The 128382-nt window shown below is 37.3% G+C and overlaps 7 protein-coding genes and 1 long non-coding RNA gene across 13 annotated transcripts in view; 4 read left to right on the top strand and 4 right to left on the bottom strand.

Moving 5' to 3' along the window:
• Window positions 1–7847: 7847 nt before the first annotated feature.
• Window positions 7848–10220, top strand: LOC129755558 (glucose dehydrogenase [FAD, quinone]-like). The gene is made up of 3 exons (XM_055752108.1): window positions 7848–8139; window positions 8203–8424; window positions 8490–10220. Exons 1-3 carry the CDS (start codon window positions 7992–7994, stop codon window positions 9995–9997), a joined length of 1878 nt encoding a protein of 625 aa, XP_055608083.1. The 5' UTR covers window positions 7848–7991; the 3' UTR covers window positions 9998–10220.
• A 9263-nt stretch (window positions 10221–19483) lies between these two features.
• Window positions 19484–25838, bottom strand: LOC129753028 (putative uncharacterized protein DDB_G0292636; the record flags this gene model as incomplete). The annotated part of the gene is made up of 3 exons (XM_055748820.1): window positions 19484–22910; window positions 25060–25104; window positions 25797–25838. Coding segments are annotated over 3 exons (546 nt in total), but the record flags the coding sequence as incomplete, so codon positions are not given.
• A 482-nt stretch (window positions 25839–26320) lies between these two features.
• On the bottom strand, window positions 26321–89129 carry LOC129755930 (uncharacterized). The gene is made up of 3 exons (XR_008739353.1): window positions 88617–89129; window positions 87775–87987; window positions 26321–26831 (listed from the first exon to the last, which is right to left on the bottom strand). It is a non-coding gene; the product is annotated as an uncharacterized LOC129755930 (long non-coding RNA).
• LOC129755928 (glucose dehydrogenase [FAD, quinone]-like) lies at window positions 40345–53052 on the top strand. Its single transcript, XM_055752635.1, has 3 exons — window positions 40345–40765; window positions 40948–41181; window positions 51389–53052. The coding sequence occupies exons 1-3, from the start codon at window positions 40612–40614 to the stop codon at window positions 52882–52884; spliced, it is 1884 nt and encodes a 627-aa protein (XP_055608610.1). The 5' UTR covers window positions 40345–40611; the 3' UTR covers window positions 52885–53052.
• Window positions 89130–90815: 1686 nt separating the features above from the next.
• Window positions 90816–99790, top strand: LOC129750863 (serine/threonine-protein phosphatase 4 catalytic subunit). 2 transcript variants are annotated; one of them, XM_055745976.1, is made up of 5 exons: window positions 90816–91094; window positions 91237–91751; window positions 97747–98390; window positions 98451–98601; window positions 99318–99790. In XM_055745976.1, the coding sequence occupies exons 2-4, from the start codon at window positions 91602–91604 to the stop codon at window positions 98578–98580; spliced, it is 924 nt and encodes a 307-aa protein (XP_055601951.1). In that variant the 5' UTR covers window positions 90816–91094; window positions 91237–91601; the 3' UTR covers window positions 98581–98601; window positions 99318–99790. The 2 variants fall into 2 exon arrangements, with proteins under 2 accessions (XP_055601951.1, XP_055601950.1); XM_055745975.1 differs by having other exon boundaries at window positions 90818–91094; window positions 98451–99790.
• Window positions 99791–100174: 384 nt separating this feature from the next.
• Window positions 100175–110327, top strand: LOC129750861 (ubiquitin thioesterase trabid-like). 4 transcript variants are annotated; one of them, XM_055745969.1, is made up of 6 exons: window positions 100175–100294; window positions 106794–107251; window positions 107319–108713; window positions 108789–109245; window positions 109301–109449; window positions 109516–110327. In XM_055745969.1, the coding sequence occupies exons 2-6, from the start codon at window positions 106923–106925 to the stop codon at window positions 109532–109534; spliced, it is 2349 nt and encodes a 782-aa protein (XP_055601944.1). In that variant the 5' UTR covers window positions 100175–100294; window positions 106794–106922; the 3' UTR covers window positions 109535–110327. The 4 variants fall into 4 exon arrangements, with proteins under 4 accessions (XP_055601944.1, XP_055601946.1, XP_055601945.1 ...); XM_055745971.1 differs by lacking the exon at window positions 100175–100294 and adding an exon at window positions 106159–106426; XM_055745970.1 differs by lacking the exon at window positions 100175–100294 and adding an exon at window positions 106159–106535.
• On the bottom strand, window positions 100512–102359 carry LOC129750862 (NAD-dependent protein deacylase Sirt4). The gene is made up of 2 exons (XM_055745973.1): window positions 102052–102359; window positions 100512–101995 (listed from the first exon to the last, which is right to left on the bottom strand). Exons 1-2 carry the CDS (start codon window positions 102236–102238, stop codon window positions 101244–101246), a joined length of 939 nt encoding a protein of 312 aa, XP_055601948.1. The 5' UTR covers window positions 102239–102359; the 3' UTR covers window positions 100512–101243.
• Window positions 110328–122739: 12412 nt separating the features above from the next.
• LOC129756352 (neuropeptide-like protein 31) overlaps window positions 122740–128382 on the bottom strand; it is a 12339-nt gene continuing 6696 nt past the window's right edge. Inside the window, exons 2-5 of one of the 2 annotated variants that reach the window (XR_008739448.1) lie at window positions 124345–124513; window positions 124109–124222; window positions 123625–123723; window positions 122740–122874 (exon numbers count right to left, since the gene is read on the bottom strand). Coding sequence is in view for 1 of the 2 variants with exons in the window: in XM_055753209.1 (XP_055609184.1) it covers window positions 122819–122874; window positions 123700–123723; window positions 124109–124222; window positions 124345–124513 (363 nt within the window). In the remaining variant the exon portion in view is untranslated. The remainder of the gene's footprint in view (window positions 122875–123624; window positions 123724–124108; window positions 124223–124344; window positions 124514–128382) is intronic. The other variant, XM_055753209.1, reaches the window with a different exon arrangement.

Here is a 128382-nt window from a genome sequence, read left to right as displayed (position 1 = left end):
AAAATTGTTAAAATTCAATTGGACGAAACTTCCTGTTAATGCATTTTCGATGGAACGTGAAGTTACGTCTATTCAAAATGGGGTTTATTTTTCTATTCGTGTAGGGCCAATAGGCGTAACTGAGTTGAGCATGTGTGACAGAACGGCCTAATTAATTTTTGCGTGTAGGACCAAAGGGCGAATCTTCATAACCAAAACAAAAACGGCTGATTAATTGGGTGAAACTTGCATGCGTAACTGAAATCAAAAATAAAAAAGGCGAAACTCGAAAATCTCTGAGATTTAGTGAAAACAGTTAAACTTCTTGATAACCAAAGCACAAAAGTGAATATAAAGAAAATTTGTTGGTTTTGTTGAATAAAAAGTGGTCGATTCTTTAAATAGGATTTGACTAGATGTTCCGAAATTTCAAATGCGTTTTTCTTATTTCGAGCTAGCTGCTAGTTTTACCCTTATAAAATGTTACGCTAGAATTAGTGTTCTCGCGTACAACCAAAAGGCGTAACCTGGGCGTAACTGTTAACCAAAACAAAAAAGATATTTCGAAATTTCAAACACGTTTTCCTGCTTTCAATCCTACTGCAAGCTTCGTCCGTTTGAAATATAACGCGAGAATTTCCGTTCATTTCAATTCCCCCTCCATATTTTTTATACAAAATTCACGCACCACAACTGCAGTTGTGCTATGGCGGATAAACCCCGACCACCTCTTAACGCGCTACGTAACATTTCAATGGTCCTTACTATATTTTAAAAGAAGCCTATTTAATTTTATAAAAATATAAACATTCGTTTTCAGTAAAGAGCCTGTATTAAAAACAAAAGAGACGCAATCTGATCCTTTTGAAAATAAATCATATAGCAACCCCGATGTCATTTGAGCGCAACACTGCTTTGCTTCAAACTTCACATGACTTCAATTTTGATTACGTTTATCTTTTCGGAAGTGGTTTTGGTCTATTCTGAAAAATTGATAATACATTTACACTCTTCAGATTAAAAACATTCGAACCAAAGAAATGTCATAGCAATAGATTTGATAGCAGATCAATGGCTATTTAGCACTAAGCAGCAGAATATGATTAAATTATTTTAAAATATTGTTGAATATTTGTAATGTTCGAGTTACTCTGATTGTTTTCTTTGGGTTTAATAATAAATGTTTTTGTTACTGTTGATGTAAATGTATTTTAATAACAACATCCTCACTTAAACTTTTCAACTGATGATCTCGATGAGCTTGTATGATTTACAGAACAAAATTTTCAATTTAAAACTTATGTTTTTCATCATATTCCAAAACCGCTTTAGTGTTCGATTTTCTTCATTTGAATCGATTCAGGTATATCTGTAGAATTGGTAAGAGTACCATCAGTTGTATTTACTTGCACTCCGAAATAGCATTTTCCATGCGGGAATCATCCTTCAAGGGATCTGTTCAAAAAATCAAATTTTTATTTAAAACTAGCTTGCCCAGAATGAAAAAAAACTTACCGTTTCGCTCGTATTTTAAATGTGAACGGAAAAGCGTTGGCTTATACTCGAGATAACTTGCTCGACCAGAAGACGTTTTACAAATTTTCATCGATCGAACTGTTCTTAACCGAACCGATGGGATCCGTCAAATCGTCTAGCATTTTCTCGGCATCTTTCTTGCGGGCTGAAACTCAATTCCGTCCTTTCTGGCTGGTGTTTCAGGATGTTCCGAAGCAAAGAATTGGTTGATGGGATACTTTCATCGTTGACCGTTCCGTATCCCCCCGTGGTACTTATCATTTGATTGCTCGAATTGATATTGAGACCAGCGGATAGACGACTGCTCTGGCGGCGAAGATTCACCAACCGATTCATCAACCTCGGATCAACCACTTTTTCGTCTTAGATTTGGCCAACAAATTAGACAGATATATCTACCTACAACCAAAAAACAAACGTCAATTCGAAAAATTACGTGTATTTGTATTCTCACTTACCAATCAGCAATTTCAAACATCTGTATTCCTACCACATTAAGCACTCCGGGGGATTCTAGTCTGGACTCCGGGAATTTCGTAGGTAAACCTCCCCTTTTCGACTCCGCTGATCCGGCAACATCTTTTACTGGCAATAAAAAAGCATAAAATGAAAAAAATATCTATCATAAATAAATCATAACTTACCAACTAAGCACCAAGAAATAAGTCCTAGAAAATCTTGCCATCAAAATCGAACATTCAAAATCTGTGTTATGGTTATTTACCTTTTGTTTACAGATTTGAATGATAATACTGATCGCTTTAGCCGCTTTCGCAATTCCAAATTTTACAGTTTGACAAGTCTTTTGCTCGATTGGAATGACACTGACAGAAAATCGAAAATTCCAATCGTGACATTTCGTCTCTTTTGTTTATTATATAGGCTCGTTAGTTTTCAGGATAACGACTTCGAAATTTGAACCTATTAGATAAGAAAAAAAAACTTTATAATATTATTTATAACTTTCGAAATTTCAATGTTGATATTTGGAAGAAAAAAAAAAACGATTTCATTATATGTCCTTTTTGTCATGTTATTCCAAAAATATTGTTTACATTCGCGATCAATTAAAAAAGTTGAGAATTATTTCGGTTCTTGAGTTGAAAATCAAGTTTACTTCCAAAGCATGTAAGTTTTCTTCATAATTATACCATTAAAAACATTAACCAAGCCTATTTCAGACGATTGTTATCAAGAAACAACATAATACGCATGTTGAACGAGCAACGAGATTGTTTGGGATATGAGCGGAAACTACTGTAAGTTCCTCTTTACCACCTTCGTGTTGGTGGTGAATTCGGTCGACCGGTCGGATCGATACTTGCAAAATGGTACTCGGTCGTCTTCAAGTGGCCATCGCATTCTATTCTTCATCGTGATACCGTGGACGACGGCTACTCTACCCTTGGTCATCTAGTTTCTACTGCATGAACCCAATTCGATTGGGACTCGACTACTGCTGCGTGCTGCTACTGGTTTTCAAATTCCGCAATGAAGGGGAAAGCTTACTCACGATATTCAATCGTTTGGAAAAAGCACCGACCGAAAAACTTCGGGCAACTAGCGCCGCTGATCCGCATTTACATCAATTTTCTCCGATTCCAGTTGAGCTTTCATTAGATGATGTCCTGCGTTCCCTGTTTTATCCGAAAGCTTGTATAGGATTTCTTCAAGTATACTTTCTTCCAAACGTGTGTTCCTGGGAGACCGCTGATGATCGATTCCCCTTTGATCCAGTTGGTGTTTCGATGGATGGTTCGAAGAAAAAGTGGTACAAGTTTTGTGGTAGAGTCGGCAACGGAGGAAAACACGGATTGGAAAGGTACACCGGGGTAAGTGAAGATGATAAATTTTGAAACCAAATGTGAACTTTTTTTTCTCTAAAATTACATACATCAAAGTTAAACTACTTAAAATCTTCAACAAAAAAAGTTTCATGGCACCTAAATTCTACCTATTTTGTCGAGTTGACGTACCTTCCAACATTTTATTCAATTGAAATGTTTCATAAATGCTTAGACTGACAAATTCTTAAGGAACTTTATTTAATTAAAAGTTTAATAAATTGGCCCAGACCTTACCTCGGTTAAGTGCTGTACTAGATTCCAATACCAATGTATTCAAAAAGGCGTTCACAATATGCGGTCACATAAATAATTTCGCACTGTATTGTTGTCAGCACTAACGGTTACATAAATGAAGGCGATGATATCAATACATAAAAGAATACCTATGTTGATACACAAATGTACTGTCAAAATCGATTTTGAATGAAGCAAGGATTATTAAGCGTTAAAAATCGATATCAATAATTCCAAATTCCGGTTCTTCATCTTATAAATGCTTTGTCTTTTTATCGCATAGTGTTGTTATAAAATAACTCTTACTTTATATCAAATAATCTCGAAAAAGTGGGTGTTTTTGAGTTATACAATTCACAAAATATTCTAAAATTAATTTATTTATGCTCGGATTTTTTTAATTTTTCTTATGAATTCTGAATAAGGAATAGGAAAAAGCGAAAATAAGCAAATGAATTTAAAAAAAAGTTTTTGATCAGTTGTTATTGCTACAGATTTGAAATTTTTAACAAAATAACTTTAATAATATTTAAATTTTCACACTCAATCGAAATGCTTGATGTGGTTTTGGTTGTACGTCCATACTTGATTATTTTTCAATTAACATTTCTTAAAAACGCTTTAGCAGTGAATTTATTAAGTTTGGTTATAACCTATCATGAATAGCTCCACCACTTTTAGATGCTGATGTGATGATAATAAAATCGCCTTTAATTATGCAACCATAAGTGCAGCGATATTCATAACACACTGCGATGTTTTTTCTCTTTTCTCTCAGGGATACATTGCTATGTTTATTTCTGGAGATGCATTTGAAATTACGATATTCATATACCGCTCATTGCAACGCCTGAGTGTATACTATACGACATTCTTGAGTTTTGTTAAAGTTAACTTTTCGATGATAAACAATTAGTTCTTTTGCTATCATGCCTTTTTCGTGAAATTCGGTATAATTGCTTCCGAAAAAAAGGTAAAACAATGCTCAAATTTGGCGGTCATTTCCTATTTACGGATAGCACATTTTCGCCAAACTTTGGTTTAACTGAAATTATTTTAATACCTCGTTTAGCCATCCTTTTTTAAAGCAATTTTGACAGCACAATGATGCCAAATTTTGGCAGTGAATGATACCTTAATGTGATATCATTATGCCCTCAGAACTCGTTTTGAAATGTAGGCTAAACAAGGCATCATTAAGGTTTCAGTGAAACCTAGAGTTGGTATAATTGTGGTGTCGATATATGAAAAGTGAGACCCAAATTTTGGCATTGTACCACCTTTATTCGGGCAAAATGATACCTCATTTTACGTTCAAGGCATGATAGCAAAATTTGGTATAATTTTGCCATAAAAGTCTGCTCGGGATATTTTCAAGCACATGAAACTGTCAAAGTTCGCGAAGAAATATCTGGTTTGGTAAGCCTGTATCGGTGGCTTGAAAAGCAGCATTTTCATAGCTTCCGGGACTGTCAACCAAGAAATTTAGGTGAAAGAGTGTTTGAATAAACGTCTGCTGGATATCCTGAAGAAACACAGTTGTTCCGTACTGTTTTGGCCGGATTTGGCATCTTACCATTACGGTAAAAAGGCCATGAAGTGGTACGCAGCCAACAACGTGCAGGTGGTTCTCAAGGACAAGAACCCTCCCAACACGCCAGAGCTCCGCCCAATTGAGAAATACTGGGCTATTGTCAAGCAGAACCTAAAGAAGACCAAAAAAAAGTGCTAAGGACGAGCAGCAGTTCAAGGCAAACTGGCTTTCTGCGGCGAAGAAGGTGGACAAGGTGGCTGTACAAAATCTGATGGCAGGGGTTAAGCGTAAGGCCCGGCAATTCGGATTTGGAAAAGCGGAAGCCTAACTGAATATTTTTCCTGAATTTTATACTAATTAAACTTGAAAAAGAAATTTAATTTGAATTTTTAAATAAACGATTTCACCGATTTACACTCGTTTTCCCTTGACCAAATTTTAACGGTATCACCCTTAATGTTAATAATTTGACCGTTTATGGACAGTTCGACGGCAATTCTGTGGAATCCGTCGATAGCAATATTGTTGATGGTTCTGAATCTGAGGTTATTTTTAACAAACATTGCAACACCACCATTCGGTTGACTACGACACGAGAAGATTGATGAGGAACCAGGAATCTCATACAAAGAACAATTTTCATCATCAAAAGTAACTTAAGACTGTTCAATTTCTAGTAAAACGTTGAATTTTTCAAGATCGACAATTGAATCGTGTTAATCTTCATTAAGAAAATTTAAAGTCTGATAGTTTGAAACGAATCGGTCAACTAAGTAATTTTTATTGCGTTTTTTTTCTGTGACGCCATTTGATGTGGGACACCCTTAACAGTGAATCGAGACTTCTAACTCTGATAAATTGCTGAATTTCAACTTCCCCTAAAAAAATGATAGAAATTTGCCTGTGAGAAAATTGTTACAGAGGATTGAGACTCCATTGAGATTTCTGCTAGCTTAAAATGATAATTGCAAATTGACAAACCTGTTTATACAAAATTGTTATCGAGTACACAGAGGACTCCTAACGAGAAAACAGTTACAGTTCTGTTTTAATTGTCAACAAATGAAGAGCCTAAAAAGCGATGGAAGCGCTGCCAAGTTTGGGTGATGGTTTTGCATTAGTGCAAGTGGAATGCAGCTAAAATTTCACCCAACTTTTGACAGATCTTACGGGTTTTTCTTAAGGAGACAAAGAATAACTTTTCGATTCCATACACTAAACTAAGAATTTTTTCAGCACTTATCCGGACCGGACAAATCCGGATAAAACTGGGTAAATTTGGTCAAAACGTAGGAATTACTTATCAAAAATTTCAATAATTTATAAAAATATTTCTTTAAAATTTTTTATCAGATTTTTAATTTAATTTTTGGCTTTTAAAAAACCTTTCATGGTTATTTTTATGAAACTTGCTCAGAAAATTTTGTTTTGGATGCCTAAATATTTTTTTTCTTTTTTTTTTGTTGTTGTTCGGGGATGTTTAGATGAAAATATTTATTTTATTTTGAACGTTTCGGTCTACTGTTTGTTTCAACCATCTTCATAAAAAGAAAGCTATTTTGCACCTTCTAAGGTCGTCACTGAAATTGGAAAGCGAATCTTTTCATCTAAACATCACCGAATAACATCAACGAGAAGCTCCTAAGATAAAAATCAGCGGTGATTTAAGCGGTCGTAAATAAAAAATTCTAACAACACAATTTGTTTTTAAAGCTTGATTTGAGAATAAGAACAAACCCGGGAAAAATCCGGGCAATCGGGCCGAACCGGACTTTTCCCAAATTTAATATTAAATATCCGGACAAACCCGGATAAAACCAGGCATCTTTAAACTAAACGTAATGATTAGGAATTTGTTAAAAATAAGGAAAAAAAAGTTTTTGATTTTTGTTCAGCTTCTATCCAATAAAACCGGATGATATTTTGACCAGAGCCACACGTCAATCTAAACTAATAACATTAACATTCCAAGCCAACGACGGCGATGGTTACCGGCTGCCTCGTTTTTCCGTCAACAACCGGCAACGACGCACAGTTTTCTTGTGAGTGGAAACTTCTCTCTTTTTGAAGAACCTGAACCTACCCCACACGGTCGGCTTAAATGAATAATTTCTTGAAACGAACTCGCAAACTTAGAGGAACAAAGATATCCTGCCCGTGTTGAACAAAATTAGTCTCTACTATTTTAAAAGTGCAGTGAGTTCAATATCGAACAAGACTTCCGATTTATTTTTAGACATATTGCTCAAAGAAGGTTATCAGATAAATGAACACTGGTTCTGTCAGGCAGCAAGGCAGGTTCTTTCCTCAAAAGTGGACTCGGCCAACTGCGTTTTTCAAAAGATGTCAATTTACAACTCCTTTGGTAAAATTTTTGAATTCAAACCAAGACAGGGAAAACTCAAAATAAATTCAGAACATCAATTACAATTAGATACTTTTCCAATATCGTGTACGGAAATTTTCAAAAGCGGTTTATCAGTGAATGAATTTCGTGAGCCACTCTCAATTTTTATCCCCTGCCGAGACTCCAGTCCGGTTTGTGGTTTCTTGTTTTGATCCCAGTTTTTTGTTGGTCTGCTTTAATCCGTTTCTTGACTCAAGTTCTATTTCCAAACGGGCAGAGAAGCTTGGCTATCTTAGTCGGGAAGGTGAGAATGTCGCAAATTTATTAATGAGCGAGTTCCCGAACCGCACCGATTTCAAAAACAGTCACCCTCGAACTCAAAGACAAACAACTCGAACTGGAGAACTAGACGCAAAATGGGACTTAGCTACTGTTTCGCTCAAACCGCGGTTAGGATTCTGGTTATAAAGTTAAGAATCAGAATAGAACGCCCGCCAGTCGAAGGTCGGGGACGATGACGAGCAGAAGAGCCAGAAAGTCGCCTGGGAATCTGTTCCTGGCGAGTCAAGTTGTTCTTTCCCTTGTGTTAGTTTTAGTGTTCAGTGCAAAATGCATCAACTCGTGGAAGTTTGATGGGATCGGTGAAGAGTTCAACAAACCCAGTAATGCATTAACTAGGTAGCGTAAAATTTTGCAGTGCATATAAATCAATGCAAATATTACAGAACGACTGTTGAAGGCGTACGATTTTATAATAGTCGGTGGAGGAAATGCTGGAGCCGTTCTCGCGAATCGTTTGTCGGAGATTCCGCAGTGGAAGATCTTGTTGATCGAGGCTGGAGGACGTGATAACTTTTTTTCAGACGTCCCGCTTTTTGCTGCCTATCTCCAATCAACGGCATTAAACTGGAATTTTAAAGCGGAAAAGCAAAATGGAACCTGTTGGGGTTTGTGCAAGAAGAGATTATGCGACAAGTGGGTGCAAGTAATTAAAAGATCATTTTCATTGCAGGCATTGAAGAAGAAAGATGTCCGATGCCAAAGGGTAAAGGTTTAGGCGGAAGTACAATTTTGAACTACATGATCTATAATCGTGGCAATAAGGCGGATTTCGACGATTGGGCTGCAGCAGGAAACGAAGGTTGGTCTTATCAGGATGTTTTGCCATATTTTAAAAAGTCGGAAGGTGCTACTTTTGCCGATACGAACAACCCACCGAAACATGGCAAGGGAGGTCCTGTCAATGTGGAATATGTCCCTCATCGATCACCACTAGTGCATGTATTCCTGGAAGCCAATCGACAGCTAGGAAGACCAACGATCGATTACAACGGAGAAACGCAACTTGGAGCTGGATATTTGCAGGCCACTACCAAGCGCGGCAAACGAGTAACGTCCGCGTCTGCTTATTTGAATTCTTTATGGAACCGTTCTAATTTGCATATTCTAACCAATGCAAGAGCCACCAAAATATTTATAGATCCCGCCGAAAAAAAAGCAACAGGTGTGGAATTCGTTTGGCAAAAAAGAAAACGAAGTGCGGTTGCCACCAAGGAAGTGATACTTTCGGCAGGATCTTTCCAGTCCCCTCAACTACTGATGCTGTCAGGAATAGGTCCCGAGGATCACCTCAACGAATTAGGCATTCCAGTGATCAAAAACCTACCCGTTGGAGAAACGCTATACGATCACCTATGTTTGATAGCTGTGTCTTTCGTCACAAACACTTCCATGGAATCGTTCGATACCGATAGGCTAGGGTTACCAGAACTAATTCAATACAAATTAGGTAGCGGAACGCTAACCGTACCCGGAGCTTTAGAAGCTCTAGCCTTTGTCAAAACCAATATCTCCAATGAAGTTCGAGACATTCCGGACATCGAAATGCTTTTCCTGGGGGCTACACCGGCATCCGATCATGGTACCGGTTCTGTCAAAGGTTTCTCCTGGCGTCAAGAAATCTACGACCAAGTCTACAAACCGTACGAAGGAAAGGACAGTTTCACGGTAGGTGTCATGTTGTTCCACCCAAAATCCAAAGGCTACCTCAAATTAAAAGACAACAATCCCTTTCACTGGCCTTTGATCTTCACAAACTTCCTAAAAGAACCAGAAGATCTGCACACAATGATCGAGGGCATCAAGGAAGCCGTCAGGATCCTGGAAACTCCCGCCATGAGAGCAATTGACGCCAAACTATTTGACGTCCCCATTCCAAACTGTGCCCAACATTCGGTAGGAACGGATGCCTATTGGGAGTGTCTCATTAGATCCTTGGCCACCACTTTACACCATCAGGTCAGCACCTGTCGGATGGGACCGGAAAGTGACCCTAAAGCCGTTGTTTCCGACAAGCTACGGGTTCATGGAATCGATCGTTTAAGAGTTGTCGATGCCAGTGTTTTCCCTTATATTACGACCGGACATACACAGGCTGTGGTTTACATGATTGCCGAAAAAGCGGCCGATATTATTAAAGCCGAATGGGACTGGGGACAAGAGATTGATGAGAATAGTTAAAGGAGCCTAAGAAGGATGAGTTGAAATAAGCAGGGGCATTAAAAAAACGGTTTTCCAGAGTGATGCATTTGTGTTCTATTCTAAGTTTGTAAGACTATGCATTTTCAACAACAATTGTGATGAACTAAAAACGTAAAATACTGTCTATCTAAATCTATCGAGATAAGTTGAGAATTTAGCATTTAAGAAAACAACATTTTTCAAGATTAAATAAAACAAACTGCAAAATTCAGTAATTTTGATAGTTGTCATTTTGTATCTTGAGCTCGTTGTACACTTAAATAAGTTATGAAGGATTTTGTACAGTCAAACCTGAATAAGTACAACCACAGACAAACTTCAACTCTTATCCGTCCCAGATGTTTCGTTGATTTCTACATTGTTCAAAATTGAACAAAAAAAACGAGAAACCATACTTAGAAAAAAGGACTGTACAACAGCTGTTAATTGCTTCAAAAATAAATTACATTTATTATGAACGTTGATACTCAGGGCCGGATTAAGCTATCGGGGAGCCCGGGGAAATTTTCCTCATCCAGAACCACAGTTTAGTGTCTCCAATTCAAATTATAATTTCAAATCAATCTCAAACACGGATGCCACAAGGATGGTAGAATGTCGTAAATAAAAATAAATGAATCAAGATTTTAGAAACAAATTACAAATGAAAATCAAACACAAATTTGAGAATCAAAGATACAATCATAGCCAAAACAAGAATTGGAAAATGTATGATTCTTTATCAAAATGTCTACCGTAAACTGGGGGAACTTTGATCACCGGGGTAACTTTTATCAACATGAATTTTTTGCAGATAATCATCATCAACTAAGTTGTTGAATTTTATTGACGTTTTTCGGCGAGTTTTACAAATTAGTTGAATTAGGATTTTATTAGAAGATTTTTGATATTACTGGTAGTGTATTTTATTAATCTTGAAATATCTGGTATTTCGAAGGTTAACAAACAAACATTTCTCCTGATCAAATTTTAGCATTTAGGAGCAAATGGGTTGTTTTATGTGAAAGTTCAACTTTTTTGTTTGTTAAGATTTAGTTTGAGTGTTATTTTTATGGTCATTTGGTGATAATTTTCGGATATTGAAAAAATACGGTGATTTTCCATGAGAAGCCCGTATAGGCTAAAAAACCTATCAAACGGTTTAATTTGAAGAAAAAAAGAACATGGTAGCAGTGCCAGGACCTAGGGAATGGTATGAAGGCAAAATTTAATTTGTTTTTGAGGCCAAAAAAATTGAGAAATCTAGCGTAACATTTCAAAAGGGCGATTCTGCCAAATGTAAAAAATGTAAACAAATCGAGTTAACGGTCATTCCGGATGCACGCGGTTGCACTTTACGTAATAAACGCGGTTTCATCTTAAAATCTCTTAAAAGCTTCAAAACATTGATAAAATTCAATTGGGGGAAACTTCCTGTTGATGCATTTTCGAACGTGAAGTTACGCCTATTCAAAATGGGGTAATTTTTCTTTCCGTGTAGGCCAATAGGCGTAACTGAGTTGACCGTGTCTGACAAAACGGCCTTATTAGTTTTTGCGTGTAGGACCAATGGGCGAAACTTCAAAACCAAAACAAAAACGGCCGATCAATTGGGCGAAACTTGCAAGCGTAACTGGAATCGAAAACAAAAAAGGGCGCAACTCGAAAATCTCTAAAATATAGTGAAAAAATTTAAAGTTCTCTTGACAACCATCGAACAATAAGTGAAACTAAGCACAATTTTCGATTTTGTTGAACAAAAAGTGAACGATTTTTTATATAGGATTTGAATAGGTGTTCCGAAATTTCAAACGCGTTTTTCTCGTTTCGAGCTAAGGTTGTCCATCTTTGGATTATAAATATTTTTGAAAAAAAAAAACCTTGAAAAAATCAGTTAAGTCCTAACAAAAATTACTGTTATTAATGTTTCTTCTGTGCTAAATGGCACCATAACAATAATTTTGAAGCCGTTGAGGTACTTAAAAACCATGGTGATCAAAGTTAACCCGAAGCTTCAAATCTGGTTTTGAAACAAACATTTAATTCTAAACACCAATGTCGTATGAATTTACTGTAATCATGTTTTATACTCCTCACCGCAGTAAGTGTTTTAAAACTTTTAGGTATTACAAAAAAGCAAGCCCTTCCAAAATATTTAAAACTGTATGAAAAAAGTGATCAAAGTCCCCCCAGTTTACGGTATTTGAATTTCATATGTTCAAAACACAAAAAAATGTTTTCATGTTATGTGCCAATTTTTTTTAATAGAATGGCGATTATAATTTTCAATTAAGAATAAGATTCACATAAGATCAAATATTAAAAACAGAAACATTTCTGAATAAGTTCTTCTAAATGTGACAAAAGTTGAAAACGTATATCCTAACTGGTGAATAGATGTTTAAGCACGGAATCAGTAATAACTTAATCATCAAAAATCAGATAAGGAATCGAAATAAATTTGGTGCCTTCAAAAATTATCTCGAGTTCTCAATACTTAGAAAAATCTTGAAACTGAAAGACCAACACAAAACTTTAAAATCTCAATGAATTTAATCTCTGTTTTAAAATCTAGAAGAAATCAAGATTACAAAAATTGAAATATTTATAATCGAAATTCACAATTCAACTACGAGAATGATTTCATGATGAACATAACTTGAGAATGTACGGTCAATTGGAAAATGATCTGCTGAATTCAGGATATTTACTTCAGCAGAGGATAATTTTAAAATAGAAGCACCTCGGATATCTATTGATGAGACTTTAGTTTCTATCTGGAATAGAAATTTAATAGAGAAATTCGGTGTTACTTATTGGTCAAATTACAGCAACTACAGCAGTATTTTTTCCATTCTTTTTGTTTATAAAGCAAGCATTCTATATAGCTCATTTTTACTTATTTCATTTCCAATAATGCTTTAGAAAACTCATAATTCCGAACGATTTTCAATGTTTTTTTTCACTTTCTTTGGTTATTTTTGTATCTGATTTTGCCCGGATATTGTCCGGTTTGAATTTTGAAGTGTTTATTAAAAAAGTCTTTTATTTAATTTAAGTAAACAAAAAACTGCATCTAGTAAAGTTTCCACAAATAATGTAAGTTTTAAGTTATCTTGTACTTAATTTTACATGACGTTTGTACTTAATGAAAATGAGCATTTTTTTAATTCTACGTTGTTCCAAAATCTTTTTTTTTAATGTCTTTATTATAGAGATTTTCAGCTTTCAGCTGGTTCATCTGTTCCAAAATCTAATAATTACTGTTATTTATTTAAATTTTGACAAAGCTAAGAAAAATCATTCCAACAACCGCAGGATGCGTAACATTTTTTTTTTGTAATTGTGATGAAAATATTTCAAAACCAAAACCTAATGGTTGATTAGCTGGAACCTCTTAAAATAGATTCCTTATTCAAAATTCCCCTGATTTTTGAACATGCCCAAGTTTTCAAAGTAGAGCGGACAAGTAAAGCAATCAACGGTTGCTAGAATATTGTGAAAAAAAAAATCCGTATTTTGCTGGGTTTATTCACATTGAAACGAAACTTGAAACTCAAATTGTGCTAAGTTTCTTTTTCCAATTTACAGGTGACCCAAGCTTTATCTAAATTATTGTTCTCGAGAAAGCTACTGACGTGTTCGATGAAAAATGAAAACTCAAGGTGTTTTTTCTTACATTCTCCTTGAATTTTCTTCGAATAATCACTGGGTTCTGATTGAATTTGGTGTTGAAAATTCGAAATCAAATGTCCTGATTTTGTTTTTAAAAAAGGTCCTGATTTGATTAGCCCGCTTTAATGCAAGAAAAATTCTGCAACGTTTATTCTAGGGGGCCCCTTAGCTTATATTGCAGTGAAACTATTCGAGTTATTGTTTCAGGGGGGCCCTTTACTGTTCTAATTCCAACTTTCTAGTTTTTTGAAAAATGTAAAAAAGTTTTTAACTTACCGTGTAAGCAGACCAGAACTGACTTTTGACTAGTTTTGTAATAAGTATCCCAGCAAAATATATATGAATATATGAATCATTGACCACGGGTGTGTCGTTATGCATTTTTTTTTTTTCGAATTTGTAAACCTATATAGTCTAAAAAGTTTCCTTTTTGGTTCAAACGAACGATAGATTTTTTGCAGATTATCAAAATGAGTTTTAGGTACCCGGTTTTTATTTGAAATTTCGTATGCAAAAACTCGAAAATATGAGCTCTACAGGAAATTTCTCTGGCTACAACTTTGCCGAAGACGGCAAAGGGGTAGAAGAAGCGATAAAATATATAATTACAACCCCCCAAACAGGTCATTCGTTTTTTCATGAAAAGAAACTGGTAAAACTGACAGATGTGCCGTCCTATTTTCAGAAATATTCTATAAACAATAAAGTTATTGATTTAGATTCTCTATCATTTGCGATAAAAAAAAAGTTAGGATTACCAGAAATTAAGAGTTACCAGATGCCATGACGTAGCCAGAGGATTTTCCAGTAAGCTACATATGTATATTGGAATTTCATTTGCATTGCGTGAGAAAAGTTAAATTCTCAGAACAAATATTCGCGTTTTTCCATAAAAAAAAATTAAATCAAAACCCGGGTGCCCAGATCTCATTTGAAAAAATCTGCAAAAACACTGTCGTTCGTTTTGACCAAAAAAGAAACTTTTAAGGCTATAGTGGTTTTGAAATTAAAAAAAAATATAAATGTTTACAAACGTATAAAAACAGTTTTGTCTTATCAAAAAAATATTCTAATTTATGTTTCATTTTTTCTGTGCTGAATGGCACCAAAACCACAATTTTGAAAATGTTGGGAAACGTTCAAACTATGCTGATTGCATGAAATCGCAATAGAAATGATTATCCAAATCGATTATTAAGACATTTTCAATAACTATCGTAAACAACTGGTATTGAGTGATTTGTGAGGACTGGAGTTCAAATCTCGGTCGAGGAATTTTTTTTTTTCGTTTTACTCAAATTACCTTAAATCGATTATGTTACATTTTGTGGGGAAATCGAATCGTTAGAATCTCGGAATTCTGTTGTTCCAGCGATATACATTCTAAAATGTTTACTGGGGATACCTCGATACATGAAATCTGGCTTTAACATTCAATTATGGTTTCTAATGTCGTTTGAATATTTTGCAATTAATGATCGTATTTTATAATCATTCCCAAAAAAAATGTTTTAAAAATTCTAGTTATTACGAAAAAGAAACCTTTTCCAAAATATTCAAAAATGAATGAAAAAATTGATCAAAGCTTCCCTAGTTTACGGTAAGTTTCGAAATTTGGTGTTGTCTTTCAATATTCTTTGATTGAATTTCAATGAAAGTTGGTGGAAGATTGAGTAAAATGGTTAATCGATTCTCAAATTTTAAAGCTTATTAAAAAAATATCCAAAAGAAATAAAGACACGTAAATTAAGTTTTAAATGAAGTATTCGGCACCATATGAAAAATTCACATAACAAAAACTAGTAAACAACAGTCATTATAACTAGAATATTGGTAAAATAAAAAAAATCAAGTTCACAATAAAAATACACCAATCAACTGTTAACAATTTATTAAATTCACATATCAAATCAAAAATATTTACGAGATTCTGTTTAGAGAATCCAATTTAAAGTAATGTATTGAATTTCTAAAGTTCAATCACTCAACAAGCGAAATTGTGATTTTAAGTTAAAAATTTACAGTTTAAAAATAGAGTTCGAAATTTGAAGTTTAGAATTGTAGAACAAAGGCCTTGCAAAACTCAAACAGCCAAATTAAGAATTTTAAAATCGAAGATTCAGATTCGCTGATCCTCCAAAAGCTCATCTCTTCCGAAACTATTCAGGAAAAATATTCCTCACTTCCAATTTCAAAGTCTTGGAATCTGCTCAGATGAATAGCATTCATTTTCGGATCCATGACGCGAACGAACCAACGCGCACTTTTTAAACAGATCGTTTCTTGTTGACTTCGAAGAAATGTTGCTCTCAGCAGCTATAGGAAAACGCCTAACAGTAGGCAATCAAAGTAAGCGGTGGAAATTTGAAACTAACAGTGTGCTTCTCAATCGTAGAGTCATGAAGGCTAAATGATGCTGAATTATTTCATTTGGGAAACTTTTTGAGAATTTTATTCAAATTATGTAGGTACTGAATAAAATTCAAAATATTTTCAGTTGATGATCTTATTAAGGTTTAAAAATGAAAAAAGTTCGATTTCGGCAATTCCGAACCTAAATGTTATCTATGCTTCTAATGCTAAACAACATTCATTTATCAAATGAAAATCCAAATGTGTTATACGACAGTAAATAGGAAATGAACTCTAAAATACACTTAAACAAGTTATGCTTTGGAAAAAGACTTCAAAACACACTGATCTGCTAAAACTGTCAGCGTCCATCTTGCCTCGTGTGGCCGTCATGCTCTTATTTCCCTACTGAGAAAGAAATGCACACACTGGAGTTAGTCAGCGAATTGCATCGCAGTATATGAAGACCTGTATTGAAAATACAGAGAACATTGAAATCTTATTCTGGATTTCAAATATTAATCTTGTATGTATGTATGTATGGTTCCCCCATCGGTAGCAAGGTCCTGCCTATGTCTGTGTGGCTTGGCCTTCGAATTTCTTCTAGGGCTTCCACGGTCCGATGGTTCGTCGAAGGAAGGCATCCAACCCTCAGAAACCTACAATGGCCGGCTACCCGTGCCGCTTGCAAAAATCTCTTTGGGTTATCCCCAGATGCATTCCTTCTAGATTTTTTTTTGTATCTGGAAATGCAAGGAATAATGTTGTATAGTAAATATTTAGTAACATAACAAATTTAAATAATATAATATGATATAAATATAATACGCTTATAAGGACGGATCAAATGAAAAACCATCAAAAATATAATAATTATTTTTTTAAAAGGATACAGAACATACTTTATCATCTCTTCAGCCTCTAGTAAGTCAGCGAAGAAACATGATAACAATGATATAATGAATAACACCTGCTTATTCATTATGTATGTATGTATAAATGTAAGGGTAAATGTCTGTGTGGCTTCCACAGCCGATGGTTCGTCGAGGGAAGGTATCCCACTCTCAAAAACCCACAACGTTTGGCTACCACTCCGCTTGAAAAGGTCTCGTCAAGTCATCCCCAGGTGCAATCCTTCTGAAACTTTAAATAAAAAAGAAACAAAAAACAAAATATCCCTAACCTTTAAAATATTGCCGTAAGGAAAATTACTTAATATGAGATAGTTGAATACAATAATATTCAAAACAATAATATAGTTAGGTTCATGTATATAGTCTAAAAAATGATCAATTAATTTATTATTATTTTTTAGTAAAAGTATACGGATCTGCAAGGATAAGAGTTTCAGAGCGTATAAATGAATTAAATTGTTCAGTAATGAAAAGATCAATCGATCGTAACAATCGTGTCATGTGAAATAAAAATATTTTTGTGAATACACGTTTGCTTATATGGTGCTGAATTAACTTTAGGGCGAAATTTTATCCAGTTTTAAACTTTGTTAGTCTCATGTGTGGGTAAACTTTAATAAAAATATCAAAGCTGAAGATTTTTAATTTTCTAAAACTTAGTATTCATTATTAATTTATATCTTTATCCCTTAATCCTACGGGAACATGCATGCTAAATAATTTTTTCGTTCAATAAATAAAATTCAATAATAGTAGTACTAGTTTTACCTTTTTACATATATTATAAGAAGATATATTAAATTGTTTTCTATCATGCTTGAACAGAAAAACGAGTTAAGACTGGATTTTTTTGTTAACCTCTAGAAACGCAAAAGCCTGATCGCGAATTGCATAAAGCCTAAATCACACACATAAACTAAAAGAAAAATAATCAACTAATAAAATCAATTTCTCTAATAATGGCCAACAAACCAGATGATGATCATGAAGAGAAAAAAAATCAAATAAATTATGCATTTGATGTAATTTAAAATAAATTTAATCAAATAATATACATGGAACGATCTCACCAAATTCCTGCTATTTCAACGTTGCGCTGCTTCACCGTGCATGGTGCACGTTCATAGCCTGGATGTTTCACGCAATTCACCCACTACTTTCGAAGACTGCTGTGTGTGTTTCTTTTCATCTTGCCAACTCTCAACACACGCACACATATTTCACTCTCTGCTCTCTGAGTGCTTGACAAATTGAACCCGAACCGAGATTTCACAAATGCACTATTTGATATTCAATTTCTACTTTGACTGTTATCAACATCTCATCATTAACAACACTCTTCCTTATAATTCCCGAGGATCCCATGAAACATAATTTATTGTCATAACTATTCCACCATTAATAAAATCCGCCTCACAAATCCCGCGGAACAATCTCGGTATTCCACTTTTTGCCTAATGTAGGACGCCATCTTGTTGATTCAATTTGTTCACTTTATAGAAATGGAAAAGCACAACCATACCGCCCAGAAACTCCTTCACTTTTCTACATTTCGAACAAATTCCAAAGCAACTCGTACCACTATTCCCGTTCTGTCATGCTAATAGGCATGAGAAATAATCTGCTGTTCGAACCGAACCTGCAAAGTAGACGAAACTTTGGCAAGGTTAAAGTAAACCGAAAGCACACACGCCGCGACCGAATTTTCGACCGTTCTCGTCAAAGGCAAGCGCGAGACTGAGATGATATTTTCCGAAGATTATACCGAGAAAATAAACACTGTTTTCGCCATCAAGTGCCGCACGAAAATCGTTCAATTGACATACGCGACGACTTTTGTGTGGTGGATTTCAAATATTAATCTTTATTATTAACTGGCTGATTTTACCCGGCCTTGCTCGGGTTCAAATAAAATACAAATCAGCGTTCGACTTCTCAACATTTTCAAAGTCCTTGTTATTTTTTATTGAGATTATTAATTTAGTTTTTCGTTTTTATATGATTGAAAAATAAAAAGACTTAAGTTTTGTATGAACAAAAAATCAAAATATTTTTCCTCGCATGCACGGACTGGGTAATCCAGATAAATGTTCATGGTTTGTGAAATAGCTATTCTTGAATTTGAACAATAGCATTGCACACTGGTACAGAACATCAATCTAGCGAAACTAAATTAATAGCGCCCAGGGATGAAAAGATAGACTTTTGATGTCTTCGACAACATTGCATAATTTTACAAGGCGCATACTTTGAAATAAAATGTGAAGTCGAGGGGTCCACCAATAGCAAGATAAAAAAGCTAACTTTTTGTTAAGCATTTTAGAGCTTTGGTTTCTTCTACAAAGTTGTTCATCTTAACAAAATACATAACTTTGCTGAACAAGTCAAAGTTCTACAATTTCATTCTAAGGAGTTACAATGAAATTAAAATAAAAACCTTGAAAAAACAGTTTTTTAAATCTGAAACGTTGTAGGTAAGACAAAACAATTTTCAGTCTTCGAAACAAAGTTGAAAAAAGTTAAGATCTACAATTGTTTAGCACATTATGATGTGTTTTGAAATGGCTGAAGCGTTGTAGAAAGCATTTAGTGTAATATATTAACGATTTTCAAAGAAAAGTTTATCGAATTGCGCAAATTTTCGCACCATCAGCCAATGTGGATTTTATTTTTGGTGTTAAGAGGAATCATTACCATATAAAACTAGCGTGGAACTCGGTGGAACTCGAAGCAATTTTAAGATTGAAAATCTAGTATTTTGTAGTACATAACTTTTTTTAGACACTTTATTAGTTTCTTACTTTCTTTGATGCAATTAACTTGCAGAATTTGAGAATTAGAAATAGTTAGATGATTTACCCGATTTTCCGTTTCAAATTTATCAAAATGGTCAAAGATCCTTTACTCAAATTGAGTTTGTAATCCAACGAAAAATTATTATTTCAAAAGTGTTTTTTTCGTTAAATAGAGCAAAAATTGGCCTGCCACTGAAAGCTGAAAGCTACTTTACTTTTGAAGTTAAATCACTTTCACGTGTTGGTACAGATATCATTTATATAGTGATGTACAGATTCTATTGATAAATTTGAAACGGAAAACCGGGTAAATCATCTAATTATTTCTAATTCTCAAATTCTGCAAGTTAATTGCATCAAAGAAACTAAGAAACTAATAAAGTGTCTAAAAAAAGTGATATTTGTGAACAAAACACTAGACTTTCAATCTTAAAATTGCTTCGAGTTCCACCGAGTTCCACGCTAGTTTTATATGGTAATGATTCCTCTTAACACCAAAAATAAAATCCACATTGGCTGATGGTGCGAAAATTTGCGCAATTCGATAAACTTTTCTTTGAAAATCGTTAATATATTACACTAAATGCTTTCTACAACGCTTCAGCCATTTCAAAACACATCATAATGTGCTAAACAATTGTAGATCTTAGCTTTTTTCAACTTTGTTTCGAAGACTAAAAATTGTGTTGTCTTACCTACAACGTTTCAGATTTAAAAAACTGATTTTCAAAGTTATTTTTTTAATTTCATTGTAACTCCTTAGAATGAAATTGTAGAACTTTGGCTTGTTCAACAAAGTTATGTATTTTCTTAAGATAAACAACTTTGTTGAAAAAACCAAAGCTCTAAAATGCTTAACAAAAAAGTTAGCTTTTTTATCTTGTTATTGGTGGACCCCTCGACTCTATATTTTATTTCGAAGAATGCGCCTTGTAAAATTATGCAATGTTGTCGAAGACATCAAAAGTCTATCTTTTCATCCCTGGGCGCTATTAATTTAGTTCCGCTAGATTGATGTTCTGTACCAGTGTGCATTGTTTTGGCGATAAATTGTTAAATTGATTCTGTAGTTTACATAAACCTTTAAAGGGTTGTCATATTCTGCAATCTTAGAAATGTTCAAGATGCTGTTTATTTTTGAAAGACGGCAAGAGATGCAGGACGCGATTTCAAACGCTGCACCACAAGTAGAGTTGTTATATTTCTCATTCAAGTAGTCCGTTTGCACCACCAAATCAGGCCCATTATGAGGGCAAAAGGGAAACTATAAACATGAGCATATTGTTCCTTTAATGGATTCTAGGAAGAATTACTGTCGAAAAGAACAGTGAGCAACGACCTACACGGTTCCGAACTTTTTTCGAACCATATGAGTCAAACACAAATCTAAGCAGAGGGAAAAGGAACTATAAAACTCGACGGAGCCTCTCTAGTATAACGAAAATTTACTGGTCTCTTCTAATGAACGAAAGCACAGCCGAAAAACTTGAAGAACAACAAAGAAACTTCCGGGGAATATAAGTAACTTAGATTCAACACGCGAAAAGGGGGTGTGGGAGGAAACTGTTTTGGGAAAAATAACTTACTCTACCGCGGGCTTCTGGAATCGCTGCCACAGTACTATTTTGTTTCCTCCCCCGAACAACAAAGACAACGTTTGTGCATTATGGGATCAGTAAATGGAACGCGCGGTTGCCTGATTGTTGCTAATTTTTATATCCCTAACCGGGTGATTATGTCAAAGTTAGACAGAAAAAAAACTCTGTTCCAGACTCGGTCAACTGAAACCAGATTACCGAAACGTGTTTGAAAAAGTCACGAAAACGAACGAAGGAGATGACCGACTGCTGCCAAAAATATTCCCATTTTTAATCAACCAACCCCTCCTCGGCACTACGCTCTGCTGATTTGTCGAGATTTAATAAAAGCTATGAGTTGCGATTCAGTTAACATCCGATCATGATATGTGGATTTAATCGTTCCTGTTTACAGGGTTGTTGCGTCATCCATACTTAATTCCCCAGAAATTACCCTATCCACAAGAGTGTATACATGATTTTTTGACATCTCATACATGCTCATCGAAATTTATTGGAGGTAGGTATGTTACAAGTTTAAACGATGAAAATAAGAGGCAATATTTCTTTTTCATGGTTTGACAACCCACGTGGATTCTTGGATAATATAAAATTCTTTTGTGTCTTTTTTGTGTCTTTATTGTGTCTTTTTGTGTCTTCTTTGTGTCTTTTTTGTGTCTTTTTTGTGTCATTTTTGTGTCTTTTTTGGGTCTTTTTTGTGTCTATTTTAAGTTTTTTTTGTGTGTCTGTTTGTGTCATTTTTGTGTCTTTTTTGTGTCTTTTTGGTGTCTTTTTTGTGTCTTTTTTGTGTCTTTTTTGTATCTTTTTTGTGTCTTTTTTGTGTCTTTTTTGTGTCTTTTCTGTGTCTTTTCTGTGTCTTTTCTGTGTCTTTTTTGTGTCATTTTTGAATCTTTTTTGTATCGTTTTTGTGTCTTTTTTGTGTCTTTTTTGTATATTTTTTGTATCGTATTTGTGTCTATTTTGTGTCTATTTTTTGTCTTTTTTGTGTAGTTTTTGGGTCTTTTTTGTGTCTTTTGTGTCTATTTTGTGTCTTTTTTTAGTTTTTTTGTGTCTATTTTGTGACTATTTTATGCTTTTTGTGTGACTATTTTATGTTTTTTGTGTGACTTTTTATGTCTTTTTAGTATCTATTTGGTGTCTTTTTGATGTCTTTTTGGTGTCTTTTCTTGTCTTTTTTATCTTTTTGGTGTCTTTTTGGTGTCTTTTTTGACTTTTTAGTGTCCTTTTTTTGTTTTTTGGTGTCTTTTTGTTGTCTTTTTGGTGTTTTTTTTGGTGTCTTTGTTATGTCTTTTTGGTATCTTTTTGGAGTCTTTTTGTTCTCGTTTTGGTATCTTTTTGGTGTCTTTTTGATGTCTGTTTGGTGTCTTTTAGGTATCTTTTTGGTGTCTTTTTGTTGTCTTTTTGGTGTCTTTTTGGAGTCTTTGTGGTGTCTTTGTGGTGTCTTTTTGGTGTCTTTTTGGTGTCTTTTTGGTGTCTTTTTGGTATCTTTTTGGTATCTTTTTGGTATCTTTTTTGTTGTCTTTTTTGGTGTCTTTTTGGTGTCTTTTTGATGTCTTTTTGGTGTCTTTTTTGTGTCTTTTTAGTGTCTTTTTGTGTCTTTTTGGTGTCTTTCTTGTCTTTTTTGTCTATTTTGTGTCTTTTTTTAGTTTTTTTGTGTCTATTTTGTGTCTATTTTGTGACTATTTTAAGTTTTTTGTGTGACTATTTTATGTTTTTTGTGTGACTTTTAAGTGTCTATTTGGTGTCTTTTTTGTGTCTTTATAGTGTCTTTTTTTGTCTTTTTGTCTTTTTACTGTCTTTTTTTTGTTTTTTTGGTGTCTTATTTTTGTGTCTATTTTGTGTCTTTTTTTAATTTTTTTGTGTCTATTTTGTGACTGTTTTATTTTTTTTTGTGTGACTATTTTATGTTTTTTGTGTGACTTTTTATGTCTTTTTAGTGTCTATTTGGTGTCTTTTTTGGTGTCTTTTTTATGTCTTTTTGGTGTCTTTTTTTGTCTTTTTTGTTCTTTTGGTGTCTTTTTTTGTCTTTTAACTATCTTTTTTTGTTTTTTTTGGTGTTTTTATGGTCTCTTTTTAATAACTTTTTGGTGTCTTTTTGATGTCTTTTTGGTGTCTTTTTGGTGTCTTTTTGATGTCTTTTTGGTGTCTTTTTGGTGTCATTGTGGTGCCTTTTTGATGTCTTTTTGGTGTCATTTTGATGTCTTTTTGGTGTCTTTTTGGTGTCTATTTGTTGTCTTTTTGGTGTCTTTTTGGTGTCTTTTTGGTGTCTTTTTCGTGTCTTTTTCGTGTCTTTTTCGTGTCTTTTTGGTGTCTTTTTGGTGTCTTTTTGGTGTCTTTTTGGTGTCTTTTTGGTGTCTTTTTGGTGTCTTTTTTGGTGTCTTTTTGATGTCTTTTTGGTGTCATTTTGATGTCTTTTTGGTGTCTTTTTGGTGTTTTTTGGTGTCTTTTTGGTGTCTTTTTGGTGTTTCCTTTGTGTCTTTTTTATGTCTTTTTGTTTCTATTTTGTATCTATTTTGTGTCTATTTTGTGACTATTTTATGTTTTTTTTGTGACTTTTTTATGTTTTTTTTTTGTGTGACTTTTTATGTCTTTTTAGTGTCTATTTGGTGTCTTTATGGTGTCTTTTTTGTGTCTTTTTAGTGTATTTTTTTGTCTTTTTTTGTTTTTTGTCTTTTTGGTGTCTTTTCTTGTCTTTTTGTCTTTTTAGTGTCTTTTTTTGTTTTTTTGGTGTCTTTTTGGTCTCTTTTTGGTATCTTTTTGGTGTCTTTTTGATGTCTTTTTGGTGTCTTTTTGGTGTCTTTTTGGTGTCTTTTTGATGTCTTTTTGGTGTCTTTTTGGGGTCATTGTGGTGTCTTTTTGATGTCTTTTTGGTGTCATTTTGATGTCTTTTTGATGTCTTTTTGGTGTCTTTTTGGTGTCTATTTGGTGTCTTTTTTTGTCTTTTTGGTGTCTTTTTGGTGTCTTTATGGTGTCTTTTTGGTGTCTTTATGGTGTCTTTTTTGGTGTCTTTTTGATGTCTTTTTTGTGTCATTTTGATGTCTTTTTGGTGTCTTTTTGGTGTCTTTTTGGTGTCTTTTTGGTGTCTTATTGGTGTCTTTTTGGTGTTTCCTTTGTGTCTTTTTTGTGTCTTTTTGTTTCTATTTTGTATCTATTTTGTGTCTATTTTGTGACTATTTTATGTTTTTTGTGTGACTATTTTATGTTTTTTTTCGTGTGACTTTTTATGTCTTTTTAGTGTCTATTTGGTGTCTTTATGGTGTCTTTTTTGTGTCTTTTTAGTGTATTTTTTTGTCTTTTTTTGTTTTTTGTCTTTTTGGTGTCTTTTCTTGTCTTTTTGTCTTTTTAGTGTCTTTTTTTGTTTTTTTGGTGTCTTTTTGGTCTCTTTTTGGTATCTTTTTGGTGTCTTTTTGATGTCTTTTTGGTGTCTTTTTGATGTCTTTTTGGTGTCTTTTTGGTGTCTTTTTGATATCTTTTTGGTGTCTTTTTGGTGTCTTTATGGTTTCCTTTTTGGTGTCTTTTTGGTGTCTTTTATGTGTCTTTTTGGTGTCTTTTTTGTCTTTCTGTCTTTTTTGTCTTTTTTGTCTTTTTTGTCTTTTTTGTCTTTTTTGTCTTTTTTGTCTTTTTTTCTTTGTTGTCTTTTTTGTCTTTTTTGTCTTTTTTGTCTTTTTTGTCTTTTTTGTCTTTTTTGTCTTTTTTGTCTTTTTTGTCTTTTTTGTCTTTTTTGTCTTTTTTTCTTTGTTGTCTTTTTTGTCTTTTTTGTCTTTTTTGTCTTTTTTGTCTTTTTTGTCTTTTTTGTCTTTTTTGTCTTTTTTGTCTTTTTTGTCTTTTTTTCTTTGTTGTCTTTTTTGTCTTTTTTGTCTTTTTTGTCTTTTTTGTCTTTTTTGTCTTTTTTGTCTTTTTTGTCTTTTTTGTCTTTTTTGTCTTTTTTGTCTTTTTTGTCTTTTTTGTCTTTTTTGTCTTTTTTGTCTTTTTTGTCTTTTTTGTCTTTTTTGTCTTTTTTGTCTTTTTTGTCTTTTTTGTCTTTTTTGTCTTTTTTGTCTTTTTTGTCTTTTTTGTCTTTTTTGTCTTTTTTGTCTTTTTTGTCTTTTTTGTCTTTTTTGTCTTTTTTGTCTTTTTTGTCTTTTTTGTCTTTTTTGTCTTTTTTGTCTTTTTTGTCTTTTTTGTCTTTTTTGTCTTTTTTGTCTTTTTTGTCTTTTTTGTCTTTTTTGTCTTTTTTGTCTTTTTTGTCTTTTTTGTCTTTTTTGTCTTTTTTGTCTTTTTTGTCTTTTTTGTCTTTTTTGTCTTTTTTGTCTTTTTTGTCTTTTTTGTCTTTTTTGTCTTTTTTGTCTTTTTTGTCTTTTTTGTCTTTTTTGTCTTTTTTGTCTTTTTTGTCTTTTTTGTCTTTTTTGTCTTTTTTGTCTTTTTTGTCTTTTTTGTCTTTTTTGTCTTTTTTGTCTTTTTTGTCTTTTTTGTCTTTTTTGTCTTTTTTGTCTTTTTTGTCTTTTTTGTCTTTTTTGTCTTTTTTGTCTTTTTTGTCTTTTTTGTCTTTTTTGTCTTTTTTGTCTTTTTTGTCTTTTTTGTCTTTTTTGTCTTTTTTGTCTTTTTTGTCTTTTTTGTCTTTTTTGTCTTTTTTGTCTTTTTTGTCTTTTTTGTCTTTTTTGTCTTTTTTGTCTTTTTTGTCTTTTTTGTCTTTTTTGTCTTTTTTGTCTTTTTTGTCTTTTTTGTCTTTTTTGTCTTTTTTGTCTTTTTTGTCTTTTTTGTCTTTTTTGTCTTTTTTGTCTTTTTTGTCTTTTTTGTCTTTTTTGTCTTTTTTGTCTTTTTTGTCTTTTTTGTCTTTTTTGTCTTTTTTGTTTTTTTTGTCTTTTTTGTCTTTTTTGTCTTTTTTGTCTTTTTTGTCTTTTTTGTCTTTTTTGTCTTTTTTGTCTTTTTTGTCTTTTTTGTCTTTTTTGTCTTTTTTGTCTTTTTTGTCTTTTTTGTCTTTTTTGTCTTTTTTGTCTTTTTTGTCTTTTTTGTCTTTTTTGTCTTTTTTGTCTTTTTTGTCTTTTTTGTCTTTTTTGTGTTTATTTGTCTTTTTGCATTTTATGCCAGTCTTAACATTTTTGGCATTTTTGTTCATGTTGTTTTAATTATTTTTTATGTCATTTTTTCATTTATTTTCATTATTTATTTTTTGACATTTTTTAGCAAAACTTTCCATTTGATAGTGTGAGTTTGCGTGTAACGAAAATTAATAAAGATGAGATTCCTACAGAAATTTATTTCGTCCTTCCAGGAAACAATAATTTCATTTGAACTGTTTTGAAAACTACCCTAGTAAAAATTGAACTATGAGCGTTTTGATGTACCACATAATCATGGGAATTGAACATTTGTTTTAGTTTTTCGAACTCCAAGATCTAATTTTTCCACACATCCTATCCACACTAACATTCAGGGGGATGAATTGTACAGCAAATCTGTCTTCACCGTGAAAATATTATTATACGTACCCAAAACAACCGATTGTTAACCAATAGATTACCTGTAAAAAAAACAAAACATTATTCGCTTATACTATACACGTATGTATTCAGATAACTAACCTAAATAACTTAAATAACTCATAATCGGTTCGCAAAAAACAATAATGAGCTATATAACACCTGTACGGATTTTTTGAATGGAAATTTGAATTCAAAATATTAGTCGGATGTTTTTTGATGTCGTGTGTGGGTTCGTCCCACAAAAACAACCTTGGGCTTCATGGCTGTTTTAGTGAGAGCTAGGCATGGATTCAAAATGTAAAACAGGAACCTAGTTAATCCTTGATGATTAGAGTTATACCTTTCACTTATGTTTAATGTTCAATGCATTATTCGTAGGCCTGCTGGTAACAAACTTTAGTTCAAGTTCAAATAAATGTCACTGTTTCAAAGCCGCAAATCAAAAGCGAGACAGAATATATCCTTCAAATTTTTAATGCTCAATATAATTATTTTCTACGATACTTCCTACATGGGAGATTTTTTTAACCCACATTTAAACCCTTCAGGGAAACGTTAAAAATTACAAACTCGAGATGAGTTACCATACCAAGAGATTAATATTTTCTCATCGTGCCCCGACACTTCAAACTGTCAACTGTAAAAACAATTAATGTCATAAATGTCAACAACCCATCCCCACGGGGCGTTGTTATAATTCGTCACTTGCTGGCTCGATCGAGCCCTGAACATCACATCCCATCGGTTAATTGCTCCTCTTCATTGAATCTGCCTCTGTTGTCACCGCCAAAGCTCAAGAAGAAACGCGTACCTGGACGCATACTCTTAATTTACGACGTTACTTTTCGCTTCCGAGTTGAGTCTGTGTCTTCACAAGACCTCACACACAGCCGCAGCCGGTCAAGGTTAGCAGTAATTTTCGCCGGTAATTTGGATGACCATTATCGGACGATCCGTCCGCGTTGATCGATTAGTTTATTTGACAGCCAACCTGACAGACGTGGGGATTATTGCTTAATGTCAATTCCTGGAAGCTGGATGGCATCTGCTGAGGTATTTCTTTCCAGTGTTTCCAGCTAAGAATGCTATCAGATGTCTAAAATCTTTAAATTCATGGTTAGCACTGGTTTTTTTTTGGGTCATACTTTACAGTATTAGTGTGTAATGGAATAACGAGAACGTTCGAATTTCTACATCTCGCTAAATCAATCTTCAATCGATTGGAGTTAATTATTCATTCAAGCCACGCCCAGCTCGAATATAGCTTTTAACAACCTAAGGCTTTTAAAATGTAAAAATTATGAACAATATGATAAAACGTTATTTGTTTACGAACTCAACATAAGATGTCATTTGAAAAACATGAATTACCTATTGTATTTAAATTTAGGACCTTTTTCAAAAGTATGCCTACAAATGCATCAGAAATGCGTGCTAAAGTGGTATGCAATGGAGAAAGCTTAGAGAGTGCTTGTAGACAGCATAGTGCATATCCATAAAAAAGCAGGAATGTAACTTAGCAGGACTTTAACATTCAACCATAATCATTCCACATGTTGTCTTGGGCTGTTCCTGTTAGTTGTACAAATCATTTAATTCAAAACTGTGCTCTTTTAAGGAAATCAAGACAGATGAATCAAAACATAGAAGGTTAAAGATTATAGAACTGATTTAAAAAACGGTTCAAACATAAACAATCGAGTGCACTCAACTGCACTTGAAAGGTACCCAAATAATAAATATTTGTCACAGATTTTCAATTTTATTTGCTCCAGACAGCTTTTGTTTGTGGTAGCCAAATTGAATTCTTTATGGAATTATCCGCACGCGCGCCATTCCGAACCAGATCCAGCGAACTTGATCTTCTCCAAAAGAATTCCCCAGCACCTGATGCTTGGTCATATTTTCAAAATAGGAAGAAAACAACCGATATTTGTTTTGTATACTCTTTTCTCTCTCGACTATTTAACACGCCATTCAATCAACACCTTCACCGAGTATTGTTGTTCCGAATCGTTTCCTTTGTTTGATCCTCCAGCATTCGTGGTAGCTTTCTTCCGTTACACGAACCAGCAAGCGCTTTCCAGCTATCCATCAATGTCGTTGATGAGCGCCACTAAAATACCGCGCCGCACCTTCTTACGTCCTACTCACAAGCAGCTACTCTCTCGACGATTGGTTCGTGATAATAGCAAAGCGAATGTGTCGCGCGCCTCATCATTCAGTGAAATCAATCTGAGCTACCAGGTCGACAGGTAGCTACGCTTGCGGCAACGATCGACAAGGGAGACATTCTGTAAAGGTTACTACAGTAACGGACAATAAAACATAGATTCTATTTTGAATGATACTCTTTGAAACAATATGCACATATCATGGTCATCATTGTCACATAGTTACAGGGTCCAATTGAACTGTTACATTACCTCAATAATTTCGTTGCATACGAAACAGTATTGAACGACCCCTTGTCGCTTTGTTAAAAAGAGCGAAGGCGCTGCTGAAGAGGGCCCCGGGAGGAAGTTTGAATATCGTGTTTGCCGACGAGAAACTCTTCACCATACAGCAGTTCGTGAACAAGCAGAACGACAGAGTTTGGTTGCCAGACAGATCACGAAGTCATGCCGACTTGCTGACGGTTACCCGGCGACAGAAACTAGCATCGATGATGGTTTGGGCCGTGTTCAAGCCAATAGGCTTGAATCATCTCTGGTTATTTCCAGCGTAAAAGAACTTATTCGAAAGATCTAGAAAATTCTCAAATGATCCAGAAAAATACGTTATCATTTCATTTTATAAGATTTCATTTGGAAGGTTCTAGAAATTTCAGCCGTTTATTCCATGCGCGTGCACAAAAGATTCCAGAACAATCCTGGCGGGCCACCATTGCCTGTGTGGAGTCTTTCCAGAATATTAAAACTGATTTGAAAAGAAGCATTTTCATATGTGATGAAAGAAATTAGAGAAACATGAACTATCAAAGAACGAAAGAACATAAGCCGTAAATATCATGAAAATTTCGAAAAAGATACAACGGCTCACCGACAGGACTTGAACCTGCAATCTCCGCTTCGGTACAACGGCGCGTTAGCCAATTCCACCACGGTGAACGTGATGGAACCGGCGAACACGAGCAATCGAGCTCTGCCGATCAACTGCTGGACCTTCTATCGAAACACCATGTATATTCCGCATGTGATCTTTCCCTCTATTGATCTCTCTTGTTTCTCTAACCCCACCCATCGACTCGGGATTTTAGCCGAGCGAGCACATGGTCGATTGCTTCGGGTTTGCCGCAACTTACGGTCAGATGAAGAAGCAATCAGTGCCGCTCAAGGTTCCGAGCAGACCAGTTACACAGGGAGGTGTTGCTCTGTTGAAATCAATACTGATGTTATGAAATCGCTTGTACCGAAGCGGAGATTGCAGGTTCAAGTCCTGTCGGTGAGCCGTTGTATCTTTTTCGAAATTTTCATGATATTTACGGCTTATGTTCTTTCGTTCTTTGATAGTTCATGTTTCTCTAATTTCTTTCATCACATATGAAAATGTGATCATTTTCAGGTACAAAGATGTACCAAGCGATTTCATAACATCAGTATTGATTTGAAAAGAAGCGCGCGCCGTGATGTGAATTTAGGTTTGAACCGAATCCGCGTGTTTAAGGATCATTATCCGTTCGCGAAATTACCTATCAAGTGAATTTTTGAATGTATTGTAACCTTAAGAGAAAAATAAAGAGAAATAATTATCAAGTGTTATTCTTGCGTTTTACCCTTAAGTGTAACCCGGATTTCTGAAAATCCAAATACAGTCCACAGCTCTGAGAGGCCGGAATCACCCGTGATGGCCGGACTCCGCTGGTTTTTGTCCCTGAAGGAGTGAAGATCAGCCAAAATACATATATAACCGTAGGCACGTCGACATTTTGGTTCCAGGGATTCAATTGCCGGACCCTGTATACACCTGAAAAAAACGAGTTTGGAGAGATCACGTACAGGTCCTTCAAGAAATTTATGGACCTTTTATGGACTCTTTGGTCAATAGAAGGGAGTATTGAGTCTTTGGTTTGTAAAATTACGAATTAAGAACGAACCTCCAGGCCACTTCACCATATGGAAGTTTCCACTGGGTTACACTAGGTAAATTTATGGATGAAATCTTGATGATGTGCTTACAGCACAAGCAGCAAATGCTAATCTGAAAAATATGGCAGGTTTTTTGAAACACACAAAATAATGTCTGAATCTTGATAAAATTAATTGTATGATTACTGGAAATTGCAAAGTAAGAGTAAGTCCTAAGTTATTATTCGGTGGTTGTGAGATCGAAAGGGTTCGTCAAATCAGATACATAGGACTAGAAGTCGATGAAAAATTTAATTTTATAGCTCAGATAGACTACACAATCAAAAAGATCGCCGTGAAATGCTGCTGCCTGTAGTTCCCTGGAGAGTCGACAGAGCGACAATGCGAGATCAATGTAAACAAGATTCACAAGCGAGAGCTGATTGGTATCAAAGTCGATCACTCAAGCTCACTACCTATAGTATTTCAGAAGTGAGTGAGATACTAACTGACACATGATCCAATTCGAAAAGTCACTCACTCACTCACTCATTCAAATTCAATCAATGCGGCCTTGCATCGGTTGATACTGTAACAAAGCAATATAAATCAGGAGAAAGCATTCGATCAGCAATCCGTTATCGAGTGAAAGAGTGAAAAGAGGAAAAGTGACTGAGTGAAACAAGAAACTGAAAATCAGGTAGCTCCTCCCTCACTCAGTTGAGAATCCGAACTGGAGGAGGAACGTCTCTCTTTCAAATCTTGTTTCTTTGATTTTCGGAGCAGCGCTGTCAAACACAATCTTTGCCTCGTTGTTGGGAGAGAAACCAAATGATCTACGTTAAATCTGTTATTATACCACATTCAGGTGCGGTCCTAGAGCTGGCTCTTGGGGGGTGATTTTCAAAATTTTAAAAAATCAGTAAATATAAAGGAACTAAAATATTTGGTAATAACTTTTATTTGAGATATAGTTGTGAGAGGGGGAGGGGGGGGGGGGGGGTTTCGGTTTCAAATAAATCGTCTACAATAGTTGCTGCATATTGGGATTTGAACGACATCAGATTTCACGCCGATCCTCCGGTGCATATGGCCGTAGTAAAAGACCTCCACTGATGACGATCCAAAAAAAGTCGTCGTTCCAGGTTCCCAAAGTTCCAGGTCGGTTATTTCTTCCGGATTCCGTAACAATTTTATGAATCGGGAGCAGTAGGTTGTTAGCCTAAAGTAATCAGATGTATTTTGAAAATTACAAAAGTGTAGTAAAAACTTTTCACAAATTTTCTCAATTTGCTGGATTTGATATTCTTTCATACAACTTCAATGTAAGAATCTATAATATTCCATGCGAAAAAATGTTGATAAAAAGTTCATTTTTCATAACTTGTGTAGCTGAGAGATTTAAAAAATCAGATTATAAGCTCTCCAGAGAATGTCTCGGTGAGAGAAAAAAAAAATAGAAAATAATCATCAAGTAATCAACATATTTTTTTCAGGGCTTCTGCATATCAGCGTAAGGCTCACAACAAAATTGTAATGATATTTATTCATCTATACGTTTGAAAGAGCAAACATTAGAAATAAGCGTTAAATAACACTAGGGAACAGCATTTTTCGTGAATTTATTCAAGTAACTGATTAGAGAAGGTTTTGGTGTACTAAACTTGAATCATTTGTCAGGTTTTGTCTATCCCTTTAGTTTTGATTATATGAAAATTTTAAAATTGATCAATTTTGAATAAAATTAATCATTCATAACTGATGAACTAACAAACCTAAATTTAAAAAAAACGGATTCTGAATCTTTTTGTTATCCTCCATTGAATAAAGGATTCATATTTTGCTTAGATACATTTCAATTTCAGAGATACAACAAATAAAATGTACAATTTGGAATTTTTAATAGATAGTTACAAATATTTTTGGCATCACTAAAAAGTATTTTTACATTTAATATTATAGATTTTAACTCTTTTAACAAAATTGTTGAAGACTACAAACCGATTTGACTTATGCTTTGAAAATATCCAAGATTCAATTTGTTTTGAAACTTCTATGAAATTTCGTCATTCGAGAATCTATTTTTGCAGAATTGGGAAAAATAAGAAAAAATGAAACAGCTTTAACTTTTTTTTCCGAAACCTTAATTATGCGTGGTCCTCGGAGAAGTTGGTCATAAAATTAATTTTTTCTTAAATATTTGCAATGTTCTATGTTTTGCCAAAAAAGTGCACAAATTATTTGAATGAATTTCCACCTATCTTCGAAAGAAAGCTCAAAAAATAATAATTGCAGTTTTGAAATTCGTAAATTATGAATTTTGTTGTCTTGTGTAATAATTGCTATGAATTCAGAACTGATTGTCAAACTCTCAATTTCGATTTAAAAAAAAATGAATTCTGATGTACAATTCTTATTGTGAATTCTGGATTCGATTCTTAAATTTCTAAATATGAATTGGATTATTAAATTAGATTATCAAAATCATAATCCGAGATGTGAAGCTTTTCAAACTATATTTTCATTGTATTGCTCTTGAATTACAAGAGTTGCATCAAATGATTTATGAAAAAACAAATTAAAAATCTTAGGTAGGTAGGTACAGATTGTTTCCAAATGTTTAAAATAGATTCTATAAAAAAAACATGAAATGAGGATTTCAAGTATTCTTAATGAAGATTCCTAATAACTTAATTGTTATTACCAAACTTTCAGATTTAAAGTGTCAAATCTGAAACTGGATTATGTGGATGAGTTGGATGCAGTTTCGGTGATTTTATTGGTGTGAAACATGAAATGCAGCCATGTTGATCAAAAATATCAAAAAGAAATTCCAAATGTACAACTTGAGCGAATGCCGAGAATATATTCGACCGATAACGGGATCGTATTAATTCACAAGGCACATTTTTGGTGTTTATGTTTCGAAAACTTATTTTGGAAGATTTTTGCCTCGATTTTTTTGTTATACTTTGTTTATCACCTCTAGTTTTGGCAATATGGCTTTAAGGCATTTTAAATTACTCAGTTTTGAGTGAAATCAATCATTTATATCTGATGAACTAACCAACCTACATGAAAAATAAAAAAAGGTTTTAAACTAATAATCATTCTCTGAAAAATAATACAGATTTTGCTGAGATTTTCTTCAGAAACAACGCTTTAAAAAATAAGTTCTACTCTACTTTTTTTTGTAGAGAATTGAATATAACTGTGTAAGTTGAAATTTCAGGGACTAGATAAGATGAAAATTGAAGTTGGCCTTTCTCAAGAGATATCTAAAAATTATTTTATTTTTAGAAAATTGTTTTGAATATGAAATTGCGAATGTTACAAAATTTTGTCTAATGTTGTACTTACATTGCATTATACTGTATGTGTTCCTGAGTGAATCGATTGTGAGAGGAAGTTTTGCTGGTATCTAACTTATTGTTATGATAATTGTTTTTCGTTGTATTTTCTATTTGAATATTGGATTTGTGTGTACTTTACCTTTTTCTTGTATGCTGTTATCACTATGGTCATAATTATAAAAAAAATTTTACTGTTTTCTGCGGACACAATTTGTTTAAACCTTTTAAATTTGGTGTGGTTTGGTTTACACTTGATGTTGGATTGTGTCTTTGTATGTGTGAAGTAATAATATTTTTATATTTAATACATAAGTGTATAAAAGCTTTTTTTCCCAAAAATGATCTTATTTATCTAGTGTGCGTATACTTATAACTCTACTGTGTCAGTCGGGTGGTTTCTCCATTTGGATTGATCCAGATAGGGCCATTGGTTGAGAAGAGTTGAGTGTGTCGGATCGGCCACTATTTTTAAACTGCGACCCATAGATGAGTCTTGACTCAAACATTCAGCTAGCGAAACTTTTTATTCTGTAGAGAATTGAATCCAACTGTGTAAGTTAAAATTTCAGGGAATAGATAAGATGCAAATTGAAAAGTTTTGCTGACTGAATGTATGAGTCTCATCTATGGGTCACAGTTCAAAAATATATTCTACATTTTTTAGAAAATAGTACAGACCAGGATTTGGATTCTGCGCCCTCTAATTAGTCGAATTCCTTATACTTTGGAAAAAATGTGAATTAAGTTGTCTTTTTTATTTATGAATATGTATTTTGAGTTCCGGAGATAATTAGAGTGTATATTGTCGGCGTTTATTTCTTCATATTAAAACAGCATTTATAAATACTTATTATCCCTTCTTGACTCTAAAAACTCTAAATGGACGCAGTTATAATTCACAGAATCCCTACTTTTGATTTATTGTTTCATGTGTCTTTTTTGAGTTTACGATCTAGCTTGAATTTAGAAATCTGGAGAAGTTGAAACACTTACTTCGTAATATTTTACATTTGATTACTGTTTTGCCTTACCAGTATTTTTTCGTCTTCCAAAATATGAATATTTGATTAACAGATTTTAATCGGAAAAAAATGTTATCGTTTCCAAAATTTAAATTATGATTTGAGAGAATTTTTACTTTGATTCAATCCCTTATTTCTTATTTTGCAATCTAATATGAAATCTGATTCTCAGTTTGAAATTGAAATTTTTATATTAATTAAACATATGAATGTACTTTTCATTATGAAATAATAGTTTTGTTAAAATATTTTGATTTTGATTTTGAATGCATAATTCCCTCCGATTTTGACAATATCTTATAATCAAAAAAAACTTTTTTTCGTTACCAACTTTTCTTTAATAACCTTAATTTTTTTTAATATTCGAAAGTTGTGATAACTATGAATTTGAGCGAATTTAAATAAAAATAATAAATATCCAAAAGTTATCATAAGATATAAGCAAATTGAAACCTTTAATTTCAAAGTTCTAGTTTTTGAATTTCAATCATTTTCAATAGGAAATGATACATCTCAACGGGAAAATTATTAAGAAAGAATTATTGTTGGTTTTTATATGTGAACAAATTGTTTGTTTATAAAACAAAATGAAAAATCGAATTTTATAAACATTAATTAACGGTAACGATGACGAAAAGAAACATAAACAAGTAAGACTGCCAGTGGAAGTCATAGGCTTCTGAAGTGTCTACTGAAAACTGATAACTGCTATGGGAAATTGAGCTACGATTTAAATGTCTTACCATAAAGTTAATAAAATTCCAGGTTAGTCCATAAAACATGATAGAAAGTTCTAAAAATTTAAGGAAATTGCAAATCACATGATTTCTTACATATGAAGTTTCATAAAAAGGGTAGGCTTAATAGCGGCACGTTCTCCAAACATATGGGAAAATTGTGACTTTCAGTCTAATAGTAAATTATATTCACATATTTGATGTTTTCAAATTTATCATTCCAATAAAATTAAAAGAAAATGGAGCATTTTTAAGCTCAAAAGCTGAAGGTATAATTTTAGGTATATGAGGTGAGGACAAATGAAAATGTAGGGCTAGGTGGGGTAATTATGAACAAAATTTCTTCATTTGGCACACTAACAGCCACCATACGTTTATTTCTTATCATAAATACTGAAAACTTGCCAATATTGAATGTTTCCGTGCTCTTCATCATTCTGTAGAGCAACTTTTTTTTCTTGGTCGCAACCCACGTCCTTGAGATGTCTGTTCATAATTACCCCGTCTGTTCATATTTACCCCCCTGTCTAGGGGGTAATTATGAACACGGATTACGGACTTGGTATAAAATTTTTGAAAAGTAACAGTATTTATACGTTACATTTACCCATAGTAAGCAGTGTATGGTGATTTTTTACTTAAAAAATTATGTTCATAATTACCCCAAACCCTGTTCATATTTACCCCGAGACTTGTCCTATATGATTTATATGGTGTCAGAAAATCTCAATTCAACACCAAATAATGAAAATAATTTTCAGTCATAAGAAAATGGGTTGTTTTATAAAAACTCAATTCAATTCAGGTATAAAACTTATAAAATAAACAAATGTAATAAAAATTTAAAGGTAAAACAACGCAAAAAATAGCTATTTAGTGTTAATTTGTATTGATTTTTCTATTATTTGTTTCGGTAGTTAAATTTTTTGTTGCATCTTTTACGTTTTGGTTGGTTTCTTTTTCTTTCGTATCTTTATGTCGTTGTAGATCATTTTTATTTGATAAGACCTCTCCATACGTGTAAAATTTTAGGCGAGTTAGGCTACTCGATAGTTTTTACATCCGTTTTAAATGTCCTGCGCAGCAAACATCAAGCTTTCACCTAAATGTCGTAGGTTAGGCTTTTCACGTACGTGCGAGATATCATGATATTGAAGCCTATAAGTATACAGAAAATTCTTAATTTTTTTTAAAGATGGTTGTTTCACAAAAACACCCATTAAAATCTCCTTGGATCAGTGAACAGCCATATTTTGCAAAGCTTGTCAATTCTGTATGATCGACTGTTTTGAAAAATATTTACACTAATTAATTTTTTATATCCTGTACGAAATTTCACATTAGTAGCTTTATTTTCTCAAAAAAAAAATTATTACTGCAGAAGTTTTCATCACTAAACTGAAAGAGAAAATCTTCAATCAAATGGTTTTCATTTTACACTAAATTTTAAAAAATGTATTTGAACGAATAAAGATTGAAAAAAGTAACTAAGTATAAAAATAAGACTGCAAGAAAATAGATTTTGGATCTTTGTTATCCGAATGTAACTCATAAACAATTATTCTTTGCTGTAATTCTAATGCTCTCAATAGCAGCACGTTGTCCAAACATACAAGAAAATTTATCTTTTTGATCTTTGTTTTGTGGACTTACTCATCTATTAAATTTATCATGGTTTTTCATATATTTTACTGTTGACCATAGAAATTTAAGGTTTATAATAATGTTAAATTTCACGCGGTAGTGAATAAAAACTCGAGCAGTAAACGTTTTGTTAAAAAATGGCGAATTATATTATTAGTAAAATAAAAAATTTCTTCAAGTCTTGTTTATATCCTTGTTATTGATCAATACAAAAAAAACTGGTTTTGGAAGGACGTAAAATCTTTATGCGGTGTTAGAAAACTATTCCTGGGATACAGCTTTTCGGTTTCGGTATTACCGGTAAAACTATCCGTACGCACCATTCACTAAACCTGAGAAAACATTAGACTGCATTTTTTTCTATCAACAAAAAGCAAGTTCTTATCACAATTTTTTTTATACAAAATTAAGACTCGTTTGAATGCTGATTTAGCTTTTTTCAAAATTTCTGTTTTATAAACTTTTTTCACTCTTGAAGTTTTATTAAGTTCAGATAAAATCGTGTTCAAAATTTTTTTTCAAAGACTGAAAAGAAGCTTTTTTTTCCAAATCCGAATCTTATTTTTGGAAGAAAAACAATCAATTTCTCAAAAATTCAAAATTTAACACATTGCGGGCTTAATTTAATTATGAAATTTATAAAAATTGGTCCAGTAAGTTCCTTGAATATAGAATGCCGAGTGTTGATGTTTCCTGGCTAAGATTTCTTCACGGTCCTGTGTTAAGATCATACAGAAGGGGGTGGAGGGGGGTAGTTTTGTGAGAAATTTCTTACAAGGGGAGAAGGGGGAAGGGGGTCTGGAAATGCTTGGGTAATAAATTGATGGCCCCCTAAGTAGATGAATAAAACATTTGACCATCAAAAAGCAGAAGAAATGTCAGGAAATGTGTGTTCATAATTACCCCATAGGACGAAAACTATGGGGTAAATATGAACACTCATCTGTGAATCAGTGCGAATAATTTTTTTCAAAATTTCTTCAAAATCTAGACAGAGCATCATAAACTGGATGTAAAACATGTGATAACAACATTCCAGCTGGATTTCCTATGATCAGATATTCAAAACAATTAACATTGTCCGAAACGATTTCCGTTTCACGAGGTAATAGTTTTTTTAAACATCTGAAATGATATCATTAGGATTCCAAAACAGATCGGTAACAGCTTAAAGCTATCAATCGGATGTTAAACTACCACTTTTGGAACTTTTTATGATCATTCATCCCCCACACGTATGGCGCGTATGGCCCTTGTTCGGAATTACCCCGTGTTCATAATTACCCCACTTGACCCTACGTCTCGGTAGTCGAGTGGTTAGCGTGGTAAGACGGTAATCGCTGGTCCACTGATGGCATGGGTTCGATTCCCATCTCGGTACTGGGTGTTAAATGTTAATCTTAAGTTGTCCGCGTCATTTATTCAGTCTGTAAAGCCTAAATCGGCTAAGACGGTGTATTTCTTTTTAAAAAGTTGCCTTTTTTTTCATTACTTTGCTCAAATTTTTGAAATGTATTGTAGATAAATGGTCAGCAAATTCAAACACGAAACTCTAAGTAGCTCAACAAAGATTATTTGGTGAAATAAGGTCCAGCCAATGGTAAGTTTTTTTTCTAAGTTTTTAAAGTTCTAAGTTTTTAAAGAAATTTGAGTAGTTTTGGGCATTTTGTAACGATTTTTTACCGCACACAGTTTGATTTTTAGATATAAAATGAAGTACAGAATGTAATGCAAGTTAGCGTATGAGTTGGCGAAACTGCGGTGAATCCGTGCACCGATTGTGGATCACCTACATACATAAAATGAAGTACAGAATGTAACCGGCTTACTTAATGGACGGTCGGTAACGATGTACATAGCTACTATACGAGAAGAGCCCATGATTTCAGATTACCGAATACGGGAAAGGAAATTACAAAACGATCAGTTTTCTACGACGATCTAAAAATGTTTGTTAAACATGCCGCAGAATATCAAAGACAATTCAAACATAAACACTTTCAAGAAACTGGCAATACAATACGTTTAACATACAATGAAATAATGACAAATCCTAAAAAGGATCATATACTGGTGATGAAGATCTGACGAAACATTAAATATAAAATTGTACGGTGATGGACATATGCAGTAGTTAGACAAACAAGTCGTACAGAATTTGATAAAATAATGCAAACAAAATTGTCCATAGGATAAACTGTCCCTCTCACTTCAAAAGAAGGGGGTGAAGGAAGGATCCAAATGGGTCTGTGGGACCATCACACAAAAAAAAAATGAGTGTGATAATGTTATTGATGTTCGAAGATACTACATAGGCAGAATATGGAAATGTTTTAATATAGTGATTGTTTTTTCATCAAGCCGTAACAGCAATATTGAACAAACAAACTAGTACGAATCCAGAATTTATCAATTCAACAAACGGATCACATTATATGGAGGATTCAAACTATACAAACAGTCCGAAATATTTTGATTATGATTGATATCTAAAATGTAGGTAAAATGACCGTAACTGTAAGTCGATGGGCTCGGTCGGCTAAGAAGACACAACACCGGCCACATACGATCACGGTCAGCATAGCGAATTTTCAAGTTCATGGATAGGATGGAAGCGCGCGAAGAATCGGGGACCTGTAAGACCTATAACATACCGGGGGAGCTTCTCTTTTCTTTGCAGAAGCTTAACTTAAGAGTGCGCGCGGCGCGATACTCTGCTTGGGTTCGTCGCGTAATTTAGTCTTTATCGAGACGCCAACCGGGAAGGAAGAAAAATATTTGACGATTAGTTTTGGGTGAGAAAAATTCCGAAAAGCCGTGACAAATTGACCGGGCGCCGGACAATGTTCGTCTGTTTTCTCCGAGTGTCACCAAAATGAGATGCAGATAAGCTGTGGAAGATTAATCATCGCCAGAGGAGTGAAATAGCTTGCAAACGAAAGTGTCAATAACACCCCAAAACGATTCATTCGAATATTGTTGTCATAAGAGAAATATGTTCACTTTAAGAAAATTTGCGATTTCTGTGCTAGTGTGTGCCATATTGTTCTGCAGTTCTGGTGATGCATTTTTCTTCTTGCTGAAGTCATTGGCCGAAACAGGAAGATACGACGATGACCGATTTAATTCCGTGCAACCTACTTATACGAGTAAGGCGACAGTTTTGTTTTGCGTACCACTTAGCGCTTGTAAAAGTGAAATTTCTAGCGTACACACGATTTGAATGCGTGCTAATACAGTTGTGCCTAATTTATTTTGTGTGTTCTTGATTTCTTTTCGTTGTTTTTCGGCGTCTTCAAATGAAAAAAATGAAATTCGAACCTCGATGCAGCAACTCACACCAAGGACATTCCGGAGTATGATTTCATAATTGTTGGCGCAAGTCCTGCAGGATGTGTGCTGGCGAATCGGTTGTCGGAAAATCCTGACTGGAAAGTGCTGCTGCTGGAAGCGGGACCCGGGGAGAACGAGTTCAACAACATCCCCCTGTTGACGACATTTTTGCAGCAAAATTCCAACTACAACTGGGGTGATGTTGCGGAAATGCAGAATAACTCTTGCTGGGGTAAGTGTGATTGATGTGAATAGTTAGAAACGCAAGTGAAATTGGAATCAGCATTGAAAAAATAAAGATAAAATTTATTATTACACAGCAAAAATTATTTTCTGTGAAATTACGCAAATGTCCTGTAACAAAAATGAGCAGGACATTTACACAACTTTTTTACTGGACATTTGCTGTAATAATGAATGAATCTTCGTTAACTTTCAAGGAAAACAATTTAAAATTACAGGTTTTGTTAATTACAGGTGAATTATTTTAAAGGTTGTAGTTTTCAGTGACACGTAAAATTCAAAAATTTTTGACTATTACGTGTCACTGAAACTGCAACCTCCAAAATAAATCAACCAGTAATTAACAAAACCTGTAATTTTAAATTGTTTTCCTTAAAAGTTAACGAAGATTCATTTATTATTACAGCAAACGTCCTGTAAAAAAGTTGTACACTAACAATTAAATGTCACATAATTTGTTTTTCGACCTGTAAAATTACGGTAAATGTCCTGCTCCTTTTTGTTACAGGACATTGGCGTAATTTTACAGGAAATAATTTTTGCTGTGTAAAATAAGTTGTAAACGAAAAAGGATATTTTATTAAGGATTACAAAAATTATTTCTATGATTTGTTCAGGTTCGTTTAGATCGAGAAAGTTCGAAATCTAATCGTGAGCTGACAGAGCTGAGTTGAACAGAAATATTTTGAAAACTGACCGGTGTAAAACCTTCCTCGTATTTATAGCAATTTATACGACAAATCTTTGAGAAAATGGATTATTGTGTATTTTTTCAAGTTTATTTTTCATAAATTTGGTTAATTTTTTTTTTGTTTTACCGGTTTCGTATAAATAAAAAGTTTGTGGCAGTGTGGAGTACTATTTTAACGATGCTGATTTCCTTGAATAAAATATTATAACTTATTTCAAATGAAGACCTTATTCGATTTTGGCAACATTCGTAGAAAACCGTTCGTTTTTGGCAACATTCTGAAAAATCGTTTTTTATTTTATTTTTTTTTTAGATAAAATTACCATTGAAGTTATTAGATTGGCTCAATAATATTAGTTTTAAGCAGAACAAAAAAGTTAAAATTGTTTTTTGACGATTATATAGTGGAACAAATAAAAAAATATGACTAATATTATGTTTTACTACAACTTTGAAAATAAAATAATAATAAAATATTCAAACAATATCATAACAATCTATTCGATTTTGGCAACACAAAATTTACGAGCGTGTTGCCAAAACCGAACGAGATCTGTAATTGTCGTTCAGTTTCGTATTTTACCCGGATTTATTTAAAAATTTATAACATTTAATCGTATTTTGCTAGGTTGTTTGGGAAATATAAGTAAGTAAGTAAGTAAGTAAACGTATTTTGCTAGGTTTTTTGGGAAAAATGCTTTAAATTGCCTTGCCCGAAAATCTGTAGGGAGATTCAAGATAAAAGTTAAAAGTATCTCAAACGTATTTGATGAGACACGAAAATTGAGATGAATCATTGAAAATATATGTTTTTATGCTGCTTTCATTGTTGCCAATCTATTTTCTACTTTTATGGTTGAATGACTTCAAGTTAAAAATATATTATCTTTTGCTAATTAAGAAGTATGATTAAGTCGTTTTAAATTAAGTAAGCAAAATGACAGAAAGAAAACGTCCAGCTTTTCTATTTTTTACTGTTTCAATTGTAAAAAAATAAACCTCAAATAACACTAGTTTACAAAATTTTAAAAAAATCGTGAACTTGATTAGCTGACCAACATTTTTAATGTAAAATCGGGCGCTGAATCCGAAAATGAAATTCAAAAAAATCTCAGTAGAACCGTTTTTGAGTTATGCTCCAAATATGAAATTTCGAAAAAATTAAAAAAGTTCATGTACTTAGATTAACATATCTCGGTCGGCTTAACAGTAATTTGATATCCCTCTTTTGCATATTCAAGGTGAATAAGTTTTCTATCGATCATCTGAACATTGTTTTTGCGTTCGACCAACAGTATTGCTAATATTAGTGACTTTATGAGAAAAAAAATTATAAAAAACGCATTTTTTTAGAGAAAATTTTGTTTCAACGAAAGTTTTAGACTCGATGGTAAGATTTAAAAAATCTGATTTTCTTTTGCGCTTAAATGTCAATTTAAACCAAAGATTTCAAGTGGTTATTTATCAAAATCGGTTGAAAATTGAAGAAGTTATGGCTACTTTACCATAACTGAAATTTTTGGAGTTTTTAATAATTTAACGAACCGCAGTACACTTATCATAGTATAGGAAGAATGAAACATGATAAATCTCACTCGCTCCGAGACAAAATTATTTATTAGCTTACCAGAAGGTCACATGCCAAGTTTCAGGAAGATCTGACCATAGGGAGGGGTTGCTTAAGTCTCAAACGTGAATAAAATTTTGAGGTATTTTGCCCGGAAGGAACGAAAAATACTGGTTTTTCATCAATAACTTTTTTCATCACTAGCTGATTGTTTTTTATGGTTGATTTTCTTAAAGCCTAAGTTGCGACAAATATTTCACCCGAAGACTGTAACTCGATTGGATTTGAAACAGAAAAGTTATTGCGGTTCAAAGGCCGCAAATTTTGTCTAACACGCAATGAGTACTTTTTACCCATTGCGTTTTATACGACAATTTTCGACCAAAATACAATCTTTGAACCGCAATAACTTTTCTCTTTCAAATCCAATCGAGTTACAGTCTTCGGGTGAAATATTTGTCGCAACTTAGGCTTTAAGAAAATCAACCATAAAAAACAATCAGCTAGTGATGAAAAAAGTTATTGATGAAAAACCAGTATTTTTCGTTCCTTCCGGGCAAAATACCTCAAAATTTTATTCACGTTTGAGACTTAAGCAACCCCTCCCTATGGTCAGATCTTCCTGAAACTTGGCATGTGACCTTCTGGTAAGCTAATAAATAATTTTGTCTTGGAGCGAGTGAGGTTTATCATGTTCCATTCTTCCTATACTATGATAAGTGTACTGCGGTTCGTTAAATTATTAAAAACTCCAAAAATTTCAGTTATGGTAAAGTAGCCATAACTTCTTCAATTTTCAACCGATTTTGATAAATAACCACTTGAAATCTTTGGTTTAAATTGACATTTAAGCGCAAAAGAAAATCAGATTTTTTAAATCTTACCATCGAGTCTAAAACTTTCGTTGAAACAAAATTTTCTCTAAAAAAAATGCGTTTTTTATAATTTTTTTTCTCATAAAGTCACTAATATTAGCAATACTGTTGGTCGAACGCAAAAACAATGTTCAGATGATCGATAGAAAACTTATTCACCTTGAATATGCAAAAGAGGGATTTCAAATTACTGTTATGCCGTCCGAGATATTTTAATCTAAGTACAAGACCTTTTTTAATTTTTTCGAAATTTCATATTTGGAGCATAACTCAAAAACGGTTCTACTGAGATTTTTTTGAATTTCATTTTTGGATTCAGCGCCCGATTTCACATTGGAAATGACCTTCAGTTTACTGAGTTCAAAAATGCTGTAAACTAGTGTAATCATTGAAGGAACAATTAGGGAAATGCATTATTTGAAAACATGAAAAGAAAGAAATAGAAAGTGAAAATGCAATAGATGAACAGAAAGCAAAAAAAAATTTTTAAAGAAGACAAAAGAAATGAACTGATGAAAATGTTAAAAAGAGCATATGTATGTATATCTCTACACTTAAAAGCCCTTGGTCGAATAAAGTCGGTTCTCCAAACTTAAACAGCTGAAAATTTAAACTTCTTGGGCTGAATTTCACCAAATAATATTTGTTTAGTTACTTTTTGACTGAATTTGTCAACAATTTATCCATCCTACTTTTAAGAATTTTAAGCTAAGTAATGAAATGTAAAGGCAACTTATTTTGGAACAATTTTCCTTCCTTTATCGAAGAATAGCGTTTAAGTCTTCGCGGAGGGCTTAGATAGAAGAAAACAAAAATATAACCGTAAATTTTATATAATCGAAAGTATGTGATTTGCAATTTTCTTCAATTTCAATAAATCTCTTTAATTTTTTAAATCATCAGATTTTGGACCTTACAAAAAGTAAAAAGATTGGAACTAAATAAAAAGAAGTTGTTGGCATGGTGGAGTACGATTTTAACAACGCTGATTTTCATGGTTATTTTTTAACATAAAGTGGTAAAATGTACTAGCAAAAGCAATTATACCTCCTTAAAAAATAGTTAAAGATTGATGGTTATACTAATGGTTTAAAAAATGAAAAACAACTTTAAAAAAAAGCAGAAAATAAGTATTTTACGTCTTAAACTTTTATTTAAAAAAAACTGCTTTTTCTATGAAGCTAAGCAATTTAATTGTTTAAATCTTTATAAATTTTTATTGTTTTAAATTTTTTTCGTTACTTTGTAATATTTAAAAAGTGATTTTTTTTTCTAATATCTTTGTTTTCGTTTGATTTTATTTTTAAATTTTTTTTCTGGTTATGCTGGAAATTAGCAATTTGAAGTATTTTATGTAAATTTCGAGAAAAAAAATCAAATATCCGAAAGATTACAAGACCAAACAATAAATTTTGGAAGATGGGAATTATTTCAGCTTTTGTATTCTTGATTATATTGAATTTTTATAAATTTTTATTGTATTAAATTTTTTCATTCTTTTGTAATATTCAGGGCTAGAAGCGACCATGAGGCAAAAAAGTAGGGCAAAATAGTTACTTTGAAATGAAATTAGGTCAAAATTAGTGACCATATCAAGTCAAAAATTACATCAATAGGGTCTTTCTGCATATTTCAACCCTTTACTGCATACGAGCTCATATATGTCCCCTATTTTTTTTCTTTTTTGTGCATAATGCAGTACTTTTAAAGAACTACAACGATTCTAATGCATCAACATTTTAAAACATTAAAAAAAAATTAAAAATTATCTTATTTTCCACACTATTTAAACAAGAGAAATATTGAAAAAACAATTTTGTTTTTTTTCTGAATTGCATGTTAAGAGGCCAATAAAGTTATTTCCGTTGAAGAAATTATTTTTTTCAGAACGAATTCGTAGTCCATGCAGTAGAGGGTTAAGACGCTTTTTATAAGAATTCATGAGCTCATGGTAAAGAAGAAAATACAGTTTATCACATGGCATCAGACTGATTTAATTTTGATCATTTTTTTTATTTTAAATGTTCTGATTTCTGTAAAGTTTCGTTTTTTGGTTTAAAACTCTTCCATTTTTTTTTGCAGAATTATAAAGTTATCTTTTTTATGAGTAAATCTAAAGTTTTAGGTATAAATGGGACAATTTAAAATTTTGTTCTGAAAACGAACATTGTCTGTCTTTTTTACTGTGGAACCGAGCTGTCTTAACGCTTTTGTGCAAATTTATACATTCTTCAAATGACATTTTCTGCTGAATGTCTAAGGGAACAGACAGACAGACGGACAGACAGAAAAAAACCTTGTCGAAATTTTCGAAACATTCAAATTTCAGTAGATTTAAAATTGAATTGAGGATAAGAAAATTTAAAATTGAGAATTAAATATCAGATATATAATGAAGACATAAAGATGTTGATACACATTTTTTAAATATAATTTAGTTTAAGAAGCAAAAATAGACACAAAACTTAAAAAACCTATTGAAAAAATTAACTATTGATAAAAGTTATAAAATTTTGAATCCCAAAAGAATAATATGTGCCTATTTATATTCTCAAATATTATATTTTACATTTTAAAGCTCATAATAGTTCATTTGAAAACCGATTTACAAAAAAAAAATACCTAAACTAAAAAAGGCTAAACTTCACTTTAAAATTAAAAAAAAAAATAAAGAAAATATAAAGAAATTTTATAGAATTTTATAGAATAAAACGAATCACAAACGTTGACAAGACCACGTTTTTATGCAAGGATAAATTTGTCTTAAAAACAAATAATCAAGTTACGGATATTCGCGTCAACTGATAATCGAGTTCGACCTGTAAAATAAAATTTGGTAGTGAATTTAGAAAAGGACAAATGCGTTAACAAATGAAGTTATAAGCTGGGTCGAAAAGTGCGTTTTGAGATCTACATTTTGATAGCACAAAATTATCTGAATGAAATTTGGTTTTCAAGAAATTAACAAAACAAAATTATATTTTTGCTGGGAACTGTCGAACTTTGAATACGTTTTTCTCTAAACAGTGATGTTGGCGCATTCGCGTATTCAAAGTTCGGGCAAAGTTGCAAAACGGTTTTCAAACGTTATATGTAGTCATTTGTATTTAAATTGTAGAAAAAAGTGACTTTAGTGACCAAATTTTGAAAAAAGTAACTTTTGAGTGACCAGCTCAAAAAAAGTGACAAAGTTACTAAAAAGCCCTGAATATTAAAAAAAATATTTATAATTTTTTTTCTTATATCTTTGTTTTCGTTTTGTTATTATTTTTTATGGTTATGCTGGAACAAATATCAATTTCTTCTTTTGTCACCCCCCCAACTCCCCCCACCCCTTACCACCCATCGAAATAAGCAAAAATAATAAAGAGGGTAAAAATTAAAATTTTATGTAAATTTCGTAACCAGCATCAAATATGCGAAACATAACAAGACCAAAAAAATGGGAATTATTTCAGCTTTAGTAGTCTTGATTTAATTGATTTTTTTCGATAAAAAATTACTTGATTTATAGATTTTATGCAATGATATGGTTGAAATTTTGTTATCTGTGTTCTATTTTTTTTTACTTTGATTTGTTTTGGATTTTCTCAATTTTTTTAAAGTTTTCTTGCAAAGAATTTTTTTTTTGTTTTTGATTTCTTTTTCAATTTTTTCTGATGTTTTGTTATTTTATTTAAATTTTAAGGCTTTTTAAATTCAATACCCGGTGAAAAAGATTCAAGATAACATTCGAGATTCAGAATCAAAATCAAACTTCAAGGTTTCCTCTCCTTCGGCAGAATTCAGCATCGTGATCAATCATCAGAATTAACCTGAATAAAAAAAAAGCAAAAACCAAACGGAATTAAATTAAGGAGCAAACAAATTTATTTGACATCTATGTAACGTTTGTTCTAAATGATAGAACCATCACTGAAATAAAACCTAATTTAAAGCCATTTATTTGGTGCTATAAACATCAACGGTCAGTTTTTGGCGGCTGTTACCCAAAATCTTCGGTATCGTTTATGAAAAGTTCTGAAAAAAAAAATAATAAACAGATTATTTTTAATTAAAAAGTTCGTTCAACGTTTTTCGATTCGAGTTTTGTGGCCTATTTTGTATGGAAGAGTTGAGACAATTGTGAAGCTTAATTAAAGGTTTTAAGTCTAGGATTGATCGATCTTGGATTGATATTTGTAAGGTCGATCTTTTGGACTCAAATTTCAATTTTTCGGATCGATTATTATTAAGCCTTGGAACATTCGATAAAATCAGTTTATTTTCGATCCGACATTTCGATCTTTTGAAGTTCTTTTTCTATTTATTCTCGGATATGATTTTGCAAAATATGCCGAAAGTGTCAAAATTTCTATCACTTTTTTCCAACACCAGTGAACTTGCTCTCAGTGCTACCATGCCACTAATAGAATTGTGACCGACTTAATAGATAGCGTATATTCCTTCTATACTTTTGAGAAAAACCTGAACTTTTTTCGAATGCCCAAGTAATCTAAAATTTCATAGAACGGTCGCTTGAAAGCATATTTATCCTTAAATTGAGCATCTACAGCATTTTACTTAGCTCCCAGATTTGATTTCTTGCAGAGATCGATAATTTTGCTTCGTTTTTTTCTTTTCGGTGGAGCAATCCTGAAACCATTCAGCTAAATCGATCTGCTGATGCAATAATTGAGTCTTGTGACCTGGACCACGGATTTACATAGGTCCAGAAGTGAATTATTAAATTTCATCCGCTGTAGGAACAAGCGTAAAGGACCAAATGGCAAAATAGGATTTTTGAAGCCTAATTTTACTTTTTTTTTCCTTTTTTATAGGAATCAAACCATTAACGTCATCAGTCCTCGACCTAATTTTGATTTTTTTTTCACCGTTTTTAAAGCATCAGCTTAGAGATCAAGATTCAATTTATCACTAACCGTGAATGCAAAGAATAATTGTTGTTTTAAAGCAACAAAAAATTTAATCAAAATATTTATTTCAAAAACCTGTGTTTATTTTTGAATCCATCGAATAAAAAAAATTATGCTGTAGCTGTAAGTTTAACATTTACAAAAAAGTAGTTCTTAGGTAGCCTCTGCTTATACCTCATAAAATTTTATATTTTAAGCACTCGCAATTCCTTTTTTGCTCTCTATGAAAACTGATCAAATGAAATTTCCAAAATCGTATTAGAATTAATTAACCATTTCGAAAAACCACCGTATCTAATTAATTCGAACTGAAAACAATAATTTTAATGTTTCTAAGTATTAACAACTCATTAGCATTAAAGATTGCCCGGATTTTACCGGGCTTTCCCAGATTTTTCAAAGAAAAAAAAATGGGAATGCCAGGTCCGATCCGGTTGTCCGGATGTAGAGGAAAATGGCCCTGTTTTTGTTCCAAGATTATTCACAATTTTTACAGAATTCAAAAATTTTTACTTGTTTCAGAGCATCGTTTTGAAATTGTGAAATAAGATTTTCAGTTGTTCATTTTTCAACTTTTTTCTTGCCTTTTTATGGAAAATACGTAGATTTTGCTTGGATTTGTTCGGATATTATCCGGTTTTGAGTTTTTAAATTCAGAAACCCAATGCCAAAATCCGGAATGCCTTCTTAATAAATCAAGGGTTAAAAAGTAAATAGATACACGAAATTCAAATTCAATATTCCAAAACTAAGAATTGAGAATTTCAAATTAAAGTTTGACAGCTTTTAAAACTCGTATCAGCATTGAGAATGAATGAAAATTTCAATTCTGAAAATCTATTTGAAAACTTCATCGCATGCTCAATAAGGTCAATTTTCTTGATGACAACAACATCAACAAAATTGACCTTTACACCTCGAAGCATTTTTTTGTAAATAAATAATATGGTTTAAAAAAACGAACCTTTGAGTCTATGAACACATTTGAAATTTCAAGTGTGATGCCTGCAGCCAATATTCACCAAAAGCACACAAATTTTCAACGAAGTTTCCGTAACGGACACATTTTTTTAAAATTTTCAATTAAGAGTTAATCACCGTTGATTTGTTTTTTTTTAATACTTGTTGTGAAACTTTGAAAGAATCCTCGAACAGTTAAAATCACATTATTACAGATTTGTACTGGTCGAACCACAATTTTTTTCTATAATCTAAGCTTTAGCAAGCATTGATGAATAATATACAATGTATTGAATTTAATTTTTCATTCAATTGGACGCACAATACTGAAAATCAAGTGTGACATAAAATGAGATTTTGGATCTTTCAGATGCATAAAATTCTGAAGACACGTTCTCTTGATTTCCTGAATTTTGAAAATTCTGCCAGTTGTCAGGAGCATAATTTTTGAGGGTTTCGGTTACATAAATTTCAATTGAATTTTATCTTCATCTCATACTCCTGGATTTTGTAGAGGATTAGCTTATTTGAGGAATGTCAAAAAAAGTTTGAAAATTTCTAGAAAATTTATTTCTCTTTACTTTTTTATTTTTAACCTTTTCTTTGCCGAAGAAATTATAAATGTTCTGCTTATGTAATTATGTTCAAATTTTTCACTTAGGTCATGCAAAGTATTCATATAAGCTTAATATTGATTTGAAATTTCGTTGACTCAATATTTGCCAACGTATTAAAATTAATATAACATCAAACCATGTTGGATGAGTTGATTCAGAAGAGAACCCACGTACTCAATGATAGTCAGAAACAGAAAAATACAAGAGTTAGGAAAAAAAACTCTAAGGGATTTAAAGTTATTTTCGTAAAACTAATGTTCTTAGATCATTCATATATTTTGATTTTGTTTAAATTAAAAACAAAAACCATAAATGTGGCTCTTTCAAACTCTGAAGTATTGAAAATTCGAAATTTTTGTCTCTTCCGACTCAAAAGGTTGCCGACCACTAATCTAGGAAATCGATCTTTTGCAGAAGATCGAACAGTCCTAGAAGTCACTTTTGAGTAATTTTCTTTCAAAATAGCATGTTTTCAGTCTTCGATATCTCTGAAGGTTGCACTTATTTACTATCTTACAGATGTTTAAAACACTTGGAAAAACATTGTGATGAAATATTTTCCATTCACAGGAATGATCGACCAACGGTGCAGCATTCCCCACGGCAAGGGACTCGGTGGATCGTCTCTCATCAACTACATGATGTACACCCGAGGAAATCCGGCCGATTTCGACCGCTGGGCTGCCCTTGGCAATCCAGGATGGTCTTACAACGACGTTTTGCCTTATTTCCTTAGGAGTGAATCGGCCAGTCTGCGAGGGCTGGAAAACTCTAGCTATCACGGCTACGGGGGCGAGCTAAGGGTGGAATTTCCCCGTTTTAGGACCAACCTGGCGCGAACTTTCGTTAGAGGTGCGAAAGAAATCGGCCATAAAAAGATAGACTACAACGGGAAATCTCAGCTGGGTGTGTCGTACATTCAGACGAATGCGATGAACGGAATGCGACAAACGGCTTATCGCGCTTTCGTGGAACCCATTCTGGCCAGTCGTCCGAATTTACACGTCAAACCGAACAGCCGGGTTAATAAGATTTTAATCAATCACAACACGAAGGTCGCTTATGGAGTGACATACGTGAAGAACTTCAGGCATTTCGATGTTCACGCGAGGAAAGAGGTTATCATAACTGCGGGAGGTATCAACAGCGCCCAGTTGCTGATGTTATCCGGAGTGGGCCCCAAGGAACATTTGCAGAACATCAAGGTACCGGTGGTGGAAAATCGTCCCGTTGGCCAGAACATGATGGATGGTGTGCTATTTAATGGACTAACGTTCGTGTTGAATGAGACTGGACAGGCGCTGTTGACCGACAGCAGGTTCCAATTGCATTCCATTGCTGATTACTTTAATGGGCAGGGACCGTTAACCGTTCCAGGTGGGGTGGAGGCATTAGATTTCCTGCAAACAAGCCGAGCCCAGCAATCTGGCGTGCCTGACATTGCGCTCATTTTCTCGACCGGATCACTAGTTTCCGATGGTGGACTCGGATTGCGTAACGGGAAACGAATCAAGACCAGCATCTATAACAGGGTCTATCGGCCACTGGAAACAATTCCAAACGATCAGTGGACGGCAACGGTAATGCTGCTTCATCCCCAGTCCAGGGGACATTTGAAGTTGAGAAACGCAAACCCTTACAATGCACCCAAAATTTACACCAATCAGTTATCGGAAGAAAACGATGTTGAAACCCTGCTAGAAGGTATCAAAGAAGCGGTCCGGATTTCCAAATCTGCTTCCATGAGACGGTACGATGCCCGGGTATTGGGAATCCCGTTGCCAAATTGTGATCAATATCCACTGACGGATGATGAGTACTGGCGTTGTGCCATCCGGACTCTGTCCAGTACGGCCTATCAACAGCTGGGGGCTTGCCGGATGGGCCCTGAGGAAGATCCGACGACAGTTGTGTCACCGGAACTGAAAGTTCATGGCGTTCATAATCTCCGGGTGGCCGATGTAAGTGTGGTGCCAACAACGATTTCCGGACAGGTTGGTGCTGTCGCTTATATGATCGGAGAAAAGGCAGCCGACCTCGTTCAGAGCCAGTGGAATTCAGTGTGATAGAAAAGTGGGAATGGCAATTTTCATCAATGCATCAACAGTATTTAGACTAAGCTAGTAATTTATTATTCCGTCATGGTTATTTTAATAAAATAAACTCATCACAAGCTACCTGTATACTGTAGGTGATAATAATGTGTTTCTGTTATAATCATCAATTCCAGGAGAATCTTGAAAAGTAACAAAAGAGTACGATTTTCTCAGTAATAAATCCTTTTCCTGTTTCAATTTTCAATTTTTTCGAATTTTTATCGAACATCTGAGGGATATTGGAGAAGTCTAAAGAGGTTAAATCGTGATACTGATTGATGGTCTTCAAAATGTAGGTTGTTGGATGATCAAAAGTAGTCATGCAATGCTTCGCTAGACACCCAGCAGTTAATGTGAATTGAATTTATTGTTTATCAATTCCAAAAGACATACCCCTTTTGAACAGTTTATAACTTGTTTGCCTAAAAAGATACAAACCCAAGTAACATTTAGAGTTTTATAGCACGCTATTAGATCAAGCTTTGGTTTTATACGGGTCTTGAGGAATCTTACAAAACTTCGGTTCCAAAGAAGAAATAAAAATGATGTTGATTTTGCTGTACAAAATATTCAATTTTCTCATACAAACCTAGAAGTTCAAATTTTCTCATGTAAATGTTACTTAAAAATTCTTCAAAAAATCATGGATGAGTTTTGAACCAAAACGAAGCTTTTCAGACCCCAGAGTTTGAGAAATTCAAAAATAACCCCAAATCGGCTTAGTCTAGTGCCCTAAACGATTAGGCACCCTCCACATGAATCTAAATTCCGTCTTCTTTTTAATGAAACGTTCAATCGATATAGTTTCTATTCCCTATTTCAAAACGCTTTTTTGTTGTTTTAAATTATGAAACCTGTACGAATCGTATCTGTACAAATCCTCAAAATCTGTCTTCTCTGCGGACAGAATCTGTACCTCAAAATAATGAATAAATGTACTTTTTTAGGTATCTAAATCTATACATGTGGCTAACATTTTTCTCGCGAAGAAAAACAGAAGAGATCAAATTTTTTGCTGGCTTGGGAAAACCAAATATCATCTAAACCGAAGATAACCATCGGTTTAAGAGGTTAAACTTTTTTATTACAGATTCGTTTGATGTTTTTGTCATTTAACTACCAATTCGCTTAGAATTTAGATTTTTTTTGAAAGTCAGGACAATTCAGGACATTCTAAAGATCAACTTTGAAAAATCGGGACACTTCGAGTTTTTGAAAAATTAGCACGACCTCTCGAAAATCAGCACAAATCCTGAAAAATCAAGGCACTTCTGGTTCGGAGAGCATCATCTTTTCTCTGATAATAGTCTAGTCGCCTTATGAAGGTCGCTTGTTTAACCATAGAAAACCGCTTCAATATGTGAGTTACATCATTGTTTCGGATTCAGACACTAAAAAAGTTTATTTCATACTGGCTGAAACTTGAAAACAAAATAAAACATATAAAAATGCTTTTCCAATTTTTTTGACGAAAGCTGAAAATCAGTCACTGTAGGGGCAAAATGAGAACCATCCCTGGGGTAGTAAAAATACCATTAGTCAGGGCACTTTAAGAGTTTTTGGCCGTAGAATCTAGCAGCGAATTCAACTTGATGAAGTGAACTGAATTATAGATCTACAGCATGACTTTTTTCATCTAATGATTTGGCTTATTGGTAAGGTGTCGGAGAGGTAATCAGAGGACTCGAGTTTGATTCCTGATCGTGGCCAGTGACAGAAAGTGCCCCGATCAATCGTGCTCTGTGCGCCCCAAGTCAACAAGTAAAAGTGAAAACGCGTTTTCAAATTAATTATAATGAAAAATCCCTAATTTAATGATGGTGAAAATTGAGGAACAACGTGGACATCATGTTGCAGTGCGTACACTATAGATCAGGACCAGGGCCGTAGGAAGAACTGCTTCATGGGGAGTAGGGAGACAAAAATGTTCGTAAATATAACATATTTGCTTAAAGAATGCATGCATGAAGAATAGTACAAAAAAAAGTAATACTACTGAGAGATCTTATTATTTGGGTTAAAGTTCTTTTATCATTTGAAATCATTACTTTCGAAAAAAAGGCCTCATAGTGTTCAGTTTTTTTAATCTTTAAAAAATAAATGAGGAATGTTGAAGGCTTCAATTAAAAGAAAAAAATGTTTGGGGTTCAAATCATATTTATTTTCAACCCTTGTAGACTCGATTCATTCAGATTTTAGTTTAAATCTTCGTTTTGGATGTATATACAATATAAATAATGGTAAATAACAAACCAATAGAATATATATCCTGCTGAATTTTTCTTAACCTGTAGATTAAATAAAAGTTATTTTTTCAACAATAAATTATCATTAATATAATTAGAGATGTACCGAATATTCGGTCGGCCGAATGTTCGGCGCCGAATTCCGCCGAAAAACCGTTAAGCTGAATATTCGGCTCACCGAATAGTTGAGCTAAGTATTCGGCCGAATAGGCCGAATAGACCGAATATCTTCTACAGACTTGTAAAATTTTTCAAATAATTTTGGATAATTTATAAAATATCCAAAAGTTATGTTGAAAGAGTTACACAATCATCAAAAACTTATGGTTCAGCAGAGCATCTTAGGGATCTGTATACCTGTTACTGTAGATCGTACAGGATAATGCAGACGAATATTGCTTTAAACTTTGATTATCGCTAATTCTAGATTTTCTGGATATACTCATGCTTGCCCATAAATCCAGTAAAGATTTCAGATAAGTTGAATTTAGCCGGGATGTCCAGATATTGTTTAAAACTTTCCGAATTTTGCTCGGGTTTATTCAGATCAAATAAAAAACTTAAACTTATCTTTAGTTTTTTTTTTAAAGATTTTATGTTCAATAACAATTTTTCAAAAATTTCAAAATGAACATAAATTTTGCCCTTTTTTAATTTTTTTTTTTTTTCAAAAATCGTCCAGAATGTCTGACCGTGTGGATACGTGTGGTTGAAACTATGGTATTCTGCTAAAGGTTAAAGATCATCTTTATTTTCAACAACTATTTTGAGATATTTTGTTCAAATTCAACCTTCATCTGATTCAATATCAAACAAGCAATTACAAAAAGCCTGGCACCTGTTTCGACATGTTTTGTCCCTGATATCACAGGAACGAAATTTCTTTGGTGATTAACGCCCTAGAAGCGACTAGTCATCTGATGTCTTTTCAGTTATAGATGACATTTTAAAAATCAGAAAGACCCCTACTTGAAAAAATATCTTGTAATACATCATCCGACAATATCATCTGGTTGAAAATAATCGACTAAAAACACTATCGACTAATCGACTAAATAGGGAAGAAATAGAAAGCATTGAAATAATCGCTTAAGTTTTTTTTTATTAAAAACTCAATAGTATATTCGACCGAATATTCGGCCGAATATTCGTTTGGCCGAATAGTTGAAAAGGTCAATATTCGGTATTCGGCCGTTCGCCGAATACCAATATTCGGTACATCTCTAGTAAAGATGATAAGGAGATTTCTTTTGAAGAGGTGTGGCCGATCAGAACCAGCAAAGGGAACATCAGATTTTCGTCCCCAAACAAACAATATCGTTAAAGTAATTCGAATTTTTAACAACTTTTTTTTTAATATTTCTGTAAATATGATAAGGAGATTTCTTTTCAGTTGAAAAAATGAATTCTATAGGAACTACAAAACTGTTCCTCGTGAACATTTTGTAGCATTATAATTAAGTTTGTCTAGTTATTTTGTTCTGAGCGTGTAGTGATTGAGTAAAAAGATACCAAAGAATGAGTGTTTATTACTAAGAGTGTAGCTGTCAAACGCGCACGTGGAAAAAACAACACAAACAAAGAGCAACAAACAACAACAATCATCAACGTACTCAAAACAATCAACGTTAGAAAACGATTAGGCGGTAAAATTCGCCATCGCGCGTTAAACCAAAAGTGTCCGCTATCGTTTGGTGTCGCAGAGCTGATGGCATCGGAAAAGGAGAACATTCCGGAGCTGTTTGATGAAAAGGTGAGCCATTAAAACCACTTGCAGTGGATCGGATAAAGGCAGTAATTTTTTCGACTCATAGGTAGCGGAAAAATAAGTGCTCCCCAAGTGTGTCCAGCAGCAAAGGAAACCGAGCGAAGGTAGCAGCAACTCGATTCCTGTTAAAGCGACTCATGTAATACAACACAGCGACTCAGGTAACATCACAAAACACAAACACTCAAAACCCAAAACTTGTAGCATTATCACAATTTACTTACATAAAATTTCACTAATAGGACATATTCAAAACCTATGCTAGCGGGCCCGTATTTCCTACATTAGTGTACAAACTGACAAACGAGACGAACAACATCCATATCACAGTTGGTTCGGCACAGGAATATCACAGCTTTTGCGTCGGATCGACTATCACAGTATCTGGCAACCCTGCCTGGCTGCACTGCTCAACGGGCGCATGGCAAAGGCCCGGAGCATCTCCGCTGTCTGCTTGGTGCTGGCTCTGTTCCGGCTTGGCCAAAAGAATGAGCTGGGCCCAATAGTGCGTTGAGCTCCCGAACTCGGCTCTCCAACAACGGCCCTGTAGAAAACCAAATGTTGTTTCCTTTTCTCAAAAGTTTCATAAGCGCTAATCGTCACTCACCCAGTTGGGGCCATTGGAATTAAGACTACCAGCACAGTCTACCATCTTCGACGCTGGATGTTGTGGCGAGATGCCTGGGAGTTGAAAAGAATGGATGTTTATCCAATCCGTTTGTTCCGAATTGTTTTCGCTCACCTCTCGCCGATAGGAAACGACCGGTTCCTTAATAATTTACGGCTTCGGGATGCAACGGACTGCGCGATACCAACAGAAACGGTGAATTGTTTTGCTGTTCTATGTTGTTTTCTTCTCTTTTTGTTTATGTTTACACATGTGTTTTCGTTTGACAGGTTACACTCTTAATTATAAACATTGAATGTTGGCTTGAATCAACACAATCACTACACGCTAAGAACTAAATAGCCATCAAAAATAAATTACAATGCTACAATTTATTTGATAAACATGTATTTCCCTATAAAACAGGGGTGCCCAGTTAGCCATTATCTCCCCTATGTTGAAATGTGCATAAAAATCAGTTTTTATTTTTCATATATAAATGTTCAGCGTAGTTTTATTGCCGTTTAGTATTTTTTTCAAATATTTTATTTTACCTTCCTAAAATAAATTTCACGAATCTTTGAACACGCTGAATTACGTAACATTTTCAAAACATTCCAGATTACTGTTTCAAAAATTCAGAACACTACTTTATTTCTGATCTTAAATTTTTTACGAGCTGCATTGCATTTATTTCTTTACGTATTTGATCCTGAATTTTTGGTGAACAACCACGGGTTTCCCCGATTATGTGGCTATTTTAATTTAAATGTTTACTTCCATTGCTACGAATAAATGATTAAATTAACGCTTTTTGCCAGTAGATAGCGCCAGCAGATAATTTTTAGTAACATTACTAAGATATGTTTAGTAAATTAAAAGCTTAATGCTAAAATCTGTCATGTACTGAGTTAGAGTTTTTACCCTAAAAAAATGGTCGCATTATTTTTCTACTTTTTGCTTATTTTCATCACTTTCACTCCACACAAGTTTAGTGTGAAAAAATAAAGTCATAATAAAATTTACAAAACAATGCATTACCTCGAATATCTTTAGGAAGTACTTCTATGATCGGATAATACGGCTCCTCATAAAACGCTTCCTCGGTAGAATAATTGGATGAGCTATTTTGTTGAGCATCATAAAACGCTTACGTTATTTTCTTTGTACACTTATTGAAGAAACCCATCAAAGGTCCGGTCTCGAATTTCAACGCACCGAAAACATTTCTCCAGAAAACACAAAGTGAAAAAACTCTCCCCTCTTTTCAATAGTGCGTTTAACTAGACGACTCAGCCCGAGGCCAAAATCGAGGACACCCCATCGTATCTAGATATAGCATGTCTAGAAAGTAAACAACGGCCACTCCCTTCTTCTGCATGCCTAGTTGAGGAGGCGACGATTAGACAGTGTGAAATTGATTCGACGCATATGCATCCAATAGCGATGGCCTATAGTCCTTTCCGGCTGTCTTGTCATGGTTGCGCTTGTCCTAGTTAAGACCTAGCTATCTGCTGCAATGTTATGCGCTTTTTCTTTCTCGGGAAGCAAATGCAGTTACTGTCAGCCTGTTTAAACGAAACTAAAATGGAGGGGAATCTTCATTCAATCAAGGTCTAATAGGTTTATCAAAAGTTGTTGTCACTACCATAAAAATTGAAGCAAACAATATTGAACATTTGCATAGTTCTTATTGATAGATAGTGTTTTCATCTTTCGCTCCCTTAGGATATGAAAGGAAAAGCAAAGTGAAAATATTTTTTTAAAGGACTTTGAGTGGTTTCGAAAACATAAGTCTGAAGTTTAGATACAATTTAAATAATATAAACCATCGGCATGAGTGGTGAGTCATAAGAAGCGGGAATAAATTGTGCAGACGAACATTTTTGTGCATTTTTGTTCTCCTTTTTGTACATTTCTTTCTATAATGATTCTTATGGTCACTGAGTCATAAGTAACGGAAATAAATGAATGTCTCATTTTCCCCGATAGTTGCTTTACAAACAAAATCAATTTTGTATGCTTCCGTTCTCCTTTTTTGTGGACTTTGTTCGTGTTAAGCTTGTTTACAATAAAAGTCTTGAAATAGACATTTTTCGAAAGTGCCGCTTTCGAATATTTGGAGATCATCCAGAATCGGGGATAACGAGCCATTTTTGACGGAAGATCAAAAGAAATCCATGATCGTTATACCATGATAAAAAAAGGAGCGACACACGTATAAAAAATCTACATGTTGATATATAATTACGGATGGTTGGCTCTTTCATATGACTGATAATCTATTTCTAACTATAAGAATTTGGTTCAGCCAACATTTCTATCAAAAACGAATGAACAGTTTCTTTATTTGGTTTAGGAAATTGAAAAGGAGAAGATCTTTGAAAACTGATAAACTTATGAAAATCCTTGCAAATTCAAAGCCAAGTTCAAATCAATTTTTTCTCTTTCATTCAACCAAGGATTCAGATTGTGGCTAGATTCTTGTTTCAGAGATACAAAGCTTAAAAAAAATTAATTCTACAATTGTAAGGCATTCCAGTAGATGATATTACAGCTTTTTCTGAAAACATTCCACAATATTATTGAGTATTTGATATTTAAGAATTTAACTCATTCAATAAGTTTGTTGAAGACTTCAAAACAATTTGACTTACGATTTTCAAAATAACAAAGGTTCAATTTAGTTTAAATTTTGTATGAAATTTGATTAAAAATTCCCGTGTTTGCAGATTTATTTTCAACAAATAATTCATATTTGAACAAAAAAATACTCTAAAAACTTAAGTTTAAATAACTCGCGGTCTTCGGGACAGGTAATAAATTTAAAATATTGATAATGCTCTATAGCTTTGTAAAAAAAAAGGTGCAAAAATTTATTTAGTGAATTTCTACCTGTTTTCAAAACTTATCTCCAAAAATAGAACTGATAGAAAAAAAATGAATATTTGGAATCAGCACCCCAAAATTGTATCAAGATTTTAAATGATGTTCTTGTCTTGCTCGATAAAAAAAATTAAAATATTCTATTATGACAAAACTAAGTAATTTTCATTCCTTATATGCTTCTGACTTGGCTAGTAACAGTGAAACGTATGGACTGGACATATTGATAGTTAATTTGTCTCACTTTTACTAATCAAGCTTGAAGAACATAAGGAATGATGATTACTAAGTGTTGCCGATTTACTTAGTTCTGTCAGAAAACAATAATGCGGCTCTTTCAAATTCCGAAGTTTTGGAATATTTAATGTTTTGGCACTTCTGACTCAAAAAGGTTGCCGACCACTGGTCTAGCTGATTTATAAATAGGCCTGGCTTCATTTCTACAAGGTTGAAAAGCTGCCCAAGTGCCCACCAGTAAAATAAACAAAATATGGTGGTCAAATCGTGCGCAAAATATTTAGACTTATTGTGGGGAGATATTTTTAAAAAAATTCGTAATGGACAGCAACGCAAACTCTTTAGCGGTTACCTGGCAGGATTCCAACCAGAAACTTTTTTTAACAAGTCTCGCCTGTATTTCCCAGAGATAAACAATGAAAAAACAAATGGAAAATTTAATGTCTAGTACTTGAGGAGGCTAACGATCTGTGGAAACCGCAAATTACTCAGTCTTTTATAACGATTGACACGATAAAAGGCTAAAAATACAAAGAACACTTCCTCCAAACGCGACCGTTTTCTCTGAAAAGCACTTGAATAGGTCCCACAAAGTTTATATACTCTCTTAAATTGGTTCTGGAATCGTGCCAAAAACGGTGGTGGAGTGATGAAAAGACAAATATGTTGTTTTTGTGCCGGAGGAGGACAATTGGCTAAATTTGTTATAACTTCGACCAAATTCAAAATTTAGAGTTATTTTGAAGGTCAATCTTCGGGGAATAGAAAACGTAATTGAAAATAGCCTTGATTTGAAAAAATGGTGGTTCCAAGTATGCATTATAGATGGCGCACATGTTGCCAAAAAATTAAAATCAAAAAATTTCTTTATTGGACGCTATCTCAAAAACCACTTGACAGAACATCACAAAAATTTGCACATGTAAACATTACCTTACCAGGTAACTTCGATGAAAATTTCAACAATTTACATTCATGCATTCAAAAGTTCTTCTTTTTTTCTAATACACTCCTTAAGTTTTGTTTAGCAAGACGAAACGATACATGTTTTTAAGTAAGATTGTACTACGATATAAAACTATTAAAGGCTTTAGAAAGTTATGTAAATTGATTCTCATAAAATACCATTTTTAGTTGAACCACATACGAAATACCTTCGTAACACAGCCTTAATCGTAGAGTAACGAGAACAAACTCGACACATGTAAACCCCAAAAAAAAGTGAATAAATTCACAGGAAACGAAACTGTTTGTCTTTCCATATTGTGTGTTGTGTGTTGTCCATAATGTATTCCCTCTATTTAAGACTCAGATATGATTAAAAAAGAAAGCGTCGAACGAATCTCGAACAGCTTTTATTCGTTTAAATGTCGAATCGAAAGCGTGCTTCATTTAGAATTGAAACAAAAACAATGGCCTGTATTTCAGTTATTTAAGGCTATGATCATTTAGAATCCGGGCAATGTTCCAATTCTAAATGAAACAAGCTTTATTAATTTGAAATGTCTAAAATAAACATAATATATTGTATTAATCAAGAATATTAAGTTTAAATTATTCATAAAAAAAAATGGTTGAAACCAGATAAAAAATTATGAACTCCGAACGAAAACTGATGTTGTCTGGGCATATTATGTGCGCTACTAAGCTCCCGCTGTTTGTCGATAGATGGCTCATATCCAAAACGTAATAACTGAAGCAGGGACATATGATAAACATATCGCTTTGACGCATCAGTGATTTCTTTTAGGCGGCATATAACAGTGAATGATGTCAGATTTTTCTACTGCCTTTTTTTTAATTTATTTATCATAAAAACCAAACCAAAATCTCTAAAATTTGTCCACATGAAAATAAGAAAAAGTTTTCTCATCCAATTTGTACTATTTATTAAAATAATTCGGGAAATCCAGATACCTTTCAAATTATCAAAGTGCATGTTTTTTGTTTGAATTGGTATTTTAGAGCTTGTTGCAGCGAAAACTTGGCAGGGTGCAGAGCCTGGTGAGATTACGAATTACGAGTTGGATTCTGTTAGAGGGACATGCTCAATGTGAATAAAAACGCTAGTAGTTAGGGCCTCGTTCACCGGCAACAATACTGTGAGGAAACTTAAGGATGAGACCCACCTACGACGGATAAGACTCGACCTTATCCGCTGTAGTGATCATACGAGAAGTAAGATTTCAGACAGGGAATATCCGTGGAGGAACTCAAGTGGCTCTCGATGCCGAGTGAGTCATTTGCCGGAAATCATTCGAGTCGTTGTATAAAGTCTCGAAAGTGTGCTTTGACAGGTTTGATTCCAGGATAAGCGATACCTAATTAGCACACTCAAGAGTTTAGCGGACCTCGAGTTATTACAAAGATAGGTCGAACCTAAAGTCGTTAGAGGAGAGGTTAGGCTTTGAGACGGCAAGAGGTATATTCTCAACAGTCGTCTTTACCGGGGATTTCCCGATGAATTATGTGAACTTCGACTACGAAACTAATTTGAGCCCAGAAATATTTTTTTAGAGTGTTAACATTTGTTTTTGAGTGCAAAAGAAATTGTAGTCTTGAATAACCGAAAGCGTATTTCCTAAAAAAAAATTCGCAGATATTTTTGAACAGAATAGTTTAAAAGTACTAGTTTGAAAAAGGTTAAAATAGCTGGAGGCAAACTGTGAACCGAGAACTATCCGTGGTATCTCTGTTATTGAAGTTTCAAACAAAAAATTCAATTGTTTATAATAGCATCCAGTGCTAAAGGTTGAAGTAAACCAAGTTTGTTCAGTGAAACATCTACATTTCCACGCATCGGTCTCAACAGTTCATTGCCTACAACAGAGGAACCACTCCAGTTAAATTTGTCCCCCTCGGAAGTTGTTGTTCGTCATAATTTATTCAAACCTAAATGTTCTCACCCACCGGAGCATTCGCAGCAAAAGATTTTCTTTATCTCCTTGCCCAGAGTTCAGTTGATCCGGCAAGTGGAAAACGAGGCTGAGGACACACCGTGAGATCAATACCACACAGTTACACCGAATGTGTTAGGGTGATTCATCACTTTTTGGATCGTGTTTGTGGGATTATTGGAAAATCAATCATATTTGATTGACTGAATTAACTGTCAAATCAGATTTATGCAAATTTTTGTGGATTTATCAACATTTGTATTTTCAAAAACCAAAACTACCAGCTCATAAGACATGACCCATCCTAAGGTTTTGTACGTTCAAGCCTGTTGGATGTTAAGCGAGCTGTATTATACATAAATATGTTCATCAGGGGGTAGTCTACAATTTAAATGTTGCACCATTTTCCATACATTCAGGCTGCCGGGCCTGAATCTCAACCCAACTTTTGCCACGTATTAAGTAATATAGCACAGGGGAGGGTTTTTCGCTCTTTCTACCCTTCTTTTGCTGCTGCAGGTCGAATTAATTTTAGCCCAGATTCATCCCCGTACTTTAAGGGCGAAAAAAAAAACGAACGAGCCGGCAGAGTGCACAGCTTTCTCAGGGTCGGCCCTTCAGTTTTTTTGTTCCTGTGTCGAGTGCTTGAGTAACTAGCCGGGGAAAAAGGATGAAAAATTTGTGAAAACACCACCACAAGGATTGGTGCAGCTCAATTTTTCAAACAGGGTGAACTCCACACGGATGAAAACTGGAACATCAATGATTTGTGTACTGGCAGGTTGTCTTGTTTTGTTTGAACTGATACCTAGGGGGAGGGAAGAATTCTCACTCTATCCGCTGCCTGTTGGCATGATTTGTGATGTTTTGAATAAAAAGTGTGACCTTTATGATATGATATGGATGGTTTAATTAAAAAGAATTTAGCCAAGCTGCTTACTGCATTTTACCATCCCAATTTATACTGTTTTTTTAGAAAAAAAAAATCTAATATCCTAATACTTTTTGATAAATGCATCGAGTTTCTTCCAAAGGTCAGTTTGTTATGAAATTACAAAATGTTTTCATACATAGAAAATCGAGACTAAACTCTTTTCTTTCTTTCATTTGAAAAACCTCTTTCCTAAAACTCGTAAAACCTTACTACATCATGTCCTTCAGTGGATGTCGTCGACGTAATCTCTCATCGAAACGATTAGTGACTGGATGGAAACGCATTCATCGCACCCTTTTCTCAGAAGTTTTTTTTACCAGAACAGACGGTAAAATTAGAAGGGGGAGGATTCACGACACGCTTGCCGGTGGACTTGATGCTAGTTAGGGAAATCCATTTAATTTAACACGAGCAATAGATAGGCAACATTGAGGATTATAAAAAAAAACGGAAAACTGCTTTTTCTCGAGAAATGCCTTAAAAACTGGAATGCCGGTTGTTGTTAAAACATCGTTCAAGAACATTGTTTTGGATACTTCTTGCATATTTTCGAAATTAGCTTTTTGGTTAACCTAGATTATTGCAAATGAAGTTGAATATAAAGACAGTATCGGCATGATTAAAAATTATAGCTAGAGCCGATAGATGTGTTTACTTTTAGGGATTTTTAAATGACCAGCTATCCAATAGCTTCAAGAAAAAAATGTCCATAAGATTTGCGTTAGTACAATTTCACGTTGAGATTCGATTGGTTCAATTTTAAACCCTGTCCCTCTAATAATCCCGCGTCGTCTCCTTAGGCTCATGGTGGTACCGTATCGTTTATGTTCACTTGAGTCACGTTCCGGCTCCTGATATACAAGTTAGCATAGAGTAACTGGCATCCCCCTGAGCCAACCTCAGCATGAGCCCTAGCTCTGTAGGGTAGTCTAGTAATCGATTACCTCAAACCGAGCAAACCGATATCAGCTTTCACCGCCGCCGTGGCTTTTTGGCTCCAGGCCTAAGGACTTTTTTCCGCTATAGCTATAACAGACGTGTGCACAATATCAAACAATTTTTGGCTCCTGGCGTCGTTCGTCGTCATCGTACTAGGACCACCAGGCTAAAAATAAACTGGCGCAGTTTTGTTCTCTCTTTTTCGTGAAAATGGCACACAGTCGGGATTGGCTAGCCAATGTGGAGGATTATTTTGGCTGCTAGAGCGTGCCCGCTACACAGTAGTAGATAAACTAGAAAGCTTCGATATTTTGTACATTATGCCTACGGGGAGCGGAATGTAAACATTGACTATTTGTAGAAATTCGATCCAAAACAAAAGTGCCGTATACTTAAATTGTCAGTCGATTAATTGATCACATTGCCATCAGAAGGTAAGTCACTACTTAACACGATTAGAATATTGAGAAATATGACCCTTACCACACATTTGCAACTGGTAATCGAATTAAAAACACACCCACAAATCGAATATAACGCCAGGGATAACATCCTTGTTTGGTGTTATAATTGGAACAAGGAGATGCCCGCAAATTTAATCAACAGCCAAGACTGAAAGGGAATTTTTGTATTATAATGATATTTGACTATTTACTCGTCTATACTTTAGCCCAACCGTTTGCAAATGCGAGTGTAATAATAATAATTTCCTTGACCAAATTTTGACCGTATCACCTTTTACTCTGGGTTCATGGGTGCAATTGAACGACTCATGATACTAAGTACCCCTACGCCATAAAGTCCACCTGGGGCCGCAGACCTGGTTCCCACCTCGAACTGTTTAGTACAGTATGCTTCAATAGTGGGTGATCTATTCGCGCTAATGCGCTCCAAGGCAATACTCATTAACGAGATCACTTTCAGCTAAACCTCTCATCCTTACGACTCGACGCCTGAACTCTCCTCTAACGACTTGAGAACCGACATCTCCTCGCAATGACTCGAGATTCCCACACAAATCTCTCCGCTTCGCGGCTTGAGGTCTGACCTCTCCTCTAACGACTCGAGATCCGACCCCTCCTCGCATCGACTCGAGGTTTAACTCTCCTCTGCACGATTCAAGGCCCGATCTCTCCTCTAACGACTTGAAATCTGACCTCTCCTCGTAATGACTCGAGGTGATCACTTGTACCCCTCCTCTTGTTGATAAGGGGCCAGATCCCTCCTCGTACGACTCTAGACCCGACCCTTTATCATAAAGACTCGGGGTTGACCACACAAACCTCTCTGCCTGAAGGTTTGAGGCCTGACCTCTTCTCTAACGACTCGAGGCCCGACCTCTTATTTTCAGGGTTCGAGGTTTGCCACCTTGCCCGTCGTGTGCCTGATCGAGAGCAGCTTATCCTAGACTCGCGCCTGTCGCGGCACACGCGCGGGACTTAACGCAACGACTCGGATGATTCCCGACGAAGACGTCATACTACTCCGACTCGAATGGCTCACCCGGCGTCGAGAGCCACTCTACCCGTGGGTATTCCCCGAACGTGGAATAACCCTTTCCCAACGATTTCCACTGCGAAGAAGGTTGCAGCTTCTGTCGTTGAGAACCGCCCTACTCGGAAACTCCCCGAAGGTGGAGCACCCTACGAACAAACGCGGCGCACCCACGGCATCCACTACGCAGAAGGTGTTGCCTTACCTTTGTAGCTTCAAACCGTGGGGTGCACTCTACTCGACTCTACTCTACCCGTCGATGGGGTCAGTCTACTCCGACCGTTGTCCGGTCTTATTGATCCCCCTTGGCTGGCAACCCTAGGATTTTTGGCCCACGGATTTTTCTGTCCGTTGTGTGCCAGATCGAGAGCAGCTTGTCGTGGACTCGCGCCTGTCACGGCACACGTTCGGGACTTTGAACGCTACGACTCGGATGTTTCCTCGGATGAGCCTCTCTACCCGTGGGTATCCCCCGACGGTGGTTAACCCTCTTCCCTCGAGGTCCGCTACGAGGAAAGTAAAGTCTTATCCCCGCAGTTTCCCCCTTAGGAAGCAGTAAGGAGAATTGGCAGGGAGGTTGCCAAGGAAGAGCGCCGACTTCAAGGAGCTTGTCGAAAGCACCCTGGGCGAAGAAGCGACTGTTCGCGCGCTATCGCAGGTCGCATCTATTGGATGCAAGGACTTGGATGAGTTTACCACTGCAGATGAGCTCGAGAAAGCACTCTCTAGCATACCTGGTATGAGCAACGAATCAGTAGCTACAAAACTGAGAAAGGCGTATGGTGGAATGCAGATTGCGACGATTCGTCTCTCGCCAACAGCGGCCAACATTCTACTGACGACAGGGAGTGGAAGAGTTGGGTGGTCAGTGAGGCACTTTAGAACCTAGGATACCGAAACAAATGCAGCACTACTTTAATTGCTGGGACTTTGGTCACCAATCCCAAAGCTGCAACGGACCCGACCGGTCACGATGTTGCCGAAGATGTGGTGAAGAAGCATACTTCGATATAGAGTTTGCAAAAAATCAACCGAAACGCATGCAGTGCAAGCAGGCGGATGACAAGGCTCATGAAACTAATGGCTTGGACTGCCAGGCATACAAAGAGGCAAAGACAAGCCAGTAAAATTGGATGTAATCCAGCTAAACCTCAACCATAGCGAGGTCGCACAGCTTCTGCTGGAGCAAACGGTAGACAAAAGGAAGTGTGAACAGAACAGAATTCCGTCTGGAAACGGTAATTGGACAGCGGTCAGGTCTGACTTAGCTGCTATCTACGCCACGGGATTTTTCCTATCCAGGAGATAGGGGTAGATTCTCGGGACAGATTCGTGATTGCTAAAATTTACGGCATCTTTTTCTGCAGCTGCTACGCGCGTTCAACACAATGTTGGATGAACTCAATCACGAATTGACATGAAGGGCCCCTGTAGCGATAGGAGGAGACTCCAACGTTTGGGTGCAACAACCCTAGGGGCCACCGTCTACTAGAGTCCTTCGAGAGACTGGAGGTTGCGCTGTGCAACATAAGATCTATCAGCGCCCATCGCAAGCATGGAATACTAGACAGAACGTCAGGGTTAGATATCACCTTTGCGAGCACATCATTAAAAACCGACATGAATTGGAGAGTGTGTGACGATTATACGCACAGCACAGCACAGCGGTGGCAATAAGGCCCAGTCCATGAGCAGAGATGGAAGACCGAAGTTTTCGATAAGGAAGTGCACAAGCTGTAAACATGCACGAAGCATCGTAGGTCCATAATGCTGAGCAGCTGACGAATATGATGGTAGCGGTGTGTGACATGACCATGCCCAGAAGGAATACACCGAATTAGTGGCGACGACCAGCTCACTGGTGGACCTCAGAAATAGCTAAGCTTCGTACTAGCTGCCTGAAAGCCAGGGTGGCACTTAAGCGAGCTATTGAAACAAGCAAAGAAAACTGTTACAGAGCGTTATGCTAGAGCGTAGATGATAACCCATCAGGCCAAGTCTATAGAGATGCACTGGCGAAATTCGGTGTGTTCGGAAAGTGTCAGGAAAAACTGAGAGAGATCGTTGCACATCTTTTCCAATTAGTGGAAAACGGCGAAGTTGATGCTACTACCGAAACCTGGGAAACCCCCAGGGCATCCACCACCATAAAGACCCATTTGTCTGCTGGACACCCTTGGTAAGCTACTGGAGAAGGCGAAAGTGTACTGTCGGACAGACAGTTCGGTTTTCGGAATCTGTTGGCATCTGGATGGAGTTAAGCTTCAGATAGCTCACCATAAAACCGAATTTCTGTTTTGGTGCGCATGTGAAATACTGTTGTGAAAGCTCATCGAAAGTCATAGATTCATTGGCCTGGATTATGCCAAACTGCTATGGTCCAAAGAGCAGCAAGAGACGATAGAAGCTCCGCGATAGAGGTAGAGCGCAACAGATCCAAATTACGGAGCACACATCGGCTGATAGCCATGCTAGTTTCCTGTGCATACAGAACCATAACAGCAGATGCAGATTTTGTCATCGCGGGCATGATTCCCATCGACATAAGTTTGGCGGAGGATATGAAGTGTTACGAAGCAAGAGCTGTTAGTGGTACGCGTAAAATTAAACGAGCAGCGTCAATGCTGCACCGTTTTTTCGCGGACATCTGGGATACTGAAACATTCCCTGCCGACTATATTCAGGATATCCTCGTAAAAATCCGAAGAAAGGAGACCTGACAGAGTGCGGTAACTGGCGAGGCATAAGGTTGATCTGTACAACTCTCAAAGTACTCAACAGTAATCTTGAACAGGATCCAGGAGATAATTGACACTACCTTCCGACGGCAACAAGCTGAATTCCGATCCGAACGATCATGTGTGGACCACATCACTACGCTACGGATAATACTGGAACAAATTAACGAATTTCATGGCTCTCTTCTGCTGGTGTTGGTTGATTTCCAAAAACATTTGACCGGCTGAACCACGAAAACATCTAGGCTGCTCTCAGACGACGAGGAGTCCCAGAGAAACTAGTCCATCTCATCGAAGCATAGTACGAGGCATTTTCGTGTAAGGTATTACACGACGGTGTCTTGTCAGATCCAATTCCGGTAACTGCTGGAGTGAGACAAGGACATATCTTATCACCGATGTTTTTTTCACATCGTAATGGATCGGATCGATTGACTGTAGATCAACCCGAGGATTTTCGTGGAATCCTTCGATAATGGAGCAGCTAAACGACCTTGACCTGGCAGACGATATTGTCTTGCTCACCCAAAGACATCAAGACATGCAGAGCAAATTCGACGACCTCACCGACAGCTCCAAGGCAGTAGGTCTCAAAATCAATGTCGGGAAGACCAAATCGATGGAAATCAACACAGTGAATCCTTCCAATTTCGTGGTAGCTGGGCAACAAGTTAAGAAAGTGGAGTGCTTCCAGTATCTTGGAGGTGGTGGTGGTGATACCAAGAAAGACATCGAAACCCGGATCAGAAAAGCCCGATGGCAATCACGCCAGATCGCTCTACGAACGAAAATCCGAATCTTCAACTCAGGCGTCAAATTCGTATTCTTTTTTTTTTTTTATTTATTTTTGTCCTCGGTCAGGGAAAGCCCATTGGAGTTAAGGTTCTTCCAAGCGTCGTCTCCAACAGGCACAAAACTCAATCCAAACAGATTAACAATTCATTTAATTTTTTTTTTCACAAAATGTAAAACCATTTCAGTGGGCGAATTATCGCTCTTTAAAGGAATGATTGGGGCTATTCATAGGCTATTTCTCAATTTTTAATATGGAGTTGAAGTATGTTCATTAGTTTGCAGCATGGTGGTGGTGGCGGGTGGCGGTGGATGATGAAGGGGTGTTTTGATGATTGACGGTGGCGTTATGGAGTGGCTGGATGGAGTGGCTTGTAGGCGGCGGTGGTCTGGGTGGAGGAGCGAGAATAAAAAGAATAACAATTTTTTAGCTATGTGGCACGGAGATACTAGCGGAAGAAGCGATGTATGTTTTGCTGACGTTGGGCACTGTTTTAAGGTGTCTGGTAGTTTGTTGTAAAATTTACTTGCAAAGTAACTGGATTTCTTCTTTCTAAATTCTGTTCTAACCCTGAGCAGACGAAGGTGATTCGCGTTTCTGGACGAGCGGTGAGACGTAATTCTTTCGAAGCGCATGTTGTGATGGGAATCCCTGCTTGTTAGGAGTTTGTGGGTATATATCGAAGTTTAAAGTTCCTGGGTACCTCGTATGGGAAGTAGTGAATCGTCCATACTATATAACAGTTCGGAAGGGTACAAATACGGCAATCTGAAGACAGCCTTTAGCGCTCTATTCTGCATGGCCTGTAACTCCCGTAAGCGACTTTTAAAGGCTTTACCCCGTAGTGACACCATATATTGCAGCCTCGAGTGAAACAGCGCAAAATATACAGTTTTCAGTCAGTGAGTTGGAATGAACGCAGAAATTTTCCATATGGCACCAACGACCGGAACGAGTGTTCGTTTAAGTTACTCTCCTATGGGATTTCCAGATCGTTTTCAATCCATTCCACTATCTGGAGAGGATTGGTATTGCTGTACGATATCAAGGTGTCATCGGCAAAGAGCCGAACTTTGTCGTGCAGATTCAACAGGGGGAGATCGTTGATGAATACCAAGAACATCTATTCGAGTGACAAGTAGTTTTTCAGGACAGAGAGCGTTGAGATTGGACGGTAGTTTGATACATTTGATCTATCTCCTGACTTGAAGATAGGAGTTACGCGGGCTAGTTTCAATGCATCAGGATAGACACCAGTTTCGATAGTTTCGTTGAAGATATCTGTCAGGATGTTGGAATAAGCCAAGTGATGGGCTTTCACTGTAGCTACGGAAATATTGTCAGGACCAGATGATTTGTTGGTGTCAAGGTTACTGATCTCTAATAGAACCTCTGCAACAGATGCCGGTCTCAAGAACAGGGAGGGCGGATGCGAACGAATAGTATTGAACCGTTGAATATCTCTGGTGCTGACGATATTTGAAGCCAATTGAGGCCCCGCGTTGCAAAAGTACTAGTTGATACTGTTCGATACTTGGGCTGGATCGGTTTGTACTTCATCGCCGAATTTGAGCGTGACGAGGTTGTGGTCTTTGGACTTACGACCCAGGCTTCATTTATGAATTTCCAGGATTGCTTCGGGGTTGCCGTTTTCAGAAGTCAACAGTAATAGCAACGATATCTTATTATTAATAGGTCCGTGTGCAGTGACTTTTTAGTTTTGACAGCCTTTTAGAGACAAGTTTCCAGGTGTCGAAGGTGATCCACGGGCAGTTCTTCTTAACTTTTGCTTTCGCTACTACTGTTTATGTGGCGCGATTTCGAATGTCATTTTATTTTTTCAACTAAAAAGTTTTTTTTTTCATTTGCCGATAGATTTGGTGGGATGTTCATCAAGGCTTCTGCGAATTCCGTGTTCAGCTGCTGGTGGTTGACGATGCTTTTGCTCAGGGATTGGCTTTTCTATCGGAACTGGTTGACAGTGTAGTAACGATCATACTATGGTCGCCTGTATCCATGCAAATGGTATGGTTTCGTTCATTGTCGAGGCGATGATACTCTGAGAGCAGGCAACGTGGTCGAGTATATTCCCACTGGCCGGTCGTGTTGACAACAAACATCTTCTTCTTATTTCTACTTGAACTGCATCGCAGTTCGGGTTGAAAGGGCCAGTGGCTAAGACTATATGCGCTACAACAAACATGTTGTGTGAGTCCAGGATCCTCGTGTACTCTCTGATGATGTTATTTGACTTGTTGACTGGCACATTGGTATCTCCCAGGAGAATCGAGTCAAGGCATTCGTTATAACTGGCCAACTTACTTTCCAGCTTCTTTGGAATTTTTCAGATATATTCAGGCGGGACTTATAAATTAAAAAAAGATGAACGTAGATCTGCTAGGTGCCCGCTTCGTAGTACATTTTGCTATCTATTTTCTCACTCATCATCGTATTCTTTTTATTGATTAAGCTAAGTTGCTTTCTTACCTTGTAGATATGAAAAACGGCCAGTTTCTCCATCTGCTGAAACCAGGTATAAATTACCTTCTCGGCCACTTCCTGAGTCGATGTTTTAGATAGGGCTTGAATAACCTACTCGCCTTCCTTGTCTGTGTATATAATAGCGACAGCACTAAATTTTACTTCGGAAGTCCGGACTTCCGACTTCCGAAAGACTTCCGACAAAGAAAAGTGAAGTACTAGATTGTGGGAAGTCTGTGTTTTGTTGCCAGTTCACCAGCGACGTTTCTAAAAATTTTATTGAAATTCACAATATAGTATCGATCTACGACGCTTTCAACCCACTTTCAGCAGAATCCAGGACTGTAGGACTTGAACTTGGATTTTCCACAATCTTGCGAAAATTTGGTTAACAATGTTCTTCTTGTTTGTGAGATGTATACATATATGTATGTTCACAATGGGTGCAAGGATTCACCGCAGTTTCTGCCTTAGCGTGTGCTCATATGCATTCTTTGGATTATCGAGTTTCAACAAATCTCCAATGCAACGCGTACACCGTACTCGGACCACATGACTTCGTATGAACTGTTATGGATGAATGTATTGTGTTGATGTAGGTATATTTTCTAAGAACGAGTCAATGGGGTGGGCTAGTTATTCCGGCATCCGTGTATATACCTGGCCAGCTGGCAACTGATTGATTATTCTTGTTATATAGTCAGTTATATGAGGAAACACATCTTACACGTCGGCAACTTATGGGATTCGAACCCAAAAGTTTTCTTGCAAATATCGGGAATCGAGCCCAGTATGCCTGGCATACCAAAACCAGACTCGCGCCAGCCTATCTGCTAGACCACATAGGCGCTTATTTTCTTCTTGTTTGTGAGTTATCTAAAAAAAACCGGTTAGCAGTATGTCACCTATTTTTGCACAGGTTGACATGATTAACTAATTTGACTGAAAATTTCGTTAGTTTGCAATCACGCAATCAAAAGTTATTCACAAAAGAAAGTAGTGCACTATTTTCCGAGTGCAGGCCTTTCGTAGTCTGTTTCCGAAATAGATCAAAGATGATTGTCGTAACTTTCTGAACATTGATGTTCAATATAAAGTTAACATCTGATGAATACATGTCACTTGATGTATAGAACTGATAGCTACTGCTACATGCATAACGTGAGTCTTCGACATGTATATCGATGGGAGACATGATGATAATACTTGCACGTTCTGCTGAGGCAATGAATTTAAGGCGATCCAATCAGGAAGTACGACATGGTAGCAAGACGACCGAAGTAAATTGTAAATGGAAACTTATCAAGGTAGTTCATACTATCAGTCGAGTATAGTTTATAAGTTTATTAGTTTCTGTTTAGAATCCGAGGCAACGTGCAGTTAATAGGAACAACATCATGGAAGTTGACTAATAAATGTTTAAAATATTATTGCCTATTATTCTTTCGGTCAAAGTTCATCTTTTCGTACGATCTCTCGCGTTTCGAAAGTTTAATTACAAGCTTTGAACAGTGTGCGGAAAATTGCATGCTCCACTTTCATCAGTATCCTATATCTGTGCAGACATATCAAAATAGTCATAAAAAGCAGCAACAACAACGAAATGAGTAAAAGCATGTCACTGTTCGTATCCCTTCTGGCGCGAAAAACTTTTACTGCCACACACTGCTGGCTGATGGAGTAGTAGCTCCCAGTAGATGGCGTCACCATGTCCCGGCAGCAGTAACGTCATCCTTTCCGGCGGTATTTATGTATATATCTTCCGTTTGGCTGTGCCCTAGCTATGTAGCCGAATCCATCCTAACGGTCTCGTTGTTGTTGTGTTGATTGCAGGGCACCGACATAAGTTTTCCCTCCCTTTTGTGGCTCCCAGTCTTTCTTGGCCGCACCATGGAAACTCCATCAGACGGTTTCACCAGGCTGGCGTTTCCTACCCCACGGATTGAGGGAGCCCCTAAAAGGGGTGCTAAAGCCTCCCCATCAAAGAAATATGAGACAGTGTTGCTAGATTTTTTTTGAGAAATTTTCTTCGGGTCGACAGTCTGCATTGAAGGACTACCGTGCAACATTAAACCTAAAATTCGACGACCATTCACCCCGGTAAAGTTTTTGTGTGCAGTCTTGAGCCAAGTTATTTCCAAAAATTTCAAACTGGCAGCCCCGGTTAAAGCACTTCCGTTTGAGTCATTCGTCCTGGAAAATAAAGCGCCTAATGGTCAAAACTCACGCAAAGATGCTTCCGTTGGACCGTTCGTTGTCTGCTCCTGCCTACACGCCGCGCATCAAGCGAAAAAGACACAATTCAAGTTTAATGTATATACAGGAGAGTGAACAATCACACTCGACACTCCAAGGATATCGAATCACTTCAACAGAAAGGGTCGCCCTTGCCTAGCAGCTACGATTTTCGGATGGCCAAGCGAAGGGACATGTGCTGCGTTTAAAAACTTTCAGGGGACAGTGAAAATGGAACCATTAGAGCCGAAAAGGCTTAATCGAGTGCTTATCGGTGCTACGATTATCGTGTGTGAGGTCTATTTTTAAGCAATCTGAACCCGGAACATTTGCATGTTGAAGGTACATCATACATACCTAAACTTGAACACCTTTTTTGAATTAATAATTAATATAAAGGATGTTCGGAGCAAAAAGTGGTCACAAATAGTTTTTGGGACTTCCAAAAGTTCTGCTTAACTATCTCCCAATATTTTTCGATTTGGCGAAGTTCTGAAGTGTTTGTAAGGTTCTTATCCTTAGACACAACCTTAATTTTGTTAGCGGCATACCACTCCATGGCTATTATGTGTTGTGAGCAATCTGAACTTTTCTTCTACCGTGGTTGAATTCAAGGGAATCTTTCGATTGCTTTGATTTACTCCATGGCCTTTTTTTTTTTTAAATGTCAGGATGCCAAAATCTATCCAAAACAGCACGGACAAGTCATGTTTCTTCAGGGGTTTTGGGATGAATCATCCAATAAGATGAAAATCCCTGAAAAAAATGTTTCTTCAGGAAAGGCAGCGAACGTTTTTGAAGACACTCTTCTACGTAAATTTCCTGGTTGACGGTCCTGGTTGCAACGAAAATGTCGCTTTTCAAGCCACAGGTACAGATAGCTTGCCAAACGAGATATTTCTTGGCAAGCTTTGAAAGTTCAATATACTTGAAAATTGGTATCACCTTGCCTCTTCCGGTTGCTGTAAAAACTCTTGTCCCGGAAGCTGTCTGAAGTCTGCCTTAGCGAAGCTTTCGTCGTCCATTATCACGCTATCAAACTTTATCAACAATGTCGTATAGAGCTTGTTTCTGTCGTAAGGTTTTGCTTTTCATTACGACTAGCGGTCACTACTAACTTCTTATAAGTCGATAGTTCGGATCGATTTTTGGCTTCATCGCACGGTTGTAGACGATGTACCCAACACATCTCGAACGAAGAGTTCGCGCTTGAAAGCGCTAGTCACTCTTCTGTTCGTCACTGCGGCTTCCGGCTTTCGATTTCCGCCAGATCCAGGCTTCCTAGTTGTCAACAAACGTTCCCCAATCACTGTTATTACTTTGGTAACGGTTGATTTGGCCACATTCAACAATTTTGCTATTTCTACGAGTGTGTAGTTTGGATTTTTTGGACGCATGTGAAAATTTTTTATTCGTAGCTTGGACGCCATTTAGATAACTAAAGATCTTATGTCAAAATTCAAATAGAAGTAAGGTGTGTATAAACAGGAGATGTTAGCGTATGTTAAATTCCCGATTATGGAGTTTGTTTACCAACAAACCACTGAACAGCTGCGCAAATATTCTTATGTTTGTAAACAAACTCTGTTTACACTGTGTTTTTAAAAATCAGAGCATCCCAGCAAACATTTTTGTAGCTACATTCTTATGCTGTTTTAATATACGTTCCATATGCATTACAGTAGTATGATAGTATGAAAGTTGAAAAAATAGCATTTACCTACTAAAGTAGAGGCAATATACATACATAAATTTCATTTCTTTTTACAGCGATGAAAACTTAATCAATCGGGCACTATCCGACACCTAATTCGTATCGGAAGATTGCTAGAGAGCGCAAGATTTTGCTCTCATAGCTTTCAAATCGTTGCCAGCGACAATATTTTCCAGTTCTCTCATTGGTCAATATTACTCAATTCCCATCTGATTTTAGCTATCTGGATGCACTGCTGGTTGAAGAGAGAACATGACGATGATTTTCTTACTTGCAGCCTGCGCGGGAGCAAAATCATTTCAAAATTTACAAACATGGCGGAGTTTCTATCATATCCGATTTAAACTGACTTCAGACGACATCTTATACGATTTTTTCACTATGCAGTTGGAATTGCGATATACAACACCATTTTAAACGACTTAAATTATCATTTCTGTTACGATTTCATGTTTGCTGGGATCGGACCTACCAAATGAGGGGTGTTCAGGAAAAATACGGAAAATTTCAGTAGACCAATTTTTGATCCGAACACCCTTTAGAAAGGTGAAGGCTGGCGATCGACATTAAATGACGACTTTGATATCCTAAACATTGGATTAGGGGTGAATCATCCCAACGGATGAAAATCCCATACAAAAATTAACTAAACATTGAACTATCGGAGGACCGAAGTGTATAATGTTGAACAGATAACAAAACCTCTTATGGAATAGAGAAAAATAAATATAAAAAATTAGAATCTTCAATAAAAAGAATTTCAAAATATTCTCTTTAAATCCACGTTCAAAGCATTTCAGTGCCTCAGGATATTTATTGTCTTTTAGAAACGGAATCTCATTTATCAAAATGACGAAACCACGTATCAGTTTTCATGGTTTAGTGGACAGAACACAAGCCTTCTATGGGAATGACCACAAGATCGAATCTATTTCTGAGGGTTGGTAGTTTTAACCTATGAAAGATTCTCGTCATATTCTCGAAAAAAATCGAAAAAAAAAGAAATATTTTTGGATATGGAAACGAATTTGGCATGGAAGACAATTTTGATTCAAGCTTTTTTTATAATGATTCAAACCCCCTCCAGTCTGGGAAGGTGAAGGATTTCTCTCATAATTTTTTTTGCGTAGCTCGAGAACTGATCGAGCAAAGAAAACAAATTTGGCATGGGAGGATATTTGAGTAGTGAAAAGGATTTTATGATTATTTGAGAACCCTCCCACTTTCCACTTGGGAGTGGGGAATACGAAGGGGGAAGTAATTGAGCTAAAGGAACCAAATTATTATTATGTGATGCCAGGAACGAGGAGGGATGCTTCAAAAATATTGAGTTGAGGAATAAATTCGTAGCGTTTTTCTGATTTCATTGTGTCCACAACGATTAGTTCTATTTTCAGCAAATGAAAACATTCTTTCGATGGCATTTAATCTGCTCTTCAAAACTTTTGGATTTTTAAAGTTTATGGGATTTTTAAAGTAAGCATTAAATTTCTACTCTATACCGGCCGCAAATGCACGTCTCGGGCTGCTTTTTGACCTCGATGAAATGCAAGAATTAGCAGCTGTCGAAAACGGCGATTTTCACCTCCTGAATTTTCAATATCTGAGCCTAATATCTGAGCCTAATAAAAGATTGGATATTTTAAAAATCCAATCCACCTAGTTCTGTAAAAAAAAAGACATACTCCGTCTTAGCCGATTTAGGCTTTACAGACTGAATGAATGACGTGGAGGATTAACATTTAACACCCAGTACCGAGATGGGAATCGAACCCATGGTGGACCAGCGATTACCGTCTTACCGTGCTCGACCATCGAGAAGTACAGATCAGACGTTTGTAGACCAGATTAAGAGCTATCGAATAAATGTTTTCGCTTTGCTAAAAAGTGAATAAATCGTTGTGAACACAACAAAACGTAAAAACGCTACAAACTTTTTCGCCAACCCAATATTTGTGGCATAACATGAGAACTTGCCAAGCGAACGTGGAGCCAAATGTAGCATGTGACGTTATTTAGAGTAAGATCCCTTCCCACATCGGAAGGGGAGAAGAGAGATTTTATATAAATAAAACATAAATTTTGGCATAGCCTCTAGCCAAAGAATTTATAAAGCAAATAAAACAGAGGCTACATTCCAGAATGATTAAAACTCAAATTTAAAATAACATTTTTAAAATAGAAAAAAAGCATATCTGAATAGATGAATTAATCGTTTCTGTATTGTAATTCAAAATTCAATTCACAGCTCTTGTTGAACAGCTTTATCGGTGAGAGTTAAAGATTTGAAATGATAGACGAATCGACAGATCGATCGTAGAAGAAAGATGCTAAGGTGTTGCATCATTTTTGAATAGAAGGTTAGAAGCTTGACCACTTGCTGAAATTATTGTCCCTCAGCAATCAACTGTATTGAAGAAGAAATATAGAAATAGTCGGCTCTATTCTTCGATACTACAGTTGATTGGTGAGGGACAAAAATTTCAGTATGTGGTCAAGCTTCTATTCCAAAATGCTTCTAGCTCTTTTCAACACCTTAACAACTTTCTTCTATCATTTAACATCTATAACACGTCTATCATCTAAAATCTATAACGATCACCGATAAAGCCGCTCAAAAATTTCCAATAAATCCAAAATTAAATGTTTTTCGCAAAATTCATTAACTTTAATAGCACACCCGGTCAGCTTATAATTAATTAATGCAAGTAACTGTGCTAGAAATTTGCTAGAGAGGATTAGTCTAAAATAGGTGTTTTGGGAAGTTTAAGCAAAAAAATGAGAACACAGCTGTAAATTTGAAAATGTCTACTTCGAAACTGGCAAACTTCAATTTACACATCAAGTTATTGTCGATAGATTAAATAAGGTAGTAATTATTCTTCCCTAAAAGCTTGGAAATAGCTAGCAGGGTTACTAGCGTTTTGAAATCCCAAAGTTTTTCCTATTTTTTCGGTTGAAATGATGATTTTTCTGATGAATCATGATGAATAAAAAATACACTGTAAAGCCCAAAAATGTCTAACAGCTGTTTCTTAAACTTGTTAAGCGGTATGAAATGATAACAAATATCTACTTCGACGTTTTACACACGAAGATTTTTCGCAAAAAAATTGACAGGTCTTCTTAATATGTTGGGATTGTTTTGCTCCACAATTTAATCAATTTTGTCAAAAGAAGTTCGACTCACTTGATCTTGAAATTCAAATAGTTTTTGGCTTTTTCCACCATAAAAATTCCAGTTTTCAACTATTTTTACAGACTTGAAGAAAAAATGTATAATTTGTATAAATGTATGAATATTTATGAAATATTAAACTCAAGTTGTAGAAAAAAAGTTTTATTTAACTAACTAATAACTAAATCAAACACTGAATCATTCGTTTTTTCGGAAACTAGATCACATAAAAGGATGAAAAAGGCGATTAAAGCTCTCTTTTTTTTGATTAATGCACGAAAATAACTGATCATTAGGTAAATCTATATCAAGACTGTCGAATACTACTCTCACTTTAATAAATTAATTTTTATTAAAAATAATAGCAAACATGACAGTTTTCCCGGTGATTTGCTCAAAATCTCGATTTTTCTCGGTGACGCAATGAAATTTCAAAATTTTCCCGGTATTCCTGGTTAGCTAGCAACCCTGTTTTGAATATCAACGACCCTGAATTTGAGTATAGATCATCATCTTAAGTGAACCAATAAGATTTTTTTCTGCTATCCTACCCAGCAAACATAAAATCGCATAATAAATGATAACTCAAGTAGAATATAACGTTAGTAAGATAAGTAAAATGTCGTAAAAATGGTTACCGTAAACTGGGGGAACTTTGATCAACATGAATTTTTTGCATATAATCATCATTAACTAAGTAAAAAAGTTCAAATATCTGAAAACTTTTTAATACGTTTGAAAGCCTATAAATTGAGTTATAAATAAGCTAAATTTGGTTTTAATTAGAAGATTTTTGATATTACAATGTTATTTTAAAATCTTAAAATATCTGGTTTTTCGAAGGCTTACAAACAAACATCTCTCCTAATCAAATTTAGGCATTTAAGAACAAATGGGTTGTTTTATGTGAAAGCTCAACTTTTTTCTTTGTTTAGGTTTAGTTTATGTAATTATGGTCATTTGATGATAATTCTTGGATATTGATAAAAACGGAGATTTTCCTTGAGAAAGCCCGTATAGTAAATGGCTAAAACCCTATCAAATGGTTCAATTTGAAGAAAAAAGAACTTGGGAATAGTGCGAGGACCTAGGGAATCGCATCGAGGCAAAATTTCATTTGGTTTTGAGGCCAAAAAAATTTGAGTAATGTTTATAATTTTTACCCCTAGATGTATAAAACATTGTCCATCTTTTGATTATAAAAGTTTTTGAAAAAAAAAAGTTTGAAAAAATCAGTTAAGTCCTAAAAAAAAATTACTGTTATTTATGTTTATGCCTTTTGTGCTAAATGGCACCATAAAAGTGTTTTTGAAGATGTTGAGGTACCTTAAAACCATAATGATCAAAGTTACCCCGAAACTCGAAATCTGGTTTTGTAACAAACATTCAATTATAACCACCAATGTCGTTTAAATTTACTGCAATCAGGGATCATGTTTTATACTTCTCACCTCAGTAAGTGTTTTAAAACTTTAAGGTATTACGAAAAAGCAATCCCTTTCAAAATATTCAAAAAATAATGAAAAAAGTGATCAAAGTTCCCCCAGTTTACGGTACTTGAAGTCGGTTTGAATCAAGGGATTGAATTCTTTGCATTTGGAGTGGTGATGATCAAAATTCTACAACTGTTTCACAAATTGCAACAATTAGCACATTTTCACTCTCTCGGAGCACTGGTTTCTCTCATTTTAAGTCAAACCTTCTAAATCTCTCTAACAAATTGCCACAAATTACCACAAATTCAATCATTGGCTGCACAATTTGTGTGATCATTGGCGAATTTTCTCCCTTCATTTCAGTTCCCCGGTTTGTTTGAATGGTTTAAATCGATTATGACAAAAAGTCCGCCATTTTTACAGATTTTGAAGACGATTTCGCTATTGTTCTCCTGCTCGGGCTTCAAGTGAGAGAACAGCCTTGTTGTTAGGGGTTTGCAATAGAGAGAGAATTCTTTGCGCTAAGAATGGTAGGGGAGATAAGGGTATAAAGAGCACCCGAGGCATAGTAAGCACATCCCTTTTCTACAAAAGTACGCATTTTCTTAAATAGATACTTCCTATAGAATAAATTTTTCACCGAAAAAGAAATCTTATTATCATCTTACAGAAATTTTTTTTTATTGTTGAATTTTCTACAAATAGAAAACTGTATATGTTTTATTCCATAATATTTCCGAAACTAGAATATCTAGGCAAACTCCAAATTATGCTTTGAGTTTAGGATAAAAAGTTTCTCATCAAGGTTTGTTCGTTTATTCATAAATGGTACATTTTGGATTTTTTTATCGATATATCACCAAAACTATTAATTTTATTTTGTTTCTGTAAAAAACATCGATATAACGCAAATGTAGCTTTGCAAATGTATGATGTCCTCTCATTTTCTTCTCTCTACTTGAACCGCTACTTTTCAGTTTGGATTCCTTGTTTTTTATTTCTAAGAATCCAGATTTACCGCTCAGATTTTGGTATACATCTAAGAATCGTTGAAACATGATGATATTGACAATGGTCAACTAGAGTTTTCTCCTTAGATATGCTCGTAGAAGCAAGTCATATTGAGTCTCGGATGTGGCTTGAACTGCTTCATCGACTCTTTCGTTCCCCGGTATTCCTACATGGCTGGAGATCCACTGAATGTATGTATATTGACCCGGTCGGCATCTCAAACAGTTTTTCGCCGTTTTGATGGCTCGTAGTTCAGCATCCATGATTAAAACCCAGGGTTTAATTTTGCCTTGTGGTATGATTTGTCTGTGCTGTCAAAGATTCCGATACCTACTCCATTTTTGTTAACCGATTCATCTGTGAATACTTTATGGTATCCCAAGTATTTGGTTTGCAGAAGTTCGTTTTATTTCTGGATCCATTCTTGCTTCGATATTGTTTCCTTCTTGCGGTCTTGGGTTGTTATTGTGGCCTTGACCATTATCGAAGTCGGTGTTTCAAAGAATCTCTTTCTCGTTAAGAGCGGTCTTCAGGGGTCACTTGGGTGAACCTGTGTAATAAGCTCCGAGTATTTCAGTGTCAGTTTTGTTAAGTAGGGTCCATTATCTGATCCAGTTTCGATGGTCTTATGGATGAATTTATAATATGTAGCTGATTATTCTAGTAGACGTTTTTGAGAATTTCCGCTTCGCTAGCAACTCAATTCTGAAACTCATCGGCAGCTGGCGTGAGTCTGAGAGAATAACGTTGATTGGCGTATATCTTTTAGATATCCCATGGCAGTTCTTAGGTAGTTGTTCTGCATCGTCTGAAGTCTGAAGTATTTTTTTGTAGCTCCGCTAACTGAGGCACCGTATTCTAGTCGGCTTTTATCTTTTTGCCGCTTGAATTGTTACGTGTTCAATGTGCTTTCAGTGGGTTATGCTACTATCGATTACGTATCCCATGTATCGATGGGTATTATTTTTCTCGATTCTTACTCCATTAATATGGATGTTGACATGGTTAGTGTGTCTTGGGCCAAAAATGAGGGCTGCACTTTTTCTGGGATTTAGATGTAGGTTTAGGTTTTTTAGAGCTGTGTTCAGTTCATCTAGCGTCGTGTTCAATTTTCTTGTTATATCTTCTAGGTCTTTGCCCTTCACTAGCACCGTCAAGTCATCGCGGCGAATTGGATGATCTCTGCGTCTCTGATCTTGTCGTGAAGTTTGGAGGTGTACACATTAAATAGTGTGGGGGAAAGAGGGCTTCCTTGGGGTAAACCATTACTAACATTCATTTGTATTTTTTCCTCATTCCATTCTAGTGACATAGTTCGCTGGTGTAAATAATGGAAAATCCAAGATATTTATTTGTTTGGGATATTGTACCTAACCAGGGAGTTCATCAGTGTGTAGAGGTGGACCGAATCGAATGCTTTCGATATGTCTATGAAGACCGCTATGGAATGTTGACCCCAAGATTGGGCTTTTTATTATGGAATTTATCAGATAATTGACGCACTTAACGGCTGAGCAATGGGTTCGGAATCCAAACGAGGGATTTGGTAGGATTTCTTGATTTCATCTAGTCATAATATTCTTGATGGCACCATCAATCTGAGCAAGGTATCCATCAAGAAAAGCGGGTTCGTGTTCGGTTCGAGAATTGGTTTGACAATTACCGTTCTCCAGTTTTCTGGGATTTCTTCGTATGCAAAGATGGCATTTAACAATTCGAATGTATGTTACCTTATCTTCTCCCAGGCTAGAGTGGTTTTTTTTTCGTAGAGTTCGCATTCAGAGATAGCCATCTCATATCCTTCGAGGTGTGTAAGAGTGTTGTTGGCTAGTTCTTTAGACATTCTTCTTTTCTGCGAATTCGAGCTTGTTAACTCTGTGTCTACCCTACGAACAATATTCCACAATTGCCACGCTGGGGTAGACTCATTGATGGTTTCGGGTCGGTGACTTCTGCCTTTTCGCTTTTCTATAAATTCTTTTGAATATTGCACGAGATCTCTGAAGTTCTAGGGAGTTTTCTTGGGTCCGGTTTTATGTTGTAGATTGAAGTCTATTCGTTTTTGGTCGTATACCTTCTGAAAGTCTTAGTTGGTTTTCAACCAAATTGGTCACCTTAAGCTGAAAACCACGTTAGCCCCCTTCAATCGTTTGTGCGTTATGTATGTAATAAGTGTTGCCAGTTTGATCTTTTACTGTAAAAATGTTGCAGTTTTTCGCGGGAAGAACTGTAATTATGAGTTGAATAGAAATAAATGACCTCTTCCGTCCTAGTCGATTACAAGACAAGTTGATTTTTCTTTCCGTCCGTAACGGTCTGCCCAAACAGTCTTCATTCCAGCTCCTTTTGAACCAGTTCGGTTTTTTGTTTTTGACAATCAAAGTTGCCTGTTGGATGCTTTCGAGAAGTATTGAAATCTTTTCAGTTGGATCGTAGATGTATTGGGGTTTGGTTTGGTTAACAATACTGATGGCTTTTACTACGTCGATTATTGCTGCCGTTTGCAAAACTTTCGTGTGCTGGGTGTTAAATTTGATCAGGGTATTAGATGGTCCTCTTTCTTTTCTCCTAGAGATTGTTGGTGATGCTTGCGTTAAGTCTAGAACCGCACTTCGTTCCGGTGGTGATGGTGCAGTAGTTTGGCATCCCTCATTTAGCAGTACCAGGGATAAACTTGTTTGTTTCGTCAGCGATTTCGATAAGAAGAATGTCTGCCTGAACTGGGTTGCTGGTTCCTTTGATTCCGTGCACGAACTTGTTGTGGATGGATTGTAGCGGAGAGATCCAGTTGTAGCATCTCAATTCCTCCATTAGAAATCTTCTCAGTTTGTCCATAAGCCTTTAGAACTCTGTCGGACTGTATGGATTTGCCTGGAACGAGTTCTCTGATTGAGCGAAGGGCACCGGAGTTTCTTGGTTCATACGGATGCTTGCCCTAGCCGATGTTCTGCGGAGGTTTCGATTTGTTTGGTGTGATTGGAGATCACACTCTGATTATTCTTTTCCTCGTCAAGGTCATCTAGAATGGCAAAACGGTTAGTGGTGGTGAGAATTTCTTGTCTCGCGTCTTGGTAGGGGATCTGTTTGTTTTTCATAAGTTTTAGAATTTCCATCCTTTTTGTCATTTCCGAGCAATTTTATGATTAGCTGGCAGATTGCGGGATCATTTGCACATTTGGTCGGTTTTGTACAGGAATCCGATTCGAGGCTTCTTTCCGCGAAATTCATGAATCTTGCAGTCGATGTACATTTCTCTTTTTTGTGTCCGAAAGGCCAGCATTATTTGCACTGGCGTACCGGAAATATATATATATATATATATATATATATATATATATATATATATATATATATATATATATATATATATATATATATATATATATATATATATATATATATATATATATATATATATATATATATATATATATATCTATATATATATATATATATATATATATATATATATATACACCCTTCAACGGTGATTTTAAGGTTTATGGTATCGACTAGTTCTTCTCCCGCTTGACGTTTAATCCTTTCTATCTTGATGATCTTGGACTCAGCTTCGGTGTACTTCAGCAGTTCTGAAGCTGATGGGGAAGCCTTTAGGGAAGAATGCCACCTAGTGGTAAATTCCTGGCAAAAGAAAAAAATGGGGAAGCCTTTTACTAAACAGATTCTGCTTCTTGCGGTAAGGCAAATTGGGAAGAATGACCGTTGTGTTAAATTCCCGAAAAAAAAAAAAAAAAATCTTGCGGTAAGGGGAGTGAAGATACGGAGATTGTGTTCTGCAAGCTTATTTTTTCGATTTCGGGAGATGTTGGGTTTCTTTCAATTTAAAATCGTTATTTTCCCGGTTTGTTGATGCTGATGTTGTTGTTTATGCCGAACGAAAACTGATTTTTTCTCACTACTACTTCATGAGACGGAAAAGGTTTGTTTGTGTCGGCAGCTTCCAGGAAAAAATCTTGGCTGTTGATCCTATCCCTTGTTCGGTAAGTCCTAGTGTTGAATTGGTAGTTGATGTGGTGATTTTCTTTGCCGTGGCTCCCGTAGTTCTGTTCTCTGATCCTTGGGACCTATTCGCCGGACCTTTTGGTACCCTAGCGACAGTTTTTGGTGGCAATTTGGTCGCCATATTGCCGAAACACCAGTACTGTTCCTCCTCGTGGTAGCCCAAAAACTTTCGAATCAAGTTTTCCGAACTGTGGAACACTGCAAATTTTAAATTTTTATTTCAATGGGCACTTTGTAATATTAGCACTATAATATTGTATCGCGATTGATTTAAAGAAGCACTTTAACTTGGAAAATCAACTTTTTCGCTATTCATAAAAAATGGGGTTATGCTTGTTGTACACTCTAAAAAAAAATTTCAAAATGTTTTTTTTTTTGCCAAATGTAACCAAAAATACTTGGACATTCGGGACTGAGGAGGAACAGACAATAACTGTTTTTTTTATTCCACGTGCTTGTGCTTAAGGTGCAAGTTTTGGCTGTGAACCACTGCAAAAATATTCTAATTCAAATGCATGGAGCGTACATAACTTCGCACATGCATACTTTTGTACGATTCCCGTTCAATATGTGGTGCCTAACATACGCTTCACGGGCACCAAATTAACGCGCAACGTTCAATGTAATTTGTTTGTAGTCTATCGGAAGGCGCGACCAGAACAGTCACAAATACCAGAAATCTTTCATCACACTGCCAAATTTCTGCGATGAGCCACACATGATCGACTCCGTATGAAAGAAAAAAAAATGCGTGTTTATTTTTTCAGTTCAATCTAACACAACCCAAAAACCTGTTTTGAAGTTATCCCGATTCTAATTATAAACGCGCGTACAAAGAATTTATGGTTGATTTTTTTTTTTTTTTTCATTTCATTTCATTTGGCCCAACTTGACTCCTACTATGTCATAAGTTAACTCGTGTCATAAAAAGTTGACTGTATGTATGGCTGAGTCAATGATGGATTTTTGTGATGGTATTGCCCTTGTGAGCTAAAAACACAGGGCAAACCCGCATTTATTTCACGTTGAATGTAGAATAAAATACAGAAAAATTCTTGGACACAGAAGAATTAAAAAAAAAGAAAATATGCATAGGAAACTAAATGAAATCATTTTCATGAATCTAATCTTAAACACTTGTTATTCTGATCAAGATTCCTGTTACATGTTTGTTTACACAATTCAGCGAGTCTTATCACTGACTGAGAGCAAACGTATGGACACGGAGGGAGATACAACATACCTGATACGATGAGAGCCTCGTTCGGGCCTACGGTGTGTATGTTCCCCATTTCGCTGGTTGTCTTCCGGAGTCGAGAGGTTTGCAGTCAAAAATGTAAGCTGGAAATAATCCACTCCTGTAACGTCTCAATTTGGATGTACAAAAAAACAAGACACTCTGGATTGCACTTTTTCTTTAATCAAAAAACACACGCTTCGGGGAATCGATGATTTTCTTATGAGAAGAGAACGATTTGAAATGATAATAATAAACTGATTGATACGAACACAGATGCACACTTTTTATCAGAAATAATCACAGAAGGCTGGGTCAGAGAGCTGATTCCAAATTAATCGGAAACAAGACGCCGAAACGCGACCACAAATCGTGATAGCACTCACGGCGTCAGTCGATGGATGAAAGCGTTGAAAACTGATCTCGAGGAAGAAAAATCGGAAATTGACGTTTTCGCTTTTTTTTTACTATTTGAAATACGCAGCACGCACTTGAGAATTTGAAGCTTCAATTCAATAGCTTAGGATTTTTACTTTGCTTTTGAAAAAAAAAACTAAATTCTGTCTAATGCACGGGAACAATTTTGTAGGGCAACAATCGTGAAATATCGATGCTCTGCAACATTTCCGCAATTTCGTGACTGGCGTGAATTATTGCCACTTTCTGGTGGCGGCTTTCACATATAGCGCTCGTCCCAGTGATTGACACTTCTAGGATTTCACCCGCGCACAGTATTTTCGACCAAAATTGGAACTTTTCAACTTTTTATGTGGCCACAGCCGTGAATATTTCCCCCCTTTTACCTACTGCTTGGTCGGCCCAAACACTAGGCTAGGTTCGATTATTACCAGAAATTCAAAGTGAAAACTTCCTTCCGGCTCGTCCTAGCCGCACCAATGTCGGAAATGGTCCCGGAAAAATCCCCCACTTGATTCGAATCGCTTAAAACAGAATTCTCCCTACCACACGGGAATCGAACACCCAAAACTTATCTACGCCAAGCTCACAATAATCGGAAATTTATCTCTCAATCACTTGCTATAGGCGCGCGTTATCATCCGAAAAACTTTCCGAAAAGTACACAATCAATCAAAGCAAGTCTCCGACAATCAGGCCTGGCAGCGCCGATCAAAGTATCCTTTGCGAAATTCGCCCGCAATTGACCTTCCGGTGGTCAGAAACTATTCGAACAATGATTCACGACTTACTTGGATCCGCAATCGAACGCGAAACTTCACAGATTGAGCGTAGAAAACCACCCAAAAGTACCTCTAACCGGAAAGCAAGCTTTTCTCTGGTACCGACAATGTCCTGGCTCGAGTCCTGCCTGTGATGTGCAAGGAAAAATGCTACACCGCAACACGAAACAGGAAGGCTGCACTAGAGAGTGGACATCACAAACACCTTCCTGATTTTCAAATACATAAAAATCTGTTATTAAATAAAATAAAACTTATTCAATTAAATACAAAAAATTTAACTGATTCTCGACAGTTGACCAAAAAACTTTTCTTCAATGCCCACTCTCTATACCGAAAGCCTCTAGAAGAAATAAAAAAATAAAAAATCGATAATCTTTACGTGTGTGTTGGTGCACAAGCATGTCACTCGACGAAAGCAATCGCCCAACGACCCAACCCCACCTCCCAATGTGGATTGTGTGTATTACGAATACGCGATAATATGCGTGTTTAGTCATCAGAACGGGTTTTCTTCCGCATGCAGGCAAGTTTGCCGACAAGAACCCCCGTTGCATGGGTGTGTGTCAACTGTTGGTGTGTTTTTGTCTGTTTTTATTTATGTTTTTTCCATCTTTCGCGTTTTCCCCGTTTTTCGGTTTTATTCTTTCAGGTTGGCGATTTGATTGACAAAACGAAGGGTTCCAAACGGAAACTAGGATGTTTCAATTACATAAAATCCAAATATGCAACTATGTAGTTTTTCTATATAGATTATAATTTTGGGGATTCAATAGTGAATTTCAGAATGAAGCAAATCATTTAAAATTTTGAACATTTTTGTGAGCAAAACTGTAGAATATTATCAAGGTGGTTTAAAATTAATGTGTGAATCATCGACTTTCTTAAAGTCCGCAAGTTATTTTGATTTCTGAGATTTTTTTTTAAATTTAATGTTTGCTCAACACAGTTTTAAGTTTTCAACAAAGAAGTTCAAGAAATACAACACAACAAAAATTCCATGAATTTCGAAAGAAACAACAGGAATAATTTGATTTAAAAAAAAAGCTCTTCCGACCGAACAAAATGTTCGTGAATTGATTTTTTGGGTGATGCATTGATTGTGTTGGTAGATGTCAAATCACCTTCCAACGCTTTTGAATACAGTTTGTTTAATTTACGAACGCCAGCATCGATAGAAATAATCAATTTACAAGTTATTCAAGTATATTTTTCTCGAAACTGCCTATTTATGAGAGACACGAATTTATTTTAAATAGGTATTTCTTTTTAGGAGCTTCAATATTTAATTTACAACAAAAACATGTTATTTAAAACAGCTAAATCTTCAACAAAACAAACCACAGTTTTCAATTAAAAAAATGTAAATGATCATTGGCTAATCATAATTATATTATCTAGATTTTTATACTTTCAATGCTAGCACAAAAAAAGTGTTTTAACTAACTTTAAATTGAATTTATTTTAATTCATTACGTAAAGTATGGACGCCATCAAAGTAGGATCGCCGCTGTTTTCGTGCATGCATTTTGTTTCGTAAATGTTGGCTGTGCGTTCGAAATGTCACTTCAAGGCCACACTGAGATTAACAACTACCATTAGTAGGGAAACCTATTTTCATATTGAACCAAATTTTGAGTACTTTCAAAGTCTGTTTTTGTAATTGTTTCGTATTAAATTCCAATTTTTTCCAATTGATTTTTAATTTTTTGTTTTAATTTTCAAATTGAAAAAAATCTGGAAGGATTTTTGTTATTTTAATAGCAGAATATCCATTAGGTTTTCATTTTTATGAGTAAACCGCATAAGGAAACTTCAACAAAACTCATCAAACTCACTAATAAACAAGCGTGTACCGAGTCGGAGGAGAAACGCGACATCCAAGCGAAGACGTCTCTTCAGTTGATTGAAGATTTCGCGGCAGCCAGGCAAAAAAGAGTCCATTGAAGCGTATAAAAGTGATTGTGGTATACAGTAAATATTACAATTCGGTCTGTTCTTGGCGCTCCGTAAATCAAACGCGAAAAGTGCACCCAGATTTCCGGTTCTCGTTTTCCGCTTGTGTGTAAAAATTACTGTATTGGTTTTTCCTCGGAAGTAACAGGAAATCGGCTTTACTCTGCTCGGGTAAGTTAGGTGGTTTTGATCGTTCGTCTGGCAGTCGAGGTAAAATGCCTCCACAATAGCGGTTCCTTCAGAAAGGACCTGTTTACTAGCTATTCTCATTTCTACTTCCTGTTTGGTCCTGATTCTGGTCTTTTCATTCCAGCCGTTCAGCGAACAAGAAATCGGGAGAAAGAAGAAACCATCATCTTCCACACGCACACAAAGCCACCGACAATTTCCAGCCAGCAAGATTTTAACACTTCTTGGTAGCAAAGAAAGAAAAACCTGTACAGAAACGAAGCATCAAGAGGGAAACTGAAATCAGCACACAGTCGGTGGCCTCTCGTAAAACAAGGATCAATCAACTCACACCAATTTCGCTCGCTGTTAAGGACATTTTACGCTTAACGAACGCTTCCCAGCCAGCCAAGAAATCTAAAGAAGAAAGCCGGTAGCTTGCGATTCATCGGATTCAAGAAAAATCGATCGAATCCATAAAACAACAACCCCTTTCCACATCACACAGCGATGCCCGATTATAGCGATCTAGATCGCCAAATCGAACAGCTGAAGCGATGTGAGATCATCAAGGAGAACGAGGTGAAGGCACTCTGCGCCAAGGCACGGGAAATTCTGGTCGAGGAGGGCAATGTGCAGCGGGTTGATTCGCCGGTGACGGTAAGTGTATTAAATACCATTATAATTCTTTACCATTACCATTATAATTCTTCAATCGAAACTTCACAAGCAATTAGAACAATATAAGGGTAAAATTATTTTGAAAAAGTAAACAGACCAATCTCTGTAAAATCAACTCCTTGGGTCACGAAAGGATTGCGGTAGTATTCATAAGAAAATAAGGATTCCAATATAGGTAAACATTCTAAATAATACTCGAGATTCAAGATATAAAAAAAGCTTCGGCATAGGATCTTCAAGTAGAACCAGATTCATTTTCAGAATGGAATTCGGATCGAAATAATTGGGAAGAATGACCTTGTTGTTAAATTCTTTGACTTTGAGACCTGCTGCCTTGGAGCTTTCGGTGAGGTCGTCGAGTTTGCTCTGCATACCCCGTTGTGTTTGGGCAAGCAAAAAAAAATGTTTGCCAGGTTAAGGTTGTTTAGTTGCCCCATTATTGAAGGATTCCACGGCAATCCTTCGTTCGGTGCACAGTCGATCGATCCATTCAGATTCTCATCCATTACGATTATAAAAGGTAGCGGTGATAAGATACATCCCTGTCTCACTCCAGCAGTTACCGGGATTGGATCGGACAAGACACGAAAATGCCTCGTACAGTGCTATAATGAGATGGACCAGTTTCTCTGGGACTCCTCGTCGCCTTAGAGCAGCCCAGATGTTTTCATGGTAAAGTCAGTCGAATGCTTTTTCGAAATCAACGAAAACCAGCAGAAGAGAGTCCTGGAATTCGTTGATTTGTTCCAGTATGATTCGTAGCGTTGTGATGTGGTCCACACATCTTCCGGATCGGAATCCAGCTTGTTGCCTTCGGAGTGTAGCGTCAATTTTCTCCTGGATCCTGTTCAGGATCACTTTGCAGAGTATTTTGAGGGTTGTACAGATCAACGTTATGTCTCGCTTCATAAAGTAATCGGAAATCTTCATTGGCGGCGGCTCTTTCTCCCTCTTCGGCTAGGGAGTTTGTCCAGGCTCTCTTGTCTCGTCTACAAGCTCGTTCAACTGCCTTTTCCAGCTCCGCATATCGTAAGCGGGCGGCTGCTTTTGCTGACCCGGTACATGCCTGCTCAATTCCGACTTTCGCCTTTCTCCGATCATCGACCATCCTCCAAGTTTCATCCGACATCCATTCACTCCTTCTTCCACACACTTTACCGAGAGTACCATGGCTCGTCGTAAGGCATTCTTGATTCCACACCACTGTTCTTCGACTGTTCCGTCTGTCGGCAATTCCGAGGCTCGAGATTCTAGCTGTTCAACGTATGCCCTTTTCACCTCTGGATTCTCCAACCGGCGGACGTCGTATCGACACCCGACTTTCTCCTCGCGCCGTTGGACACGCGCAACTTTTAGTCGTATCTCGCCAAGGACGAGGTGATGGTCAGATGCAATGTCTGCGCTTCGTTTGTTGCGGACATCAAGAAGGCTCCTTCTCTATTTTCGGCTGATGCAGATGTGGTCAATTTGATTTTCTGTTCGGCCCTCTCGGGATACCCAAGTGACCTTATGTGCTGCTCGATGGGGGAAGAGCGATCCACCGATCACCATGTTGTTGTTGCCACAAAATTATACAAACAGCTCTCCGTTTTCGCTCATCTGTCCTAGACCATGGCGCCCCATGATGCGCTCAAGGTCCTGATTGTCGGAGCCAATCTTTGCGTTGAAGTCGCCCAAATGGATTTGAATGTCACCCTTCAGAATTTTCTCTACCACGCTGTTCAGTTGACTGTAAAACTGTTCTTTCTCCTGCAAGTCGGCAACGTCAGTTGGCGCATAACACTGGGTCATTGTAAGGTTTCTAACCTGTGTTCTGAATCTGGCTATTTTCGTTTATCGGTTCCCATCTTATGAGTGCCGCATTAGCCTGCGGGCTTAACAGGAAACCAACTCCTCGTTCCCGAGTAGCGTGTTCTCCTAGTATGCCAGAGTAAAGCAGTACTTGCCCGAAACTTGTGTTCTTCAGCGTTAGGCCAACGGACTTCGTTCAGTCCCAGAATTTCAAGCTTTAGACGACTAGCTTCTCTAGCAAGTTGAGCCAGCTAACCTTGTTGGGCAAGGGTTAAAACATGTTTTCATGCTAAAAGTCGTCGCCAAAGTTCTAGATCGGTCATTTCTTTCGTTCCTGTATGTGTTCTTAAATCAGCAAATAAACCAAGTATAATTTTATTGTTACAAATCTTTCGAGCGAAATTCGCCCCACTTTTAAGACATTCTTGTTAAAGATCTTACGGTTTCGCCTAATCTGTAATCGACAACCAAATAAAGTTTGCATTTTCTTAATCTAGACTACCTTTGAATGCTTTTCTCTATCACGGACATCTTTTTGAACGCACTTGGCTATGTGCGCTTCTTCTTCTGGATTCAGCAGATGGGCTGCTGATGTTTAATGGACCGGTATCTATGACCATATGTCCATGTGCTTCGTTTCAAGTCAATAGACAGTGCGCAGTTCAAAAGTTTTCTGCTACTATAAAAATACACATTTTGGCAAACTTTATTTATTTTATTTACATAGTATTCCGTCTTACGACATAACTTGACGAACATAATTCCTAAAATTCACTCGGTCCATGGCAACCGTTCTCCAATTTCTCGGGCACCCCACGTTCGCCAGATCACGCTCCACTTGATCTAACCACCCCGCTCGTTGCGCTCCTGCTCGTCTCGTTCCTATCGGATTGGCAGCGAACACCTGCAGGACAGTCATCCAGCATTCTTGCAACATGTCCTGCCCAGCGTATCCGGCCAGCCTTCACCACCTTCTGGATACTGGGTTCCCGTAGAGTCGTGGGAGTTCGTGGTTCATCCTTCGCCTTCACACTCCGTTCTCCTGTACGCCGCCAAAGATGGTTCTTAACACTCGTCGCTCGAATATTCCGAGTGTACGCAGGTCCTCCTCGAGCAATATCCATGTCTCGTGCCCGTAGAGAACAACCGGTCTAATAAGCGTCGTATACAGGTTACACTTCGTGCGAGGGCTAAGTCTTCTCGACCGCAGTTGCTTGTGGAGTCCATAGTAGGCACGACTTCCGCTGATAATTCGCCGCCGGATCTCACGGCTGGTGTCATTGTCTGCGGTCACCAGTGAGCCGAGATAGACAAAGTCTTCGACTATCTCCAGCTCGTCGCCGTCGATCGTAACCTTGTTATTACTGGACAAGCGGGTTCGGTCGGTCTCGGATCCGCAGGCCAGCATGTACTTTGTCTTGGACGTATTAATCATCAATCCAATCCTTCCTGCTTCGCGTTTCAGTTTGCGGTAGATCTCCTCCACCGCCGCAGATGATCTGCCGACTATATCAATGTCATCGGCAAAGCAGATAAGTTGACTGGAACTGTTGAAAATCGTGCCCCGCATTTCGCCCACCGCTCGTCGAATAACACCTTCTAGCGCCACGTTGAACATCATGCAGGATAGACCATCACCTTGTCGAAGCCCCCTGCGCGATTCGAATGAACTCGACAATTCACCCGAAATCCGCACACAGCACTGCGTTCCATCCATCGTCGCCTTGATCAGTCTGATCAGCTTCCTGGAAAAGCCGTTCTCGTCCATGATTTTCCATAGCTCGTTACGGTCGATCGTGTCGTATGCGGCTTTGAAGTCGATGAATAGATGGTGCGTAAGGACTTGGTGCTCCCGGCATTTTTGGAGGATTTGCCGTAATGTGAATATCTGGTCCGTGGTAAACCGTCCCTCTAAAAAGCCGGCCTGATGACTTCCCACGAATCTGTTTGCTTGTGGCGTTAGGCGGCGGAGTAGGATTCGGGACAACACTTTGTAGGCGGCATTGAGGACAGTGATCGCTCGGTAGTTCTCACAGTCCAATTTGTCGCCCTTCTTGTAGATGGGGCATATTACCCCTTCCTTCCACTCCTCCGGTAGCTGTTCTATGTCCCAGATCCGAACTATCAACCGGTGTAGGCAATCGGCCAACCTGTCCGGGTCCATTTTGATGAGTTCAGCTGCGATGCCACCCTTCCCAGCCGACTTGTTTCTATTCAGCTGGCGAATGGCTTCCTTAACTTCACTCATCGTTGGGAGTGGCTCCTCTACGTCGTTGGCTACGCCGGCGATGTACCTTCCCCCACCGTCTTGATCTCCTGCATGTGCGCCGTTCAGGTGTTCATCGAAGTGCTGCTTCCACCTTTTCATCACCTCACGATTGTCCGTCAGGATACCCCCGTCCTTATCCCGGCACATTTCGGCTTGCGGCACGAAGCCTTTGCGGGATGCGTTGCGTTTCTGATAGAACTTTCGTGTTTCTTGGGAACGATGCAGCTGCTCCAGCTCCTCGAGCTCCTCCTCCTCCAGGCGGCGCTTTTTCTCCTGGAAAAGTCGGACTCGCTGCCTCTTCCGCTGTCGGTGATTTTCCACATTTCGAGGGGTGCCTCTCTGCACTACTGCGGCCCGCGCGGCATTCTCTTCGTCCATCACCCTCCTACACTCCTCGTCGAACCAGTCGTTCCGTCGAGATCGCTCCACATAACCGATGACGTTCTCCGCAGCACTGTTGATTGCTGTTTTGATGGTATCCCAACAGTCCTCGAGAGGGGCTTCGTCAAGCTCGCCCTCTGCCGGCAGCGCTGCTTCGACCGATTGCGCGTAGTCTGCCGCGACCTCAGGTTGCTTCAGTCGCGCGATATTTAACCGAGGCGGGCGCCGGTTTCGCGTGTTGTTCACTACGGAGAGTTTTGGGCGCATCTTCACCATCACCAGATAATGGTCCGACTCGATGTTGGCGCCCCGACAGGATCTGACGTCGATGATGTCCGAGAAGTGCCGGCTGTCGATCAAAACGTGGTCGATCTGTGATTGAGTTTGGGACGGTGATCTCCAGGTGTACTTATGTGGGAGGCGGTGCTGAAAAAAGGTACTACGTACGGCCATTCGTTTGGAGGCGGCGAAATCTATCAGTCTGAGGCCGTTTTCGTTGGTCAGCTGGTGCGCACTGAACCTTCCAATTGTCGGTTTAAATTCCTCCTCCTGGCCGACCTGAGCATTGAAATCCCCGATGACGATCTTGATATCATGTTTTGGGCAACGGTCGTATTCACGCTCCAGCTGCGCGTAGAATTCGTCTTTGTCGTCACCGGTACTTCCGAGGTGAGGGCTGTGCACGTTGATGATGCTGATGTTGAAGAACGGGCCCTTGATTCTCAACCGGCACATTCGTGAGTTGATCGGCCACCACCCGATCACGCGCTTTTGCATCTTTCCCATCACTATAAAAGCTGTTCCAAGCTCGTGTGTGTTGCCGCAGCTCTGGTAGATGGCACGACCATCTGGGTACGTTCGTACCGTGGAGCCCTTCCAGCATACCTCCTGCAGCGCTACGATGTCGAATTTGCGGTTCTTCAATTCGTTGGAGAGCACGTGGGTACTGCCCACAAAATTTAGAGATCGGCAGTTCCATGTTCCAAGTTTCCAATCGCTAGTCCCTTTTCGTCGCGTGGGTCTTTGCCGATTTCCATCCGAAATTTGTTGTTCGTTGTTCGTTGCTTATGTTTTTTGTAGTCACAGGCTCTCAAGGCCCGCAGCTAACCCCACTATCTCGCAGGAGGACCGTCGTGATGTTGCTGTTTTGGGTCCCGAACACCACCAGGACGCTGTTGCGCTCCGCACGCCGCCCCTGACATGGAGAACAGACGCGTACGAAGCCCCCTAACTCAGTCTGCATGCGACCAGAGCATCCACCGGGGTTGGGTACCCGATCTCCGCTAAGGTTGCTCGCACCCCAGCTAGCACCACGGGGAGGTAGAGAATCGCAGTTGCAGACAAGATAGGTGATATGGTAGAAGAGGTGATATGACCACTACCCGAAGGTTGGGTGTATGGGGTCTCGAGTTGCACATTGTCTACTTCACTAGCTACTTGGCAAACTTGGCATTGTAAATAGATAAAAAGTGAAACATATTTTTTTTCTTGAATAATGATGTCCAACAATCATCTGTTTAAACACAATTGCAGGTTTGCGGCGATATCCACGGTCAATTTTACGATCTTAAAGAACTGTTCAAGGTCGGCGGAGATGTACCGGAAACGAACTATCTGTTCATGGGTGACTTCGTAGACCGGGGATACTACAGTGTCGAAACCTTCCTGCTTCTGCTGGCTCTCAAGGTGCGCTACCCGGACCGCATTACGCTGATCCGGGGCAACCACGAATCACGCCAAATCACCCAGGTCTACGGGTTCTACGACGAATGCCTGCGTAAGTATGGCTCGGTAACGGTCTGGCGCTACTGCACCGAAATCTTCGACTACCTCTCGCTTTCGGCGATCATCGATGGCAAAATTTTCTGCGTACACGGTGGTCTGTCCCCTTCCATTCAGTATTTGGACCAGATCCGGTCGATCGATCGTAAACAGGAAGTGCCCCACGATGGGCCTATGTGCGATCTGCTGTGGAGTGATCCCGAAGATACACACGGCTGGGGTGTTTCGCCGCGAGGGGCTGGTTATCTGTTTGGCTCAGATGTGGTTTCGCAGTTCAATGCGGCCAATGACATCGATATGATCTGTCGAGCACATCAACTGGTTATGGAAGGATACAAGTGGCACTTTAATGAAACTGTTCTGACCGTTTGGTCTGCACCCAACTATTGCTACCGGTAAGATTGTTGATTGTAGCGTACTGATTCTTTACTAATGGTTTTTTTGTTTTTTTTTAGATGTGGAAATGTGGCCGCAATCTTAGAACTGAATGAAAACTTACAACGTGACTTCACCATCTTCGAGGCTGCGCCACAGGAAAGTCGCGGTATCCCGTCGAAAAAACCTCAGGCCGATTACTTTTTATAAAACCCGATCGAAACCTGTGTGGTATGCTTCATTTGTATCTTAAAAGGCATCTCTGACGAGTGCGGCTCAATTTCCTTCTATCTCCGAATGACCGACCGATCGACCGTGCACAACTTACTTAACGACGCAAATGTGAACCTCACTGAGCTAAACAGTAATCTAGCATCCCCTTTGCCAATGTTACCCTATTCCTTCTGTTCCTGTATGTGTTCTTAACTCCGCCTCTTTTAGATGTCCATGCCTATCTGTTTTACTTCCCGATTATCAACTGAGCCACTCACTTTTCGAATGTTTAAAGTTATGTATGTATTTTCTTAAATATGATTACCTGACTTTCTAGAAGCCTCAACTAAACTTTTTCATTTGAGATCAAACCGACAGTTTATACTCAATAAGACAAAATAAATAGTGAATCACAACTCCACATCATCAAATGGAGAGGTTATAGGCTCAACCCTTACAACAACAAAACTAAATCTACTGGAAAATCAGAATGGAAGTTTTTTTTTATTGTAAAAATAGTAGACTGCCCATAATTTATAAAACAAATGCAGTTGAGCATTACGTGAAGTAAAAAAAACATTTTGCTAGCGAAGACATTGAAAAACAAGTGGTAGTATTTACAATATCAACATAAGGTTAAGATAAAATATATATCAAGTAAAGAAAGAAAACAAGCGCTACTAAGAATAATAGCAACCGAACCGAACAAAATCACAATAACGATTGTTTTGCAGCGATGTCAACACGTTTTCCGATTATGCAGCATCCATTCTACTGAATAGCCCCACCACCCCACTAAAAAAAATATGAAAAACGGGGGAGTTGCAAAAAACGACCGAAGCAAACTTATTCATCCGATGTGCCTGTGTAATATCGTCTTCAACGCTTTGTTTCGGAGGGCAAATCTAATTTATGGAATCTAGAATAGTGGAAGCTGACACAGGCATCAATTAAATCGCCGTCACCTAGCTGGAAGAGTTTGCAACAACAACAAAAAAAGTACCAGAGACCGTTTCAGGATCTGTCGGTGAACTATGAAAATCATTATTTAGTGTAAATCGTAATCACCACTTGCAACCGTTTAGAGAAGGACAGAGATATTAATGGGTAATGTTTGAAAAAAAAAACACAAACCTACAAACACATCTTCTATAGATTATAACGTAAAGTGATAAAAATAATAATTCTTATATATAAGAGACATAAATGGCATCAAGTTTTGTTTGAAGTAGTGGTTCCTATATCACGTCCCTCAATTGCTGAATGCTGATGGTGCGTTGCTTGACGACATCAGAAAAACAATCGGAAGCCCAAAGCGAAAATTAAAACAAACGAAAGTCGTTTTCCCACTTTGGTACTTGGGCATGTGGAAAGGAGTTCTGTGGACAGATATCACAAATACTCAAACACGAATTGAAAACATGAATGCGGTTTGGAAGTGAAGTCGGATTGCTCAAAAAAAAATTTTGGAGAAGGAGAAACCTGAAAAGAAAACGAAATTCTTTGTTGGAATGGAACAAAATTAACAAAAATGAAGACCGTATCGAAATTGTGAAGCTTTAGAAAAAATAGTAGAAAACGACAATTTAAAAACGATGAACAATTAGGTATGACCACAGCATGATTATCGGGAACCGTATATGAAAGCTGTTTAAAGGAAGTTTGAAAGTTCGACCCAAGTTCAACAAGGAAGTACAAGGTGAAATAATCCGTAAGTATACAATTACAGTTTTTGAGTTTTCCTATATCTTTTTGTACGCTGGAAAATATACATACCATTAGCTCTGAATCATGAGATATGTAAAATTAAACCTGAGACATGACACCTAAGACCCCGAGACCTGGGATATGACATGAGGCACTGTCCTAGTTAATCTTACCTTTTTAAAATTCGATTTTAGTTGTTTCGAGTATTATTTATTTTTTTAGCAACATTCTTAGATACTTTCTTATTCAAACGCTTTGTAAAAGATCAACGTTTTATTGAACTAAATCTGTGAATTTATGGTATTGGTACATAGTTTTGCAAAAATCTCTACTTTCAACCATTTATGCAAACATCTAAACTTTGTTAAGAAAAAAACTTAATTAACACATTCTTATCTTATTTTTATCAGTTGCGGAAAAATATTCAACACCAGTTATGGATGAGCTAAGATAATCTTTTTTTCTGAAAAACTTCACATGGTATCACTGATCTTGTCTACTAATTTGATTGCATGACTACTAGTTGTCTCAAATCCGATAGTCCATCTGTTACTTATTATTTTTTTTTCTGTGTATGTTTTCATAATAAGGTACTGATGATCCTTCAAACCATTGATTTATAAGATGGATTAAAAATAGTAAATAAATTTCATAACTGAAACAGAAAGTTATTGAAGAAATTTGCTTCAAATAGTTAAATTTAGAGTTTGCCTGAAACTATGAACTCGTTTTATACAGCTTTGGGGTTCGATGTTTTGTGGTTGTTCAGCATTTAGGTACCTACATGTAGCAACATAGTTTTGGTTTAAAGAGCGACTTGCTGCTGACTTTAGTGTAAGCATATAAAAAACTGTAAACTGTAAAGCTCCCTCAACTAGTTCACTGTACACCCTCGCTTAACCAATCATTTTAAATGGATTTATCGAACTAACTAGCTCGTCAAGGAAAAACGCTCATTTCTTGAACAGGTTCTGCATAAGCTCCCCGCAACGAGCTGATATTTTCAGATCCACCTTCGCATCAGCTCGAGTCGTTCCAATGTTAACAACGGCCACCGGAAGTCCCAGTTCCTTAGCCTGCAGCACAATCCGGTACCCGGAAAACACCGTCAAACTAGAACCGAGCACCAGGACCCCATCCGATTGCATTATCATACGAACGACACGCTCGATTCGTGGCATAGGCACATTATCGCCAAAGAAAACGATTTCCGGCTTCAGGTGCCCTCCACACTGAGGACAAGGAGGGATGTTGAAGTTTTCCACATATTCCTGGGACAGTTCTACGTCCCCATCCGGTCGCATCATGGTTGATTTATCTTCCATGTAGGGATTCAGTTGATCCAAAATCTGCTGAAAGTCATGCCTGGGTATGTGATAATCACATCCTTTCCCGGAGGTGCCTATGCATCCGACCGTGTAGCCACTGCCGTGCAATTCAACGACACTTCTCGATCCTGCTTTCGTGTGCAGTTTGTCTACATTCTGCGTCACTATACCGGATATCCGTTGTTCGCGCTCTAAACGGGCCAACGTATAGTGGGTGATGTTCGGGGCAATCGCCGAAAACCTTGGCCATCCAACGTAGTTCCGAGCCCAGTAACGCTTTCGGACCGATTCAAATTTTACAAAATCGCCGTGTTGAATGGGTTTGTGATTGGATCTCGCGTAAAGCCCTACTCCCTCGGACCGATAATCGGGAATTCCTGAATGAGATGAAATTTGTTTCAACGTTATCTGATGAATTGCTTATCAATCAAACCTGATTCTGTGGAAATGCCGGCTCCGGTCAGTACCAGAATGTGAGGTTTATCTTCTAAGAATTTTTCCAATCGTTTGAAATCACTCTCTACGGCTGGTTCGTGGGCAGGGACATACATGGAGCTAGAGCTGCTGAGCCTCTGTAGTGGCCCATGTCGGAGGCTTGATTTGGCGACTGTCCGGAGCATTGGATAACCGCTTGATGCACCTTGGGCCTTATCTAATAGGAAACTGAAGCTCTGACATGAAATCCCAACTGGAATAACAACAAAACGAACTTAACGCACTCCGTTGGATAACAAGATTCCGATCAGCTGCTGCCAGCGTTGCCAAAAAGTTCATCGGTACTTCGGCAACGGAAATATTTCTTATAAGATACAATTATGGTCAGTGATCCAATGATGGGCATGAAATCCTTCGACAATGAAACAGCTCAACGGTCTTGTCCTGGTGATCTTGTATATTTACATGTAACATATGTATACACACTCAGAAATGAATAAAATATAAAAATAATTTTTATTTAATCATCACGTTATTTCTTTGCGAGTAATTGCCGCAGTGTCTAAAAAATATGTATCGGATTATTAATTTTTAATGCACTTGAAACATTTCTCAGCGAGAAATGTCCCGGCGCATAAAAATTAAAACCGAAATATTTCGAACTGTCATTTTCTTATTCTCCTTCTTGCCATGCATGGCAGTCGTTTCGTTATGTTTGTATCTTTTTTTTCAGCCAAAACGTGCAAAAATCGTTTGCGGATGTAAGGCTGATGACATAGTGAGTGCGATGCGATGCGAATTGGCGGAAAATTTACGGACGCAGCCTACGCGAACTCGAGCGGCGGAACAAATTGACATCTGCTTCGACGCGTTGAGTATGTCAGGTTTAAGCGATTCTCATACATTTTCATCAAATGTGGTTCACCGCATTGAATCGCATTCACCGCACCGCATCGCATCGTATTCACTATGTCATCGGCCTAAGTATTCCTGCCTTCTGCTGTTTTCTAAAAAGAAAATAAGAACTCCGTTTTATTAACTACAGGCGGTATTCGAACGTTAGGAGCTGCAGCAGCACCATGGGCGATGACTGGGTCGGAAAATCAGTTCGGTCCACTGCCATCAGAAATGTGGAATATTTGTAGGGGGTGTCGCTTTTCCGGAATGGATTCAGTTTCTCCTGAAGGATTCACGCAGGTGATGCTGATTAATTGAACCAACACCGAAGCTGATGCTCATCCCCGGTCGAGCGAAGCAAAGTACCATTTCAGCGCTGCTCGTGGGTGGTGAAGGTGGGTGTACTTAATTAGTATACGAGAATCCTAAAAAAGGCTTAGAAGAATGCTTTTCATTTTCAGATTGTTAAGCAACATCAACATGGTGCCTTACTTTGTAATAAATTTCATATTATTTGAAATTAAAAATTTTAATTATAAAATCGTGAATCATTTAATCCTGAAATCTTTCAATATCATTCGTTGCATTCGTTTAGTAAAACCGCCGTTTTAAAATTCGTTCCATTTACCACCACCAGATGTCACTGTCGTAGATATTTCTCAATGCATAAATTTTAATAACCGAGATATTTCTCCATGAGAAATATTTCAGTAACTACACGCCGAGAAATAATTCTGGGAGTGGGCACGGTGAAGCTTGAAAATACATGAAAAATAATAAATTTATATTTTTTTCATTTCTGAGTGCAGACATATTATTAATATCAACCAAACATTTGAATGCTTGAAAAAAAAAATAGTTCTCTGAATTTGATCTATGACAAAAATTGTCCGGTGACATGAAATTGAGTGATATTTTCAAAGCCACCCTTTTTTCTGGGATTTTAAGCCCAATGGGTTTATTCATCCCAAAATGATTTCAAAACCACTTTCGTTTAAATATCGCACGACAGAAGCAACCTGAGGTCGCGCAATTAGCTCGAAGCAGCGCTGCCGGTAGAGGGCGAGCTGGACGAAGTCCCTCTAGAGGACTGTTGGGTGGGATACCATCAAGACAGTCATCAACAGCGCTGCGGAGAACGTCATCGGGCATGTGGAACGAACACGACGGAGCGACTGGTTCGACGAGGAGTGTAGGAGGGTGAAGTAGTGCAAAGAGGTACCCGTCGGAACATGGAAAATCATATGGAAGAGGCAGCGAGTCCTAATTTTCCAGGAGAAAAAGCTTCGCCTGGAGGAGGAGGAGCTTGAAGAGCTGGAGCAGCTGTATCGTTCCCAAGAAACACGAAAGTTCTATCAGAAACTCAACACATCCCGCAAAGGCTCGTGCCGCAAGCCGAAATGTGCCGGGACAATCGTGAAACGATAAAAAGGTGGAAGCGGCATTTCGATGAACACCTGAACGTCACACATGCCTGCAGGAGACCAAGACTAGCTACATCGCCGGCGTAGCCAACGACGAAGAGGAGCCACTTCCAACGATCAAGGCGACGGTGGATGGAACGCAGTGCGGATTTCGGCTGAATTGTCGAGTTCATTCGAATCGCGCAGGATGCTTCGACAAGTGATGGTCTATCCTGTATTATGTTCAACGTGGCGCTAGAAGGTGTTATTCAACTAGCGGTGGGCGAAATGCGGGGCAAGATTTTCAACAGATCCAGTCAACTTATCTGCTTTGCCGATGACATTGATATAGTCGGCAGATCATCTGCGGCGGTGGAGGAGGTCTATCGCAAACTGAAGATCCGGCGGCGAGTGATCAGCGAAAGTCGTGCCTACCATGGACTCCACAAGCAACTGCGGTCGAGAAGACTTAGCCCTCGCACGAAGTGTAACCTGTATATGACGCTCATTAGACCAGTTGTCCACTACGGGCACGAGACGTGGAAATTGCTGGAGGAGGACCTGCGCACACTCGGAGTATTCGAGCGACGAGCGTTAAGAACCATCCTTGGCGGCGTACAGGAGAACGGAGTGTGGAGGCGAAGGATGAACCACGAGCTCCCCACGGAGCGTGATCTGGCGAATGTGGGATGCCCGAGAAGTTGGAGAACGGTTGCCATTAACCGAGTGAATTGGAGGAATATTGTTCATCAGGTTATGTCGTGAGACGGAACACCAAATAAACAAATAAAAGTTAATAAAAAGTAGTCTGACTGAAACGTGGTCCTGAATGTATAAAATCATCAAGCATGCTGAAAGTAACTATCGGTTACTGAATCAATTTAAACAATTTCATGTAATTATACGGGAGCAGTCGCAGCTCGCAGCTCTGGTACTGGCTAACGATATAGCACAATATTTTGCTAGCCAAAAGACAATCGGATATGCACAGCAAACTCGACGACCCCACCAAAATCTCAAAGGTTGCAGGTCTGCAGTCAATGTCGGGAAGACCAAGTCGTTGAAGTTCAACAGACAATTTTTTTTTGAATTTTCGCTGCAACAGGGTAACAATTGATAAAAGTGGCGTCCCAAGCAACCAGAAGTCGCGTCTTCCAGTATCTTGGTAGCTAAATAACGTATTTGACTGTGGTACCAAAAAGACATCGAAATACATAAAGGCTCGTTCTACGTCTTTAAACATCTGGTAGTCACGTATGATCGCTGTACGAACAAAAATCCGAATACTTAACGTCAAATCTGAGTTATTGTACGCGTACGAAACTTGGTGCACATATGGACATACGCAGTACGCTGTAAAAAAAAATGGAAAATATGTAAACGAGAAAAACAGAAAGAAGGCCTTCAGCCTAGTCCACACTAGGAGACGGCTCGTCTCGAGACGGTCTCAGCGTCTCCCATTTTCTTCGGGAGACACTGAGACCACTGATCATACTGAGACCGTCTCAGATTTCCAACAACAACAACAGTTCATCATCAGTCAATCGCAGTTCATGCTGCCTAGTGTGGACTAGGCTTTATAAAGACTGTACATCGCTCAAATTATTCTGCAATACCATATCTGAAACGAGATCCACGAGAAAACTGGCGCTAATATCCGCCGCCAAACGGTTGGATCACACAGCTCGTCTTCGTTTTCCATCATCTTCTCGAGAGCAGGAAATATTTCATGCGCCTGAATCTATGCTGCTCACTTTTCCGCTTTGCGAGCAATCATCATCCAGAGGCAAGTCATCATCGAAATCATTACGTAAAACTGTCAAGTGAGGAAAAAATCAAAAGTGTCGCGAAAATATTCATTTTTTATGTCACAAATTATACTGTGTATAGCCATCAAGATGGTGATTATTTGTTAAGATTGTTCCACTGGCATTCGATTGGCTTTGGATATGGCACGATTGGAGTGAATTCATTGCGTGCCACGGTTCGCAAACATCCGGGTGTCCAAAGATAGCTTTCCGAAATTGTGGGGCTCAGCCTGTGGACCATTTTCTCAACAAGGAGGACACTGGGGTATAGTGTGTTGTAGGAATTTTACTTCTTTTCTTCAACGCGTCCCAGAAAATACTTCAAGGAATCCCGTCAAAATTAAAAATAATTCAAAATCGCTTTTGATCCAAAGGTAATCTTCCTGCTGAGCTTGACTATAAGAGAAAAAAATCTGGTCAGTTTGATCAATGTTGAAACAAAATTGTGAAATATGATTGTTTGGCTTTTGCTTCCCATCCTACATTTTCCCTCCCTTCGACCAGTGCCAAAATAATTTCGTATACGGGTGTTTCTGTTTTTCATACATCTGTATAGATAATTTGTTGTAGTCGCAAACAATTGCAAAAAAAAAAATACACAGCTATTTGGTGTTTCTTTTTTCTTGTCGCAGTTGGAAATAAATGTTGGATTTATCGATAATCGCACGCCGAGTCGCTTACAGTGAACAGATTTGCACTTCCCTGGAAGCCCTCAAAAATTTAAGCCGTCAGAAACAGAACCTAACTCGATTGGTCGAGCCATGTCCCAAGAACCGAAATCATCAGAGCAGCATCAGCAGCATGAGAGTCCCCAGCACCAGGTCGAGGACACAGATTCTTCGAAAAAATCAGATCACACGGATGAGTCACGATGCATAAGAACCACGAGCGATTCTTCACCACAGCACTCCCCGAAACAACAACGTTCGGAGCAACCCGATACAGCGGTAGAATCGGTCGGGACAGAACATGATCTGCCGGGACAATCCAAGTGGATTTGCGAGTATTGCACCTACGAGAATTATCCACTTTCGCTCAAATGTACCATGTGCAGGGGGCAGAAACCACTACTGAACGAGGACATATTCAGGTATTGATTTGAATGAAGGATGTCAGTTTCAAAATGCATATTTAACTGATCATTCTTTTTTTTACAGACTTAGCCCAACGCAACAGTTGAGCACAACGAAACGGTCGACTCAGAACTTGGCCAGCGGTCCTTCAAAAATACACCCCGGAGTAAAGCCCGAAGAGGAAGGCAGCGCTTCGAAATGGTCCTGCAGTGCGTGTACTTACCACAATCACTCCCAAACTCGACGGTGCATTCAATGCAACAGTAAACGGGATGATGAGCTACTCATCAAACCATCGAAATCTCATGTCCGTAAACCTTCCCCGCCCAAAGTAATATCAGAGTATGAAAATTTGAGTGAACAACTCAACGCTTTAAACATAAGTCGAAGTATGGGGGAGGAGGATGCCCTGGATCTATTTACACCAGGCAGTCATCGCAGGAGGAATAATTCTCCCGCTACCGCTGACAGAACCTTGGACAGTGAACAGGGAGGTGCTAAACATCAATCACCCACGTCTATCTCACCGGTCAATACCTGTGGCCGAGCAGCTTCTGGTGGAGGCAAATGGTACTGCTCGGCTTGTACTTATGAGAACTGGCCAAAATCAACCAAATGCTCAATGTGCTTGCATCCGCGCGAGACAAACAGCAGTCGCAACAACCCAGTAGCATCCACAAAAAGTTCACCGGAACTGGATGAAAATGTCGCTAGCAACATAGTCGTAAATAACAAAAGGAACCAACAAATCGTCCGAGACCAAGAACCAATGAACAACTTAGATATGTACCAACAGGAACGATACATGCGTCAACTGAGACGCCAACCCGACTGGCAGTGGCTCAACGCATGCATTGGAGTCGCGGAAAACAACGTCGGAGCTGTGGAATCTTATCTGGGTTGTGGAGGTGATCCAGGACGTGCCCTTTCGCCCGCCGAAGTTACTTTACTTAATAATAACGATATCGCGTTTGATGTAGGCCACACTTTGATCCACTTGGCCATTCGTTTTCATCGCGACGAAATGTTACCTTTACTGTTGGCCCAAATTTCCGGCTCTGGGCCCGGTATTAAGCGGGTTCCGTCATATGTTGCTCCGGATTTAGCCAGTGATATTCGACGACACTTTGTTCAGTCTCTGCGAATTAGGAAAGCTTCTTTCAACTGCCAATATGTTAACGAGCATGCGACATTTTCTTTGCCAGCAGACATTGAAGAGCTCCCTTTGGCACTGCAGGAGCAACTCTTCGAAGAGCTGCTTGATCGGGACGCTCAGAAACAACTAGAACTACCACCACCAGCGCTAAATTGGTCCTTGGAAATAACCGAGCGCTTAGGATCTCGTTTAATGGTCCTGTGGAACAGAAGTGCAGGCGATTGTCTCCTGGATTCGGCTATGCAGGCTACCTGGGGTGTATTTGACCGCGACAATACTTTAAGACGAGCACTTGCTGACTGCCTTCATCAGTGTGGTCGATTGTAAGTATCATCCTCTTTCCAGCCTCTAGTGAGTTTTCGTTACAACAGTTGATTAAAACCTTTTTCTTGTTTCAGCTTCTATCCCCGCTGGAAGGAGAATGAAATCTTGCAAGCCGCAATGCTCCACTACACCGTGTCAGATAGTCAGCTGGAGGAAGACTGGAGCACTTTACTTTCACTGGCCAGTCATCCTGGTTCATCCCTTGAGCAGCTGCACATTTTCGCCCTGGCTCACATCCTCCGGAGACCGATCGTCGTGTACGGTGTCAAGTGTGTGAAAAGTTTTCGCGGTGAGGACATCGGATACGCTCGCTTCGAAGGCGTCTACTTGCCGTTGCTGTGGGAGCACAGTTTCTGTATTACCTCGCCCATCGCTCTCGGTTACACACGGGGTCATTTCAGCGCCCTGGTACCTACAGAACCGTATTCGCGCATCGATGCTGCTCGGGATGATCGCGAAGACATCACGTTTCTGCCGCTAATGGACTGCGAAATGAAACTTTTGCCTATTCATTTTTTGAATAGCAATGAGGTTGGCAGCAATCGTCTTTAATTGTGATTTTTTATTCACTTTATGCTCTTTTTAGATCGGTCGAGAAGAATCAATCATGCGACAATGGTTGGAGGTTTGTGAAACAGAAGGGGGTCTTCTAGTTGCACAACAAAAGCTTCATAAACGACCACTTTTGGTAGCTCAGATGCTAGAAGAATGGCTTAACCATTATCGGAGGATAGCGTAAGTATTTTCTACGGGATATTTTTTCCAAAGCAGACTTTCATCTCACAACCCAACCATTTACAGTATTTCCAGGCTTTTCTAAAAATAAAACATCACTCGCGCTTCTCGTTAAACGGTTATGAAAGAAACAAAAATTTTAGATGTAGTCTATCGGAACTAGCTTATTGTGCTGAGTGTTTGTGGAGTCTGTGTTTGCAACGGCGAATCAAAATGTTGTCAAACGGAACCGGAAAAAGCCACTTGGTCACATCACAGCAGCACATTTTCGAACGTACATCGAACGTCAATTATAACCTGCGTCTAGTTCATTAAAATTCGGCTATGACGAAAAATCAAAAGATTACAGATGCCCTCTACTGCTACGTACTAGCACAAACAGCACGAGACGCTGGTCCCGGGAATTTTTCTATCCGTACAACTCAGCAGCAGCACTCTTCCTCCCAATCAACGAAGAAATCAATCAGTTTCGGATTTATTAAGAACTAAAATTACTACCAGTTACATAATCGGATTTACAATTGCCAATAGTTTTTCCCACCAAAATCCTTGAGCGACATAGGCGCGGCTTTTCTAGAGAGCACCGAGCAAACACCCCTTGAAAGGGTTCAGCTAATGTTTTGAAGAAACTGTAATATTGCACCGTAGTACTTTACAATTTGAAAAATTGATGAACTACCACGCTAACTAATCAAGATATATTATAGATATGATCTATGCACTCGAACAGTTTGTTATGTTTGTTAAGTTTCATAAAATTTAAACGTTTTTTTCGGGATTCAACTTTGGTGTGTACATATTTGATTTTATAGGAATTTTAGGTAAGTTATCTATATTATATATACAGCAAATGACAGAATAAAATATTTTCCAAGTCATCATAATCCAATAATTAATAATCTTTAACAGTCCGAAACTTTGTCCCTTCAATAGCAAAATCATCTGTGCGTTGGACCCATCCTTTCCGGAACATTTCATGGTAATAAAAATCATATACCCAGCCCTCGCGCATACTACGGAGCTGAAAGAATAAACAACTACAACCTGTCGGTAAGTCAAACTTTTTCATATCATACGATTACTTAATATAATCTTAAAGACACCTGCTGCTTCAATACATCTTTAGTGCGGTGCGTCTGCCACTCTTTGGAAATCTGCTATGAATGGTTTCCAGAATCAGTGTGGAGATCCAGTAACTCATTTTTTAAATTGTCTTTATTCGTACCAATTCATCATTACATTCATATTACATTATTACCTACATTAAATTAGGTGTTCAGTTCAATTACGAACTTCCAGAATCCTATAGTTTACTAATCACGAAAATTTATTTATTCGACTTAAATTTGCTGAGCGCAATCAAGTATTTTTATGTAGGCGAACATCCTATAATGTTAAAAATATTCTAAACTTACAACTAAAAACTAAAACTATTCTAAAATTAAACTAATTATCCCTCATTGTAAGATCATCTGTTACCTCTGGTGAGCGCGAGACTTCAACGCCTGTCAAAGCGCGGAACTTTTGTATTTACTTGATCTTCCGGGAAGATTTTGTGCCACTCAAAAACTCTATGTGGTTTATCTATAGGTGGGGAAAAGACTACCCTTGCACAAGTGTGAGAATCAGTTTTTTCAATGTTTTGATCGCTACGTCACAATCGTTCATGAGCGTCTCGACGTTGAAGTCGCCATTCATCGACTATATGCAACGTTACATGTTATTTAAAAAATCACAATCAAAGCACCCCTTTATTTACGCTTTTTCTTCCTGACGCCTAGTACGGCGACGCTATGAGTTCTAAATAATAAACAACTTTATTTACGTCCCAAACATTCCTCCTAATAAGTTTCTATGACTACTTTCGGACGCTCAATACTTGACTCCATGATGTCGTCGTGTTACGTCACAATCGTTCATAAACAACTGTATGGATACTTGGTCGTTTAGTCCTCTTCCCCTCTGTCTGTACTCTATCTAATGCTCGTTTCGTCTATTTATTAGAACAAACTTTCATCCGACGGGTCCTACAACACCACATAGAAGGCTGGCCAGGAAGTCGAAAACCCTGAGGTAGCTATCGAAACCACAGCTACAGGAAGCCACCACAGGACCCTAACGGAAACTGTTCTTGGAAGTGACCCCAGTTAATCCCCTTTCCTTTCCTATATTAAGTTGAATTAACAGTTGAGTAGCCGCGACGATTACGGCCCCCCTCTTACTAACCCAAAGTTAGGAAAATACTCCCGGCACATAAAAACTTTATAAGTAAAATGCCTTAATAAAACCTTTTGTAAATAAAAAAAAACTGTATGGATACTGTGCAATTTAGGTATTAACACAGAATCACTCAACGTGTAGCCATGGCCGCACACGACTTACCTTCAGCAAGGTTAACTCAACAATGAATGCTCTACCGAGAGCTGAGTAGATACACGCTCACACAATAGTAGTCGGATTCATACACGCTTCGAGGCAAACACTCAAATATGTATAATGTATACCACACATCTTCCCCCTTCTCCCAGGAAAATGAAATATAAAAAAACAGATAGTCATGAATGATTATATTTACAAAAACTCGTTCTCCGTAAAATGAACATAGTCAGAAAGATATGCCGGGGTTTTGTTTGACCTTTGTGGGCGCTTGGAATTCTCAGCTACAACTTGCTTGTTCGAGATATTTTCCCTCCAATTGTGGACTTTTTTCGTCTGAGACACATGCCGTTTCACCGTTCGACCTTCATCATCAGCGAGGAGCAAACTACCATTCTCCTCTTTGATAATCGTGAAGCGTTTCACATGGAATCTAGAATCACCTTTCGTTTTCGTCTGACGCTCAATGATAACGGTATCGCCTGATTTCACTGAACTCGTCTTTGCTCCACGCCGAACGTCCTCGCGAGCTTTGCTTTTTGATTTTATTTCACGATCCTTCTGGTTTAACAGATCATCATTGTAATCAGATTTTCCAAGTTCAAGCAACAGTAAACCTCGTTTAATTTTTCGACCCATCATTACTTCTTCTGGGGGAACCTTTATTACCGAATGAGCCCCGGCGTTATATGATTGAACAGCATTTTGGAGTTCCTCACTGAAGTGGTTTCCACTTGAAACAGCTATAGACATTGCCTTGTTTACAACTTTCATAAAGCTCTCCACCAATCCATTTTGCTGAGGGAAGAATGGTGTCGAGAAAATAGTTTTAATTCCACGATCAGTACAATATTGTGCATACTGTTCACCGTTAAACGGAGGACCGTTATCGGTTTTGATGGAACTGGGAAAACCTTCCTTTTCGAACACTTCATCCAAAATCTTCCTAGTGAATTCAAATGCAGTGGACTTAACTGGCCGAGCTATAGCATAACGAGATCTCAAGTCAATAATGACCAAGATGTATATTCCTCCAAATTTCAAATAAGGCCCGTTGTAATCCATGGCAATAATTTCCCAAACAGCTTTTGGGGCAAATGTACGAGGCATGGGAGTATGTCTTTCAGGTTTTCCAGTCGCAGCGCAATGAATGCAAGCTTCTACATACCGTTCAGCATCTGAAGATATTCCAGTCCACCAAACACACTTGCGTAAAATACTTTTTAATTTTGCCGTTAATGGATGCCCACTATGAGCTATGGCTAAGGTTTTCTCTCTCAAGTCGTCAGGAACGACAACACATCCATTTTTCACAAGGATACCTTCCTTCGAAAACAAGTCACCGACATCGGTTTACTGGAAGCATAGCCACGCAAGTTTTTGTTTGCCGGTACTGCGATAGGATGAAGTGTTGCTGTCCCAGCTCGAAATTGTTCTTCAAGTTTCTGCCAATCTTCCCCACCTATCACGTTTGTATCCGCTCCTGAGTCAATGAGGAATTTTATTGGACTTGATGAGCCAATAGCACAATCAATTGTCACATCTCCAAGCGAAAGTGCATTGATTTGCTAGAATATGGAAAATATATTTTCAAACAGAATGAATGAACAAGAAAACGATGAATAACTTAGTGGTAAGTTGTTTATTAAATTTGCAAAACTGTATTTCAAATAACATTTTAATTTGTGTTTACCTGTGTTTTAGGATTCTCAACATGAGTTGCAGAATTAGAAGGTCCTGGTTGAAAAGACTCGGATTTGAAGCGGCTTTCCTCAACAACATGGATTCGCTTCCTACGGCATGTTGCCGCAAAATGTCCGAGGCGTCCACAAGAACGGCACGGCTTGTCCAAAGCTGGGCAGCGTTTGTCAACATGAGCTTCTCGATTACACCTGGAACATCTTTCAAATCGTTGCAGCATAGGCTTTTCGCCATACGGGGCCTTTGGTCTAAATCCATCGTTTCGCTCGTACGAGCTATCATATTTACGCTTTATACCGGTATCACGAGAAAACCTGCGAGCTACAGCCATAATGGACGTTGAATCGTCAGCAAATGAAGGCTCGGGAAGGAAAGCTTCGTCCCGCGCTGCTGACTGTACTATGAAATTCGTGTCATGCCCATAAGTCCTTGCTGCTTTGGCTAGTTCCCGATTTCTTAATCCTTTAAGGAGTTGCGTCCGAACAAATCTATCTTGGTCAGTCGGACTGTACCCGCAAAGCCAAACTTTTTCCATAAGCCTAAATAGATCGTTATATTAATATAAATTTGTTTTAATATAATTTTAGGAAACTATCAAAATATACCTGGAATGGAAACTGACTGCCGATTCACCTTTTTTCCTGATGCATCGAAGAGAACATATCGTGTTCGGCCGACGTGTCAGTTAGCGCTTTCAAATAATCTTCAATATTCTTAACGAAAATCGCATAACAATCAGGCTCGTTAGAAGCGGGTCGCAATTTTGCCGCACGGACGATACCCTGCAGTTCGTCCCCAATAGATAAATAGAGAAGTTGCGTTCTTTTTACCGGATCATGAGCATTTGATAATGACGCTGCGATTTCGAAGTTTTCAAAATATGTGGTCCAAGTTTCCCACATCTTGTTAGCAGGGACCCCGCTTGGAAACGATTTCATGTTATCCCACCTAATGCTCGATGCACTGGCATCGCAAGGCAGAGCAGTAGCGGTTGTTGTTGGTGCTAAGAAAGGTACTATGGGATTGCTAATATATTGATCTGACATCGACGCTGGATTACGATCGTGATCAACACCGCGAGTCTTGGCCCCAGACAACTCAGCAATAGTTTGCTCCAGTTCCAGCACCTTTTGTCGAAGTTCACGTGCCTCTTGGTCCGGATCAACGGTTCTAAAGTAATCGGCATAATCGTCATTTACCTGGGCATCCACGCCACTGCATCCCGCGTTACTTTGGTGCAAGCGGACATACTTCCCTGGACTGAAAGTATCATTTACACTTTCATCCTCGATTTCGTAAGCAGGAGCACGAACATATTTACCGGCGGTTGACATTTTGAAATTCGCAGAATAAGAATACTTCTGAAAAACAAAGAATAAACTCAAGATGCAATTTTGCGAATTTTCAAATAGCTTCTTTTTTAAGTTCACGAGTCAACTAAAATAAAAATAAATCTTTCTCAAACATCTCTCGAGCTTCCAGTCATTCTAATGAGCATTTAGTCCAGAGCGAATAAACACTTCTTATGCTCATTACGAACCGTTATAATTCCTTTCAATTATTATCATCATCACCATCAACTGATGCTCGTTATGAGCTAAAGAAAAGATATTTTTTTATGCTCGTCCCGAGCTTTTTCATACCAACCGAATACCACTAAATCTCATCCTTAGCCATTAAGACTTTTCCTGCTTGTTCTGAGCTTTCTAAAATTCCTTTTGTGTTCCTCCGGAGCCCGGTAATTTGCCTCACTAATTAAACCACTAGTGCTTGTTCAACCCTCATAAACACCTTCAATGCTTGCCCCAAGATTTTCTCTTTAATTCAACCAAACATCCTGCTGATGTTCGTCCCGAACCAATCAAATCTTTTCATGCTCGTCCCGAGCTTTCAACCATTCCACTACTGGTGCTCGTCCCGAGCTTTTTAAAATTCCTTCAGTGCTCGTCCCGAGCATTCTAAAATTCTTTTTGTGCTCGTCCCGAGCTTTTTCTCAACGTGCTCGTCCCGAGCTTTTTCTCAAAGCGCTCGTCCCGAGCTTTCAATATCTCTAATAAGAATTTCAACTAGTGCTTATCCCAAGCTTTTTCAACGGCTCGTCCCGAGCTTTTTTCTTCGGTGCTCGTCCCGAGCTAAACACATCTTCCTTGCTTCTTCTAATTAATTTTTTTGCACTTAAACTCACAACTGCCATTACACATCGGCCATTACACCGAAGTGAAAATGAAAAATTTGGAGCGGCAGTGCTCCACGTTTAATTTACGTTTATCTCACTTTTTCACTCTTTTGTTTCTGCACGTTGAGTGATTCCGGCTAGGATAAGGTTCCTTTTCAACGAATAATTAAACCTGTCACGGTCGTCAATGTGCAATTTAGGTATTAACACAGAATCACTCAACGTGTAGCCATGGCCGCACACGACTTACCTTCAGCAAGGTTAACTCAACAATGAATGCTCTACCGAGAGCTGAGTAGATACACGCTCACACAATAGTAGTCGGATTCATACACGCTTCGAGGCAAACACTCAAATATGTATAATGTATACCACACAGATACAAGGAACTAATACTTAAGTTTTTGGTTGTCCCCACCTATAGATAAACCACATAGGTATAGCCTAAGGTATCAGCTTGTGTAAGACTGTTTAATGAGTTCAGGTGTCTCAGATGCAGATTGAGATCCTCTAATGACTGAAAATCCGAATTTTCATCGTAATGGCTCAAGGTCTGATCTTCTGATTGTCAAGTGACGATTGTTCTGAGATTCGCCCGGAATTTCAGCTACGACACCGATTATTCCCGACGAAAACTTTATCCTACTTCGAATCGAATGATTAGACCGATGATGAGAGCCAGTCTACGAGGATATTCTTCGTTGTGAAGAGATCAAGCCTTATCTACCTCCTGCATCATTACAAGCTCGCAGAGGACTTAAACATTAAGATACTATTTCGTTAAGGCTACGTCATCTTTGTTTCAGCACAGTTTGGTAAGTCATGTTTCTAATAACAATTCAAATGCAAAAAATCTTAAAGGAAACACCCAAGATCCAGATTGTCACCTAAGAGCATCTGTATTCGTGGTCCAAACAGCCGGTTTAGACCCAAATTCCGACCCGAGCAACCGCACTGGTGATCCATTATACCAGTTTCAACTCAACTTTTTTTAGAGCTGGTATAAGGATTGATCCAAAACTGATGAGATTTGGATCCAATTTGACGCAGTTCTAAACCGTTTGACAGTTAATGGAACACGAGTGCAGTTGCCAGTTTTTTCATTGGATCGGATCTAATTTCTTTGGTTCAATTCTTGTATAAATTAGACCCAAGAATAGACCACGAATACAGATGCTCTAAGAGCATCTGTATTCGTGGTCCAAACAACCGGTTTAGACCCAAATTCCGACCCGAGCAACCGCACTGGTGATCTATTATACCAGTTTCAACCCAACTTTTTTTAGAGCTGGTATAAGGATTGATCCAAAACTGATGAGATATGGATCCAATTTGACGCAGTTCTAAACCGTTTGACAGTTAATGGAACACGAGTGCAGTTGCCAGTTTTTTCATTGGATCGGATCTAATTTCTTTGGTTCAATTCTTGTATAAATTAGACCCAAGAATAGACCACGAATACAGATGCTCTAAGAGCACCTGTATCCGTGGTCCAAACAGCCGGTTTAGACCCAAATTCTGACCCGAGCAACCGCACTGGTGATCCATTATACCAGTTTCAACTGGTATAAGGATTGATCCAAAACTGATGAGATTTGGGTCCAATTTGACGCAGTACTAAACCAGTTAATGGAACACGAGTGCAGTTGCCAGTTTTTTCATGGGATCGGATCTAATTTATTTGGTTCAATTCTTGTATAAATTAGACCCAAGAATAGACCACGAATACAGATGCCCTAATAGTTGATATTAACTATCTACATCACCTGAGTTCCGTTTCCGGAATTTGTTGATAATTTACTGAAAATTCATAGAAAACTATTGTCTCCACTTACCCCATAAAACGGAGCAAGAGAAGACGGTTTTACTCCATTTCCCTGAAAACGTTTCCCCAGAATAAAAAATCACCAAAATTTGAAGCAGCCGAATGCACCATTAACCATAATTTTCCCCCCAGACGAACCAATCCTTAGAAAAATTTTCCCCAGAATGCACCATTTCCCAGAATATTTTTGTCCAGAATGCGACACTTCCCCGGGGAAATAATCCAGAATTAACTATTTCCCAGAAAAATTTTCCCCAGACGAACCGAATCCCATAAACATTTTGGATTTCTTTTTTCAATTGGAATTCAAATTTTTAAACCATAATTTATTTTTCTTTATGGCACTTGCCTCCGTTGCAATAAACTTCAGAAAGCTCAAAATTTACTCTTTACTCACCCCTCGCGTAGAAATTATACCAGTTGATAGAGTCTGCGATAAGAATCTATCATTCGGTTACGAGCTTCCAGAAGAGATATCGGCAGAAAACAATACCTGCGGTAACCCCTTTCCAAACAAACTTTCGTAAGAAGTTCTCGAATACATGACAAAAAAGTTTAATCTGCTGCATCAAGGTTACATCTAGTTACAAGAAACAGGTCAATTGAATTACAAACGAACAATTTAATAGAAATAATGCACATATTTTACTTTCAGATACCAAACAATGTGCTCATAGATGAAATCAAGATGGCGACTGAAAATGTAAAGATCGGGTGCGCAAGTACGCATCAAACTGGTTGGTCTGAACCAAACGCTGATCTCAACTTCTGAGCACAATCATAAACCAGACGCTTTGGAGTGCGAAGTCGCACGATTTAAATTAAATTTAAGAGGAAAAGCTTCTGAAGGGATCGAAAGACCGGAGAAAATAATCAGGATGTGTGCTGCTAATTATTCAACTGAGGTTTGTGGTTTTCTCATTCTCCATCACAATTATTTAAAAACAAACTCATTGAAATGGATTTCAAAGACAACTTCCCAAAATTTGAGCATTTTGTTTGGAAACAGCTTACTTTTTGTACTGTTTTTTTTCTCCTTTTTGGTACGGAAATTCAATTAATTATTCAAACTTCATTTGCGGCGGAGCCGAAACCAACGATGATGAAGGGGCTTAGGCAGCACAAAGCCGCCGAGGCTCTCACATCCAAGGTGGCCGTCGGAAGCGGCGACTTTAATACATTGGTCTATAGGTCTGACGGAGCTTCCTAGGGCTGCGTGAAAGCTAGGGGTGATCCCTTAGCCACGCCCGTCGAGCGACACCGCGAAGGACAATATGTCTCTCAAGTTTGAACTTGCAGCGTAAGGAGTCGGCTTCAAAAATTATGCGCATTTTTTTAATTATTAAGAGCACCTGTATCCGTGGTCCAAACAGCCGGTTTAGACCCAAATTCCGACCCGAGCAACCGCATTGGCGATCCATTATACCAGTTTCAACTCAACTTTTTTTAGAGCTCGTATAAGGATTGATCCAAAACTGATGAGATTTGGATCCAATTTGACGCAGTTCTAAACCGTTTGACAGTTAATGGAACACGAGTGCAGTTGCCAGTTTTTTCATTGGATCGGATCTAATTTCTTTGGTTCAATTCTTGTATAAATTAGACCCAAGAATAGACCACGAATACAGATGCCCTAAGAGCACCTGTATCCGTGGCCCAAACAGCCGGTTTAGACCCAAATTCCGACCAAAGCAACCGCACTGGGGGTCCATTATACCAGTTTCAACTCAACTTTTCTTAGAACTGGTATAAGGATTGATCCAAAACTGATGAGATATGGATCCAATTTTACGGAGTTCTAAACCGTTTGACAGTTAATGGAACACGAGTGGGGTTGCCAGTTCTTTCACTGGATTGGATCTTATAGACCACGGATACAGGTGCTCTAAAAATTTTAATAAAACATAATCTCTTTCTATTATCAAATACTGATTCTAATTTATTTAAATTACAGGTCACTCTTCTTTGTCTAAATCAGCACAAAGAGAAACTTGTCAGAGCAAGTTCACTGGTGTTGGGGAAAAGAGGTAGAAATTTTGACACTTACGGCACATTTTGAAAATTTTGCCATGCAAAAACATTTTCAAGATCTGTGGCCTTCTAGTTTTTTTTTACAACACGTGTTGTATTTTCGCATGCTGTGATGCAAAAATAGCAAAATTTCTATCACATACGGCAGAAATAGAAACAGTGCTGTAAAAAAATACAACGCCCAAAGATCTCGAAAACATTTTTGCATGGTAAAATTTTCAAAATGTCAAAATTTCTACCACTTTTTCCCAACACCAGTGAACTTGCTCTCAGTGTGCAAGACAAAATACATATCAAAGTTTATGTTAAGGGAGAGAGAGTAAACGGAACACCAAATCAAAGGTTTCCGCGCCTGCATTTGGTCTGCAAAGCAGGCCACATTAGTCGGTCGAAGCACGCTCTTTTTTTTAAACTCAAAATTAAGTAGTTTTGGTTCAAAATAGCACTTCAGTGGCAGCACTCAACTTTGAGTGCGACTGGGCAATCGCAAAACTAAGTTCTGATAGGCATACTCAATACTAAGTTCGGCAGCCGAACTCGAATTTATCCTTTTTTTCGAGGGTAGCTTATTTTCAGGGAATTAAAGGATGATTAAAATATGTTGTACCCGGATGTTGCTGTTCCGGTACATTGCATTGCAATACAGTAATACCTCGATATAAAGCAACTTCTTTTTAAAGCAACCTCGATATAACGTAACCCAATATAAAGCAACTTTTGCCTCTATATTACGTAACTTTGAAAAAATGTTTCTAATTTGAATAAATATGTTTAATTTCAATACTTTTTGTTATAAAAATATAATAATGTTTTTTATGAGCCATGCGGTAAATTCTCAGAGGCATAAAGAGCGAGCGTTGAAAAACATTAAAGAGCTGCCAGTATACTACAGGTCCTCCAAGAACGCCTGGATGACCAGAACATTATTTAAAGAACGATTTTTTGAGCAGTTTGTGCCAAAAATCACTAAGTTTCTTGAAGAATCTGGTTTATCTATCAAAGCTGCTCTTGTTTTAGACAACTGTTTTGCGCATTTTAATGCAGATGAGCTGAAAACCGAAGATGGGTCGATCTTTACCATATTTTTACCACCGAATACCACTGCAGCAATACTGCCAATGGACCAGAACATAATTCAAATGATTAAGTCACATAAAGTCACATAAAAAACATTATCTATTGGGTTGCACAATCATGGGATTCAGTTCCCGCAGAAGCTATCCGGAAGTCTTAGAACTTGTTGTATAACCCTTCTGAAATTGAGAACGAGCTACCACTGTCTGTTCTCAGAGAAAGGTGGAACGGAATTGCAGCGAAACTTGCTCAGACGGAGGAGATCGACGAAGAAGATGCTGAATACGCGACGTAAATGATGAAGAAATTGTTTCAAGTATCCAGCATCCAATCATCCAGACGAGGAGAACAATGTGGAGGGTTCGCAGTCAACAATAGACGATCCACCGCAGTCTGTAAGTTTCTAAAAATCTATTTTTTATCATTGATGTTATTATTAATAATAATGGTAATTTACATCTCTAGACACAATCGAGTTTACAAGAAGATGACGATTATTCACAAGAGTCAGAGCAGTCTGCTTTGAACGGTTTTGATGTGGCTATCAAATATGCAGAGGAGAACGGTTGGCCGCTTAACATGCAATTTTCATTGCGGCTGATGCGGTCAAAAGTTATGGACAAAATAGTAGAAGAACAGATTTAACTAAATTGTAAAATTGTGAAAAATATGTATGTTTGTTGGAATCTTCACTTTATTTGTTCTGAAAATGTTTGTTGAAATTAAATAAACAAAATTGTTGAGTTTGTGACAAAAATATTTTTTTTTTTACGTTCCTTAAATCCGTACAAACGGAATTTAGAATCAACTTTTTCACATTTATGATCACTATCGATGCTTCAAAGGACCATTTTAAGTAGTGTTTCGATATAACGTAACTTCGATATAAAGTAACGAAAAAAAAATTTCGTTGCTTTATATCGAGGTATTACTGTAACAGAGCGGTGGAAAGTTGAAAAAAGAAAAGTTCTGGATGTTACTTCCTATGGGAAGTAAACAACATCCGGAAGTTTCCGGACATTCCAAGCCGCTCACAGTATGATGACAATGACGGACAGAATTTTACGCTAACACGGTGAACATGCATTCCTTCATAGTCTTCCGGTAATTGTTCCGGAACGACAAAATTTTGCGACGTGTTCGTTGGTTGCTCTTTTGGTTTGAACTGAACTCACTAAGTGCTTTCAGTCCAACAAAGAGAGTTCAATTTTTATTTCATGTGGTTGAACTCAGCTTTGCTCCCTCGTCGAAGGAAAAAAAGGGATCAATTTTGAGGTCGCAGTTCGAACTCCGATTTGAACCATCGCAAGGAGAAAAAAGGGTACTTAACTTTAAGTTCATAGAATGTTTTGAACCTCGGTCGTACTTAATTTTGAGTTAAAATTAAAAAGCGTGAGGATATCACAACAAATTCAATGCGATTTTCAAAGAAGGGACTTCTTACAAATTTTATCCCGTCGTTAAAACTTTCAAATAAACACTGAACATAAAAAACTAGAAAATTATCTTTCTGAGAAATGGTGAATTCTAGGAAAAAAAAAATCTGGGAAATGGTGCATTCTGGGCAAAAAAATTATGGGAAATGGTGAATTCTGGGCAAAAATATTTTGAGAAATGGTGTATTCTGGGGAAAAAAAAAGGGAAGTGGTGCATTCTGGGGAAATATTTTCTGGGAATTAGTTCATTCTAGTTATCACGTGGCTGACCCAAATTCTTCACGAAAAAATATTGATAATGGCTACGAACTATAAATTTTATTGTTTTCTTTATTGTTTTGTTTATTGTTAGTTGCTCAAGCTTTGTTATTCTGATTTTGTGAAACAACAGCAAGGTCAATTGAAGGCCTAGAAAAGAATGAAGGTTTTTAAGTTACTCGTATTGGAAATGTTAAATGTCCAGGAGAACACAGTTCATTTGATGAATTTCTGATGGGAAAATTTCTCATATAAGGAGATCTCAAAATTTACAATTAGGACAGATATACGGAAAGGCCTTCGAGATATGTACGCAATTCTTAGGACAAATGTTTCTACTGTGCCTGAATATCTTAGAACTATTTGTTTTGAAGTATTGGAGAATTTGTGATAGAAAAATAATCGAAAACAAATTTGAAATAAAACACAATGTATTAACATTTTAAACAATATCACAATCAGTCGAGAGGTTTCGTTACTACGTTTTTTGCTTTAGTAATACGGCCGATACCCGTAACCACCGTATCCGCCATACTTTCCGGGGTAACCTGAAAAATAAAATTAAACAGCTTCTTAGTGGATTATCTAGAAAATATCTATTATTAGCCTATATGATTTTTGTAATTTTTTTGGACTATTCACTCATAACTTAGCATCAGCTAATAAAACAGAAAAGGTAAAAATTGTCAGCACATTTATCTTGTTATAGATAATCTCATTTTGAGTTTAGAAAGCTTGTTAAATATTTAAAGCAAAAATTTGCGTCCTGGTTTCGACCAGACCGAACTGAAGTTTTACAGATTTCGTCTATAGTTGAGAATATTTCTCGCGGGCGCTTTCATTACGCCGTTTGAAACATCTTAACGATTAACAGAAAACGACTGCAACAGTTAGGAAACCAACTTCTCAATTTGTATTTCTCATCTAGAATATGTTGTCCAGAAAACATATACCTAAGTATTCTAAATGAAAAGAAGGTGTGGCTAGTTTATATTAGTTTGAGTATTTTTTGTAATAAAACTATTGGTTTACGTTTTGTTCCAGACGATGTATAGAAAGTGCACGGGAGATTTGTACAGTAATCTAAAGAGATTCGGAAAAATGCTGATGGCGTTCCGTTCGGTCTGGTTGAAGCACGACCATAACAATGTAACACTTCATTTCAATTTGATTATTTTTTTTGGAATGCAATGATAAAATTACCAAAAAAATTCAAAATTAATACGTTGATAAATTTTAAATTTTTGTAATTGTAAGTACTCTTAATCTTAAACCTTTTGTCTTATAGCTATCCTTACTATCTTAGCACCATGTTGTAGTTGTTGTTAGAAGCATCATTTTTCCTTGTAACTGACCCACGTTAGGTCACTTACCATATCCATAACCACCATAAGGACCTGCAAATAAAATAAAAAAGGCGATTTAGTGTTGAGGAAATGTTTACGTAGTACTTGTAGATTGATTTAAAATTAAAATGGATGTTTTTGAAACACTAAATGAATGACATAAAGATGTTAAAACGACTATAATCGAAACAAAAAAAAAAAAAAAATGTTTATTTTCTTGTCCCCTTGCTGCTATTAGATTCCTAAGTATCAATTCTGAGTGCAATGAACTGTCTTTTTAGTATTTTTGAAAGTTTGAAACTTGTAAACAGATTTCAAGTTTTAACCAGCATACTGAGTGAATTCGTATTAAAATAAATGTTAGGTTAAGCTAGGTTCTTAGAGTTTTTTTTTTATATTTTACTCTAACAAGTTTTCATAAATGCCTCCTATTTACCTCCATATCCCCCATATCCCCCATATCCTCCATGGCCACCATATCCGCCATAGCCTCCGTATCCTCCATGTCCATAACCACCGTATGGTGGATAGCCGCCGTATGCACCATGACCTACAGAATGAAAAAGATTCGAATGTCAAATGTAAAAAGAAGGTACCGATTCACCGCTAAGATTGACTTAGAAGAAGGATCTAGCTTCGGTCTAACTTCAGTTCATCCGATGTAACCCTTACCGTATCCGCCATAACCTCCATGCCCGTAGCCTCCGTAGCCACCATGGCCGTATCCACCATATCCGCCGTATCCATTACCATAACCTCCGTAGCCTCCGTAACCGCCTAGAAGTCCATAGCCGAGGGCCGAAGTTGCAGCGAAAAATGACGCCACCAGAGCAATGAAGATCTGGGGAAAAATGGGGTGTTAAGTTTAAAAACAACTTTAGGAAAGGATGAGATATTTATGCATGTTAATCCGAAATTCAAATTTAGCTCGACCCTAGTTTTGGTGATAAAGAGTTTGAAAGTTTAAAAAGTAATCAGTGTAATCAGTTTAACCTTATTTTTAATGGGGCAAACTTGACAAATCGAAAACTTCTCAAACTTTTTTAGCAAAACGCAAAATTACTTGTGGGCTTGTGATATAGCTCAGTTGGCAAGTCTGTTGTCTACTGAGCCGATGTCCGCGAGTTCGAGCCCAAAAGTAAACATCGAACACAGTTGTACCGGATAAGTTTTTCAATAACGATCCGCCAACTGCAACGTTGATAAAGTCGCGAATGCCATAAAGATGGTAAAACGACTATATTCGAAACAAAAAAAAAGCAAAATTACTTGCGATCTTAAGAACAGTTGATAATTAATTGAAAACTTTTATTTAAAAATGTAGTTCAAAGTTTTGCCTAAAAAGGGTCTAATTTATAAAGTTATTTGGAGTCCTTTAAATTTTGAAAATCTGTTTTCTTGAAAGTAGCTTTTATGCACTTTTATCCATTTGGCTCCAAGGGCCTCATATGTTTTTCGATACCGAACAAGAAATTTTGCATATTATTTCGTCCAGAAAATTTTGATAATCTTGAAACAAAGTTTCTCTTGAATCATTGTTTTTGCTTATTCTTGAGCTTCATTTTTAGCTAACAACACAAGCTAACGCTTTACGAAGTATTTCATGGGAATAAAGGGTGATACGGTCAAAATTTGGTCAAGGGAAAACGTGTGTAAATCGTTGAAATCGTTTATTTAAAAAATCAAATTAAATTTCTTTTTCAAGTTTAATTAGTATAAAATTCACTAAATATATTCAGTTGGGCTTCCGCTTTTCCAAATCCGAATTGCCGGGCCTTACGCTTAACCCATGCCATCAGATTTTGTACAGCCACCTTGTCCACCTTCTTCGCCGGAGAAAGCCATTTTGCCTTGAACTGCTGCTCGTCCTTAGCAGTTTTTTTTATCTTCTTTAGGTTCCGCTTGACAATAGCCCAGTATTTACTCTCCCCCTGAAGGCCCAGCTCTGAACTTTAGAAAAACCGATTTTGACACACTAAACCTCGCGCTTGGAAATATTAATTGGCGATTTCTAACCGAAGCCACCTCCGTTGATGATGCTGTCATCACATTCACTGATATAGTGAATCAACTTATCATTCAAAATACTCCATCACCTCGTACTCGTCCCAAACCACCATGGTCCAACCACCTGCTTAATACTCTCAAGCGTAGGAGAGCTAGCGCCCTTAAACGTTACTGTAGAGATAAGAATCCATACTCAAAATCTGCCTTCACGTATGCAAGTAATGAATACAGAAAGTACAATCGCCTACTATACTCTAGATATTCGATGCAAATGCAAACCAACTTAAAACAAAATCCTGAAAAATTCTGGAGATTCGTCAATGAAAAGAAAAAGGAAAACGGTCTTCCTGCTATGATGTTCCTCGCAGATGAAAGTTGTGAAACTACTGCAGACCAGTGTGAATTATTCGCAAAACATTTCTCTAGTGTTTTTTCCACAGAGAATGTGAATGAGACTAACATTAGGCAAGCATTGTCGTTTGTACCAGCTAACGCACTGAATGTTGTTGTGAAACATTGTTCTTTGAGGCAGATTAATAACGCAATAAGGAAACTAAAGCCGTCTTACTCACCGGGCCCTGACGGAATACCACCGATCGTTATAAAACGTTGTGCGGAATATCTCAGCGCACCATTAGCGCTTCTTTTCAATCGCTCACTGTCATCATCTACGTTTCCCCTTCTGTGGAAAAAATCTACGATGTTTCCGGTATTCAAAAAAGGGAATAAACAGGACATACAGAACTACCGAGGGATTACATCTTTGTGCGCTGGCTCAAAGCTATTCGAGATATTCATTACCCAAAGCATCCTGAGTCAAATTAAAACGCACATTTCTTTTGACCAGCACGGTTTTTTTCCCGGAAGATCAATTTGTACTAACCTCACCCAGTTTACATCATTTTGCCTAAAAAATATTGAGAACGGACTTCAAATTGATACGATATACACAGATTTAAAGGCAGCATTTGATCGAGTGAACCACCAACTGCTACTAGCAAAGCTTGATAAACTCGGTGTTTCACAAGCTTTCATAACTTTGCTAGCGTCCTACCTCCAGAACAGACAAGTGACGGTTAAACTAGGATCTTATGAATCTACTGAATTTTGCAATCCATCTGGCGTGCCGCAAGGCAGCAATCTAGGCCCGTTACTTTTCTCGCTCTTTTTTAATGATATACTGCTCAATCTACCGAATGAATGCCGACTTTGCTATGCAGATGACCTGAAGCTTTTCCACAAAATAAAATCCGAAAGCGACTGCACCATACTACAATCCATCATTGATACATTTGAGCATTGGTGCACGATTAATAAGCTGACAATTAGTGTGTCAAAATGTGCTGTAATTTCATTCACACGCAAAACTAATGTAATTAATTGGACATACAGAATCTCTAACGTGGCGCTAGAACGAGTATCCTCGTTTAAGGATCTTGGAGTCATTCTCGACGAAAAAATAACATTTCGTGAGCATTTGAACGGTCTTATATCGAAAGCCAACAGGAATTTGGGATTTATAACAAGACTATCGAAGGAGTTCAAGGACCCATACTGCCTTCGTTCGCTGTACTATTCGCTGGTTCGTTCTCACCTTGAAACAGCTTCAATTGTGTGGTGCCCTCATACAGCATACTGGTCTCAAAGAATCGAAGCAATTCAATCGAGATTTTTGAAGTATGCCCTACGATTTCTTCCATGGAACAACCCAAACGAGCTTCCAGACTACAAACACCGCTGCCTCCTTTTAGACATGGAAACACTCTACGAAAGGCGTGTGATAGCACGTGCTATTTTTGTTAAAAAGCTGATCAATGCAGAAATCGACTGTCCAGCCTTGCTTAGACAGGTCGATATCAATGTACGCCCTCGTACTTTTAGGAGTTCGGAATTTCTTCGGATCAACTTTCAGCGGACCAACTACGGACAACAAGAGCCATTACGCGCTATGTTTAAGGTGTTTAATTGGTTCTACGAGTTAAACGATTTTCACACGTCCACAGAGACTTTCAAATCAAACATAAGAAAATCTCATCTATTACGCAGCTTTACTCATGTAAATTGTTGATGTTTCTTATTGTATAGTTTTAAATTACCTTAGTTTGTTAAGAATTCATGTAGACTCAGAATGTCAGATGAAAATAATAATAAAATAATAATAATAATAAGTATTTCTCAATTGGGCGGAGCTCTGGCGTGTTGGGAGGGTTCTTGTCCTTGGGAACCACCTACACGTTGTTGGCGGCGTATCACTCCATGGCCTTTTTAACGTAATGGCAAGATGCCAAATCCGGCCAAAACAGTACGGAACAACCGTGTTTCTTCAGGAAAGGGAGCAGACGTTTATTCAAACACTCTTTCACGTAAATTTCTTGGTTGACAGTCCCGGAAGCTATGAAAATGCTGTTTTTCAAGCCACAGGTACAGATGGCTTGCCAAACCAGATATTTCTTCGCAAATTTTGACAGTTTCATGTGCTTGAAAATATCTGCTACCTTTCCCCTTCCTTTTGCCGTATAAAACTCCTGTCCCGGAAGCTGCTTGTAGTCGGCTTTAACGTAGGTTTCGTCGTCCATTACCACGCAGTCAAACTTCGTCAGCATCGTCGTGTACAGCCTCCGGGATCGTGCTTTGGCCGTCGTATATTATTTATCATCGCGATTTGGAGTCACTACCTTCTTGTAAGTCGATATCCGGCTCGTT

This window comes from Uranotaenia lowii, chromosome 3 (assembly GCF_029784155.1).
Source record: "Uranotaenia lowii strain MFRU-FL chromosome 3, ASM2978415v1, whole genome shotgun sequence".
Taxonomy (NCBI): Eukaryota; Metazoa; Arthropoda; class Insecta; order Diptera; family Culicidae; genus Uranotaenia; species Uranotaenia lowii.
The sequence above is the reverse complement of the archived record's forward strand: the minus strand, read 5'-3'. Positions and strand labels throughout refer to the sequence as shown.

Bases quoted from the DNA above. Each gene is read 5' to 3' on its own strand.
- LOC129750862 (XM_055745973.1), bottom strand. From the start codon at position 102,238: ATGCTCCGGACAGTCGCCAAATCAAGCCTCCGACATGGGCCACTACAG. The intron at 101,996-102,051 runs GTTTGATTGATA...CATCTCATTCAG, and splicing joins CGGCATTTCCACAGAATCAG to GAATTCCCGATTATCGGTCC.
- LOC129755558 (XM_055752108.1), top strand. From the start codon at position 7,992: ATGACGAGCAGAAGAGCCAGAAAGTCGCCTGGGAATCTGTTCCTGGCG. The intron at 8,140-8,202 runs GTAATGCATTAA...CAAATATTACAG, and splicing joins TGAAGAGTTCAACAAACCCA to AACGACTGTTGAAGGCGTAC. The intron at 8,425-8,489 runs GTTTGTGCAAGA...TTTTCATTGCAG, and splicing joins GCAAAATGGAACCTGTTGGG to GCATTGAAGAAGAAAGATGT.
- LOC129750863 (XM_055745976.1), top strand. From the start codon at position 91,602: ATGCCCGATTATAGCGATCTAGATCGCCAAATCGAACAGCTGAAGCGA. The intron at 91,752-97,746 runs GTAAGTGTATTA...ACACAATTGCAG, and splicing joins GGGTTGATTCGCCGGTGACG to GTTTGCGGCGATATCCACGG. The intron at 98,391-98,450 runs GTAAGATTGTTG...GTTTTTTTTTAG, and splicing joins GCACCCAACTATTGCTACCG to ATGTGGAAATGTGGCCGCAA.
- LOC129755928 (XM_055752635.1), top strand. From the start codon at position 40,612: ATGTTCACTTTAAGAAAATTTGCGATTTCTGTGCTAGTGTGTGCCATA. The intron at 40,766-40,947 runs GTAAGGCGACAG...ACCTCGATGCAG, and splicing joins CGTGCAACCTACTTATACGA to CAACTCACACCAAGGACATT. The intron at 41,182-51,388 runs GTAAGTGTGATT...TTCCATTCACAG, and splicing joins GCAGAATAACTCTTGCTGGG to GAATGATCGACCAACGGTGC.
- LOC129750861 (XM_055745969.1), top strand. From the start codon at position 106,923: ATGTCCCAAGAACCGAAATCATCAGAGCAGCATCAGCAGCATGAGAGT. The intron at 107,252-107,318 runs GTATTGATTTGA...TTTTTTTTACAG, and splicing joins CTGAACGAGGACATATTCAG to ACTTAGCCCAACGCAACAGT. The intron at 109,246-109,300 runs GTTGGCAGCAAT...TGCTCTTTTTAG, and splicing joins ATTTTTTGAATAGCAATGAG to ATCGGTCGAGAAGAATCAAT.